The sequence below is a fragment of the Squalius cephalus genome (assembly GCF_949319135.1).
Source record: "Squalius cephalus genome assembly, chromosome: 12".
Classification (NCBI taxonomy): Eukaryota; Metazoa; Chordata; class Actinopteri; order Cypriniformes; family Leuciscidae; genus Squalius; species Squalius cephalus.
In genome coordinates, this window is record NC_137133.1 from 29197581 (window position 1) to 29341759 (window position 144179).

The window sequence follows — 144179 nt, forward strand, 5'->3', positions numbered from 1 at the left end:
CCACCAGGTGGACATTTTCAACTACACTTGTTTTACCTTTACACATTAGATATGCGAATATAGCCAGTACGCTATGTATATGGGATACTATGATTAAATTCAAGTGCTGATAAATAATGCTTTTCTTTTGTATTTATATTATTGAGATTTAAGGTTGTTGTTTTTTTTTTACTTCTTGGAGATACATGCCACTGTTTACTATTATATTATATTATATTATATTATATTATATTATATTATATTATATTATATTATATTATACATCCTTGAAGTATGTTTTTTATTTACCAATCATTGTAATGATGTAAATAAAAATCTCTCTGGAGGAAAGCAGGAGCAGTTCCAACCATCACCATCCGCGAGCATGGCGCTGCATCCCTGACTGAGCTCCTGTGCTCTGGGTGGGGCTTTGCCAGCAGTGGGGCATTTCCTCCAGTGTCGGGTTTCTCCAGCGCACTGGCATTTAAATCTGCTGCAGTGGAAAGCCTGTGGACGACTGTCATCGTGAGTGAATCTGCTCCGCTGCAGGATTTTCGCTCTTGTTTTCTCCTCTCTTTCCAACACTGTGTTTATTGCGTTCGCTGAGTGATACATTGTTGCGTGTAGCGGCGCGCGCTTTTATTCTAACAAAGCCTGAATGAAAGGCTACCTGTTTTGCTATGTTTTTGACCGTAACATATACGCAGAATATTCTATAATGCATCATATTTTTTAATTATGGTCTAGTCTTTTGTGCATTTTGTGTCGTGAGTGGCCTAGAGACTAGGGAACATTTTCAATGGACTCTTAAATACATCTACGTCAGAAAAAAGTCATTCATTTGAATACTGCTCGTTGGTGCATATTGTGATATAATTGTCCAAGGAAAACCGAAATAATCGTGTAAGGTTGCCTATTCTCGAATTGCACCATGTTCAGCTGGTTAGGAACCGATGACAGGAGGAAGAAGGATCCAGAAGTCTTCCAGACTGTCAGTGAAGGACTCAAGAAGCTCTACAAAACCAAACTGCTTCCACTGGAGGAGCACTACAAATTCCACGAGTTTCACTCTCCCGCTTTGGAGGATGCAGATTTTGACAATAAACCCATGGTTCTCCTGGTGGGACAGTATTCCACTGGCAAAACCAGCTTTATAAGGTATGATGTGTGTTTTGGCTCCTGTTAAACAGGTGCTGGTGTCCTGAGCACTGTAAGGACATCAGCCAGGAAACTTTATGATATTTTAATAATTATAATAATATAATATTTAACAGGATACATGTAAGAATATTTTGTGTGTCACGCACCTATTTTTTGTGAAAGATATATTCAGGACCGAGAAGCTTGCAACTGAAAAACACGTTGAAGTAAAATCAGAAAATATTCCCCATTTATGATTTATTAAAAGTCATCTCAAACAGCACCACTTAAATATTTGGTATATATTTAAATAACTGTCACAATCACATTTGCAACATCCAAAACCAGGTTTTCAAGTTCCATGTGAGATTCCTCACAATCCTATAAGCCACAAAATGTAATGACTTCAGTGATGCAGATTTATCATTCATCTGTTTACATGAGAATTTCTGTGTTCATTGAATACAGATCTTGATGTTACATGCTAAACAAAGTTTAACATAGTACTATAATTTTAGCTTGGACAGAGACTGTTAACCTGTCAACAGAACAGAACAGGCCTGGCTCCAGCTCTAAGATGTATCTGTATGACACAATGTCGCTGCTGTGTGATGCTTGTCTGAGGGGTTATTTAAGGCTTTAAGTCTAAAAAGAAATGCAACAAACTACTAAAGTTCACCAGGCAACAAGAGACACTTCCAATGACTCCAGCATTGCCATAGTTACTTGTTGTCACTAATAGGTTCTAGAATGCAGAAAAGTTTAGACATGTAAATGTGGATAGAGTCACACCATTTATCCATTTGAAAAGTCGTCATGTGGTCATTCCAACATTTTTAAGACTAACCTCAAAATTATTCTGATAGATAAGTTAAACGAATAGCTTAAAGTTAGTACTTTGTAAGCAAGTGTGATATTAGGTCTAACAGTTATTTGAGCTTTTTTGTAGGTATTTGCAAACATTCTGAATTCATTAAGCAAGTTGTAGATTTTCTTAAACAGTTATATAATGCTACAATTTTAATGAATCAACTTTTCTTCTAACTGTGAATGATACTACTGTTCAAAATAAAGGTCAGTAACAACATTTTATGAAGGAAATTAATACTTTTATTCAGCAAAAAATGCATTAAAAGACTTTTGAAGAAAAAAATCTATTTTGAATGCATTGAACGGCATTTATTATGAAAAAAGCCTTTAATGTATTACGGTTTCCACAAAAATATCAAGGTGCATCACTGATAATAATATGTTTCTTAAGTGATAAATCAGCATATTAATATGATTTCTGAAGTATTATGTGACACTGAAGTAATTACTGGAGTAATGATGCTGAAAATTCAGCTTTCCCAGAATAAATACAATTTTAAATGTATCAAAATAGAAAAGTTATTTTAAATTGTAGTAATATATCAAAATATGACTGTTTTTACTGTATTTTTTTAGTAAATTAATGCAGTCTTACAGTATGTTGACCATAAACTCCTTTAAACATTTTACCAACCCCTAAACTTTTGAATTTTAGTGTATATATTTTCTGATTCATAATCATCATAAAATGTTATGTCATTGGCTATAGTTAATTTTAATAACATAATCTGGGATTTTTTGAATAACTAGGCCATGTTTGTACTAGAGGTGAGTCTTAAATGTGAGAGTGAGGTATTGTCCTGCACTAGCAGTAACAAATGTGCCTTCTCACTTTGGCTCTGACTCTCTTTCCTCCTGTGCATTATTCATGAGGGTCGTGAGAGCCTCAGTGGACACAGTGTCTGTTCTGCTGACTGCACACATAACTATGAAAGAAAATAAGCTCAACTTTCTCTGTATATTTCCTGAATGTGCGAAAACCCATGAAACACTTCATAATAATGTCATGAGGAGTTTCATGCTTAACACTGAATCTTTTCAACATGGTCGCATAATACAAAAGTGTTGCTCTGATTCATTTTCGTCACTTTGTTTATTATAAATGGTGGAGATACCCCTGGTTTTGACATCACAAAGTTGTAGCTCATGAATGTTAATTAGATTATGCACAAACATTTAAAATTATATGTTACAGTTTTAATAGATTAAATATACAGTACATTATGTGATGTATAGACCAGATCAGTGTATCTACCAAAAAGTTAGGTAATATTTTTTAAATGTTTATTTTCATTTTATACTCAAAAACACTGATATTGTCAATTATTATTCCAATTTAAGATAACTGTTTTTTAAATGTTTATTTTGATTTTATACTCAAAAACACTGATATTTTCAATTATTATTCCAATTTAAGATAACTGTTTTAATATAATTATTTATTCTTGTAACTGCAAAGCTGAATTTTCAGCATCATTACTCCAGTCTTTAGTGTCACATTATCCTTCAGAAATCATTCTAATATGCTTATTTGGTGCTCAAGAAACATTTATCAGAGAAGCTCGCAACAACGTGTTGCTGTAAAATCTGAAAACATTCCCCATTTATGATTTATTAAAAGTCATGTCAAACAGCACCACTTAAATATTTGGTATATATTTAAATAACTGTCACAATCACATTTGCAACATCCAAAACCAGTTTTTCAAGTTCCTTGAGATTCCTCACAATCAAACCACAAAATGTAATGACTTCAGTGATACAGATTTATCATTCATATGTTTACATGAGAATTTCTGTGTTCATTGAATACAGATCTTGATGTTACATGCTAAACAAAGTTTAACATAGTACTATAATTTTAGCTTGGACAGAGACTGTTAACCTGTCAACAGAACAGAACAGGCCTGGCTCCAGCTCTAAGATGTATCTGTATGATTTGGTGCTCAAGAAACATTTATCAATGTGCACCTTAATATATATATTTTTTTATCAATTTAATGCATCCTTGCTGAATAAAAGTATAAATTTCTTTAAAAAAAAAAAAATCGTACTGACCCCAAACTTTTGACCGATTGTGTATATTTTGAGCCAGGGACAGATTTGTTTTAATTTAGTTTTGTGATTTCACAGGGTTACAGAAAAAAGATAACTTCCTCTGTATTAGATACACTGGCCTTCGCAAAACACCCAAATGACGCCAGTGTTCTGTTGACACTCTTGTGTTACTGGCATAAACTGCAGCTAATAAGTTTTCAGCTGAGGCCAAGTGTCCTGTAGTTACTCAAACTCTCCTTTTGACCTACACTGTATTCCAAACAGTCTCAGTGCCGTCACATGTCCACAGCAGGGTTTGTTTGAATGACTCTGTTCCGAGAAGAGTAAACATTATCTTAGCAAACTAGCATTCTCTTTTAGAGTGTTGCTTTAACCATCCGAATCGTGTGAACATGGTCTTATGAAGTGTCCATTACAAGTCTGAGAACACATTGGAATTTTGGGACATGTTGTGATTTGTATTAGTCACAGCGTGTACAAATAACAAGGTCACATGAGACACAGTGACTATACAAATCACAACATGTAAATAGGAAAATGTTGACGTTATTTTGTCACTTATTGGGAGCAGTATGCTAGCTGGAGCCATTTACCTCCAGTCTTTGTGCTAAGCTAGGCTAGCGGTGGATGCGTCAGACAGAGTTACGGCACGCACGGAGATGAAAAGGGTATGTGTGGACTTATCTAACTCTGGGGGATACGGTGAATAAGCTAAAGTCCCAAAAAGTCTGCGTGTTCCTTTAAGTACTGTTAAATTCTTTAAAATGTTTATTTTTATATTTATTTTACACATGATAATGTTCGTTAGAAGTGTTAGAAGTGATCTAAATGAATCTCTTTTTATAGATATCTCCTGGAGCAGGACTTCCCTGGTATGCGGATTGGTCCAGAACCCACAACTGACTCCTTCATAGCAGTGATGCATGGCAACATGGAAGGACTAATTCCAGGAAACGCACTGGTTGTGGATCCCAAAAAACCCTTTCGGAAACTCAACGCCTTTGGCAATGCCTTCCTTAACAGGTTAGATTAAAACATTAATGTTTTATTTTAGCTCTCATGTTTATTTTAAATGATATATATTTATATATATATATATATATATATATATATATATATATAAAAGAGGCAATAAATCAGGTTAGGCTACATTCAAAAGTTTGTCATACAATTTCACAGTTATGAGTCTTTTTTTATTATTAATTGTTTTAGTGTCATAATTCAAGTAATGAAGAAAAGTTTTACATTTGGGTATTGTTTACATTTATGAATAAAAAAAATTGCCAATAAAATTATGCATTTCCTATATATTCTATATTATAAATACAATGAAAGAAATAACAGACTATATCGCACAATGTTAAGGCAATATCCAATTCAGTTTTTGAAGCAAGGAATTTTGATAGATCAAACCAACATTTTTTTGACATAGAAATTCCCTGGGGGTGATTCGTTTTCTTGCCTGAAAAACGTTTCCATAAATCTTCAATAAAAAAAATGTCAGAAGTAACATGGTCTTCCAGACTCATGATGACATCACAGAGGGGGCTGGTGCTAGGCAACATTCCTCCTCTTGATTGAGTTTCCTCATGCTGTCTGATCCACTGACCTCCCGTCACATGATTAAGCCACAGACAGAAAAGAGCTCTCCAGCATAAGCAGGCTGTCATTCACAGTCTGAAAATTACTCAACAATAAAAGTGTGACAGTTTTTATGAATAAATCCCTAAGGATGCAATCGCATGCATGTGATTATTTGTGCAAGTGGTCTGTGCTGCACGTAGTAGTCTGAGGGTTTGGCAGGCTGCGCTGCTTGTTGTGCAAATCAGCAAAAAAAACTCTTTGCCTTTTGCAATCGAGAATCAACCAAGTTGCATATTTTTGAAATTGTCTCATGCAATTCTGTCAGAAGACCAGCAACACACACTTTTTAAGGGATAATTCACCCATAAATGAAAGTACTGTCATCATTTACTTAACCACATGTCAGTCCAAAACTGTATGACTGACTTTCTTCTGTGAGAAGATAGTTTGAAGAATGTCAATATGAAAAACAGCAGGGACCAAAACAATAATGACCTCCATTGTGTGGACAAAAAAAAATAGTTTGAGTTCCACAGAAGAAAAGAATGACATGAACTTGAGTAAATGGTTACAGAAATTTTGGTGAAATTCCTCTTTACCGTCTTTCTGCAAATACATTTTCTCTTCACAGTTTGGTACAAGGAGGTAGTAAACATGCTCATGCGATATTACTTGTCATGCACCCTTTTTGGCTGTGGGTTTATGTAATTTGAAATGCTTGAGACAACTGCCCTGGTTTTCAGATATATTTTTAGATATGTATATAATTTATGAATGCACAAATAGCAGCAGCTCAGTGTACATGGTGTAAACTACTGCATATAATTATACATCAAATTATTTGACAATACAAGCAAGACCGCTACAAATATGGTTATTTTGCAATTAGATCATTTTTTTTATTTTGAGTAGTTTCTCATATTAAATAAAACTCTCCAGCTTAAAACGTTCATATTTGGCCTAAACCGCTAGATATGTTGTACTAGCGTTAGGTTTGTTGCCAGATGTTCAGTAAATGTTCATGCTAGAATGTTCTCTTCAGTGCTTTCAAGTTGTTTGTGTCCAACATGTTCTAATAGTAATGGTCAAAAGAAGAGCAAATGATGTTAGGAAAAAGTTTCCCTAGCCTGAGGTCCTTAGCAATTCACTCCAAAACATGACACAATTTTTCTGGGCCTAGTTCACACACTATAAGCCACAAAAGCCATGCATAACATTTTGGCTTGCTTTTAAAGCGTCTCAGGGCCGACATTTTTTCTCAGGCTATAAAAATGTAAAGTCTTACTTGCTTTTTATGTTTTACCATGTCCAACTTGGTCAAACTTCAGGGGTAAAATAATGGTTTATGGCACTCTGCTCCTTATATCTATGCCAAGTTACTGCAACTTCACAGTTTTGCATATTTAGGACTTTTTAGTTGAGAGCTTGTTGAGCACAAGCTCAAATCAAGAATGAAGCATAAAACTGTTGAAAGTGGGATGAATATTTTCACTTTAAAGAGAGAAGAAGCACAAGCTCAAATCAAAAATGAGGAATATAAGTGTAGAAAGTGGGATGAAGAAGGATTGCAGTGTCCTTGAGTGTGACTCCTGTTTGTTTGGGTTGGCCTTCAGGTTTGTGTGTGCCCAGCTACCCAATCCTGTTCTGGAGAGCATCAGTGTGATTGACACTCCAGGAATCCTGAGCGGAGAGAAACAAAGGATCAGCAGAGGTAACCGACAGCCAAAATGCATAAACGCACATGTGCGCAAAATAAAAATGTCGACTGACCCAGGAGCTATTGTATATACACTACTGTTCAAAAGTTTGGGTCAGGAAACTTTTTTTTTTTACTGTTTTTGAAAGAAGTCTCTTATATAGAAAGTTGCTCAATATTTTTGTGGAAACACTGAAACATTTTTTTTCAGGAGTCTTTGATGAATAGAAAGTTCAAAAGTACAGCATTAATTTGAAATAGTAATCTTTTGTATAAAATCTTACTGATTCTAAACCTTTGAACCGCAGTCTACATGATATCAGATGCATATCCAGTTTCTCCATGGCTTCCCCAAAACTTCTCAAATGTAATTAAGTTGGATTTGCCAAACCTTAATTTCATTATACATGTTTGTACTGTTTTTTTGTTTTGTTTTGTTTTTTTGCAGGAAATATCAAATATTACTGTCACAGTTTCAAATATTAAGGGTTGGAGGTTTAAAGTCGATCATTTTACACATTAGCAATACTAGATGTAATAGCTTACTATTGTTTTGGTTGGTTATACCAGTCCATACCAGAACAGCATATCAAGTTCATGTGATTTAAAATTTGAATACTAGTTCTTTGTTTTCCCTGGGACTGAAAAAGTCACAACTGAAAAAGATGTTCCTTAGGAAATTCTAACCACAAGACTTGATCTTGAAAAAAGTGATTAGAATTTTTTCAGTATTTGTCCATGATTTTCTCATGAAGAGTAACAGCATGTGATGGTGTATTGTGTAAGCGAAGTTTCAATCTGTTTTTAATTGTGATGTGTTGAAAGTCTTAGAACATGGTGAGACGAGGCTTTATCAAGAAGAAGGGTGTTGTTTTGGCTTCTAAACTGTAAGGACATATACAAAATTCAATGGCCTCATAGCAGGCCTTATAGTGTGAAACTAGTGCATAAAACGTAATAGACAAACAAACAATAGTTTTGCACCAAAGGGGTTAGGTTTGCACCAAATATTTTTTCATCCACAGCTGTATTTGTATCAAGGAATGGTTGGTGTGTGCTTCTTTTCGTCCTCTGGTTTGCTGCTTATAGTGATGGATAACAAGTTTGGCAGATATTTTGATACTAATTTGGTTTTATAATACAAGAAAACATGGAAAGCCTGAAAGTTTGTCGGAAAGCATCGTCTCATAAATGACGGAAATTTCTGTCAAACAGTTAAACAGTTGAAAGAGTTAAACAGTTGATAGGAAAACTACCTTATGTTTAAGTGTTTGTACAACTCTTATTAAATAAGTTTGATTGATTAATTAATTAATTAATTTGGTTTTGGTTTTTGGCCAAGTGCTTCCTGAATTTTCAGCCCAGAATTTTCATTTTGGTGTATCTCTACTTTCATATATAAATGACATTTCAGTGATATAAAAAATACTATACAGTAACTTCTAGTTAAATTACTGTACAGATGGCCTTGTAACAACAATTAGCACATGGTTACTTCATCACTCATTCAGAAAACTCTATTGCAGCTGAGGGTAGTATTGCCACTGTGCTTCCTGGCATCAGCACTTTTCATTTTACCCAGTCACCGCACTGAGCCTCACAGACCGAACTGATACACCAGAGGATTATAGACACTCATGTTTCTGAGGCCTGAGCCAAGAGCTGGGCTCCCCAAGGTCATTTCAGATGTGATTTCAGAGAACAAATATTTAGCAGCCCACATTTGTGCAGAAAGTAGTAAATGTTGGTTTAGAGGTGGTCACTTGACAGTAAAATTAATCGTCATCTGATACTTGAGCCTCTCTAAAAATTATTTGTACTACTGCAGAACAGAAGTTCAAGCAGAAGTGTGTCATTTCTGTGCCTATAGAGGCACCAAATGGATGATAGATGCACAGTACTAGTGTATACATTCAATACTGCCTACTATTCAATATATCATGTGAAACGGTATGCATTATGTAATGATAATCATTTCAAACAGGAGTATGCTACAGTGTTGTCATATTACATTTGGCGTACTGCAGTCATCTCAGAAATGAAAACTATTTTGCATGCATCTGTGTTTGTGTAAGAATGTTTTAACTTTTAGTCGATCAAATATTTGGGGGAAAAATGTGATGTTAATAGGATGTTTACTGGAAAAGGAAGGCCAAGCACATTGCATTGTGGGATACAGTGACCCGTAGTGTGCTTTGGTTGAATACTCCACATTTTTGGCAAATATACTCCAGATATCTCATCTATATACATACTTTTTTTTATTCAGTACATACACAGTATACACTACCATTCAAAAGTTTGGGGTCAGTAAATTTGAAGGATTTACTCATTTTGTTCAGTAATAATGCTTTAAATTGAGCAAAAGTGACAGTAAAGGTTTATAAAAGACTATTGTATTTCACATTTCAAATAAATGCCATTCAAATAAATCTAATTTCAAATTCAAATGTGATATTCTATTTCAAATAAATGCCATTCTTTTAAACTTTTTATTCATCAAAGAATCATGAAAAAAACAATGTATCATGGTTTCCAATGTTTTCAACATTGATAGTAAGAAGGTAATATTTCTTGAGCATCAAATCAGCATATTACGGTAGAATGATTTCAGAAGGCTCATGTGAAACTGAAGACTGGAGTAATGATGCTGAACATTCAGCTTTGCCATCAAAGGAATAGATTACATTTTGAAATGTATTAAAATAGAAAACAGTAATTTTAAATTAATAAAATGTTACACTATTACTATTTTACTGTGCTTTTGATAAATACAGCAGTGATGAGCATAAGACTTTTCAAATATATTTTGCAACATTTAAAAATGTTACTCAAACTTTGGAACGGTAAAGTGTACAGTAGTATTCACAGTGTTTGCACTCAGTTGACAAATGCTGTACTTGCAGTCTTTCTTAGGTAAACAGTGAAAAGTATTTTAACATCAAAATAATTATGTTTAAAAAAAAAGTATACACAGAGTAGACATGTTAAGCCCGACTTGATCGGCCCAATGGAGGCATTCGGTCATCGGGTGAAGGTTTTTGCGCGATACTGTCTTTCCTCTTGGCAAAGTAATTTGATTAAATGAAATACATTTTCTCATACGTATTTTCTCGTTATTTCATCTGACTCCATAAATGAAAAGGTTTTAATGATATCTGTGCATCATTAAATGTAGTGAATGTTTGACTATTCTTTTTAACTCTTTACTGAAAGTAATGTCAGAGTCCGTTAGAATAAAATCAAATGTTTACAATTTATTATGTTAGGTAAAAGTATCATGCCAATTTCATAATCAGTTCAAAGATAATAAATACAAAACATCAAATGCTCTGGAATAAAGAGAGAAGATGCAAACCTTGACATTAGGAAATACATAATGCTGAGGGTCTCGGTCACTCTCAGCATCACGGGCCAATTCGAGCTACAAATCGCGCTGAGCCTCTTGTTGCCTTTCATTATATAGACAGAAACTTCTTTTCACATGGAAATAACAATGCTAACAATGAGAATTTGCATTCGGAGTTTACACCTTTCGAGAGCAGGAGGCCATTTGCATGGAAGACCCACCCTCCTTTGTGTGCGAGTTATCTCTAAATTCTTAAAAACTTTATTACCTTTTGTTTTACTTCTTTGGAAATGAGACCTTTGTACCAGTCGCACTGAGACATTTCAAATGATACCAAACATGTGTAATACTCTATGATAATTATTCACATTAAACCATATAGATTCTTGGGTGAATTTTGGTGATTTCAGCATGAGGGAGAAGGGATGGGGGAAGAGGGAAAGAAATGTAGATTAGGATGATTCTGATAGTGCACAAGAGTGAGTTCAAATGTTAATTTCCTTTGTTCTCTCAGAGAGTTTCCCTCTCTTCCAGGTTTTCCAGCCTTGATCAACATGTGGTGCTAAAAGGGTTTTAAATTGACTGATAATGATTTTGATGTGTGCTAGTCTGTAGCTATGGCTTTAAAGAGCTGTTGATTGCAGTGAACATGTTGTTGTTGTTGAGCTTTTAAAGTTGCCATTGAATTGTGGATTGAGTCATTTGGAGTGTTCTCACACATGAGGGCATGTGATAAGAGCAAGCGGTTTCTTGCCAACTACTGGCACCTTTACACCAAACTGCATTCTGCTTTATTCATAGCATTCGTCGCTGTCCGATGAAAACCGCATATGTCCATTTTGCTGATTTTGAGATTTTTCGACGGATAGAATGTCCAGGTTCATTTCCGGCAAGCAGTATGCTTTACATATCTAAATGACCAATGAAAAGTTGTGAAATCATGTCATCTGATTTTCACGTATATACATTTGGTGTCAAAGCTGTCAATCACGCCGCGTATCTCCCGCCCTGTGGAGGCATCTCGCGGGTCTAAGAGTCTCTGGTAGCTCAGCATTGGATAGCCGAATAACTCTGTGAGGTAAAGTATCAGCAAACGTTTGTTTTTGACAACTGTTCAAGTTTATTATACATTTGCAATATATGTACAACTGTTATTTACCGGTAAATGGTCTAGACGAAGTAATTGTCACTGTTTATTGTGGAGATGTTAACGCACGGGCCTGTTAACTTAAGCAATACTTTTAAGGTAGTCTAATATTTTTCTGACTAATAAATTACTGACACAGTAAAGGGTAGATTTAAATAAAGAATAACGAATTTTAAATAAAGAAGAAACTAAATTTAAAAAAAGAACAAATGAAATTTAAATAAAGAAAAATGACATTTAAAGAAAGAAAAAACGAAAATTAAATAAAGAAAAAAACGAAATTTAAATAAAGAAAAACGAAATTGAAATAAAGAAAAACGAAATTAAGTTAAATTAAAAACGAGATTAATTTAGATTGATAACGGGTAAAAAGGCTATAGCCTACATGTTGGGTCCGTGTACTTTTTCGTTCATTCATTATTCTATTTCGGAATGAAAGATGAAATGTAAAAAAAAGGGTGCATCTTGTTTTTTTGTTTAAAAGAAAAAAACAGAAATGGCTATTTTTTTTTTTTTTGTACATAGCATAGCCTACTTTGCTATGATTTTAGTATCATAATGATTAATAAATGCACGCACAATTATCCGTGAACTTGATTTGAAGCCTTTCAACTTGTGTGTGCAAAATTCAGAATTAAATGAATGTGCAGCAATTTGTACAAATAGAGTCTGTAGGTCTACTATACTGTTGAAAGTATGAAAAGTGAACAGCACGAGTAATAGGATGCACAATTTGAGACGGGTCAGACATGATTTTGACCACTTCATTAAGTTTGGTTTTGTAGAAAGCCTTTCTTTAAAGTGAATTTCGTTTTGTATAAATTGTATCTTAATTTTAATCAATTTTTCATCAACCAATTGCCTGGAGTGGATTTAATAAATAAGAAGCATATATATATAGCAGACAATATAATCATGGAGGCGCCCGCGCGGTCACTTGCATTGCACGTTAAGTGGAGTGCATCTCATCCTAACTTAACGAAACTCAGTGTATGCCTCACACAGACATGAGAAAGACATCAAATACACAAAGCTTGAAAAGTCTTTAAACGAAATAATTCAAAACGAAAAGAAAAAGGCTACTCTCTGATTATGTATGATTATATGATCATATAGCCTAGCCTATTTTGTGAATTGTTCATTCCCGGTTGGCACACATTTTGCTGCCCTTACAAAAGTGCCGCTCTAGGCAATTGCCTAGTTCGCCTATGTACGCGCCGCCCCTGGGGTCAGCAATGAGTGTATTGATTCATTGTCCCTTCATAGTTTGCAAGAGACATTTAATAAACTGAGCGTATTTAATAAACTGAGACGTAGGCTATTTAATAAACTGAGCGTAGCCTATTCATCTGTCAATATGAAACGCGACTTGGCCATTCTAATTAATGATCGGAAGAACGCGTATCGACCACCGTTACTGTAAAATATGCACGTATGTCCATTTAAACTCGATTTTGGTCAAATGTGGATTATATCATTACACTGGCAAGAATATGGTTACATTTAAAGATGCCGTACCAAGTATGACAACGCTACGTTCAACTGCTTTTGAAATTAGGTGTTTTTTTCACTTCCTGAAAAGTAACCGTTTTGGACATACGTGAGTTTCATCGGGCAGCGACGCATTAATCTAGTGTTTTGCGATCAATCTTCCTGCTTGAACATGAGTTGCTAGAACAGTTATCTCTTTCACTTTCTCTATTCGTCTGTCTCTCTTTTTTTCAGGATTGAGAATCAAGAACTGGGGCCGGTTGCATAAACCACTAAGATCTTTTTTCTTTTTTTTCCTTTAAGACTGCTCATAACTTTTTTTTAAATCAGTTGCATACAAATGTAGATTGGCCTAATTTGATACTGAAAAGTAAGACTGAATGCCAATTGACTAACTGCTAAGTGGACCTTGCTAGATCTTAAGACACTGTCTTAACATAATGGCTATGTTTATACAACTCTTCATAAAATTTAGACTAAACTGCTCGATTCATATGGATTAGTTTTATGATCTCTTTATTAACTTTTTGAATCGTCAAAAAAGTGGTAGTTGTGTGGAGTGTCAGTGTAGGGACAGAAATCTTAATTTGGTTTGAAGATGAATGAAAGTCTTACGGGTTTGATGACATGAGGGTGAGTAAATGATGACACTTTTTTTTTCATTTTTGGGTGAACTAATGCTTTAAAGAATCAGAATCAGACCCAGATTAGTTAAATTAGCATCCCTGCTGTCTTCATTTTCTCTCTCCAGAAGTCTCATTTACACGTCAGTGTGATGGTTGTATTTAGCAGGACGTAATGAGAAAATGTCTGTCATGTGCCCTCTGTTCTTTGATTATGTCAAGCGTGACTGTGGAATTTCTCCCGCAGTCACATGAGATGACAGTGAGGAACGTTCTCTCTCATATTCATGACTACAGGGAGCTCATTTCGCTTCTTCCTGTAGGCAGTGGTTCATATGCACTCAATTAAATAAGTAAGCCAAAATGTCTGTTGTTCCTGGATTGCCTGTGTGCTCTGTGAGATTTGTTTGTGAGGAGGATTTGGCCAGGTGTGTTCAGCCAGGTGCATGTGTTCATGTTTATGCTCGCTGTGTGTGTGTGTCTGTAATTATAGCTGCTCTTATTGTCTTTCTACTCAGCCTTGTCCCAGACGGCACACCCACAGGTCTTTCATGGTCGTCATTTGATAATTTTTTTTTAAACACGCACAACATAAAAACAGGCTGAAACTGTCAGGTCTGATTTTCTTTCTTGCACTCAATTCTGTAGTGTTTATAAAGAGCTTTACAGAAGATATATAGTGGGTCCCAAGAGTCTGAGACCACATTAAAAATCTGGGATTCAGAATCAAATTTAAACCTATACATAAAGTTTTAGGATTTTGAAATATTTAAAACATGATGACATGATTTGATATAAAAGTGACATAAGAAACATAATAAGATTCAACACTAATTAAGAAATTGGGCAATTTATAATTCTTAACTTACTTTTTCAGTTTGACGACTTATGCTAGTAATATTTGTTATGGGGAAAGTGTTTTAACATAGAAAAATACAAAAATAAAGCATTTTCACTTGAGATCTTCTACTTGTGGTCCCCATTGTACATGTAGAGAAACATTTACATAGACTTTTTTTTTTAAGTCTCTAATGCACACCAAGGCTTTATTTAATTGTTCAAAAAAATAAATACAGTAATATTGTGAAATACTACCAATTAAAATAACTCTTATCAATTTTATTATTTATCCCTGGGATGGCAAAGCTAATTTTTTTAGCATGATTACTCCAGTCTTCAGTGTCACATGATCTTTCAGAAAACATTCTAATATGCTGATTTGCTGCTCAAGAAACATTTCTTATCATTAGCAATGATGAAAACAGTGATGTATTATTTTCAGGAGTCTTTGAATAGATTAGAAAGTTCAAAAGACCAGCATTTCTTTGAAATATATCTTTTTTTCTAACAATCTAAGTCTTTACTGCCACTTTTGATCAATATAATGCATCCTTGCTGAATAAAAGTATATATTTCTTTAAAAAAATCTTAATGACCCTAATATATAATCATAATTTGGCTAGGTGAGATTAACTCAGCCTTTTCCTGACAGCACCTGCAGTATCAATGTCAGAGTAACCTTACTGATGTAAAGAATAGAGCACCAGCACTAAAAGATGCTTCCTCACCCAGATGACTCCATTAATAACGCCTGAACAGTTCTGACAACCATCAGCACTTTTTCATCCATTACAAGAATGGCATCTCGCAGAAAAAACGCATTATAAACTTTGTCTGACAAACACCGACACAGCATACAGTATATTTGCAATATAGCCGACCATGATACCAATATTAAAGTCGTATTTTTGTATGTATGTGTGTGTGTGTGTGTGTATGTATATACTGTATGTATATAAACTACGTTTTTTGTTTTTTTTTGCAGTTGGGCCCATATGATCCTAGTTACTCCACTGCTTAGAGAGTCATTTAGTAGAGAATGGCCATTAGCTTCATCATTCAACTTTTCATCGCTGTAATACTGTAGGACCCCTTATCCCTTTCTCCCTCTCTTCTACTCCATTTTCAAGTGTTTGGCAGTGCAGCGTGTTTCTGAGCGTGCAGCTGTAAGGCTCTATTGACCGCTTGCCAGCACTGCTCCCAAGATAGCTTTATCATTCCCAGCTCTCCTCTACCTCCACCACAGTCAGGTGCTGTGAAATAGACCTTGTTTCCTTCAGGAAATACTTCCTGCCAAATCCAATCACTGGAGTTCTGTTGTATTATATGTTCAGCTGACTGTTTAACAGATGAGAGTGGCTCCGGTGTAGGTTTGTAGATAAGCATTGGTCACTTAAATTGCTCTGTTTGTGGTTAAGGTTCATTTAATGGCATTACTGTTGTAGTAGAATACTGTTAAATAATACCTTGGCTCTGAACCACACAGAGCTCAAAACCTCACACCTGATGCTGTTTGTCTTGAATTAGAAAAAGGTTAGGGGCTCAGATTGCAACAATATGTGAAACACCTTGTAGCCTACATTGAGATTAAAAAGTCTTAATTTGACATTTTTATGACTTAGTTGACTTAATTGACTTAATTCCTATTGACTTAATTATTGAATGATGTAAATTATGCATTAAACTTGCTGTGAAAATGTTTGCCATTTAGTCGCATCAGACATGTTTTGAACTGTGTTCGAAATCGCCCCCTATACCCTCATTCATTATTCCCTACGTTATTCCAGTAATATAGTCCACTTGAAGGAGTGAATTAAAACGAGTGAGTGAATTCGGACTCTGAGAGCCCTGGAAGGGCTGCAGTTTTTGCATATTTTGTGCTTGCTGTTTAATAATTCATTGAAACATTGCAAACTGGCAGCTCCAGTAGTAATGAAAAGATCTATACTGAACTCTGTCATGGAAACTAGCATGTATAAACTGTAATTAAACAATTTAATAATCAATTAAAAAGAAATTTGTACCTGTATGATATTGCGCTGGACCAGCGCGGTTTGTAAAATGGATGGATGATTGATCCAGCTGCGGCGCCATCTCCTGGCAAGACGCAGGAATTCATTCACCGCGCGACTCACAGTGCATTATGGGTATTCTCTAGCCGTTGAGCCGCATCAGTTGTACCAGAGAAGTTTCACTCTCAGTAAACTTCCGGCTTCTGAACTGGTTGCAGTTCCACTCTGATTCCATATGAGGGCGCTCACAGGACGAGTTCAGAATGAATGGAGGTCAATGGCGGTATACCCCTCAAAATCCACTTTTCTCAGGATATAATTTTTTGTCTAGTAATTTGAATGTTGTATTCGAAAGGAGATGCAAAGAAATTACACATTGCTGGGTGTTAGATTTTTTAGAGTCACTTATTTGCTTTAAAAAGTCTTTCAAAATGTCAATGACGTCAGAATGCTGACGTCATTAGCAGAATGCTAGCGTGTTATGGGCAACAACAACTCAACCTGTAAGAAATCAAAACGACATAAGTACTCGTTCATTCAACTTTCGACCTAAAACCCATGTTGAACTTGCAAAATCTACAATCAGATCTGAGATTTCTCAACGGCAATCGGGTGAAAGAGACAAATTTAGCCGTCTAGCTCCATAGACTCCCATTCATTTTGCTCTCATGGGCGATCGCCCCCAGTGGAACTCTGGTGGTACTACAACCAAAATTCGGTACAATAGGGCTTAATAGGGAGTGGGCAGGCTCTCCGTAGACGGGCTCTGGTTGTACACTTGTTATTGTGGTGCATTGTGGGATTGAATGAGTGCACTCAATAACTTCCACAATGGTTTCAGACGGCTGTCCCCTCAAATAGTGCCCTATTTAAGGGTATGGGGGTGATTTCGGACACAGCCTTGGTGTAGTCTGATTCACAAACAAATGATTCTTATAAGATGGTTCTTTTCAGTGAATCAGTACTATCCAGCACAATCAATAGAGTCTGAGTCATGAACAAATGATTCTTAAGAGCTGGTTCTTTTTAGTGAATCAGCAACATCCAGCACAACCAATGTTGTCTGATTCATGAACAAATTATTCTTATGAGCTGGTACTTTTTAGTGAATCAGTAACATCCAGCACAACCAATGTTGTCTGATTCATGAACAAATGATTCTTATGAGCTGGTACTTTTTAGTGAATCACTAACATCTGACACAACCAATGTAGTCTGATTCATTAACAAAGGATTCTTATGACCTTGTTCTTTTTAGCGAATCACTAACATCCGGCTCATACGGTGTAATCTGATTCATAATCAAATTACTCATATCAGCATGTTCTTTTCATTGAACCAATAACACCCAGCACAACCATTGTAATCTGATTCATAAACAAAATGACTCTCATGAGCTGGTTCTATTTAGTTAATCAATAACATCCAACACAGCCATTGTAGTCTGATTCTGAGTCGCTTCTTTTTTTGCGAATCAAAAACATACAGCACAACCAGTGTAGTCTGATTCTTGGACAAATCAGTTGGATCTCTTAATGTATAGTTCAAATGTTGGGTTACCAGTTTGAATCAGTCTGACTTTCACTGAACTGAATCCATAGGAGCGGTTACTGAATCAACATTTTAAAGGTGTGGTTGATTATGATTTCACTTTTTTAACTTTAGTTAGTGTGTAATGTTGCTGTTTGATCATAAACAACATTTGCAAAGTTACAACGCTCAAAGTTCAAAGTAAAGGGAGATATTTGCTTTTAAAGAATTCACTTTTTAACAAACGGCTGGTAAGGACTATACACAACATTCCTCCCGGGTTAGTGACATCACTAACCCTAAAATTTACATAAACCCCGCCCCCTGAACACGATTTATAGATTTTCAAGACAGAATATGCTAATCAGTGACTAGAAGGTAACTACACATAAGCTACATAAATTCATCAACTAACCATTCAGAAACGTCCTGTTGCATTCTACATGTTGTCACCTCTTCTTGAGTCTCTCCATCATTGTCTGAATCCGGTTTGAACATAAAAGGCTAAAAGTTTTAGAAATTTTCAGTGCATGTCCATGTGAATGCAAGCTGTTGAAGCTCCGCCCTCTGTGCGGGGAGCAGCAGCTCATTTGCATTTAAAGGAACAGACACAAAACGGTGCGTTTTTGCTCACCCTCAAAAAGTGACAATTTTAACATGCTAAAAAAATATCTGTGGGGTATTTTGAGCTAAAACTTCACATACACACTGGGGACATCAAAGACTTATTTTCCATCTTGTGAAAAGGGCATTATACCACCCCTTTAACCGAACTGAAAGAAATCATTAGTTTCAATGATGTCCGTATAGACATTGTCCATTGAAATTATGTTTTTTGTGATTGTTTTTTTTGTTTGTTTGTTTTTTATTGTGCATGTTGTATGATTGACATATTTTTAGCATCTTCATCAGTTCAGGACGTTGCAGTGTAGAAATGCAGCACAGCATCAGCCAAAACCATTTTCTTTCATTTCCCTTTTCCCCCATGTTTTTAAAAATTTTTTTATTATCTATTCATTCCATACCGTATTTCTCTTTCTAGTGCCATTAACTACCTAAACTTTCCCTTTTATCATTCAAGGAAGAATTTGAGACATTTCTAATTAAAAGTCTATCCTATTTTTCCTGTGTAACTGTAATTTGATATCTTTGTATCTTTTTCTTCCCATGAACAGTTGCTACAGAAGATGGCTGTGGTTATAGCAGCCTGCATAAATGTCCTTATGGAGGTATTGTAGATATTGCCGAACTACTGTTAACACCTGCAGCTTATTACGCCAATGAAGTTCCAGCACTCCAGACCTGCTGTGAAATCACAGGGCCTCCTGATATTAACACTCAGATCTGTCCCTCTTCAACAATATAATCACATCTGTAATGCCAAGCCCAGTTTCACCGCTGTTATTGTCCTGCTCTCAATGACACCGTCTCATGTGTCTGTTACTGTAGATGTTGTCTTTCTTAGATCTTTGAGTTTGCTAGTCTTAGTCTGAAGTTACAACAGTACTGGATAGAGATCTATAAGTTGTTGAAAAGAAAAAACACACTATTGCAGGTGACAATAAAGCCTCTCCGTGTGAAACTGCCAAATCGGAAGGGATGGTCCACCCCATTCCTGTAGGCATGGAATCTTCCTGTGGAAGAAATGTTTATGTCAGCCATATTCCATGTCACTGATTTGAAATATTAACACACTAATTCCTCCCAACAGAACTGCCAACTTATAACTTATGGAAATATACTCTCTTTTTTTCAATCACGGTCGTGCCAAAACCCTTTGGGTATAAAGGTGGTGCACTGACGGTGTAACTCGCACTAATCTGGATGATGTTACAGAAGATATACATCAGAACAAAAGCAATGACAGATTGACCTAGCTCAAAAGCAAAGCTTGGTCAGTCATCATTGCCTTTTATCCTTTCAGAAAAAAAAACTTAACATTCCAGGGTTGAATATATTAGTTATTCATAAACCTTCATATTGTTCTCCCATCAAGTGTGTCCCAAATGGTAATTATTGAAATAGTAGAGCCAAAAACTTAAAAAATAAAAATAAAAGCTAATTCAAAATATTAATTATAAAAACTATAACAGGGCTCCAGACTAACATTTGAGAGAAGTTTGAGATTTGAGAAAGTTCTATGATGGCACCAGCACCTGATTTGGTAGCGCTGGGGTTAAATGTAATTTAATTTACTATTGTTTTGCATTAATATGTGCAGCAATTTGACAGTACATTTGACAGTAAAGCACTGAGCTAGCTGAAATGCAGATAACAATAAATATTATTAACAAAAGTAACATGTAAAAACTAAATATAATGCAAATAATTTTTATTTTTGGTCATCATGTTAAAATAACATTTAAATTGAATAATATTTATAGCTTTGAAATCCTTGAAAAAGGTTTCACTCTCAAAAGATTATATGAACCCTGAAATGAAACCATTTCTGCCACAATACCATGGTTACAGTTAGCGTTACTACTTAAAGCCTTCTATAACTTGTTTGTTCATGACACAATGTTTCTTTTGGTTTCCGCATTAGCGCTGTTTGATCTGATATCTATGGTTAATAACAGAGAATTCTGTGAATGCTTCTCACTAGATCTTGCAGCGATAATAATACTGCAGTGAATTCAAATGCTTTCTTACTGGATCTCCTGGCGGCTGGCTCTGTGTAAAAATTGTGTCGTGATCGATCTCACGGCGTGCTGTCTAATGGGCTGATAAATTGTCCGTTCTGCACAGCTCAAACAAAAAGCTCGGTTTCACTGTGCTTACTTTTTGTTTGCTGTTTGATGTTTCTCATATTCAACAGAAATGGCAGCTCTTATCAGTTGGTCACACCAGTGCTACCTCCAACAAAATGTACTCGAACTAGCAAGAAAAAAGTTGCAAAATGCTACCATTTGGTTGCAGTCTGGAGCCCTGTATAATAGTATAATAATATAAAAAATGTATATACTATTATTAAGAATATTTAAAGTATTTATATAATATTATAATATGTATAATATTTTGAAGCTTTTATTTAATATTTAAATTTTAGTCTTTTTCTTTTTACTAGTTTCCGTTTTTAAATTATTTCTACATAGCTTTTTAATTTTTAATTTCAGTTTTAGCATGTAATGTAGCATAAAGGTGGAGTGAGGGGACAAAAATATGAGTTGAATATTTATGAGTATCTTTTCAAGGTTTTTCTTCTGCCAGTGTAAACTTTATATCTAGCAATATTCTGATTTTCTTGTCACAGTGTCCTAACCGGTTGCAATGGGATAGTAATTTGTCTGTCACCACTAAAAGCAAACACTGCACAATAACTAGCCTATCTCCTGTTGAGGCTGATTAGGACACAGTGGTGTGGTTTCTGATTCATTTGAAATGTATTGCATTGGCATAACATAGCCTATATATTTTTTTTATTCATCAAATGTCCTAGAATCAAGTCTTTTTTATCCTCTGTTCCATTGCAGCAATGCAAATGGATTTGAGATATCGCATCGTGCATTACAAGACTAATTAGACCGTAGCATTAGGTTCATTTGAAGGATTCTGCTTTTGCCATAAACATCTTCAGTACTTGATGTAGACTTGACTTACAGTAGAAGTATTTACAAATGCCTGAAAATGCATATACTGTTTTATTTTATTGCTTAGTGCATCTAAATACATAATTTGCTTAAAATGTTTCCGAAATATTCTACATAATGCAGCCTTTAAAATGAATCATCATCTTGCTGTCCTCTTGAATGGTGGATTTGCTGTTTGACTCGCTGCATCCCCAGAGAGAGCTGCAGAAGCCATTAACTGGCAGACATTAGATCATAAAAACCACAACAGGCCTGAGCATTTTAACGATACTTGGAAAAGAGTCAACAGCTTCAGTGCTATTGAGCGTCTAACAAGGTCATTTTACCCATTCTGATTGGCCGGCTGCCTCTCCGCATTCGTGCTAGCATCCATGCGGTACAAAAGCTTTGTGAACCGTAGATATTGGACAGGATATCAATCTCTTTTCCAATCTCTCCTTCAGGCTATGACTTTGCTGCGGTGTTGGAGTGGTTCGCAGAACGCGTGGACCGCATCATCCTGCTGTTCGACGCCCACAAGCTGGACATCTCGGACGAGTTCTCTGAGGTCATCAAGGCCCTCAAGAACCACGAGGACAAGATCCGTGTGGTGCTCAACAAGGCCGACCAGATCGAGACGCAGCAGTTGATGCGCGTCTACGGCGCCCTCATGTGGTCTCTGGGGAAGATCGTCAACACACCTGAGGTGATTCGTGTCTACATAGGCTCCTTTTGGTCGCATCCATTGCTGATTTCAGACAATCGCAAGCTGTTTGAGGCGGAAGAGCAAGACCTGTTCAAGGATATCCAATCGCTGCCCCGCAACGCCGCCCTTCGCAAGCTCAACGATCTGATCAAAAGAGCTCGTCTGGCTAAGGTAAACTTTTATCACTTTAACCTATGAAGTTTGTCATGTAATCCAGCAAACAAATGACCCACCTGAGGTTTTATCTAAGACACTGAATTTAAACATTTATTTGCATTTAAACATTGATAAAAGCATTATAATATAACCATTAGTATTTTCTGGAAATTACTTGTAAATGAAAAGTCATTTACTGATCCTCATGTCACTCCAAACTCATTAGCTGTTATTTTTCCTTGGAGCTCAAAAGAATACATTTGAAGAATCTTTTTATGCAGCTATTTTTCATATAATAGTTACAATAGTGACCATGGCTATGAACTTTTCTTGTATATGTGTAGATTCTCCTTTTGAGTTAGACAATAATGTCAGAATGTTCATTTTTGGGTGAACCAATCCAAAGTTCCAAACACTTGATGAGTTCTGAACCAAACGACTACTGAAACCAAAAGCTGGATATGGCTAACAAACTGCTTAATGTTCGGCAAGCAAATTTTGTCAGAACAAAGACAAGCTGAGTCTTAGCACTTATGCTTTTATATGTTGATGTTCAAAGGGAAACTGTTTGGTGTGTGTGATTCTGAATAAAAGGTCTGTTTCTTCATTTATTCAGTTAACATGTTTCTGTTCCAACGTGTTTTTGATGTGGTCCAGCATATAGCTCTAGTGTAAAAGTAATAGCAGTGTATACATGCATTTTGTGTGTTTACAGGCATTTTGTCTGTCTGAACTTGCAGACTTTACACAGTAATGAGGACATTTTCCAAACTGTACTGTCTGCTGATGTGGCTCCTTGATGTTTAGCTACATTTTTGATCAAGACTAAACTCAAGGGTTATAGAAGATACTGGTTGTGCAAGAAATCAGCTACAGCTAAACTAGATGAGAAAATGCAAAGAAAGTCCTTGACTTAGACTCAGGGGTCAGTGATTAGTTGGGGATTGTCAGATGTGCTGAAAGATACTGAGGGATCATGAGTCAAAATGTCATTCCCCATAAATACATGATTATAAATGACCTTGAGTGATTTAACAGTCTTCCTTGCTTTAATTACAAATTCTAAAATAGCACATTCATTTAAAGGAAGTTCACTCAAAAATGACAATTCTGTAATAATTTACTCACCGTCAATTTGTTCCAAACCTGTGTGACTTTTTCTCTTCAAAGGAACACAAACGATAGACTTGTTAACTGTCAATCCCCCTTTTTGAACATAAATCTGAACTTAAACTGCTAACTAAGTGTCTCCTTTAAAAAAGAGAGCAAACTTGGGCCTCTATTCCAAAGCATTCATGAAGTGCAAACAACCATTTATTGCAGAAGTGAATGCACTTCAAAAAATGAAAAAAAAAGTATAAAAGCCAATGTACAGAACTAAACATTTTCGTTCTTTCATTTTCGTCATTCTTTCGAAATGATAATCAAATGATTAATTTAAATGTTAATACACAGTAGTTTAAGACACTTAATATAAAGAGGGACCAGCATTATTTTTTAAAGCATATTACCTTTTTAATTATCAGTGTTTATGTATTAATTGACAGCCCTAGCATTTTTATTATCTTTTGTCGGCTGCTGTAATGGCCAGATTCCACATTAAAACAATGTTTTTCAACAGCAATCCACCTCCTACTGTAGATATAACTGTAGCTCGGGTAGTCAAACATAAAACTGTCATTTAAAAGGAAACTGAAACTCTCTTATGTCGGTTCATTTACGTCTGAAATCCTTTATTATCCCCATCAGTACAAATGTTGCTCAAAACACAAGGGTTGGGTTAAAGAGACCCGTTCTGGAAGAGGAAATGTTAGGGACTGTCAGTACTAGTCGCTTATCAAACTCCATTTAGATCTCCAGGTCCAGTCGGATGCATTGAAAAAGAACATTTAAGTTCTCTCCCTGTCCCTCACCCTGATCATACAGATGTGCTTCCCCTCCTGTCATCATTTATACAGTCACCTTCCTTCCACGCTGGGGCCAGGCCCCTCTCTGCCACACATGACGATTTATTTAGTAGGTTGTGTATTCTTGCTAATATTCAGCTTTATAAGTAATGTTTTAACACGTTTGGGCTGAATACAATGGGTAAAAGCTACATCTTTTCTTTTTTTCTTTTTTTATCTATAAAGGCTATCTAATGAAGCCTGTTAAGAACATTTTCAAGTCATATTTCAGACTAAAATCAACAAGGAAATTGAAGCCTGTTTTATTTGGATCGACCATTCACAGTCATTTTAAATCCGAGCTTGATTTAGCTGTATTTAAGGGCTGTTTTTGTTACCATAAATGATAAAGAAGAAAAATGAATTACTAATAATTAATGTTTTAATATTAAGAATTCTCCATAATTTCACATTCCCCCCTCCACATATAAAAATAATTCATATTGTGAACGTCACAATACGTAATAGTCCTAAAACTATTAATTAATTTATGAATTTATTATTTACAATTTATATTGTATTTTACTTTATTTATTTTTGTGAAATACAAACCAGACATGCTCTTTCTAACTGTGGTCTACTGATGCTTGCTTTATAAACTTACAAGGAGCTTTGTTTTTGTGCTCTCACAGGTCCATGCATACATCATTAGCTCCTTGAAGAAAGACATGCCCTCAGTCTTTGGGAAAGACAACAAAAAGAAGGAGCTGATTAACAGCTTGGGCGAGATCTACAGCCGCATTGAGAGAGAACACCAGATTTCCCCGGGAGACTTCCCTAATCTTAAGAAAATGCAGGTAAGATCTATCGAAACAACAGAGACTGATTCAAGAATGCTTCACTTGGACTTTTAAAAGGTCTTTCTCTAGAATCAGTGGGCAATTTTCAGTGCACATTAAAAAGCAGCATTCAATTTTCCACCTCATTTCATTCAAGCCCACATGACTTTTTTAAATCAACAAAAGCAATAGAAATGCTTAATCTTTGGGTGGACCTCTCCATACCTGATTATGTGTCTTACAGTTAAAAATGACCACTTGAGTAAGAATGCAGTTTATATAATTGATGCTTGTATAAAACAGCTCTACAAACAATTGAATATTGAGTAATTTGCGTTTCAGACAAAATTTGGCCCGTAAGTTTGTATGTTTCTTCTCCGCCAACACAAAACTATTTCCAAAAGAAGCCAAAGCATCAAGATATTCATATTACCAAGCAGCAACAGCCTGTCTGGAACAGAGTATGTGAGGGGAGTGGAGCTGTTTTACCCTAGAAGTATCAACAGATGTTGACAGGATCTTTTGTTACATTCTTTCCCACTGAATAGGATCAGCTTCAGGCACATGATCTGAACAAGTTCCAGCCTCTGAAAATGAAGCTTTTGGACTCCGTGGATGACATGCTGGCCCACGACATTGCTCAGCTTATGGTTCTGGTACGCCAGGAGGAGACGCAGCGCCCCAATCAGATGGTGAAGGGCGGCGCCTTCGAGGGCACTATGAACGGGCCGTTCGGACACGGATATGGCGAGGGAGCCGGCGAGGGCATTGATGAAGTCGAATGGGTGGTGGCACGTGACAAACCCATGTATGATGAAATCTTCTACACTCTCTCACCTGTCAATGGCAAAGTGACTGGGGCCAATGCCAAGAGGGAGATGGTGAAGTCCAAGCTGCCAAACACTGTGCTGGGTAAGATCTGGAAGCTGGCTGACATTGATAAAGATGGGATGCTCGATGACGAGGAGTTTGCCTTGGCCAACCACCTGATCAAGGTCAAACTAGAAGGTCACGAGCTCCCAAGCGAACTGCCTGCTCATCTTGTGCCACCCTCCAAGAGAAAAGTTACAGAGTAAGATTGAAGCGGCTTGGAATCTGGATGGATTTTGGAAAAGCGAATAGTGTGCATTTAGGTTGCAGTTGAATTATTGATGGCTGGACAACCATTCTTATAGAAAAAAACAGTGACTTCTTTGAAATGTGTGTTTTATGCTTCAATTGCAAGAATGGATTTGAAAATGATCCACCTTTTCAACTGTTTTGACCTGTGTATGTTTTTTTTTAGTTTAGTTTAGTTTTTTTTATTATAAACAAGTCGTACTGTCTGCAGTTTAAAATCGTTTTATGTGTGCTTTCAGATTTTACAGTCATATTTTTATGCCTTAGTTTCAATTTCATCTTTTCAAGCTATCATGACTCTAACACTGTGTCCAAACCAGACGTGTTGCGATAAAAGATAGTATATGTAAAACAGCACATTTTGTCGATCGCTTGGTTGCATTTCTGCGACATTGTGCTCGCTAGCTTCGCCCACAGTGAAATCTCATTGGACCTACTTCACGTAACTACGTTAAACATCAATGTCTTCGGATTGGTTGTCACTGTGTCATGTTGCATAGCTGTTTCGTGTTCCGAAGAATTACTTGTCGCTTTGCGTCTGGTAAGGATGTGCTAAGATGCTTTATCAATATATTTCACTTTCATGTTTAATACACTACTGTTCAAAAGTTTGGGGTCAATCATATGTTTTTGAAAGTATCTTATGCTCACCAAAGATAAAATAAAAAAACATAATATTGTGAAATATTATTACAGTTTAAAATAACTGTTTTCTATTTGAACATATTTTAAAATTAAATTTATTCCTGTGATGTCAACGCTGAATTTTCAGCATCATTACTCCAGTCTTCAGTGTCACATGATCCTTCAGAAATTATTCTAATATGCTGATTTGATTCTCAAGAAACATTTCTCATTATTCTTAATGTTAAAAACAGCTGAGTTGCTAAATTGTTTGGGGAAAGCAAGATCCATATTTCAGGAGTCTTTAAAAAATAGAAAGTGACATTATAAATGTCTTAAATGTCTTTTAATGCATCCTTGCTGAATAAAAATATTTTCTTTAAAAAAAAAAAAAAAAAAATCGAACTGACCCCAAACTTTTGCCCGTGTTGTATATCAGACTGATCTGTGTCTCAGGTGGGGTGTGAGACATCAATTTCTGCAGAAAAACATTAATTTTATTCTGAATCTTAGTAGCAGTTGTTGTTTTACATGCACAACTGGTCAAATGGAACGAGTAAAGCAAAATTCCTTTTATAACTAGGTGTAATTGTATTCTCTTCTTGTTAAGGCGGCATCTTAATGATTGCGAGTCCTTTCTAGCCTGACCAAGAGACTGTTAAAACTGTATAGCCGTCATGTCAGAAGACTCAATGTTTAGTGTTTTGATGGACCCGTAGAGCTAGTATCCTTGTCAGTAGTATACTGGATATGTTAATGCTTAACATATCTAAACTAACTTGGGTTATATTAGTGTTTATATACAGTAATTCCGGTCTGATTTCCAAAGAAAAGAAAAAATAGATTGACTCTGCGAAACAGCTGAACACTTTATTCAAATGATGTGAATGAGAGTTTCTGCATTCAAATGCCCATTGAAAGAGCAGCGGCTTTGGATCTAATATGTATCAAGTCCTATTTACTTTATTATATCAGCATTTAATGAACTATTTACCTCTCTATCCACCCCTTGAAAAGCAGTTATCTAGAGCTGTCACATTTTCTCCTGCAGATATTTAGGATCTGAAGGTAAATTGGGTTTTATGCACTGAACTAAATGGTCTTCAAAGGGAAAGATCACCCAGAAAATGACAATTCTGTCATTATTTACTCAACCTGTGATATAAATACTGTGGTTGACAATAAAAGGAGATCTGCTTTGTTTCTATACAAGCTCAAAAAAAGCCCCATAAAGTGTCATAAAATAGTTTGATACAGCTTATACACTATATTCCATGTCTTCAAGTGATTATTTACTGAAATTTGCTATATTATATACATATTGTAATTTGGCATGTCATGATTGGTTATGAGGCACACTGACGTTTGGCATCACTGACATTAAAGGGGTAGTCCTCCAAAAAACTCAAATTTTGTCATCATTTACTCACCCTCATGTCGTTTCAAACCTGTATGACTTACTAGATGTTTTGAAGAATGCTGGTATATAAACAGTTTCGGTTCAGATTGACTTCCGTTGTAAATGGACAAAAATACAATGCGACTGCGAGTCAATGGGAACCAAAAGTGTTTGGTTATCAACATTCTTCAAAATATCGTATTATGGGTTCAGCAGAAGAAAGAAATACAGGTTTGGAACAACATGAGATAATAATAAAAATTATACACATTTTGATGGACATGACTAAATAATGACAGGATCTTTACTGTGTGTACTGTTCCTTTAAATCTGATCTGCTTTGATTTGACTGCCCAGTTGCATATGTGAAATATCTCCACTGATTCCAACAAAACCTCTAAGCCTGTTTAGTTTGATGAATTAAACCTAAAATCTGCCTCGGTGCCTTGAGACACACCCGCCTCAATCAGATTTGTGACATTAGAAATGTATAAAGCACATTGTCGTATTCTACAATACCATTACATGCTAATAAAATGAACTGACATTCTTTAAAAACTTTCATTAATGCTCCATTTACAGTTTGATGTGAGTCTCAAATGAAAAAATTCCAGAAGTTTTGCACATCAGATTTTTTTGGGCCATAAAGTAGGGTTGTGTATATGTGTGTTTGACCAAGTATGTACATGTATATGGGTGCAATATGGTTTGCAAATGTATTGTGAAGTAGTTTGTGTATGTGTGCTTGTGTGAAGCACAGATGCTCTGTTGCTCATTGTGTTTTAACCAGTGCGGACAAACTATGTGAGACACTACTGTTCAGGGAGGTGGACATTATTCAACTAAATAAAGATCAAACTCATTTAAAGGTCTTTTGTGTTCAGGTTTTTTTGTTTGAGTCTTGTTACATGTCGACCTAACTTATACCAGAGTAAAACAACAACTCTCTTTACTCTTTACTTTTAAAGTGGCCCTATTATACTATTTTAAAGGTTCCTAATTTTGTTTTGGAGGGCTCCTACAGTTGGTTTAAATGCATACAAAAATTTTTTTTTTTTAAATTTTCTCATAATATACTTTGCACATCACCTCATTTCTCAAACAGTCTGAAACCAGTTCGTTTAAAGATTCAGGGCCCTATTTTAACTATCGAAGCGCACAGTGCAAGTGCACTTAGGGCGTGTCCGAATCCACTTTTGCTATTTTAACGATGGGAAAAATGGTCTAAAAGGGTTGTCTCTATTCTCTTAATGAGTAATGAGTGTGCAATAAACCAATCAGAGTCTCATTTCCCATTCCCTTTAAATGCCAGTTGCTCTCGGGCTATTTACTATTACTATTCGCTATTTACATGACGGAATTTGATTGTGGAAAGACTGAACGTGTCTCCAGAGCGCAAACGAAACTGCTTGTGCAAGCAGATCATCTACGGGACAAGCCAGACTCCACCATATCTTTATGTACACAATAATAATCTTTTACATTGTTGTAATCCTTATATTTTAAATATTTGGCTGGTTTGTGTGCTGCTGCGCGTCCCTGTGTGTGTAATAAGCAGAGTGTACGCGCATGTTGGACCCACCTATAGGCTCATATTACTAAAGCGCTCTTTAAATAACCCAAAAATATTGCGCCATTGACTTTAGACCAGGTTTCAGTTGGTCAATGGCGCAGTCTATTTCTGTTGCCTCAAAATAGTGCCATCAATGCGCCCGAACACACCTCGTTTTCAGACCAGCACGCCCATGGGCGCACAAATAGGAGCAAATGCATTTGCTATTTAAAGGGGGGGTGAAACACTCAGTTTCAGTCAATCTCATGTTAATCTTGAGTACCTATAGAGTAGTATTGCATCCTTCATATCTCCAAAAAGTCTTTAGTTTTATCATATTTATAAAAGAAAGATAGGCTGTACCGAGTCTTTCCGGAAAAAAACGAGTGGCTGGAGGCGGAGCGCCGATAGCTAACAACACACAGGCATTTGAAGCAGTTTTGCTCACCGGCTGCGGTTCCATAGCCTGACTATGTCAGACTTCGTACTTCCGCTCAATTTCAGTTCGCTTCTGTACTCAGTCTGAGATAGAGACCGTTTTCCCCGTTTTCCTCCGGCATGAAAACAGCCGGCCAATCAATGAACAGAGGGCGGGCTGAGAGCCGTGACGTAGACGCTGATTGTACCGTGGATGCGTAGATTTACTTCACATAATCTGCAAAAGTCGTTCACAGCCATGTTCACGGTATTTCACTCGATGGTTTTATTTTCGTATCATGTTTACAGTGGAAGTTAAGATGCAGCTGAGCATGCGCATAACACACGCCATAACCAAACGTTATGTTATTGGCTTACGGGTAACCAATGATTTTAAACTTCAGACAAGCGCCCGCACGAGAAAGAAAACGCTTTTCAATTATGCCATGCCAGACTCTGTCTACGAAGCAAAGCGAAGTAGCAGAGTTTGGTATTACCAGGCTAGCGGTTCCAACGCACGGCCGTGAACCTTTATCGTTGGGACTGCTCCATCCTTAAGCATTAGACGATCTGCAAATCCGGCGTCGAACTGGGCCTTGTTTATAAAACCTATGCAGCGCTGCCGATGATTTCCTGTTGAAGCGCGTTGATGTGCGCGGTCTCGCTCTCCTCTGGTCGACGGGTGCGCGGGCGCGCTTTTCCGAGAGAAATGCTCATATAAGGAGTTACACTCTCGTCTACGTCATTAGATCCACGATCGAAAAAAAACAGCCGAAACTTGTACCAACCCGGAAGTAAGATTTTCGGCACAGAAATTCTCCGTTATTCGTCCAAAATATTTTTTTTTAACTTTGACCATGTTTAGCATGAGAATCCATCTCTTTAACACTGTAAACAACTCTGAATACATGAAACACCATTGTACCCCCCCTTTAAACAACATGGCACAGGATGTGAAAATAACTGCGTCAGGCTGAAACTAGCAAAAAACACTTAGCCTGGCACTATGATAGGGCCTATAGACCTTCTAAACCCCTCCTTTCCGCAAGCTTACTCTGCTCTGATTGGTCAGATGGCCCAGTCTGTTGTGATTGGTCTACCGCTTACAGCGCATGTCAGAAATTAAATGCCTATTACCATATCTGAATTTCAGCTCCGGAGTCTTCCTCAGCAATGAAAACAGCATGTTGTTAAATTGTTACGTTGGTATGTAACAGGAAGTGAGACAGAATAGATTCTTTCTTTTAGGAGGCAATAACTATGCTGATCTTTTACCTTCACAAACAGGTACATTACATACTGCATGAAAAGTAATATCTGAACATGACTTATAGTGGCATTTTAAACAAAACAGTCAAAGTTTTGTATTTAATTTTTTTTTTTTACTTCACAATGTTAATTTGCAAAACAAAATTACACTGCAATACCTGCAGTAATAATATTCCTTCAGTTTTCCCAAAACATTTCAAGTCTGTCTTTGTCTAGAAATGGGATAGACAGGTCAGATGGATGTACAGCATGAAGAAAAAACATTGGTAATCATGCTAAACACAGGAACTCCCGGTGGAGACAGTACATAATGTTTTCTGCAGACCCTCGTCCTGCATTAACAGGGCCGTCTGCGTGAGTGATGGCTTCCTGTTTGTTGCATCATGTATTGTATGTCCTAGGAAACGCAAGCACAGGGTGTATTCTCATCTGGATATGTTCTTGACAGCAGGATATGATAAGCAGGGAACACCTGACCCTTCCTCACTACCGGTCACGGAATATTCTCTCCAAGTGATGGAGTATCCTATGTATAAGATAATACAACTTTGCATTTAAAAAAAAAAAAATATATATATATATATATATATATATATATATATATATATATATATATATATGTATTTATTGTTCAAACCACAATACGGAAAATTTAATCCAATACTGTTAAAAAATGTGGGGGTTGGTAATGTTTTTGAAAGAAGTCTCTCATGCTCACCAAGGCTGCATTTATCTAAAATACTGCAAAAACAGTAAAATTATGAAATATTATTACAATTTAAACTGTTTTCTATCTTAATATACTTTAAAAATGTCATTTATTCCTGTGATTGCAAAGCTGAATTAAAGCAGTCAGTATTAAAGTCTTCAGTGTCACATGATCCTTCAGAAATCATTCTTACTGTATATGCTGATATGGTGTCAAGAAGAAACATTTCTTTTTATAATCAGTCTTGTAAACAGCTGTGCTTTCTAATATTTTTGTGGAAACTGATATATATATATATATACAGTGCTATGCATAAGTTTAGGCAACCATGCTAAAGTTGACTAAAAAGAGGAATAAAAAATCATATTTTGCAAATTTAACTTAATGCCTTATTTTAAAAAATTAGGAAAAATCCAACCTTTAAGGACACCAATTTTCTTTGTGAATGAATAATGTATCGTAAATAAATAAATGTTCTTCCTTAAAAAACAGGGTGCATAAGTTTGGGCACCACTATGTTAAATTCCCATAGAGGCAGGCAGATTTTTATTTTTAAGTATTTTTTTAATTTTTTTTTTTAGGATACTATGCATCCTGATAAAGTTCCCTTGGCCTTTGGAATTAAAATAGCCCCACATCATCACATAGCATTCACCATACCTAGAGATTGGCATGGTTTTATTTCAGTTAGCCTAAAAGCTAGTTTGATTTGCATTTTATCAGGATGCATAGTATCCTAAAAAAAAAATAAAAAAAATACTTAAAAATAAAAATCTGCCTGCCTCTATGGGAATTTAACATAGTGGTGCCCAAACTTATGCACCCTGTTTTTTAAGGAAGAACATTTATTTATTTACGATACATTATTCATTCACAAAGAAAATTGGTGTCCTTAAAGGTTGGATTTTTCCTAATTTTTTAAAATAAGGCATTAAGTTAAATTTGCAAAATATGATTTTTATTCCTCTTTTTAGTCAACTTTAGCATGGTTGCCTAAACTTATGCATAGCACTGTATATATATATATATATATTTTTTTTTTTTGAATTCTTTGATTTATATAAAGTTCAAGAGAACAGCATTTGAAATAGGCCTAGAAACATTTTGTAAAATTATTGTCTCTTTCTTTTTTTTTTCAATTTGATATGTCCTTGCTGAATAAAAGTATTAATTTCTTTCAACAACAACAAAAAAATAATCTTATGGACCCGAAGTTATCTATCCAGGCCAGGTGATCCCACCACAAGAGTTGATCAATAACATCTGCTGGGAGTGACCAGGCTGTCTGGCAGCAAAACCTGACATGTTTGGCAAAAACCGACATTTGCCTTTGGTTAAAAGTACCTCAGGCCATCTGTAATGCTTGGTGATGGAAGCTTTATGTATTTGGGCTGCAGTTGTGCCTCAGGGTCTGGCCAGCTCGCCATCACAGAGTCAACCATGAATTCCACACTGAACCAGAAAGTACTTGAGGGGAAAGTGAGACCATCTGTCTAAAAGCTGGGGCTGAACCACAAGTGGACATTGCAAAAACAAGACAATGACCAAAACACTCAAGAAAAGCCACAAATGAATAGCTCAAAATGAAGAAATTAACGGTTATGAAATTATCAAGTCAAGGTTTACTTCTTTCCACAGCAGAAGTTTTTACAGTAAGACTTTTGTTAAATAAATATACAAAAATAATGTTTTTGCCCTATACTCATGGTAAACAACTTAAAACAGGAATGTAAAATCAAAACAGCAGGAAGTCTGTTGCAACCATTGCAACACTGAAATGTATTTTCTGTGATAAAAAATAAAATACATCTGACTGAAATCTTAGTTTAAGTATCAAAAATAAAAAAAGTACTTATTTCACAAACAAACAAATAGATTTGATTACACCATTGATAATCTTGTCATGTGATAAAAAATAAGAGAATACAAATAAAAATAAAAAGAGAAAAAGAGAAAAAAAGTTATTATTTAACAAACAAATAAATAAAAAGATTTGATTGTGCCATTGATATGCATGTCATGTGATAAAAAAGGAATACCTCTCTGACTGAATCCTTTGTTTAAAGGTTGGCCTACACTATGTAACTTTTCTTGTTCAAAATTAACAAAATTTAAATAATGAGTCAATACAGCATAAATCCTTCTTCCAAAACGTGTTTTTGTCTTACCCTGATTCACTAAACTTATTATAAGTTATAGATATTTTAGACTTGACGGGATGGTTTTCGCGGGAAACTGCGTGCATACGTCAGTCACCCACCCGTCCATGTCTCGTCATATCCGTAAATAGAGAAAAGTTGCTCGCTACCTTGACGCGAGAGAAAGGTTGACATGGAGCACGCGAAATCAAGACTTGGCTTGGCTTTTCGGAGATGACGAAAACTTAGGGATTTAAAATGTAAAAGCTACGTGGTGATTGTGTTTATTACTCAGCAGGTGAGTAAGGTATTTTATTGAACAGATAAATGACCATGTAGCACTCTAACAGAGTTCATTGTGCATTAAGGGTCATTTCATCATTGTAGCTCTGCTGGAATTTATTTTCAAGGAAGTAGCCTACATTTGATGGGTGACATCTACAGTGACATCTTCAGCTATAGTCAGCTTGAGAACCTTTCAATCTAAACTGGTAATATCTCTTGTTTTATGAGCAGTAGGATAATTCAGCCACAGTCATGCAGAGCCGAAGCACAACCAAAACAATGTTCTTCCGCAAAATGCATGTAGTGTTGTGTTTTTTAACCGCTAGAGGGACAAAAGTGTATCTTTGAGAGTCACTCGAAATAACGATACAGTAATACATTTATTTCATAGGCTAATAAATAAATAAATATTCCCTGACCTTGAGTCCTTCCCCATGTTGAACCATGAGAGGAAGAGGAAGATTTTCATGATTCGAAAGCTCTTAAACATCCCGCGCTATAGATAAATCCCTCAGGAAGAGGAACACTCCATCACAGCCGGTTAGGGACACCAAATCCCTGTATATACTAATGTATGCTATTTGTGCATGTGAACCTGAGTGGGATGTGTGAGGTTGTGACATTTAGATGCTTAAGATTTTACAAGTGATTACATAACATTAATAAAAAAATAAAAAACACTTTCCAACACTGGGTACATTAAAAATAGCTTTTAGAGTTAATATAGACTGAATTTTCCAGATTGAAAGGGAAGGAAATATGATGCAATATTAAGTGTTCTCAGGGAGATGCATGACAGTGAAAATAGCAGCAGGAATTTAATCATTTTCATTTTGACAGAACAGTATATGGTTTTCAAGATAAGGATATCAGAGAGGAGGATATACTACAGAAATGTGAGCGCTTGTTATCAAATAGACATGCTTTATTAATGATGCTGATAAGATCATCCATAACTAAAAGGAATGTAGCTGTAAAGATTGTCTGAACACAGATGGTGAAAGATATAGTAAAGATGTGAAACTACAGCTCTCACTTCTGTTCACAATTATTCCACATTATGTAACTGGTTCCATGTAATCTTTTTGGCAACCCAACAATAAATTTTGATCTGTCAGATCAAATTATCACTGGAGAAAATGAATAGAGCGAGTGAAAACACTATTGTGAATGTTTTTCTCAGGGTCATCTGGTTTAAAACTAGAATCCTCTTTTGAGTCTGTTAAAGTTTGAATAAGTTCATTGAAGGCAATGTTGCAGGCCTAATTTTCTATAACTCTTTACTAAAATTTGGGATGTTTTAAATGCAGGTTATTTTTGTATTTTGTATTTATTTTTGTTCATTTTCTACAGAAAATGATGTAAGTTATTACACAATAAAAGCAAACTAGTTTGGGACCAAATGTTGGTTTATAGCTATCAATAAACCTATATTTCCATAAAATAGCCTAATTAAAGAAAGAAAAAAAAATGCTTGATAATTTATAATAACAGGGTTGAATGGTTGAGCTGCATGCATAAATGCATTTAACACTAAGCTTTTGCATTAAATTGAGAAATTGAAAAATAAAAATCTCTATTTTAACTTTTCATGCTGGTAATTGTGTTAAATAATAGTTTATCTAGCATATCTAATCATTTTTATAAAAAAAAAAAAAAATGTTTTAAGTAATAGTAAATCAAAGTATTCCATATCTGTGGAGAGTGCTGTTCACATTCCCCTTTTTCCGAACTGAAAGACTGTGTCACGAGTGTCAAGGTTAGACTGTTGTACTCATGAAAGCTCACATTAAGTTGCTAATTGTTTCAGACAAGAAGAGCCCTTGGTTGACAGAGGTGAAGATGAGCTGGCTGACAGCAATGCAGAGAAGTGCTGAACCCAGGGCATGAGGCCTCACGAGTTTGTTACTCAGCGCTTGGACCTGAAGACACTCTCAAGTATGTGAGGAGAATGTCTATTAGTATGCAGCAAACCTGATTAACATCTCCATGCTGAGTTAAACTCAATCTCTGGAAATTTTGTATAGTATTTGGTGAGTCTGACCTTTGTTGCTTTGCGTAGGCTACTTATATTTCCATAGTAGAGTGTGTATATCATCTGCCTATTGATGTTAGTCTGTGTTTGTTTGATTTTGAAGAAAACCGGTCTGCGTCATACTTAACAAAAATGGTGTCACACACAAACACCAACGGTGTGACTCATAATTGGAGATTTTTGTGAGTATTTGTCTCCCCCTAATGCACGACAATGAGTAGCACATGTAAAGCTTTGATTACAAAAGATTAATGATGCTTTAAGGTTTTTTTTTCTTTATCAGTATAGAATGTTCCTACTACTTGACATGTATATCTAACAAAGGTGTCTTTGGAAACACACCTGTCTTGGCGACAGCCGGCTACGTTAGTGGAAAAACTGAGTCGGCAGAGCGGACTGATCTTTTTTTTGCCAGTCAGAAACTAGTAATTCAGAAACTCTGTCTTGCTGAAACGGCTTTGGAACCGCATACTTGCATACTTCTCTATTCATTTCTGCCATAGAAAGATATGGTAAAAGTAATACGAGTAGTATGCGGTTTGAATTCAGCATTTGTCTTTTACGTGGGGTGGGGGGGGGCTTTAAAGAGAAGGTAGGTGTGTTCGACTTAAAGCGGCACTGCACTGACTAATCGGTGTATGATATCATAGTACCACAAGAGTGATTAGAGCGATTCAAAAAATAGAATACTAAAAGACAATCTTAGGATTTCATATAGGCACATTCATTGCAGTGCACCTGACTTCCTGGTTGCACCACCTGACTTTTGCAACTAATTTTACATTGAACAGGTTTAAGGTTTAAATACTATTTGGATGCCTGTATTAGCATTTTCCTACTTTTACATTGGTTGTACCTCCTGACATGGAAAGCAGTTGTGCCAAAACTACAAATTCCTGGACAGAAGTTTTTGTTTGTCTCAACACAGTTATGTTATTTTTTGTAAAACATAAAATTATGCCATAGTATTTTATTTTGAATTTCTTATTATTAAAGCAGTAAAAGTTTTCTTAGACTGTTCATTTGTCCAGACACGTGACATTTTGGGGGTTTAAGATACCAAAACATATAATATTATTAATTATTTGAATGTACTGAAAATTAATTTAAACTAAAAAGGTTTTATAGAATAAAGTGAAACATGTCATGAATTTATCAAATTATTTTAAAAGAAAATAATGCACTTAGACACAAACATGCATGTCAATAGAGGGGATAGACTTCAACACAAGAAGCTTGTTACCAAAGCACAGCTTTAAGCAACCCAAAATAGCTCCTTTCCATATACAATAGAGTTACTTTTGTACGTGCAGTCTGACATTGTGATATCTGTGGTTACATACTGTATGCAGTTGTTCTCGTTTCCAAGTGTTTAGAAGAAAAAACAGGATGCGATGAAAATCTATCTCTGTGAGTGAGCCGGAAGCAATATCCCTGTGGGAAGAGTGGGTGAACCTTGTCTGTCCATGGCCGAGTCCTGAACTTCTCTCTTCGGCACGGGTGAAGGACACACAAGGACAGTGTCCTGTCCGTCTTGGCTAAACTTATGACTCAACCTACTCATGCCTAGCCCTAGATAGTCACAATGGTCCATTCATATTTATCACCACCCTCATATTACTGACGTCAAGTTTTTTTGTTTTTTTTTGCATTTCTACACATTTCCCGTTTTATCACAACTGATAGCTTGTGGCCTTATGGGAATCGCCTGGCTTTGTTGTTGTAAAGACTAGGCAGTGGTGTTTTAACTTTTACATAATATATTTTAGCATGGATATTTCTCTGATTTCTTTTGGAATATTTGTAATATTCAAATATCCTTTTTTTAGAAGATATGTAAGTTAAGATTTATTTTCATTATTAATTTTAAATTAACTTTTTTATTTATTTTAATTGAAAATGCAAGTCCCTCTCGTACAATGAAAATTCATTCAATTGACCCACTCAGTCAGTTGTCAGTTATTGTCACATCAAATTATCAGTTGTTTGTCCATAGATATGGCTCAGTACCTCATAAATGTAAGTTTTGGGGAGTTTTTTTATTTGCCAGCCAAAATTGGTCTGATCACTTAAAAAAGTATGTACTGCGTTCATGTCATATTTGATCTTTTTAAAGCTATGAAACTGTACCTGGCACTGTCTCAACCATGTGAGATTGAGACTGTGCATGTGAGATTGAGTGAATATCTGTTTTAGGAGATCTTCTTCCTTCTACAGCCAACCAAAACATTGGTGACCCATGATGTTCAAAGCACTTCTTCCATGAAATGTCAAAGAGGAATTTCCACTAGATGTGCAATTTTATAGCTGAGCTCACACAGAGATGTAATGCACTGAAAGACTGACCTTTGACCTTTGAGGTGAGGGCATGTGTGGAGGATGTATAGGAATGATCGCAAAAGTCCCACTCGCATGGGTAAAGTTCAACACATGGTTTTTCGTTTGGCAGATTTACAGCTTGAGAAAACCGATGAGGTGATAAACACAAGAGGGATAAATCAAGAAAAATATTAAAAATATGTTTTTGGAGAAGGAGTAATCTGATATGTCTGAGAGAGATGGAAATAATTATGAACCATTGCTGCTGCGCTTTGAGTACTTCTCAAATCTCCAGGGTCATTGTAACAGCATGTAACCCCTAAAAGCCAATACTTAGATACATGGATGTTTAGTGTTGTCAGAAAAACACAGGTTGGAATTCCTCTGGGCTTTGTCTTTTTATATCTACAATATTTATCTAAAGCAAAGAGTACAATTGGGTTGCTTTGGTCATAATCTTGTTTGGAAATGAGGTTAAAACATCTTCTGGTGCTCTTGTCAGGGTTTGTTTACATCTTTTTGAGAGTCTCATCTCATGAGGAATTTTCCCAAACTCAGTCGAAAGAAGTCCCAGCTGTGCTCTCCTAGGTCAGAGCCCCTGCCCCTATATCAGGAGGAGAGTTTCAAGACACACTGATTTGTGTGTTTGGACATGTTGTTGAATATTGTAAAATATATGAAGCTAAATGAAAACTTGAAAGCAATAGTTCACCCACAAACTAATTTAGTACATAATGACAGAATATTCATTTTTGGTTGAACTATTGTGAAATTCAGTGCAATCTCATGGAAATTCGTAACTATTTTATGTACAATTTATTAACTATTTGATGATCGAATTATGTACAATCTGCTTAGACCCAAGTATGCTTAGGGTTGGACTTTCATGCTTACTGTTTTCTAATTGTAATGCAGTTCGTTGTTGTGGGAAGAAGGAGGCGGGAACCGGCGAACATTCAAATACTTTTATAATAAAATAAACAAATGCAAAATGAAAGTAAAGACAGCAGCCCCTCACGGACGACTGCTGTCGCATAACAAAACACAACATAAAAACCAGGCCTGTCCTCTATCGTCACTCCTCCTTTTATGCTTCCACTCCTCCGTGAGAGATGTGCTCATTATCAATCACGCCACCGGCCTCACGCCATTCTCAGCCTCATCCTGCTCGCCACACTAATAATCATACGTTTTTGTACAATTCACATCGTACAAATTCATACCTTGCAAAATAGTTAATTTTTTCCTGTAGATCAGCTTGAAAAATGTTGTTCTTGGCCTTGAATTTATGTTATTTCTGTCATCACAACTCTCGGAGAGATTGGCATTGTAACGGACATATCAATGTTAATGTATTTGGTCTTGGCGAAATAGATCTGCTGCAGAGCAAGTACAGAGACTTTTTTACTGCCAATACATCCACAGACATGCTGCACATATAACACATGAAATTACCCGTAGCAGATCTATACAGGTGGAGCTGGGGAAGGTGGAGGGTTTGTGAAATTGCTCTGCAGACTGCTAGCAGTAAACAATGGCAAGTATTTGAATGTTGAGCTGCAAGCTCATTGGCTGATGATGCAACCGCAACCAATCAGCTGCACCATGTGGATAATGATGTGATCGCTAACAAATTGAGTTAAGGACCTATCAGCCTGTGCCATCTAGAGTTTCATGACTTTGTATGTTTTTTTGTATGTTTTTTTTTAACAAGCATGGCCTTCAGAGATATTATCATTACTGTTCTCTGATCTGATCCCATAGAGTGACTAATGTCTGTATTATCTGCCCCATGTTCTTAGGCAAATGAAGAACCAAAGCTGTACAGTGCATTAAAGGAGAACTCCGGTCAATTTTAACATTGAGCTCATTTTTTTGTAAATTTGGAGTGCTGTCAGTACAGAGAACAACGACAAAAATCTGTGTTATCCTCTTTTTAAAATTTGCACCCTGTTGACTTCAATGGGGCAAGTTTTAAAGCTGCTTTTAGCCTCTTAACATCCTTGATGTGTCATTACAAGTGCCCAGCCATGTGAGTGATTCCTTCAGAGTGAACACGGGTGAATCTGACTGCAGTAGATGTGAAAGATATGAATAAAAATGATGTTTATTCAGCCAGCACACATACCTGTATTTACATCCTGTTTTCGGTTGAAGTCCATAGTAATCGATTGTCGAGTTCACGCGCATAGGTTTAGTACGTACGATCATGCGCCCGAACTCGACAATCGACTACTGTGGACTTAAAAAAAAAACAGGATGTAAATACAGGTATGTGCGCTGGCTGAAATAACATCATTTTTATTCATATCTTTCACATCTACTGCAGTCAGATTCACCCGTGTTCACTCTGAAGGAATCACTCACATGGCTGGGCACTTGTAATGACACATCAAGGATGTTAAGAGGCTAAAAGCAGGTTTAAAACTTGCCCCATTTAAGTCAACAGGGTGCAAATTTTAAAAGAGGATAACACGGTGTAGGCAACGCCGATTTTTGTCGTTGTTCTCTGTACTGACAGCACTCCAAATATACAAAAAAATGAGCTCAATGTTAAAATTGACCGGAGTTCTCCTTTAAGGCAATGGTTGTCAACCAGGGACAAAAACAAACATTAAAATAAGCCAAAAACAACAAAATATCAAGATATTTCTTATTTTAATTCACACCTCCAAAACTGTGTTTAAAACACCTGAAAAAATGTTTGCTCAATTTTAAAACAGCTATTGGTCTATGGTTTGTAAGTCTGATAAGCCCCTAAATTCACTGCACAGTTGGCCAGTGACTCAGTCAATATAGGCATTTGCCAACAAAACACCTCTTACTGTATGGAGTTGTTTACCAGTCTCCTCTCCTCTTGAATTCATCCCATCGCATGGCATTTTTCTACTACAGTTGTCTTTGTTCAGCGTTTCCCACACTCTGATGAAACAAAATGGGGGACGAAGGGATTTTTTTGTTGTGGTTATTTTTTGCAGCGTAACATTTTGCAAATTTCTTTCATCTGATCTACTTGAAAATGAGGATGTTTCTTACACAGTCAAAACCACAACCACATAACTTGCCTCAGTTGATCAACAAACGTGCCATAATATTACATGTCCTTAATTGCCATCAGTGTTGTTATTGTTAATTAAAACTAAAACTAATTTTGTAATTGAAATCATTTTGAAATAAAATGTAAATATCAGATGAAAAACTTTTTATTTATTTTGGCCTTGGCCTTGGCAACTGACTGAAAGAAATAAGTTTAGGTTGAAGTACTAAAAATAAAAATATAAAAAAAACTAGAATTGAAATAAATATATAATACTGTAGAGTTCTTTCTTTCGTATCCGTGTATGTTGAGTCAGTGACAATGCTGCAAAAGTTATTTGTCAGAGGGATCACATTTCTATCAGTTCTATCAGCTACATTTACGCAACAACAATGTCCATGGTTCATTTAAAGATTCAAGATATTGTTGTCTTTTCTGGAATAGCATCTAGATTGAGTTGCCTTCTTACAATGGATAAGTTTAGGTATACAGGGGTTTGATAAGAAAGAGACTGGTCTGTTTCTCATATGAGGTTCATGCTAAATTGATAACAATAATGCACAACATAAATGAAAAATGACATTCCTAAGACAGCACAGTGTTTCTGTTAGCAGATATTATGCAAGTAGATAAGAAAGGGGTTGAGGAAAGTCAAAAATACAGTACTCTTTAGGAAGGTACATATTCCTGTTTTCCTAGGCGTTTTATCAGCTTCTTGTATCCTTTGTAAAGAGAAAAATTGCCTTTAAGCATGACAGGATGTGTAGTGTTTTTTTTTTGTTTTTTTTAGACCAAGCTGTTTCATCAAAAGTGATTAATTCAGCTACGACTGTTTGACACTGCATGAGACTCCAGAATAATAAAAGTTGGATTGATTTATCAGAAAAAAATCACAATCAGTCTATTTCATTTGCGAATAAATTATTTACGGTCTAATAAATCATACTCATGGGAGTGTTAAGACCTTTTGGAATGTACTGTATCCTTTTACATAGAAACACTATGTAGCTGCTCTCATAACAAGAGGTTTAAGAGCGCTAAATGGTTTCACATGCAATAGCGCTGCTTAGTGGCTCGTCTCCTGAACTGCCTCTTACGTGGTTCCATGATTCAAGCCAGTAAAGCTTCTTATTTTATTGCTGTAAGATATCCTGACATCTGGTTTTGATGGTACAGACTTCTCATTTGTGAACAGGATCAAAAGGTTCATGGCTCTTGGTTTATTTTTACAAGGTTTGTAAAAAGTAGTATCGGAGAGGTTTTGACACAAAAGGCAAACCTTTTTCCGGTGGCACAAAGTACACCAGCTCTCCAAAGATCAAAGCTAATAGTGAATTCAAGGAGACACTAAAAAATGGTAGCGTAGAGTTGTATAGGACCAGGATGGAAAGTTTCAGTCGATTGATCGGTTTTTTTTTAAACCAACTGGTGGCTTTATTCAAGGCAAAAAAACAAAACAAAAAGATTCAGTGTTTTTATTTATTTAATATATATTATTTGATTACACGTGTGTGTGTGTGTGTGTGTGTGTGTGTAATTGTATATTATGTAGCCAGTTTTGTATTATACACACTTAAAAGTCGAATAGATTAAACTTGCAATAAAATGTTTTGTCAGAGATTTTTAAAGTAAACTTCATGTGGGAGCTTTTAAAGGGATTGTTCACCCAAAAATGTTGTCATTACTTACTTACAGTTGACAACTTACAACTTACAGTTGATGGTGAACCAAAGTAATTTTGAAGGGTTAGATCAGGTAGAAATAGACCATTAAGGTGCATGTTAGCACTCCTTTACAGTTTGTATATATAATAACTAGAAGAAGTAATAAATATATGTGAATACAACATATACTAATACATGTACACACGTATACTGTCAATCGATATTGTATTTATATCGAAATTTGGAATTAAATGGCATTTGAATACCAGGTAAATGTGGGGTTGAAGGGAAAAATACTATGTCAGTTCTCATCGACCTGACCTCCCTCTGTGGTTCTATTTGGAGCTCTGTGGTTTCATATCTTGCTTTTGCAAAAACCCACATATGCATGACTCTGGGAGGCTGAAGCTTCTAGATAGATGGATAGATAGATACTGTAGATAGATAGATAGATAGATAGATAGATAGATCAGTTATATATACTACAGAAAATGCTGCGTGGCCCATTTAGAAACTGGTTATAAGGAAAACAAATAAGCACTGTAAATTTGGCTTCATCTTCAACACTTTTACTTGCTGTAACTTATTTCCAGTTAGACAGGAAATTTGACTTTTTGTGAAATAGTAGGTTGTTGTTGATGTTATTTTTGTGTATTTTGCTTTATTTTGTTTTATTTTACATTTACAGTCATGTTCAATGCAGAGGTTTAATTTCCAATGACACTTAAAGGATAGTCCCGTCCACCATCAGTTCCAAACCTGGAACAACATGAGGGTGACTTTCTGTGGAACATGAAAAAAGATACTCTAAAGAACAGTTTTGTGCATCAGAGTTATTATCCTTACCTAAAACTACTAAAATAATAATAATAATAAATAATAATAATAAGAACATTTCTGTTCATTGAAATAAAGCTGAAATAAAATATAAATATTAGTTAGAAAATATAAATGTTATATAAATAAACTGAAATAAGTTTAAGTAGAAGCACTAAAATTATTAACTGGAAATAAATACAAATTAAAACTAAAACTGAAATAAAAATAAATGACACCTAAAAAAGCAATATTAAAAAAAAAAAAAAAAGTTTTTATAGTTAATCTTGTCAGAATCCACTGTCCATTAAACATATTTTGCTGGACTGTAATACTTCTAAGGAATTTGTTTCATTCTGTTGATACTTTTGAAAAGTTTTTTAACCAAGTAAATCCAAATTTAGTCTTAAGGTTTTTAGAAAAAAATAATATTTCATGTTTTTAGTTACATTTTTAAATAACTAAACCTGACTTTATAGAAGCCATCTAAACTTATATAACTTGTATAACTTTGGTGTTAAAATGTACATGAAAACTAAAAATATAAAAATAAAAGCTAATTCTAAATATTAATAAAACTAAAATGAAAACTAAAACAACACTGTTTTCCAAACAGTGAAAGTCAGTGGGGTCCAAAACATTGACTTTTGTTATACTAACAAAAAAATACACTGAGATATTTACTTCACAGAAGAAAGAAAAGTCATACAGGTTTGGAAGGACAAGGTGAGTAAATGATAAAAAGTAACTGCAACTTTAAAACGGAAGCATACATTTTTGAGTAGACCTTTACAGAAACAGGAAGTCAAATGAACTCCAAAGTGTGTGCACTAAGTACCAAGAACACTAAGAACAAGACGTAACAATGATTCTGAATACACTGCTGACATATTTACTGAAATGATCATTATGACTTGTTTAGCAATATGAGTCACTAGATATCTTCAAAACTGACTACATAGTGTTTAGTATTGTTGTGGTGATGCTATGGTTTGAAACACACTCTGTAACTAATTATTCATTTTATCTCTTCAGACTTCCATCTTAGATTTCACGCAGAGAAATACTTAATGGAGATACTGACATTTGTTATTCTTTGATGGAATTTCGCACTTCATGTGTATGCACGATTGAAACAGGTATACACAAAGAAAAAGTGCAATGGTGTTCGAGGAGGTGATGTAATGTTCAGTCAATAAAAAGAGGACACATGCTGCCCAGAATAGGACATGTGAAAAACAAAAGGTATGAAACAAACTATTTGAAAAATCATAGTAAGAAATTAGAACTAGAATTAGAATTAGAATTAGAAACCTTTATTTATCCCACAATGGGGAAATTCGTTTGAGGAGAAAAATACAGCATGACATGAGGAGAGGTGAGGAGAAAAAAGGCAACCCCAAGACTATGCTCCTGTAAGGAGTACAGTTTGGGAACAGTAAAAAACACCTCAGCAACATTAGCACATAATCAGTACACTCTAACATGAACACACAAGACTTGCAACAGGGGAGGGGAGGGGAGGGGAGGGGAATGGGGAATGGAGGTAACCCAGCATAGGCAACCAGCCATCCGGTCCTGCAGCCATTCTCGGCGCTGGTCAGACCCGCCTGTCAGACTGGGGGTACAAAGCGTCGAAGGCGAGGGATGGGGGGTGGGGAGGGTGATTGCATATCTGTATATATGTAAGAGTTCGTGTATGTGTAGGCCTGGAGAGTCGCTACGCCTGGCATCCTAAATCTAGGTGCCTCAGTCCGCAGGATGTCATAGCGATACACAGCAGTTGCCATGGAGTCAACCTTGATCAGGTCCCAGACAGAGTCAACAATCAGCAGGTGCCTGTGGGGAGTGGGGGAAGGAACACAAGAGCGTCTCGCTGCAGTGCTCTTCCGGGGGAGTTGTTGTTGCAGTAGCAGCCTCGGCCAAGGCCAGTGCTGGTAGAGGGGGGCCGAAAGCAGATAAGATAGGGATTGTCTGGTCTTTGGATGAGTAGCCGCATTCCAATTTACACGGCTATACTGGTCCATTTGGGTCTCCGAAACGATCCATTTGCCTTTGCAAAGCTGTAAGCTTCTCCAAGATGTTATCCATATTTTGGTTCATAGTCACAGTCTGAGTGCTGACAGCTCTGCCCACTGCTTCAATCATGACGGGCAGCCTTGTGGGGTTTTGGACAGCTGTCATCGTCTTCTTAATTCCTCGATAAACCAGGGCAATGCCTAATCCAATCAGCAGAAGACCTGTTATCATGGTTCCGAATAGGTAGATATCTTCAATGTCCTCCACAGAAAGAGCCGCCAGACACACGACCCGCCACCTCTCCCACGTGTCCATCGTGTAGCCAGCTGCGAACGTTCCGGCAGGGCAGTCAGGTTCCCCCGAACCCAAGCTTCTCGTCGAGAAGATGGTGTCAATTGCGTTGAGAGACCAGTTGATCAAATCCATAATTTCTTAGTTTGGAGAGCAGTGCGGAGAGAGTCTCTCAAAGCAGACTAGACGAGACGAGAGCAGCAAAGCAGGGGAGATAAGGGAGAGGAGAGGAAGAAAATGCGACCGCCTTCATTGAGAGCCAAGAGAGATGAAACTACCATTATTTACCATGATGTAAATAACAGTATTGGGAAAGAAAAAAATGTTACTCAATATGACTTTTTCATATGTCTGTGGTTAAATTGATTGCAAACATGATAACAAATCGTGATAAAGCATCATGTAGGCCTATGTGGTATGAACCAAGTGAGTAACTGCTGATATTAACTGTGTTCAGATCACACTGTGTGCAGATCTGTTAACCACACGAAACACTTTCAGCCCAACCACCTTTCCACCTTCACCGATAACTAGAGCTCATTATTTCCTGCATTGAGCCCCAGACTCATTTTCCACCATGCATCTGCAGAAAGGGACTTTTCTTGCATCGCTCTGCACTTAAGAACATGGGGCATCTTCTTGAGAAGATGCAACCTGAAATTGCATATGCATATGGGGGTCCTAATGAGGGTCCTTCATGAATGCAAAGACATTTTCAATGCTTTCGATGGAAAAGAAAGAAAGAAAAAATATGACAAACTCAAAACGACTTAATTTCATAGGTTAACTTTGTCAGCGATTTAGACTAGATTCACAGAATTGGGGAAGGGTACAACAGGAAGTACTACCTCTGCAGACCACATCACGGTTTTCCCCGGTGCATGTGATGTCACTTGTTCCCCGTTGGCCAGAACCCCTATAGGTTTGTATAGTGGAAAGTACAATCTCACCCCTATATAAAGCGGATAACATCAGTGAGATTATCATCTTCGAGACGATTAGCCGCTGATAAAGAAACCAGCACATCAAGATCTGATCATCGACCGACCACAGATTAGACATGAGGCCGCACTGCATCTTCATCGCCTGTCTTGTGCTCTTCGCCTGCTGCTCATTGGCTCGCAGTCAATGTGAGTCTTTTTCTCATTTTTTGAATGACTAGATAAACAATAGATTCACAGTGTTATGCATGTTTGTGAAGTATTATCTTGATTTATAATTTTTTGCAATATCAATTTAATGTTTTTTCTTTCATCTCTATTTCTTCCTGCAGTCAGCCAAGGTCCCGATAAGTGCTGCTTTTCTTTTTCCAACATAAAAATCCCAATAAAGCAGGTTGAGAGTTATCATGTCACACATTATGAGTGTCACAGGGATGGTATCATGTAAGTATTTTTACTTTTAATTGAATTCAAATGAATAGCTATTGTAAATACTTTGTGAAATCATTAACCTTCTTCTCTTTGAAAATCCAGTGTCATCACAAAAGATCATAAGGAGATCTGTGCCAGCCCCTCGGAGAGATGGGTTAAGAGACTGATGAATTTGGTGGACAAAACATTAAATGACGGCATGTCAGACTGAGATGTGAACGCTCTTCTCTTTTCAAACTATTGCTTTAACAACAAACTGTTTGTACGTTAAAAAATGCTCCTTAACAATACTTTTAATCAGTTATGAAGATTGTGATATATATTCAAACTTTTAAGCTAAAAATTTGGTCTGAATCTGTTTGATTTGTAACATTACTCTACACAAATAAAGAATATTGAGAAACACTGGATTTTTGTCTTCTTTTTTTTTTTGAAGAAAAAAATATTTTACTGATAAAAATATTAAATTAAACTATAGTTTAATAATATCAATAATCATACCTGCAATGTGAATATTGATAGTAGTAATAATGTGTAATAGTCTGTATTGTAATTTTACTGCACTGTAAAATATATTAAAATGCACTTGATCTAATCCTTAAAAATTACTTGGATTCAATCATATCGAATAATAGAGCAAAAATGTATTTTGGTATAATTACTCGGGCTTATTTACTTAACTAGTTCTATTGTAGAGATCCAATAAATAACTATTGAGAAGAGAGTAATTCATAAAAACAGCACTATAAAAAAGTTGGTACAGATGCGTTATGAATATTTTTGTGTTAATTAAATGATGCACATGTTTTGTTACCTGAATAGCGCATAGGTTAATTTATATAACACAAAAATATCATTCAAAATTAGACTTAAATTGATCTGTACCACTTTTTTTTTATGTTGCCGTTTTTAATGAAAAAAAAAAATATATATGTATATATGAAGAGTTCAGATGCAAAAGCCTCTAAGTGCCAGCTGAAATTTTCTTCTAGAATGATCATTTTTATCAAGCTTGTATATTTAAGTTCAGTAATTTCACTTTAATGACAATTAATAAGTAATCTTCATTGCCATTTAAGTGAAATTACTGAACTTAAATATATGAGCTTCATAAAAATGATCATTCTAGAAGAAAATTTCAGATGGCACTCAGAGGCACTAATTATATTTGGCACTTATAAATATATATATATATATATATATATATATAGTGTATTTTACCACTTTCTACAGTATATATTACAATATTTTAATTATCTTTTAAAATTATATATATTATTTATAATATATATTAACAATAATATATACATTATTTTTTGAGGATCTGTGAGATGTGATGTGAGGGTGGTTTAGTTTCCTTTACCTTCGATTTAACTACTGTTGTAAAGAACTATCCCACTGTCAGAATTTGACAAAATCATGTTACCATATTACACTGTCTTTTGCAGGCAAATCTTGCCATGGGCCCTAAAATTATTTGATACATGCCTTAATATTAATGTGCTTCTCTCTGCTATGGAAATGCCAATGCCAGAATTCATTCTTGAATACAATTTTTGTAATATTCTCTTGGCAGTGTTCCATTACCTTTAAACGTATTAAACATGAAACAGCTGAAGCAAATGTATTCACATGTGTTGTAGTTTACTAAAAAATACATCTGTCCACTGCACTGGAGATCATGCAATAATTGTTGTTGTTTTTATTATTATTATTATTATTAATTCTAAGACTTACTGCAAATTTTTTGTTAACCTAAACCACTCTATTTTGTGGAAACATAGCAATAAGGAGCAATTTCAAATAATATTATATTATATTATAATATATAGGTATTTAAATTATAGACACAAATACACAAGTGTGTGTTGTATGTGAACATGCATGTGTGTGTGAGAGAGACGAGAGTGTGTGATATGGATAGTTACTACTTCATGTAAACTAAATAAGATAAAGCAAGAAATCTGGATTAAACAAACATAAGTTTCTGTTTAAAGCTAAGTTTCCCGTTGACTCTTTTGATCCGCTGATCATCATTTCATGAGCATGTTGGCAGCATTCGTGTGGTTGACTATTACCACTGTGTGAAACTGTGGCTGTCTGACTTTTTTCCCGTCTTATATACGGGCTTTTGACATTGTTGCCCAAACAAACTATTTTATCTGTCCTTACTTTCATTCATTCATTCATTATCAATACTGTTACTGCTCTTTATATCAGTAGGCTATATATAATATATATAATATATTATTTCCTCCTTCCTGACTTGCCGTGCTTCCTTTGTTCTTCTCTCTCTCTTTATATCTGTCTTTTAAACAAACGTTCTTTATTTTTACTTTTGCCTGATGTACAAAATCTTTTTTTACTTTCCTGTTTTATTATTTTATTTTGTATTTATCTTTATGCTGTTCTTTGCCAGTTTGAACAACAAACAAATGTTTTCATCTTTTGCAAACTCTTAATCTCTCTTCATTGCACTTCATTATTTCATTTATTTAGTTGCAGTTTTATCTCTTTTTTTCATGTGCAACCTCAAATGTAGCCTACTAGATTATCATTTTGCTTTTCTTGTTTGATGCTGATGCATTTTTTTTCCATTTTCCTGTTGGATTGTTTTTTGTATTTATCGTTATGCTGTTCTTTGCCAGTTTCAACAAAAACATTTTCTTTTCATTTTTTGCAAACTCTTAATCTCTCTTCATTGCACTTCATTATTTCATTTATTTAGTTAGTTGCAATTTTATCTTTTTTTTTTTTTTCATGTGCAACCTCAAATGCACTAAATCATTTTGCTGTTCTTGTTTGATGCTGATGCATTTTTTTTTTCATGTTCCATTCACAGAGAATGTTCAGTTCTTTTCCATCAGACAGACCAGTCTTCTCTCCTCAGTATGTTGTGCTGCTCATTCAGTTGCCTTCTCTCTTTCTCTTCTTCATTTGGAGTCCATACAAGGCCTGTCAGCCGGTCGCTCCTTCTGACCAATAGAGGGCGCCATTCTGTCACAACTCTTATGAAGCACATTGATGTACACTGCAGGTCAAAAGTTTGGAAAAAATTAAGATAAAAAAACAGTTTTTAACACTAGAACTGCCATGGCGGTCATTTTGACCGTTTTGAATTTTATATCTGCAATAACTTTGTTGAAAAAAAAAAAATCCTGCTGGTACCTGACTTTTCCTAAAAATGTCTGTATTTTCATTTAAAATGCTTTTCATATAAATTACACGTAAGGCAAAAAACTAATTAACATATTTACCTATTTCGGCCATAGACGGTCATATTGACCGCACTGAATTTCGCGGTATTATTATAGCCTACATATAGCCTACCACTATACACAACAATAAAATGTGATAAAAAATACACAAAACATATTCCACAACAAATCATTTAAATGTAATGATATTCAGAACAGAACAATAACAAATAAATAAACAATAAACAAGCCAAAATGAAATCGGCTACTTTCAAGCGAAAGTGAAAGCGGCGTTGGGCTCACGTAACTCTCTAATTAGAATCAAAATGTTTCAACATTTGCGATGTATTTGGATGGTAAACTATTCTTTATTGTAGGCTTTGTACTTCACTCGTGTTCCAAAATCGACGGAAAAAATCATCCTTCACATGCGCAAAATAGTACGAATTGTAGCCTACTACTGACTATATAAACAGAGCAGTGGAATTTTTATATGTTAGGTTGACTAGGCTATTTTATTATTATATTTTATTATGGCTGTAATGAACAGGCTGCGATGTCAAGATTGCAATGGAATATGGTGTGGGTGGGTGTGTGTGTTTGTGTGTCGGCGGGCGCGGGCGCGATCGAACAGTGTAAACATGAAAACAGGCTACTCCGTCATTTTGTTCAGGACATCTACGGATATTATTATTTATAGATGTAAGCTATAATTAAACTTGTTTAAATGTACATTTTGGTGTTGTTTTGTTTTTAAAAGATATCCTAATACAATAAATGCATTAATCTCTCAACTGGGTATTTATCATTAAAGATATAGAGTTTGGAATCTAGCAGTCAAAATGACCGCTTGCGGCAGTTCTAGTAGGGGAGCGCGGGGCACAACCTAACGCGGGGCTAGTTGTAACACGCTTGTTTTAAATACTTCAATCCGCACATGCTTGGATGACGAAACTTTTGTGTATTTATTAGTTGCCATATCAACACTATATAGAAAAATAAATTCCGCCAAAAATTTTTTTTTTTTTGGAAGATATCCATAGACATTTATTAAACCATAGCAAAAGTACATTTCTTACTTAAGTTAATTTTTCCTCTCTATTTTTTGTGTTTATTTAAAATAAGACAAATCTGATATTATTTTAATCTCTAAGATGTTATTTAACAGTTGAGATAGTTATTTAATGCTTCGCTAACTAGCAGAAGACACTAGCAGGGTTTAAATCCCAGTTGTGCAGGCGGGGGCATGTTGTAGCATGCATTACAATGTGCCCCTGTTAGAAATATGCTATTATATTCTATACTTTTATTAATTTTATTGAGAAAACGTGAGAAAAAGGTGAATAAAGACTGAGAGTCAATGTTCAGAAATTACTAATTATTTATTTGTTTTGAACTATGTTGTATAGCTGTGTTTTCATGTGTTCGTAGTCAAAACTCAAAAATGAGTTTATATTTAATTATTAAAAATTGCCTTTCTTTTATATGAAAACGTTTTTAATTGTATTTTATTTAGAAAATATTTTAGTTTGTTTTGTATATTTTTTTATTAGATCAGATAACATTTTAAGTTGTCATATGTTATGTTACAATGTGCCCCACACATGTTACAATGTACCCCACCTATGGGGCATGTTGTCACATTTCACTTCCATTCTTTCGGGGTATATCAAGAAAAAAGTAAATACTGTATTAATAAAACAAAAACACATAATTGTACTAGACATGTGGGAAATTAATGTGGGAAATAATAAATACTCTGAACCATAAGTAGATTTACACAAACTGAGAAAGTCAAAAAGCGTTACTTTGTGCCCCGCTCTCCCCTAGTTATGGAATTCTGGCACTTCTAGTGTTAAAGAAGCCTCTTATTTTCACCAAGCTGAATTTATTTGATAAAAACAGTATGATATTGTGTTAGTATTAACAGTATTAATACTTACAATATATTTAAAATAACTATTTGTTTTCTATTTGAATATATTTTAAAATGTATAGGCCTAATTTATTCCTGTAATAGGTAAGCTCAAGTTTCAGCATCATTACTCTTCAGTATCACATGATCCATCAGAAAGAACATTTTCGTATTATTATCAATGATGAATAAAATTTTTATATTTTTGTGGAAACAGTGATAGCCACCTACCATTAAGAAGTGTGTGGTATGTACGGTTTAAAAAAAAAGACATTAATACATTTATTCAGCAAGAACACATTTAATTAATAAAAATGATAATAAATACATTTATAATATTACAAAAGATTAATATATCAAATAAATGCTTTTCATTTGAATTATGGTGTCCACAAAATATTAAGCAATAAAAAGTGTTTTAAACATATAGGTGGTGAGATATTATGAATCATTATTAAAATTAAATTACAGAAATGTAAATCTTGACAAACAGGAATGGAATGTGTATTGTTAATCTTGAGAAACACACAGGCACTTTATTAACTTTGCCTCCAACACTAAATTTCTCGTGGCATGAATTCAACAAGGTTCATTTCATATGAAATTAAAAAAGTCAAAAAATAAAACGGACGTCTCTTCTTTAGTGCAGTTGTGTGCAGTATTAGCCCACAAATGCCTTTTTTCCCACAGGAAATATAGCTGTATAGTACATCTGGGTATCTTTTACATTTCATTTTCAATGTACCTGTACTATGATATTATTCCCATGAATCCTCATCTTGCATACAGCTTAGCAAGTATGTTTTAAAGCCGAGGACATTTTGTAAGGTAATATGCAGAGGACATTACTAAACAGAAAGTATTTATAGACCACATTATGGTTTCTCCAACCCCCGATGGCATTATTGGCATGTGTAAATATAGAAAAACAGTCCCACTTATAGCATGTACCACCTCAGTGAGATGACGGCGACAACACATAGCAAGACCACAGACTTGAACATGAGGCTTTACTGCATCTTCATCAGCTTGTCTTCTTGCTCTTTGCTCTGTTCACTGACTGTCTCTATATGTGTGTCTTTTATCTCAAGATTTTTCTTATGAATGCAGACTAAAGAAAATTTACTGAAGTTCATTCTGAAGTCCTAATTGAATATCTCAGGATGTTTAACTATCCCTATCCCCGATTACATTACTTTAAATGAGTCCACCCCGCAAGATTACTGTTATAAACATGAGTCTCGTCTGAAACGCAAAGGGGGAGGAGTTGCTGTCATTTATAGTAATATTTTCAAAACCACTAAGAAATCAAGTTTTAAATTTAATTATTTTGAAGTGTAAGTACTTAATGTAAAAATATATAGTATAAACGATAAATCACGTTTGAGATTTGTGCTGGCTACTGTATACAGGCCACCAGGGCACCATAAAGATTTTATCAAAGAATTTGTGGACTTTCTATCAGAATTAATATTGACTGCAGATAAAGTACTAATTGTTGGTGATTTTAATATACACATTGATAATGAAAAAGATGCATTGGGATTGGCATTTAAAGACATTGTAAACTCTATTGGAGTTAGACAACACGTGTCAGGACCTACTCATTGTCGTAATCATACTCTAGATCTAATATTATCACATGGAATAGATGTTGATGCCGTTGAAATTCTGCAGCAGAGCGAAGACATCTCAGATCATTATCTAGTCTCGTGTAAACTTCATTTAGCCAAGGCTGCAAAGCCGACTCCGTGTTTCAAATATGTTAGACCTATCACTTCTGCCACTAAAGATTGCTTTATCAATAATCTTCCTGATCAGTTTCATCATCTCAGCATCCCAGATAGCTTAGAAGAACTCGATATTGCAACAGAAACTTTTAACTCTCTCTTTTCCAGCACTTTAGACACAGTTTCTCCGTTGCGCTTAAAGAAGATTAAAGAAAATAGTCCAACGCCGTGGTACAACAAGGACAATCAGGCCCTTAAGAGAGCATCAAGAAAAATGGAGCACAACTGGAAGAAAACAAAACTAGAGGTATTTCGCATTTCGTGGAAAGAGAGCTCGATTGCTTACAGAGAGGCCTTAAAAGCTGCTAGATCTGCTTATTTTTCAAACCTACTGTAATAGAAGAAAATAAACATAATCCTAGGTATTTATTTGAAACGGTGGCTAAACTAACGAAAAAGAAAGCTTCAAGCCCAGAAGTTTCCAAGCAACACAGCAGTAATGACTTTATGAACTTCTTCACTTATAAGATTGATAATATCAGGGACAAAATTATAACTATGCAACCGTCTACTACAGTATCGCATCAGGCAGTGCATTGTAGTCTCCCTGAGGGAAAATTTGATTTGTTCGTTGTTATAGAAGAGGAAGAATTTACTAAACTCGTTAAATCATCTAAATCTACAACATGTATGTTAGACCCTATACCGACTAAGCTACTGAAAGAGATGCTTCCAGAGGTCATAGATCCTCTTCTTAATATCATTAATTCATCTTTGTCTCTAGGATAAGTACCAAAAACCTTTAAGCTGGCTATGATTAAACCGCTTGTTAAAAAACCGCAACTTGATCCTACAGAATTAGTCAATTACAGGCCGATCTCGAATCTACCTTTTCTGTCAAAGATATTAGAAAAAGCAGTGTCTTCACAACTGTGTTCCTTTCTTGAAAGAAATTATATCTGCGAAGATTTCCAGTCAGGATTTAGACCGTACCATAGTACCGAGACGGCTCTCGTTAGAGTCACAAATGATTTGCTCTTATCATCCGATGGTGGTTGTGTCTCTCTATTAGTGTTACTCGATCTTAGTGCTGCATTTGACACTATCGACCACAACATTCTTTTAAATAGACTCGAAAATGATGTTGGCATTAGTGGAATTGCACTAGCATGGTTTAAATCATACTTATCTGACCGTTATCAGTTTGTAGCAGTAAATGAAGAGATGTCTCATCGATCACAAGTTCAGTATGGCGTACCACAAGGCTCAGTACTAGGACCGTTGCTGTTCACTCTGTACATGCTACCATTAGGAGATATCATTAGGAAGCATGGCATTAGCTTTCACTGTTATGCTGACGATACTCAGCTGTATATTTCTTCAAAACCTAACGAAACTTACCAATTCACAAAATTAACGGAATGCATAGCTGATATAAAAAATTGGATGACTCGTAATTTGAAAAACTGAAAAAACAGAGATTCTAATTATTGGACAAAAAACGTCCTCACGTAATAACCTAGAATACTGTCTAACACTTGATGGCTGCTCTGTCGAGTCTTCGTCGTCGGTTAGGAACCTGGGTGTGCTCTTTGATACCAATCTTTCATTTGAAAGTCACGTGTCTAGTATCTGTAAAACCGCATTTTTCCATCTTAAAAATATATCTAAATTACGCCATATGCTCTCACTGACAAATGCGGAACAATTAGTTCATGCGTTCATGACCTCAAGGCTAGATTATTGTAATGCTCTACTGGGTGGTTGTCCTGCACGCTTAATAAACAAACTACAGCTAGTTCAAAACGCAGCAGCTCGAGTTCTTACCAGAACCAGGAAGTATGACCATATTAGCCCGGTTCTGTCAAAACTGCATTGGCTGCCTATTAAACATCGCATCAATTTTAAAATATTGCTGATTACTTACAAAGCACTAAATGGTTTAGCTCCGCAGTACTTGAGCGAGCTCTTAACGCATTATAGTCCTTCACGTCTATTGCGATCTCAAAATTCCGGCCAGTTGATAATACCTAGAATATCAAAATCGACTGCTGGTGGTAGATCTTTCTCCTATTTAGCACCAAAACTTTGGAACAGGCTTCCTACCATTGTCCGAGAAGCAGACACACTCTGTCAGTTCAAAGCTAGATTAAAGACACATCTCTTTGACCTAGCATTCACATAATACATTATAGACTTCTATAATTCAATGTTAGGCTGCATAGATTAGGTCAGATGGAACCGGGAACACTTCCCATAAACCCTGATGTACTCGTTACATCATAAGAAGAATGGCATCTACGCTAATTTTAGTGTCTTTGTTTATCCCGAGGTTTTCCCGCAGCCAGCCAGATCCAGGCCGTATCCAGATCTGATGAAGGACCTTCGCCTGGACCTGATCCAACGCAGTGCTGAAGTGCCAACTAGTCTCTCCCTATGGAGGATCCCTTTACCACTCTACAGATAAAGCGTTGTTGGGAAACTAAATTCGCGTACCTACCCCGAATTGATAAAATAAAATAAAATTCTGTATCAAAAATTATAAGGAAACACCAGTACTTTGTTTAGGCTTGGTTTGTAGGGAATTCCAAACCTGCGCACATATATTCAAACACACATAACTATAGAACCAATTCTTAATGCGCATGTGAACGCCATCAGCGTTTCTCACAGGTTCGCGTTTAAAGTCTGTGTAGAGAGAATGGTGTCGTCTTAGCGGCCCCAAATTTAATAACAAATGATTGTTGCGACGGAAGCGAATCAATCAAAACTAACTTTAGCTGGAAAATAACTTTATTAAAGAACCGCTATAAAGCCAAAACAATCTCTGTTACCTTAAATTATACGTTTATCTCTGTAAAGCTGCTTTGAAACAATCTACATTGTTAAAAGCGCTATATAAATGAAGATGACTTGACTTGACTATCAGCATAAATATTTGAATTTTATTTTATAAAAAAATGGATGCATGGACCTGATGAATTGATTATGCAAATGTTGATTGTATATTCAAATCCTATTTAGCTTCAATCTGTTTTATTAAATCACCAGAGCAAATGTTTAACCTGGTGAGAATATTGTTCCTTAAATTTGATCCAAGGAAAATAATCCAAATCATATAGAGCAAATGTTAAAACTCATATGTTATTTTACAATTAAATTACAGTATGGCCTTTTAATGCTTTATGGGTCTTGGTTTTTTGGATTGTGAGGAGTGTAGTGCAATAAACAATAAGGACATTTTTTCTTTAATTTGAAATATATAAACAATATTATAAACACAAAACCTATTATCTAACAAAATATGGAATAGCTCTCTTTTAACCCAATTCTTCTAAACCTATTCAAAATACAAAACTTACTAGGAGTGGCAACTTATAATAGTGTGATAAAAGATTGTTTAAGAGGAGCTGTGAAACTAAACACTTTGACACATACCAACCACTTTTGACCAACAGAGCTCACCATTTCCTGCATTAAGCCACAAATTCATTGCACACAGTGAGATAAATAATGGGGTCTGTATAAGGGAACATTCACAGAAAGGAAATTCTACAACAGGAAGTAGGCCTACTACCTCTGCAGACCACATCAATGGTTTTCCTATGTGCGTGTCACTTATTAGACACAACATATTTGTATAGTGAGGTGATAATACACAAGACGATCTGATCATCGACTGACCAAAGACCCGAACATGAGGCCTCGCTGTAGCTTCATCTTCTTCACGCTGCTCTTCACTTTCTGCCGACTGGCTCGCGGTGAATATGCATCTTTTTCTTTATTTCTTTATTTTTCTTTGGGAATGTCTAATCAACTGCTAACAATTTAATATATATATTTATGAGGCATTTTCTTGATCATTAAATACATCTCATTCATATACTGCTTTATATTGAACATTTTGAACGCAATGTTAATAACATTTTATTTTTCTTTTATATTATTTTAGCAGTCTTCGGATTTCCAGATGAGTGCTGCTTTTCTTTTTCCAAAGTAAGAATCCCAGTAAAGGAGGTTGAGAGTTATCATGTCACACATGGGTGTCACAAGAGTGGTATCATGTGAGTAACTTTTGTAATGTCCTCATTTAAATGAATCGCAATTGTGAACCATTCATGTTAAAATTGTGAACAATCTTCTCTTTAAAAATTCAGTTTCATCACAAAAGCTCAAAAGAGGTTCTGTGCTGACCCGACAGAGAGATGGGTTCAGGAACTGAAGAATTTGGTGGATGCTCGCAATTCTGCTCGTCCAATTGAAATATCGGCCAGACCTGAGACGGCAGTTGGCAGTTCTAAAGTGGACAGAGTAGCAAAGTAAATTGCTTGTTATGAAATGCTTTTTAATACAAAAAATAAATAAATACTGACTGAGCAGAATTTGTGATCATATAAAACATTGTTAGTTGCAAATATTGAAAGAAGGCCTTTGAAATTATCCAAAGTCTTAGCAGGCATTGTAAAAATGACATCTCTTTTCTATTTTGAAAGGAAAACAGAGTCAATCAGGACGTCAGAAACTGCCCCACTCCAGCGACCAGAGGAAACAACTCTAGTCCACCTCATAGACTCAAATGACTGGTTAGATTTTGACACAACACAAGCAAATCCAAATACTGAGTAAGTAAAAACCTAAATTAATGAGCAAAATCACATTTTCCTGCCCCATACAACTATTAGTACCTTGTGAATGTTTTCAGTATAGTCAGTAAATGATAGGCTCATGCTTTATTTACAGCATATTAAGCCAAAAACCTTTTAGTTGAAAATGTTGGCTGGGCACCTCAAAATAATCCAAAGCCTTAGTGATGGTGGTTACAATGACATTTCTCTTTCCTTCCTATAAAGAATGGCATCAGAGTCAGTTGGCACAAGAGGAAGAACAAGAATCCAGAGAGCAGATGAGTCCGCTGTTGTCCACCTCAAAGAGTAATAAAAGCTTTGACATTTGTGGCATTTGAAAAGTATAAAGAAAGATGGGGGTACTTAAGAGAACAAGGGCTTCCATATTGAATACAAAAATAAATCCATATCTTTATTATATACTATCAATGGGCTTTCTTTCCTCTGTTCTTTATAGGTCTGCTTACTTTTGCATGCAGCCGGAAGGAGAATAGTGAACTTCATACAGTATCTACAATATAATGAGACATAAAAGACATAAAAAGACATAAAAGTAGGCTACTTTAACTTGTTTCAGCAGGTAAAATGTCCATGAATAAATATATAATAAATTATATTATGTAAAAATATAATTATATAATTTTTGCATGGCACCTGAATGCTATATGATATTACCAAATATTACCTAATGTTACCTAATGTAAAGTATCGTAATTTGCTTGGACTGTAGGGAATTTCTGATTGCAAATTAGGATTTAAAGCTGCAGTAAGAAACTTCTGAGAAACACTGTTGATATTAGATATCAAACCAAACAAACACACCCTTCCCTTCATTGCTCACTCTAAAAAGTTTAACTATGATTTACTCAGTTTTTTTGGTGAAACATTTTTACACTAAAAAAATTGAGTAAATTTTAAAGCTATGAAATCAATTAAAAATACTGTATGAATTGAGCAAATGCAAGTAAAAAAAAAAAAGTAAATCTGAGTAACTGCATCTGGTACATTAACATATACAATTGAGTAGAAATAATTTAACATTTAAACATTTAAAAACCAATATTTATGAGTAATATTATTTATGTAATATTAACTTTTTTTTTATTTCCTCAAAACCTTTGTAAAATAGTATTCCATACAACCACCAGTATAGCATGACACTGGCCTTTTGTCGATGAGTACACTGCTTTAAAGGTGAACTAAGTAACTTTTTTACCTTAACCGAACAGCTTCGGAGTCATTGGAATGGTTATATGACATTTTCGGGTTGAATGGTGGTCATCTCGCACCCCCCGAGCGCCTTTGAGCGGAAAACCCACACCATTCGTGTGGTTGGAAAACCCACACCCCGGCCTCAGCGTCAGGAAGTATTGCGTAATATCAGGTCTCGCGATGTAACGAATTGCTTTACGGCACTGCACACATACACTATCTAAACATTTATTTGCTAACCTTCTGTGTATCATACATACCTCAGTGGACATGGCTCCGTGCGTTCGCCGGGTTCTTTGAAAACAAATGCACATGACCAGCGGGAGAAGATGGGAGGGGGGAGAGTCGCCAACGAGTTTTGACGACAGTGTTGTCAAATATCTATTCCGAAGCTGTAGGGGGAGCTCTATAGAGAAACCCGCGTGCAAAAAGCGAGAAAACAGCGAAGAAATCGGCAAAGCTGCATTTTGCTGCTTTAACATACAATATTGCCTACATTAAAACTCATTTAACAAACATTTTATAAGTAAAAATTAAACATTTAAACATTCAGGTAGCCTAATTCAAGTGTAATCAATCAGTCTGTTATCCAATTTCCACTGGATCAGTGCTGGTTCTGGTGTCAGAGACGGACTCACGCTCTTCGAAACTTTATACCGCCGTCCTACGTTTCACTCACGGCCGAAAGATACTGCGAGCGACTGACTCCATAACCTGCCAATAAACAGTGCACAATTATATTCATTATCATTAGGAATAAAGTCGTGTGTTTTATGCAAGGCGTTTCAATCACGCTAAAAGACAGGCGCGACTCTCGTTTAGGTGTCACATTACGCCTCTGTATGTTGTTTTGCATTAAATAAAATGATTTAAAGCACAGTAATGATTTTATATATAAAATAAAACATACACAAACCTGAATTTCACAGAGGAAATGCACCAATTCTGCAACGCTGAGAAGAGAGAAATGAAGCCTAGCGCAAGTTCTGCCAGGAAGACTCAATCGTTCTCGTCACTTATTACCTTCTCATCTATCCAATCATATCTTAATAGCCCAGTATAAAAGGGTGGTACTTACACATGTCTGAGTTCGCAGATGCTGTCGCTTCAACCACCTCCATCCTCCCCAACCACCACCAAGACGGGACCTTTCCTCCATCCCCCCCAACACCACCATGTTGGGTCCTCCCTTCCATCCTCCCCAACACCTCCAGACGGGCTCTCCCCTCCATCCTGAAGACGCCAGGATGTCCTCTTCCTCCTTCCACCCCACCACCACCAGATGGCCCCCTTCCTTACTTCGCAGGGGGTGGGCTGCGCCCCTGCCTTCGTCTTCAGGCAGGATATGCAGATTCCATACCCTCGGAATGCGAGTTACAGACGGGGCCTACGCCAAAGAACTTGATTGTTTACTGAGCTCTCAAATAAATGTTTATTGTCACAGTATTAATTCTCCCGAGTCTTTCTGGTAGAACTGTTCTGGACTGGAGAGAATTCAAACAGCCCGCGCTCACTCAACCGTCGAGTTGTCGTCACGTCAAAGGGTGGGGAAGGGGTGCATTGAACATTTTGATACAAATTTCACAAATATATTAAGTGTATTATAAATAAATAATTGGTTAGTCAAATACTAAATCCTTTTAGTGAAAAAAACTTAAATATAACTAAATTTTAGATAAAATTAACTGTTGGATTTTTAGTCAATTATTTTGGTATGTTTAACTCAAACAATCAAGTAACGATATTCAGAGATTGTATTAAGTTAATAAAGTTAAATATTACTGTAATATTTACTAAGCCACAGAATTATTCCGTTGAACACATGATGCAAGAGTGGATGTCTCTTTATCATATAGGTGAAGCGAAGCAAAATAATGCTTCACAAAAAGTAATTTGCAGATAACAAATGAATGATAAAGAACAAAAAATAAACAAGAATATATGCAAGCAAGAGTTGTTTGTTAGTCGCCAGCAGCACACCAGCTCAGACAAACAATGACACTCATAACTGTCCTGCTACTATCATTACCACAACAGCATACCTTGGTTCTGTTAAAAATAGCAAAACCAATAACTCGCATATGGAGCAGAAACAACTCAACCTCAGCGACTGCTTTCAGGCCTTCACGTTTATAGGTCTCTTCAGCGCTAGAAAGCTTTTCTACTATTAATGTGGATCCTAAAGCTCTTGCCTGATCATGACCCTTCTTTTTCCAGTGATATTCCTCTTACCTTTTTTCTTTTGCAATGTCTCTCAGCCATCTCTCTTTCTACAGTCTTTCTTCAAATCTCCCTCTTGCTCACTTTCTCTCCTCCCCATCAGGAGTGGACACGTAGTGTGTTGTGTTGCTCGTTCCAATAAACTTTCAACAGTGTTTCTCAGAAATCGCTTACTGCACCTTTAAATCATTGACTATCATTGATTTTACATTGAAGTTAGACCATGTAAGATTACTTATGACTTTTTAGCGCAATTTTCCACCGGACAAAATTGCGATTGTTAACTCATGATTTCTGTTCTGTCTGTGCGCACCAATCTTGCACTTCTATCTACTCCTCAACCAGACCACCTAGAGACTTCGGGTTTTCGACATTATGTTAAGGAAGGTCTAATCTCGGGAACGCACAAAAAAAAAAAAAAAAAAAAATTCCAGGAAAAGATTTAGGCTACTATCTCTTAGTGTTGTGATCCCATGACGTCAGAAAATTGCGCTAAAACACTCACTGAGTTTTTATTACTTGTTTTGTGTGTGTGTGTGTGTAAACACAATGTACAGTGCAACATAATTTAAAATGCAATGTCACAGCAAAATGCACAATGAAATACAAGTCAAGTCACCTTCATTTATATAGTGCTTTTAACAATATAGATTGTTTCAAAGCAACTTTACAGTGATCATAGGAAATTAAAGTAACAGAGATTGTTTGGCTTTACAGCAGCTCTAGAATAAAGTTATTGTCCAGCTAAAGTTAGTTTTGATTGATTCACTTCTGTTGCAAAGATCATTAGTTATTAACTTAGGGGCCGCTAACACAACACCGTTCTAACAGAAAACCCTTAACGTTCTCCGGCCCGCTCATTTGCACAAAACAGTGCCTGGTGGCTTGAGAACGCAAACCTTGAAATAGGTTCCAAGGTGTAAGCCTTGAAAAAAAAAAAAGGTTATCTCTGCGCAAACTTCAAAAACGCAAACCTGTGAAAACACTGACAATACTTAACAATACTTTTAATCAGTTATGAAGATTGTGATCTATTCAAACATTTAAGCTAAAAATTTGGTCTGAATCTGTAAAATTTGGTTTGAATTGTAACATAAAGAATATTGAGAAACACTGGATTTTTGTCTCTTTTTTTTTAAGAAAAAAAAAATTTACTGATAAAAATATTAAATTTAACTATAGTTTAATAATATCAATAATCATACCAGCAATGTGAATATTGATAGTAGTAATAATGTGTAATAGTCTGTATTGTAATTTTTACTGTACTGTAAAATATATTAAAATGCACTTGATCTAATCCTTAAAAATTACTTGGATTGGATTCAATCATATTGAATAATAGAGCAAAAATGTATTTTGGTATAATTACTCGGGCTTATTTACTTAACTAGTTTTATTGTACAGATACAATAAATAACTATTGAGAAGAGAGTAAATCATAAAAACAGCACTATAAAAAAGGTGGTACGGATGCGTTATGAATATTTTTGTGTTATTTAAATGATGCACATGTTTTGTTACCTGAATCACGCACAAGCTAATTTATATAACTCAAAAATATCATTCAAAATTAGACTTAAATTGATCTGTACCACCTTTTTTTATGTTACCGTTTTTTAATGAACAAAAAAAAAAAATGATATATATTATTTATAACATATTAACAATAATATATACATTATTTTTTGACGTGATGTGAGGGTGGTTTAGTTTCCTTTACCTTCGATTTCACTACTGTTGTAAAGAAATTATTTGATACATGCCTTAATATTAATGTGCTTCTGTCTGCTATGGAAATGCCAATGCCAGAATTCATTCTTGAATAACATTTTTGTAATATTCTCTTGGCATTTTGTAGCAAATGTTTTACATTTTAATTGTGTTCCATTACCTTTAAACATATTAAACATGAAACAGCTGAAGCAAATGTATTCACATGTGTTGTAGTTTACTAAAAAATACATCTGTCCACTGCACTGGACACCTTGCAATAATTGTTGTTGTTGTTATTATTATTATTATTATTATTATTATTATTAATTCTAAGACTTACTGCAAACTTTTTGTTAACCTAAACCACTCTATTTTGTGGAAACAGCAATGAGGAGCAATTTCTATTAATATTATATTATATTATATTATATTATATTATATTATATTATATTATATTATATTATATTATATAGGTATTTAAATTATAGACACAAATACACAAGTGTGTGTTGTGTGTGGACATGCATGTGTGTGTGAGAGAGTGTGTGATATGGATAGTTACTACTTCATGTCAAACTAAATATGATAAAGCAAGAAATCTGAATTAAACAAACATAAGTTTCTGTTTAAAGCTAAGTTTCCCTTTGACTCTTTTGATCCGCTGATCATCATTTCATGAGCATGTTGGCAGCATTCGTGTGGTTGGCTGTTACCACTGTGTGAAACTGTGGCTGTCTGACTTTTTTCCCGTCTTATACGGGCTTTTGACATTGTTGCCCAAACATGAACTATTTTATCTGTCCTTACTTTCATTCTTTTATTCATTATCAATTCTGTTACTGTTCTTTATATCAGTAGGCTATATATAATATATATTATATTATATCCTCCTTCCTGACTTGTCGTGCTTCTGTTTTCCTTTGTTCTTCTCTCTCTCTTTATTTCTCTCAGCAAGTATATTTTCATCTTTTGCAAACTCTTAATCTCTCTTCATTGCACTTCATTATTTCATTTATTTAGTTGCAATTTTATATATTTTTTTTCATGTGCAACCTCAAATGTACTAGATCATCATTTTGCTTTTCTTGTTTGATGCTGATGCATTTTTTTTTCATTTTCCTGTTTTATTGTTTTATTTTGTATTTATCGTTAAGCTGTTATTTGCCAGTTTCAACAAAAACATTTTCTTTAAGTTTTTTGCAAACTCTTAATCTCTCTTCATTGCACTTAATTATTTCATTTATTTAGTTGCAATTTTATCTTTTTTTTTTCATGTGCAACCTCAAATGCACTAAATCATTTTGCTGTTCTTGTTTGATGCTGATGCGTTATTATTATTTTTTCATTTTCCATTCACAGGGAATGTTCAGTTCTTTTCCATCAGACAGACCAGTCTTCTCTCCTCAGTATGTTGTGCTGCTCATTTAGTTGCCTTCTCTCTTTCTCTTCTTCATTTGGAGTCCATACACAAGGCCTGTCGGCCGGTCGCTCCTTCTGACCAATAGAGGGCGCCATTCTGTCACAACTCTTATGAAGCACATTGATGTACACTGCAGGTCAAAAGTTTGGAAAAACTGAAGAGTAAAAAAAACAATGTTCACCAAGCCGAATTTGTTTGATGAAAAATACAATAAAAAACAGTATTATATTGTGTTATATTGTAAGTATTAATACTATTAATACTATTTAAAAGAACTGTTTTCTATTTGAATATATTTAAAAATGTAGGCCTAATTTATTCCTGTAATAGTTAAGCTCAATTTTCAGCCTCATTACTCCTCAGTATCACATGATCCATCAGAGAGAACATTTTCTTATTATTATCAATGTTGAATACAGTTTTTACTGCTTTATATTTTTGTGGAAGCAGTGATATACTACCATTAAGAAGCGTGTGGTATGTACGGTATTAAAAAAAAAACATTAATACATTTATTCAGCAAGAACATATTTAATTAATAAAAATGATAATAAAGACATTTATAATATTACAAAAGATTTCTATTTCAAATAAATGTGGTTCATTTGAATTTGTGTCCACAAAATATTAAGCAATGCAAACTGTTTTCAACATTGATAATAAGAAACATTATTAAAAATAAATTACAATAATGTAAATCTTGACAAACAAGAATGGAATGTGTACTGTAAATCTTGAGAAACACACAGGCACTTTATTAACTTTCTAATACTTTGCATCCAGCACTACATTTCACGTGGCATGAATTCAACAATGTTCATTTCATATGAAATTGAAAAGTCAAAAAAAGAAAACAGACATATCTTCTGAAGTGGAACCTGTTCGTCGGTTGGTGTTCTTCCCGCCGGGAAGACCCCCGAACTTGCCCAATCAGTGTCGTCCTTTCCTTCCTGCAAGATGGGTTGGAGCGAAGGCTGTCTCCCTCCACCCTCAAAGTGTATGTTGCAGCAATAGCAATAGCAATAGCAATCACGATGCAATAGAATGTAAGTCTTTGGGAAAGAACAACCCGGTCATCAGGTTCCTCAGGGGTGCTAGGAGGTTGAATCCTCCTCGTTATCCGCACCCTGTACCCTCTTGGGATCTAACTTTAGTGCTCAGAGCACTCCAGAATCCCCCATTTGAGCCCTTGCATGCAGTCGAATTAAACATCCTGTCAATGAAGACAGCTCTCCTGCTGGCTTTGGCTTCCATCAAGAGGGTAGGGGACCTGCAGGCATTTTCGGTCGACGAATCGTGCCTAGAGTTCGCGCTGGACTTCTCTCACGTTGTTCTCAGATCCCGGCCCGGATATGTGCCCAAGGTTCCTAACACTCCGTTTAGAGATCAGGTAGTGAAACCTGCAAGCGCTGCCCCTCGGAGGAGACAGATCTAGCCCTGGCTTTCCTCTGTCCTGTTCGCGCTCTGCGCTGCTACATTGACAGAACTCAAAGCTTTAGGACCTCAAACCAGCTCTTTGTCTGTTACGGAGGCCAGCAGAAGGGGAAGGCGGTCTCCAAGCAGAGGTTAGCCCACTGGCTAGTGGATGCTATCGTCCGGGCATATGAGTCCCAGGACGTGCCTTGTCCACCTAGGTTGAGGGCACACTCTACTAGGAGTGTTGCCTCCTCCTGGGCTTTGGCTCAAGGCGCCTCACTGACAGACATCTGCTGAGCTGCAGGCTGGGCGACACCTAACACGTTCGCTAGGTTTTATAGCCTTCGTGTAGAACCTGTTTCCTCCCGTGTTCTCGCTACGGCTAGTAGCGCGAGGAATTAGGTTAGTGTCGGCTTGCTACGCCATTCTCGCCCCATGGGCCCAGATACGTGTGTTGTCCTGCTCCGTTGGTTACCCAACAAACAGCTAACCTCGTGAGTTCCTCCGTCACCCCCCCCCGGCGCCAGGCGAGGTGGATCGCCGGTTGCCAGGCCTGTTACCTCTCACTGTGAGCTGAGTTCAGGCTGGGGTTCTTATGTAGCGGTCCCTACGGTGACCCCATATGTGTTTTCTCCACGATGCAGTTACCCCCCGGGTTAGCCAGTGTCTTCCCCTCGACAGAGTCTGCTCTGTCGTCTCTGCTGAATACGCTCCCACCCTCCGGGCTGGGACTACCTCAGAGACTGCCATGTGTCCACTACCCTCCGGGCTAGTGCACATGTGTATTCCTAGTGCCTCCCTTCGGGCAGGTTTGGGCTCTGCAGCGTTCCCTCTTACGATCATGGGCACGCTTTCCCAGTGTTATCCAATATACACTGAGCGGGTCTTGCGGAACAGCAGTGTGATCTTTTCCAGCTAAGCTTCCGCACATAAGATAAGTTTCAAGAAACTGCTGGCTGAAGCTTAAGCAAGGCGCTGGAAGGGGCCAGCACCATGGCGTTTTGTTAGGGATCCCAATTCGTTGGTAACTCCTACCGACGTGACGTAGGAGTGACCGAACGAAAGGGAACGTCTCGTTTACGTATGGTAACCCTCGTTACCTGAGTGAGGGAACGGAGACGTCACGTCCCATCATCATGGTTGCTGTACCTTCGCGGAGGACCGGACACCGTTCGGCTCCTCAGCGTAAAGCAATTTGTGTATGCTCGCGCTTCCGCTTTTATACCCGGCGCGGACGCGGAATGCAAATCTTGCATGCCAATGTTCATTGGCTCGTTTTAGTTTCACTCGAAGGCAATTGGTCTCCCTAGTGTTGGAAACTTTTATTCCTTCATCGAAGCAAGACCAGGAGATGTTGGGATCGCGTTCAAACAGAAGTTATTCTTTATTGAGCGTTGCTGCAGTTCGTCCAACAATCTAACTAACGTAACTTTACATGGTATCTTATAGGCATTTCAGTGGGCTGTCCTTAAAGGTGCTGACCTTACACACAGCCTTAGGGATGACCACTAAATCTAATCATCTAAAGACAATAGAGGCAATTACCCCAAATTGTATAAACAACACATGGTCACGAGAACTAAGACTATGTAACATTCACACATAGTTCAACTCTTAGTAGGAAGATCAAAGACTTCCCCAAATGGTATAAACAACACATGGTCACGAGAACTAAGACTATGTAACATTCACACATAGTTCAACTCTTAGTTTTCTTATGTCATGTTATGTAAGGGTGTAGGAACAGCAGATCTAAAACATATTCTTAAATTTGTAATCCTACACTAGCGTGATCCCAATTCGTTGGTAACTCCTACCGACGTGACGTCTCCGTTCCCTCACTCATGGAACGAGGGTTACCATACGTAACCGAGACGAGTTTTGTAATTTTTTTGAAGAAAAAAATATTTTACTGATAAAAATATTTTAGTGATAAAAATATTAAATTAAACTATAGTTTAATAATATCAATAATCATACCAGCAACGTGAATATTGATAGTAGTAATAATGTGTAATAGTCTGTATTGTAATATTTACTGTACTGTAAAATATGTTAAAATGCACTTGATCTAATCCTTAAAAATTACTTGGATTCAATCATATTGAATAATAGAGCAAAAATGTATTTGGTATAATTACTCGGGCTTATTTACTTAACTAGTTTTATTGTACAGATCCAATAAATAACTATTGAGAAGAGAGTAATTCATAAAAACAGCACTATAAAAAAGGTTGTACAGATGCGTTATGAATATTTTTGTGTTATTTAAATGATGCACGTTTTGTTACCTGAATCACGCACAGGCTAATTTATATAACACAAAAATATAATTCAAAATTAGACTTAAATTGATCTGTACCACCTTTTTTTATGTTGCCATTTTTAATGAAAAAACAAAAATTATATATAAAACAAGTGTATTTTACCACTTTCTACATGGCATTGATTCAACAAGGTGCTGAAAGCATTCTTTAGAAATGTTGGCCCATATTGATAGGATAGCATCTTGCAGTTGATGGAGATTTGTGGGATGCACATCCAGGGCACGAAGCTCCCGTTCCACCACATCCCAAAGATGCTCTATTGGGTTGAGATCTGGTGACTGTGGGGGCCATTTTAGTACAGTGAACTCATTGTCATGTTCAAGAAACCAATTTGAAATGATTCGAGCTTTGTGACATGGTGCATTATCCTGCTGGAAGTAGCCATCAGAGGATGGGTACATGGTGGTCATAAAGGGATGGACATGGTCAGAAACAATGCTCAGGTAGGCCGTGGCATTTAAACGATGCCCAATTGGCACTAAGGGGCCTAAAGTGTGCCAAGAAAACATCCCCCACACCATTACACCACCACCACCAGCCTGCACAGTGGTAACAAGGCATGATGGATCCATGTTCTCATTCTGTTTACGCCAAATTCTGACTCTACCATCTGAATGTCTCAACAGAAATCGAGACTCATCAGACCAGGCAACATTTTCCAGTCTTCAACTGTCCAATTTTGGTGAGCTCGTGCAAATTGTAGCCTCTTTTACCTATTTGTAGTGGAGATGAGTGGTACCCGGTGGGGTCTTCTGCTGTTGTAGCCCATCCACCTCAAGGTTGTGCGTGTTGTGGCTTCACAAATGCTTTGCTGCATACCTCGGTTGTAACGAGTGGTTATTTCAGTCAAAGTTGCTCTTCTATCAGCTTGAATCAGTCGGCCCATTCTCCTCTGACCTCTAGCATCAACAAGGCATTTTCGCCCACAGGACTGCCGCATACTGGATGTTTTTCCCTTTTCACACCATTCTTTGTAAACCCTAGAAATGGTTGTGCGTGAAAATCCCAGTAACTGAGCAGATTGTGAAATACTCAGACCGGCCCGTCTGGCACCAACAACCATGCCACGCTCAAAATTGCTTAAATCACCTTTCTTTCCCATTCTGACATTCAGTTTGGAGTTCAGGAGATTGTCTTGACCAGGACCACACCCATAAATGCATTGAAGCAACTGCCATGTGATTGGTTGATTAGATAATTGCATTAATGAGAAATTGAACAGGTGTTCCTAATAATCCTTTAGGTGAGTGTATATTACAATATTTTAATTATCTTTTTAAATGATATATATTATTTATAACATATATTAACAACAATAATATATACATTATTTTTTGACGTGATGTGAGGGTGGTTTAGTTTCCTTTACCTTCGATTTAACTACTGTTGTAAAGAACTATCCCACTGTCAGAATTTGACAAAATCATGTTACCATACAATTACACTGTCTTTTGCAGGCAAATCTTGCAAAGGGCCCTAAAATTATTTGATACATGCCTTAATATTAATGTGCTTCTCTCTGCTATGGAAATGTCAATGCCAGAATTCATTCTTGAATAACATTTTTGTAATATTCTCTTGCCATTTTGTAGCAAATGTTTTACATTTTAATTGTGTTCCATTACCTTTAAACATATTAAACATGAAACAGCTGAAGCAAATGTATTCACGTGTTGTAGTTTACTAAAAACTCGCCTATTGTTAATTCGTGGCCAATATTTGTCATCTATAAAGAAAATTGCACACAAAATAATATTAAACAAAAAGATCATGATTTAAGTAACATATTCATGGTTTTAAGGCGTAATTACTGATAAATCGTGTAAAACGTAAAGTTTAAAACTGAGAAAAAAATATGGCTAACGTCTTACAAAGCTAACTCGTCATTAACCCTCTTGGGTCGGTAAACGCGCCAGCACGTTTTGCTCGATTTTTTTTTCACATAGCAGCAAAATAGACTTAAAATACATTTTTGGCCATAAAGATTACATAGGCTACTTAAGAAATATGAAAAAATAAACTGTTAAATGTCTACTTTTTCCACTTTCAATCGAAATAAAACATTGTGCTTTTGTAAAAGAAAGAAAATAAACAGGGTGCTTTCTGCCTGTCTCCGTGAACACTAAACTTTTCAAATGTATAGAATGAAGTGATGACAAGACAATCGTTGAATTAAAGGGATAGTTCACTTTGAAATTAAATTGTGGTATGTTTTGGCTTACCTCAAGGGCGTCCAAGATGTAGGTGTCTTTGTTTCCGCAGTAGTTTCAATTTTGATATTTTTAAGTCAAACCATTCTTGTCTGTCAGTCATATAATGCAGGTCTATGGTCACTATCTGAAAGAGCATGCACAGAGAAGTCCAAATTAAACAATTCCCCATCGTAAGTACACATTGATGGCCTAAGACACAAAGCGAGCAGTTTGTGTGAGAAAACTAACAGTATTTATATCGTTTTTACCTCTTATACACAGCCACGTCCAAGTGATCTGAGGGCGCGCGCGCTTCCTGGTGTGTGACGTGTGCACGCGTTCTGGCTTAGTCTGCGCAAGCGCCGGAAAGTGTACATCTACATCTTGGATGCCCTTGAGGTAAGCTAAAACATACCAAAATTAAATTTCAAAGTGAACTATCCCTTTAATCAAAAAATCCGAAATATAATGCAGTTTTTTATTGTTGCTTACCTGTCGAGAGCCGTTGGAGTGGAGATTGGAAATCCCTCAATCATCGCGTGTTTTCTTCTTTCCGCGCAGATACTAAAATTTACTTGATTTTTTAAAATTTGCTTCAAGTACTTAATTAATGCATGTAAATATGCCAGAGAGTCAGAAGTCAATTTTACTTGTCTGTTGGATGTCTAATATTTACAAGTAAAAAATGAGTATATAATTAGGATTTACTTAATATACTAAAGTTTTCATTTTTACAAAATGATTCTTAGCAAAAGATACATGATTTTTCCTGTTTTATTTACTTTGACATAAAATCATTTTTTACAGTATATATATTGTCCTCCTTCCTGACTTGCCGTGCTTCTGTTTTCCTTTGTTCTTCTCTCTCTCTTTATTTCTCTCAGCTTTTGTTTATCTGCCTTTTAAACAAACGTTCTTTATTTTTACTTTTGCCTGATATCCAAAATCTTGTTTTACTTTCCTGTTTTATTATTTTATTTTGTATTTATCTTTATGCTGTTCTTTGCCAAAAAAAAATACTTTCATCTTTTGCAAACTCTTAATCTCTCTTCATTGCACTTCATTATTTCATTTATTTAGTTGCAATTTTATCTCTTTTTTTTCATGTGCAACCTCAAATGCACTAAATCATTTTGCTGTTCTTGTTTGATGCTGATGCGTTATTATTATTTTTACCATTCACAGAGAATGTTCAGTTCTTTTCCATCAGACAGACCAGTCTTCTCTCCTCAGTATGTTGTGCTGCTCATTCAATTGCACTCTCTCTTTCTCTTCTTCATTTGGAGTCCATACAAGGCCTGTCAGCCGGTCGCTCCTTCTGACCAATAGAGGGCGCCATTCTGTCACAACTATGAAGCACATTGATGTACACTGCAGGTCAAAAGTTTGGAAAAAATTAAGATAAAAAACCCCCCCCGTTTTTAAAGAAGTCTCTTATTTTCACCAAGCTGAATTTATTTGATAAAAACAGTATGATATTGTGTTATATTGTAAGTATTAATACTGTTAAAACTATTTAAAATAACTGTTTTCTATTTGAATATATTTTAAAATGTAGGCCTAATTTATTCCTGTAATAGTTAAGCTCAATTTTCAGCCTCATTACTCCTCAGTATCACATGATCCATCAGAGAGAACATTTTCTTATTATTATCAATGTTAAATACAGTTTTTACTGCTTTATATTTTTGTGGAAACAGTGATATACTACCATTAAGAAGTTTGTGGTAAGTACGGTATAAAAAAAGACATTAATACATTTATTCAGCAAGAACATATTTAATTAATAAAAATGATAATAAAGACATTTATAATATTACAAAAGATTTATATTTCAAATAAATGCTTTTCATTTGAATTATGGTGTCCACAAAATATTAAGCAATAAAAAGTGTTTTAAACATATGTGGTGAGATATTATGAATCATTATTAAAAAATAAATTACAGTTATGTAAATCTTGACAAACAGGAATGAAATGTGTATTGTTAATCTTGAGAAACACACAGGCACTTTATTAACTTTCTAATGCTTTGCCTCCAACACTAAATTTCACGTGGCATGAATTCAACAAGGTTCATTTCATATGAAATTAAAAAAGTCAAAAAATAAAACGGACGTCTCTTCTTTAGTGCAGTTGTGTGCAGTATTAGCCCACAAATGCCTTTTTTTCCACAGGAAATATAGCTGTATAGTACATCTGGGTATCTTTTACATTTCATGTTCAATGTACCTGTACTATGATATTATTCCCATGAATCCTCATCTTGCATACAGTTTAGCAAGTATGTTTTAAAGCCGAGGACATTTTGTAAAGTAATATGCAGTGAACATTATTTACTAAACAGAAAGTTTAGACCACATTATGGTTTCTCCAACCCCCGATGGCATGTGTAGCTAATATAGAAAAACAGTCCCACTTATAGACACATGCATGTACCACCTCAGTGAGATGACAGCGACAACACACAGCAAGACCACAGACTTGAACATGAGGCTTTACTGCATCTTCATCAGCTTGTCTTCTTGCTCTTTGCTCTGTTCACTGACTGTCTCTATATGTGTGTCTTTTATCTCAAGATTTTTCTTATGAATGCAGACTAAAGAAATTTACTGAAGTTCATTCTGAAGTTCTAATTGAATATCTCAGGATGTTTAACTATCACTATCAGCATAAATATTTGATTTTTTTGATTTTATAAAAACTGATGCATGGACCTGATGAATTGATTATGCAAATTTTGCATATTCAAATCATATTTAGCTTCAATCTGTTTTGTTTTTTTAAATCACCAAAGAAAACGTTTAACCTGGTGAGAATATTTTTCCTTAAATTTGATCCAAGGAAAATAATCCAAATCATATAGAGCAAATGTTAACTCTTATATGTTATTTTACAATTAAATTACAGTATAGCCTTTTAATGCTTTATGGGTCTTGGTTTTTTGGATTGTAAGGAGTGTAGTAAAAATATGTCTTGCAATAAACAATAAGGACATTTTTTCTTTAATCTTAAATATATAAACAATATTATAAATACAAACCTATTATCTAACAAAATATGGAATAGCTCTCTTTTAACCCAATTCTTCTAAACCTATTCAAAATACAAAACTTACTAGGAGTGGCAACTTATAATAGTGTGATAAAAGATTGTTTAAGAGGAGCTGTGAAACTAAACACTTTGACACATACCAACCACTTTTGACCAATAGAGCTCACCATTTCCTGCATTGAGCCACAAATTCATTTTCCACCATGCATTTTGCACCTGAAAATGCACACAGTGAGATAAATAATGGGGTCCTTATAAGGGAACATTCACAGAAAGGAAGGGCTACAACAGGAAGTAGGCCTATACCTCTGCAGACCACATCAATGGTTTTCCCCTGTGCATGTCACTTGTTCTAGACACACCATTGTACAGTGAGGTGATCATACACAAGACGATCAGCCACTGATACAGCAGCTGCACATCAAAATCTGATCATCGACTGACCAAAGACCCGAACATGAGGCCACGCTGTAACTTCATCTGTCTTGTGCTCTTCACTTTTTACCCACTGGCTCGCGGTGAATATGCATCTTTTTCAGTATTTCTTTATTTTTCTTTGGGAATGTCTAATCAACTGCTAACAATTTAATATATATATTTATGAGGCATTTTCTTGATCATTAAATGTATCTCATTCATACACTGTTTAATATTGAACATTTTGAACACAATGTTAATTATATTGTATTTTTTATTTATATTATTTCTGCAGGCTTCGATTTGTTCGATATAGACCGAAAGTGCTGCAGCTGCTGCTTTTCTTTTTTCAAAAGGAGAATCCCAGTAAAGTATGTTGAGAGTTATGATGTCACACATCCTGTGTGTAACAGGGATGGTATCATGTGAGTAACTTTTGTAATGTCCTAAATGAATGAATCGCAATTGTGAATCATTCATGTTAAAATTGTGAACAATCTTCTCTTTAAAAATTCAGTCTCATCACAAAAGCTCAAAGGGAGATCTGTGTTGACCCGACAGACAGATGGGTTCAGAGACTGATGAATTTGGTGGATGCTCGCTATTCTGCTCGTCCAATTGAAATACGGGCCAGACATGAGACGGCAGTCGGCAGTTCTAAAGTGGACAGAGTAGCAAAGTAAATTGCTTGTTATGAAATGCTTTTTATTTTTTTCATACAATAAATAAATAAATACAAAAAAATGACATCTCTTTTCTATTTTGAAAGGAAAACAGAGTCAATCAGGACGTCAGAAACTGCCCCACTCCAGCGACCAGAGGAAACAACTCTAGTCCACCTCATAGACTCAAATGACTGGTTAGATTTTGACACAACACAAGAAAATTCAAATACTGAGTAAGTAAAAACCTAAATAAATGAACAAAATCACATTTTCCTGCCCCATAGTATATTACAAACTATTAGTACCTTGTGAATGTTTTCAGTCGATTCAGTAAATAGGCTCATGCCGTATTGACAGCATATTCAAGCCAAAAACCTTTTAGTTGGAAATGTTGGCTGGGCACCTCAAAATAATCCAAAGCCTTAGTGATGGTGGTTAAAATGACATCTCTCTTTCCTTCCTGAAGAATGGCATCAGAGTCCTCTGTAGTCCACCTCAAAGAGTAATAACGGCTTTGACAATTGTGACATTTGAAAAGTATATAAAAAGATGGGGGTACTTAGAGAACAAGGGGTTCCATATTGAATACAAAAATAAATATATATATCTTTATTATATACCAATCATATATCAATGGACTTTCTTTCCTCTGTTCCTTATAGGTCTGCTTACTTCTGCATGCAGCCAACTAGTGAACTTCATACAGTATCTACAGTATAATGAGACATAAAAGACCAAGGGCCCTATTTTAACGATCTGAAACGCAAGTGTCAAAGCGCAAAGCGCAAGTAACTTTGTGGGCGGGTCTCGGCGCTGTTGCTATTTTCCCGGCGGGATAAATGACTCTTGCGCCCGGCGCAAATCTAAAATGGGTTGGTCTGAAGTAGCTTCATTATTCATAGGTGTGGTTTGGGCGTAACGTGAAATAAACCAATCAGAGCATCATCTCACATTCCCTTTAAGAGCAGACGCGCTTTTTCCTTGGTGTATTGCTATTGTAACGGCGGATTTGCCAGGCGCGCGTCAGGAGCGGTTCACAGCCGAGGAGAGCAACGCTCTCGTCACGGCCGTAAAAGACAGAGAAGTTACATTGGGGATGGAGAAACACACCCAAATTAGCTTCGGTTAAACAGGTATATAATAATGTGGGTAAATGTGTAAGCTAGATGTATGCTTTTATAATAAATTGTCTATCTATCTATCTATCTATCTATCTATCTATCTATCTATCTATCTATCTATCTATCGTTTGTAATAATATGATTTGCAAAAATGAAAACTGCTGCTTCTGTGTAGATTAGAGAATCAAAGTGTATGCGCGTTGTGCACGCTATACATTATGGTCAAGCATGCGCCCTTAAAATAGCATAATGAACAACGCGCAACGCGCCACTGACTTTAGACTACGTTTTTTCTGGCCAGTGGCGCAATTGTTTTATGGAACAGTACCAGGGATTGTTTGCGCCGGAACACGCCTCCTTTTTTGCGCTGAACCGCCCAGGGAGCGCAAGTTCATTCCCTAGTTTAGCGACGTGCTTCTGTGGAGGGAAAAGCGCGCTTTGCGCGGGTGCAAAATAGGAATGAAACATGCGTCGGTGTACAAAGTCAATTGCGCTGGGTGCAAGATAGGGCCCCAAGTATTTTAACCTGTTTCAGCAGGTAAAATGTCCATGAATAAATATATAATAAATTATATTATGTAAAAATATAATTATATAACTTTTGCATGGCACCTGAATGCTATATGATATTACCTAATATTAATGTTATACCTAATGTAAAGTATCGTAATTTGCTTGGACTGTGGGGAATTTCTGAAACTGAAGCATGTTTCCTCTATAGGACACTGAAGTATTGCAAATTAGGATTTAAAGCTGCAGTAAGAAATTTCTGAGAAACACTGTTGATATTAGATATCAAACCAAACAAACACACCCTTCCCTTCATTGCTCACTCTAAAAAGTTTAACTATGATTTACTCAATTTTTTTGGTGAAACATTTTTACACTAAAAAAAATTGAGTACATTTTAAAGCTGTGAAATCAATGAAAAATACTGTATGATTTGAGTAAATGCAAGTAAAAAAAATAAGTAAATCTGAGTAACTGCATCTGGTACATGAACAAATACAATTAATTTAACATTTAAAAAAATATATTCATGAGTAATATTAACTGTTTTTATTTATGAGTAATATTAACTTATTTTATAAAATAGTATTCCATACAGCCACCAGTATACATGACACTGGCCTTTATTGTCGATGAGTACATATGTACTCATCGACAATAAAGGCCAGTGTCATGTATACTGCAGCAATACAGCATATTTTACACTGCTATACACTAATATTGATTTGAATTTAGTAATATTTTTGTTTCTTGAAACAAATCAGTTTAATTCTCCATTCTCAAATATTTTGATAGAAATTTCACAAATATAATATTATAAATAAATAATTGGTTAGTCAAATACTAAATTCTTTTAGTGAAAAAAACTTAAATATAACAGTAAATCTGAGATAAAATTAACTGTTGGATTTTTAGTCAACTATTTTGGTATGTTTAACTCAAACAATCAAGTAACGATATTCAGAGATTGTATTAAGTTAATAAAGTTAAATATTACTGTAATATTTACTAAGCCACAGAATTATTCCGTTGAACACACGATGCAAGAGTGGATGTCTCTTTATCATATAGGTGAAGCGAAGCAAAATAATGCTTCACAAAAAGTAATTTGCAGATAACAAATGAATGATAAAGAACAAAAAATAAACAAGAATATATGCAAGCAAGAGTTGTTTGTTAGTCGCCAGCAGCACACCAGCTCAGACAAACAATGACACTCATAACTGTCCTGCTACTATCATTACCACAACAGCATACCTTGGTTCTGTTAAAAATAGCAAAACCAATAACTCGCATATGGAGCAGAAACAACTCAACCTCAGCGACTGTTTTCAGGCCTTCACGTTTATAGGTCTCTTCAGCGCTAGAAAGCTTTTCTACTATTAATGTGGATCCTAAAGCTCTTGCCTGATCATGACCCTTCTTTTTCCAGTGATATTCCTCTTACCTTTTTTCTTTTGCAATGTCTCTCAGCCATCTCTCTTTCTACAGTCTTTCTTCAAATCTCCCTCTTGCTCACTTTCTCTCCTCCCCATCAGGAGTGGACACGTAGTGTGTTGTGTTGCTCGTTCCAATAAACTTTCAACAGTGTTTCTCAGAAATCGCTTACTGCACCTTTAAATCATTGACTATCATTGATATTACATTGAAGTTAGACCATGTAAGATTACTTATGACTTTTTGTGTGTGTGTGTGTGTGTGTAAACACAATGTACAGTGCAACATAATTTAAAATGCAATGTCACAGCAAAATGCACAATGAAATACAAGTCAAGTCACCTTCATTTATATAGTGCTTTTAACAATATAGATTGTTTCAAGGCAACTTTACAGTGATCATAGGAAATTAAAGTAACAGAGATTGTTTGGCTTTACAGCAGCTCTAGAATAAAGTTATTGTCCAGCTAAAGTTAGTTTTGATTGATTCACTTCTGTTGCAAAGATCATTAGTTATTAACTTAGGGGCCGCTAACACAACACCGTTCTAACAGAAAACCCTTAACGTTCTCCGGCCCGCTCATTTGCACAAAACAGTGCCTGGTGGCTTGAGAACGCAAACCTTGAAATAGGTTCCAAGGTGTAAGCCTTGAAAAAAAAAAAAGGTTATCTCTGCGCAAACTTCAAAAACGCAAACCTGTGAAAACACTGACAATACTTAACAATACTTTTAATCAGTTATGAAGATTGTGATCTATTCAAACATTTAAGCTAAAAATTTGGTCTGAATCTGTAAAATTTGGTTTGAATTGTAACATAAAGAATATTGAGAAACACTGGATTTTTGTCTCTTTTTTTTTAAGAAAAAAAAAATTTACTGATAAAAATATTAAATTTAACTATAGTTTAATAATATCAATAATCATACCAGCAATGTGAATATTGATAGTAGTAATAATGTGTAATAGTCTGTATTGTAATTTTTACTGTACTGTAAAATATATTAAAATGCACTTGATCTAATCCTTAAAAATTACTTGGATTGGATTCAATCATATTGAATAATAGAGCAAAAATGTATTTTGGTATAATTACTCGGGCTTATTTACTTAACTAGTTTTATTGTACAGATACAATAAATAACTATTGAGAAGAGAGTAAATCATAAAAACAGCACTATAAAAAAGGTGGTACGGATGCGTTATGAATATTTTTGTGTTATTTAAATGATGCACATGTTTTGTTACCTGAATCACGCACAAGCTAATTTATATAACTCAAAAATATCATTCAAAATTAGACTTAAATTGATCTGTACCACCTTTTTTTATGTTACCGTTTTTTAATGAACAAAAAAAAAATGATATATATTATTTATAACATATTAACAATAATATATACATTATTTTTTGACGTGATGTGAGGGTGGTTTAGTTTCCTTTACCTTCGATTTCACTACTGTTGTAAAGAAATTATTTGATTCATGCCTTAATATTAATGTGCTTCTCTCTGCTATGGAAATGCCAATGCCAGAATTCATTCTTGAATAACATTTTTGTAATATTCTCTTGACATTCTGTAGCAAATGTTTTACATTTTAATTGTGTTCCATTACCTTTAAACATATTAAACATGAAACAGCTGAAGCAAATGTATTCACATGTGTTGTAGTTTACTAAAAAATACATCTGTCCACTGCACTGGAGATCATGCAATAATTGTTGTTGTTGTTATTATTATTATTATTATTATTATTATTATTAATTCTAAGACTTACTGCAAACTTTTTGTTAACCTAAACCACTCTATTTTGTGGAAACAGCAATGAGGAGCAATTTCTATTAATATTATATTATATTATATTATATTATATTATATTATATTATATTATATTATATTATATTATATTATATAGGTATTTAAATTATAGACACAAATACACAAGTGTGTGTTGTGTGTGGACATGCATGTGTGTGTGAGAGAGTGTGTGATATGGATAGTTACTACTTCATGTCAAACTAAATATGATAAAGCAAGAAATCTGGATTAAACAAACATAAGTTTCTGTTTAAAGCTAAGTTTCCCGTTGACTCTTTTGATCCGCTGATCATCATTTCATGAGCATGTTGGCAGCATTCGTGTGGTTGGCTGTTACCACTGTGTGAAAATGTGGCTGTCTGACTTTTTTCCCGTCTTATACGGGCTTTTGACATTGTTGCCCAAACAAACTATTTTATCTGTCCTTACTTTCATTCTTTTATTCATTATCAATTCTGTTACTGTTCTTTATATCAGTAGGCTATATATAATATATATTATATTATATCCTCCTTCCTGACTTGTCGTGCTTCTGTTTTCCTTTGTTCTTCTCTCTCTCTTTATTTCTCTCAGCAAGTATATTTTCATCTTTTGCAAACTCTTAATCTCTCTTCATTGCACTTCATTATTTCATTTATTTAGTTGCAATTTTATATATTTTTTTTCATGTGCAACCTCAAATGTACTAGATCATCATTTTGCTTTTCTTGTTTGATGCTGATGCATTTTTTTTTCATTTTCCTGTTTTATTGTTTTATTTTGTATTTATCGTTAAGCTGTTATTTGCCAGTTTCAACAAAAACATTTTCTTTAAGTTTTTTGCAAACTCTTAATCTCTCTTCATTGCACTTAATTATTTCATTTATTTAGTTGCAATTTTATCTTTTTTTTTTCATGTGCAACCTCAAATGCACTAAATCATTTTGCTGTTCTTGTTTGATGCTGATGCGTTATTATTATTTTTTCATTTTCCATTCACAGGGAATGTTCAGTTCTTTTCCATCAGACAGACCAGTCTTCTCTCCTCAGTATGTTGTGCTGCTCATTTAGTTGCCTTCTCTCTTTCTCTTCTTCATTTGGAGTCCATACAAGGCCTGTCAGCCGGTCGCTCCTTCTGACCGATAGAGGGCGCCATTCTGTCACAACTCTTATGAAGCACATTGATGTACACTGCAGGTCAAAAGTTTGGAAAAACTGAAGAGTAAAAAAAACAATGTTCACCAAGCCGAATTTGTTTGATGAAAAATACAATAAAAAACAGTATTATATTGTGTTATATTGTAAGTATTAATACTATTAATACTATTTAAAAGAACTGTTTTCTATTTGAATATATTTAAAAATGTAGGCCTAATTTATTCCTGTAATAGTTAAGCTCAATTTTCAGCCTCATTACTCCTCAGTATCACATGATCCATCAGAGAGAACATTTTCTTATTATTATCAATGTTGAATACAGTTTTTACTGCTTTATATTTTTGTGGAAACAGTGATATACTACCATTAAGAAGCGTGTGGTATGTACGGTATTAAAAAAAAAACATTAATACATTTATTCAGCAAGAACATATTTAATTAATAAAAATGATAATAAAGACATTTATAATATTACAAAAGATTTCTATTTCAAATAAATGTGGTTCATTTGAATTTGTGTCCACAAAATATTAAGCAATACAAACTGTTTTCAACATTGATAATAAGAAACATTATTAAAAATAAATTACAATAATGTAAATCTTGACAAACAAGAATGGAATGTGTACTGTAAATCTTGAGAAACACACAGGCACTTTATTAACTTTCTAATACTTTGCCTCCAGCACTACATTTCACGTGGCATGAATTCAACAATGTTCATTTCATATGAAATTGAAAAGTCAAAAAAAGAAAACAGACGTATCTTCTGAAGTGGAACCTGTTCGTCGGTTGGTGTTCTTCCCGCCGGGAAGACCCCCGAACTTGCCCGATCAGTGTCGTCCTTTCCTTCCTGCAAGATGGGTTGGAGCGAAGGCTGTCTCCCTCCACCCTCAAAGTGTATGTTGCAGCAATAGCAATAGCAATAGCAATCACGATGCAGTAGAAGGTAAGTCTTTGGGAAAGAACAACCCGGTCATCAGGTTCCTCAGGGGTGCTAGGAGGTTGAATCCTCCTCGTAATCCGCACCCTGTACCCTCTTGGGATCTAACTTTAGTGCTCAGAGCACTCCAGAATCCCCCATTTGAGCCCTTGCATGCAGTCGAATTAAACATCCTGTCAATGAAGACAGCTCTCCTGCTGGCTTTGGCTTCCATCAAGAGGGTAGGGGACCTGCAGGCATTTTCGGTCGACGAATCGTGCCTAGAGTTCGCGCTGGACTTCTCTCACGTTGTTCTCAGATCCCGGCCCGGATATGTGCCCAAGGTTCCTAACACTCCGTTTAGAGATCAGGTAGTGAAACCTGCAAGCGCTGCCCCTCGGAGGAGACAGATCTAGCCCTGGCTTTCCTCTGTCCTGTTCGCGCTCTGCGCTGCTACACTGACAGAACTCAAAGCTTTAGGACCTCAAACCAGCTCTTTGTCTGTTACGGAGGCCAGCAGAAGGGGAAGGCGGTCTCCAAGCAGAGGTTAGCCCACTGGCTAGTGGATGCTATCGTCCGGGCATATGAGTCCCAGGACGTGCCTTGTCCACCTAGGTTGAGGGCACACTCTACTAGGAGTGTTGCCTCCTCCTGGGCTTTGGCTCAAGGCGCCTCACTGACAGACATCTGCTGAGCTGCAGGCTGGGCGACACCTAACACGTTCGCTAGGTTTTATAGCCTTCGTGTTTCCTCCCGTGTACTCGCTACGGCTAGTAGCGCGAGGAATTAGGTTAGTGTCGGCTTGCTACGTCATTCTCGCCCCATGGGCCCAGATACGTGCATTGTCCTGCTCCGTTGGTTACCCAACAAACAACTAACCTTGTGAGTTCCTCCGTCACCCCCCTGGCGCCAGGCGAGGTGGATCGCCGGTCGCCAGGCCTGTTACCTCTCACTGTGAGCTGAGTTCAGGCTGGGGTTCTTATGTAGCGGTCCCTACGGTGACCCCATATGTGTTTTCTCCACGATGCAGTTACCCCCCGGGTTAGCCAGTGTCTTCCCCTCGACAGAGTCTGCTCTGTCGTCTCTGCTGAATACGCTACCACCCTCCGGGCTGGGACTACCTCAGAGACTACCATGTGTCCACTACCCTCTGGGCTAGTGCACATGTGTATTCCTAGTGCCTCCCTGCGGGCAGGTTTGGGCTCCGCAGCGTTCCCTCTTACGATCATGGGCACGCTTTCCCAGTGTTATCCAATATACACTGAGCGGGTCTTGCGGAACAGCAGTGTGATCTTTTCCAGCTAAGCTTCCGCACATAAGATAAGTTTCAAGAAACTGCTGGCTGAAGCTTAAAGGAGAACTCCGGTCAATTTTAACATTGAGCTCATTTTTTTGTAAATTTGGAGTGCTGTCAATACAGAGAACAACGACAAAAATCGGTGTTGCCTACACCGTGTTATCCTCTTTTTAAAATTTGCACCCTGTTGACTTCAATGGGGCAAGTTTTAAACCTGCTTTTAGCCTCTTAACATCCTTGATGTGTCATTACAAGTGCCCAGCCAATGTGAGTGATTCCTTCAGAGTGAACACGAGTGAGTCTGACTGCAGTAGATGTGAAAGATATGAATAAAAGTGATGTTAATTCCGCCAGCGCTCATACCTGTATTTACATCCTGTTTTCGGTCGAAGTCCACAGTAATCGATTGTCGAGTTCACACTCATAGGTTTTGTTACCTATGATCACGCGCGTAAACTCGACAGTCGACTACTGTGGACTTCGACCGAAAACAGGAAGAAAATACAGGTATGTGCGCTGGCGGAATTAACATCACTTTTATTAATATCTTTATTAATATATTTTACCACTTTCTACAGTATATATTACAATATTTTAATTATCTTTTTAAATGATATATATTATTTATAACATATATTAACAACAATAATATATACATTATTTTTTGACGTGATGTGAGGGTGGTTTAGTTTCCTTTACCTTCGATTTAACTACTGTTGTAAAGAACTATCCCACTGTCAGAATTTGACAAAATCATGTTACCATACAATTACACTGTCTTTTGCAGGCAAATCTTGCAAAGGGCCCTAAAATTATTTGACACATGCCTTAATATTAATGTGCTTCTGTCTGCTATGGAAATGTCAATGCCAGAATTCATTCTTGAATAACATTTTTGTAATATTCTCTTGGCATTTTGTAGCAAATGTTTTACATTTTAATTGTGTTCCATTACCTTTAAACATATTAAACATGAAACAGCTGAAGCAAATGTATTCACATGTGTTGTAGTTTACTAAAAAATACATCTGTCCACTGCACTGGACACCATGCATTAATTGTTGTTGTTGTTGTTATAATTATTATTATTAATTCTAAGACTTACTGCAAACTTTTTGTTAACCACTCTATTTTGTGGAAACATAGCAATGAGGAGCAATTTGAGTTAATATTATATTATATTATAATATATAGGTATTTAAATTATAGACACAAATACACAAGTGTGTGTTGTGGGTGGACATACATGTGTGTGTGAGAGAGTGTGTGATGTGGATAGTTACTACTTCATAACTAAATAAGATAAAGCAAGAAATCTGGATTAAACAAACATAAGTTTCTGTTTAAAGCTAAGTTTCCCGTTGACTCTTTTGATCCGCTGATCATCATTTCATGAGCATGTTGGCAGCATTCGTGTGGTTGGCTGTTACCACTGTGTGAAACTGGCTGTTTGACACTTTTCCCGTCTTATACGGGCTTTTGACATTGTTGCCCAAACATGAACTATTTTATCTGTCCTTACTTTCATTCATTCATTCATTATCAATACTGTTACTGCTCTTTATATCAGTAGGCTATATATAATATATTATATCCTCCTTCCTGACTTGCTTCTGTTTTCCTTTGCTCTTCTCTCTCTCTCTTTATTTCTCTCAGCTTTTGTCTATCTGCCTTTTAAACAAACGTTCTTTATTTTTACTTTTGCCTGATATCCAACTTTTTTTTTACTTTCCTGTTTTATTATTTTATTTTGTATTTATCTTTATGCTGTTCTTTGCCAGTTTGAACCAAAAAAATATATTTTCATCTTTTGCAAACTCTTAATCTCTCTTCATTGCACTTAATTATTTCATTTATTTAGTTGCAAGTTTATCTTTTTTTTTCATGTGCAACCTCAAATGCACTAAATCATTTTGCTGTTCTTGTTTGATGCTGATGCGTTATTATTATTTTTTCATGTTCCATTCACAGGGAATGTTCAGTTCTTTTCCATCAGACAGACCAGTCTTCTCTCCTCAGTATGTTGTGCTGCTCATTTAGTTGCCTTCTCTCTTTCTCTTCTTCATTTGGAGTCCATACAAGGCCTGTCAGCCGGTCGCTCCTTCTGACCGATAGAGGGCGCCATTCTGTCACAACTCTTATGAAGCACATTGATGTACACTGCAGGTCAAAAGTTTGGAAAAAATTAAGATAAAAAAAGTAAACCGTTTTTAAAGAAGTCTCTTATTTTCACCAAGATGAATTTATTTGATAAAAACAGTATGATATAGTGTTATATTGTAAGTATTAATACTGTTAATACTATTTAAAAGAACTATTTGTTTTCTATTTGAATATATTTTAAAATGTAGGCCTAATTTATTCCTGTAATAGGTAAGCTCAAGTTTCAGCATCATTACTCCTCAGTATCACATGATCCATCAGAGAGAACATTTTCTTATTATTATCAATGTTGAATACAGTTTTTACTGCTTTATATTTTTGTGGAAAAAGTGATATACTACCATTCAAAAGTTTGTGGTATGTACGGTATTAAAAAAAGACATTAATACATTTATTCAAGAAGAACATATTTAATTTAACAGCAATAAAAACTGTTTTCAACATTGATAATAAGTTTGACCATTATTTAAAATAAATTACAGTAATGTAAATCTTGACTAACAGGAATGGAATGTGTACTGTGAATCTTGAGAAACACACAGGCACTTTATTAACTTTCAGAAAACGGACGTCTCTTCTGTAGTGCAGTTGTGTGCAGTATTAGCCCACAAATGCCATTTCACATGAAATATATTTATAGATGAATAGTACATCTGGGTATGTTTTACATATAATTTTCAATGTGCCTGTACTACGATATTACTCCCACGAATCCTAATTTTGCATATGTTTAGCAAGGATATGCTTTAGAGCCGAGGACGTTTTGTAAAGTAATATGCAGAGGACATTATGTACAAAAAAGAAAGTATTTATAGACCACATTATGGTTTCTCCAACCCCTGATGGCATGTGTAATTTAGAAAAACAGGCCCACTTATAGACACATGCATGTACCACCTCAGTGAGATGATCATGAGAACTAGCTAGCGACAACACAGCAAGACCACAGACTTGAACATGAGGCTTTACTGCATCTTCATCAGCTTGTTGTCTTGCTTTTTGTTCACTTACTGTCTCTATATGTGTCTTTCATCTCATGATTTTTCTTATGAATGCAGACTAAAGAGAAGTTACAGAAGTTTAACATGTGCATGCTCTCTAGAGCATACAGGAGTTTTAATCTGAAGTTTATAGGATGAAATAAAATGTAATATACACACAATTGAAATGGTCAGCATGTTTAAGTATCAGCATAAATATTTGTACTCTATTTTATAAAAACTGATGCACTGACCTCATGAATTTCATTATGCAAATTTTTATTGTATATTCAAATCATATTTTAATTCACCAGAGCAAATGTTTAACCTTGAATTTGATCCATTATATTTATCATATAGAGCAAATGTTAACTTGTATGTTAGTTTACTATTAAATTACAGTATGGCCTTTTAATGCTTTATGGGTCTTCGTTGGCACTTCTAGTTGTTTGGATTTGTGAGGAGTGTACTGGAAATGTTTCTTGAAATAGACAATAAGGAATTTTTTTCTTCTTTTTTGGCAATTCTTTAAAAAAACTTTTTTGTGATTTGGAATTTGGTGATCAAGTGGTCATTTTTTACAAAGTTCCCCTGTTTAATAGTATTTTTTAGTTTATTCTACTCTAAATATAAACCTACTCTAACAAAATATGGCATCTAGCTCTCATTTAACCCAATTCTTTTAAACCTAAATAAGAAAAAAGTGGCCCTGTTCAAAATACAAAACTTACAAGGAGTGGGAACTTATAATAGTGTGATTAAAAGATTGTGTTTAAGTACTAAACACTTCAACCACTCTTCACCAACAGATCTCAACATTTCCTGCATTGAGCCACAGAGTTCAATTTCCACCATGCATTTCACCTGAAAACATGTGTACGTGTTCATAAATTTAAAGACATTTTGAACATTCACAGCATTGGGAAATGCTACAACAGGAAGTACCCTGCAGACCACATCATGGTTTTCCTCTGTGCGTGTCACTTATTCTAGACACATGTTTGTACAGTGAGGTGATAATACACAAGACGATCAGCCACTGATACAGCATCTGTACATCAAAATCTGATCATCGACTGACCAAAGACCCGAACATGAGGCCACGCTGTAACTTCATCTGTCTTGTGCTCTTCACTTTCTGCCGACTGGCTCAAGGTGAATATGCATCTTTTTCTTTATTTCTTTATTTTTCTTTGGGAATGTCTAATCAACTGCTAACAATTTAATATATATATTTATGAGGCATTTTCTTGATCATTAAATGGTTCTCATTCATACACTGTTTTATATTGAACTTTTTGTACACACATTTGTATTTTTCATTTATATAATTTCTGCAGTCAACAGATTTCCCGATGAGTGCTGCTTTTCTTTTTCCAATGTAAAAATCCCACAAAAGCAGGTTGAGAGTTATTATTTCACAAATCCTGATTGTAACAGGGATGGTATCATGTGAGTAACTTTCTAAATGTCCTAATTAAAATTAATCACAATTGTGGATCATTTATGTGAAACTGTGAACAATCTTCTCTTTAAAAATTCAGTCTCATCACAAAATCTCAAAGGAAGATCTGTGCTGACCCGACACAGAGATGGGTTCAGAGACTGAAAAAGTATGCTCGCCAAATTGAAATATGGGCCAGACCTGAGATGATAGTCGGCAGTTCTAAAGTGGACAGAGTAGCAAAGTAAATTGCTTGTTATAACATGCTTTTACGTTTTTTCAAACAAAACAAAACAAAAAAAAAAACTGCCTGAGCAGAATTTGTGATCACATAAAGCATTGTTAGTTGCAAATATTGAAAGAAGGCCTTTGAAATTTCCCAAAGTCTTAGCAGGCATTGTAAAATGACATCTCTTTTCTATTTTGAAAGGAAAACAGAGTCAATCAGGACGTCAGAAACTGCCCCACTCCAGCAACCAGAGGAAACAACTCTAGTCCACCTCATAGACTCAAATGACTGGTTAGATTTTGATACAACACAAGCAAATCCAAATACTGAGTAAGTAAAAACCTAAATAAATGAACCAAATTCCATTTTCCTGTCTCTTACAAACTATTAGTACCTTGTGAATGTTTTCAGTCGATTCAGTAAATAGGCTCATGCTTTATTTACAGCATATTCAAGCCAAAATCCTTTTAGTTGAAAATGTTGGCTGGACACCTCAAAATAATCCAAAGCCTTAGTGATGGTGGTTACAATGACATCTCTCTTTCCTTCCTAAAGAATGGCACTAGAGTCCGCTGTTGTCCACCTCAAAGAGTAATAACAGCTTTGACAATTGTGACATTTGAAAAGTATAAAGAAAGATGGGGGTACTTAGAGAACAAGGGGTTCCATATTGAATACAAAAATAAATCCATATCTTTATTATATACTATTAATGGGTTTTCTTTCCTCTGTTCCTTATAGGTCTGCTTACTTCTGCATGCAGCCAGAAGGAGAATAACTAGTGAACTTCATACAGTATCTACAGTATTATGAGACATAAAAGACCAAGTACTTTAACCTGTTTCAGCAGGTAAAAGTTCCATGAATAAATATATAATAAAATATATTATGTAAATATATAATTATATAGTTTTTGCATGGCACCTGAATGCTATATGACATTACCTAATGTTACCAAAAGTATCGTAATTTGCTTGTACTGTAGGGAATTTCTGAAACTGAAGCATGCAAACACTAGGACACTGAAGTATTGCAAATAAGTATTGTTGTGGCAAAAATATTCATTAAACAATGCGTAAGAGACATTTCTGAAGTCAAATTGTCTTTTAAAAGTATTTATTCTTGCAAGAAGGCCCAGTTGATACACAGAAGTCACCAGTACAGTCTGTGAAACAAGTGTGACGCCGGGAGGGAGGGCAGAGGAGCCTTTATACTGCTTTCAAGGTCTTCTGCTTACAGGCCCTTATCTAAACAAGGAGAGGTTTCTCTGCTAGTGACCTAATCCTGCTGAGTTTATTCTTACAAACTCACAAGTTCTAAACTGGACGACCTCTGACCATAGGGGTCAGAGGTCCCTTTTCAATCTGCCTCCTCCTGACGTTTCACCTGTTACAGTGTTAAGAGAAACACACACATTAGTCAGCAGTTGCCAGACCACGTACTGTCCAGCAAGGGTCATTTCAATGTCTTACTGAAAGTAAATGAAAATCAATACTGCAAATCAATGAAAATCAAAATTTTCCATAACAGTATTGAAAAGCTGCAGTAAGAAATTTCTGAGAAACACGGTTGATATTTGAAATCAAATCAAACAAACACACCCTTCCCTTCATTGCTCTATTGAACACACAATGCAAGAGTCGATGTCTCTTTATCCTAGGTGAAGCAACCTATTGATGCTTCACAAAAAATAATTCAAAGATTGTGAATGAATGACAAAGATGAACAAAAACACACTACAGAAGAATATATGCTAGACAAACAATGACTCTCAAAACTGTCCTGTTACAATAGCTACCATAACTGCATATCTTGATTCTGTGAAACACAGCAAAACCTATAACTTGTGTATGGGGCAGAAACAACACAACACAGCGACCGTTTTCAGGCCTTCCCGCTTAGGTCTCTTAAGCACTGGAAGGCTTTTCTAATATTAACGCTGGTCCTAAAGCTCTTGCCTGATCATAACCATTCTTTTTCCAGTGATATTGCTCTGACCTTTTCTCTTTTACAATGTCTCTCAGCCATCTCTCTTTCTACAGTCTTTCTGCAAATCTGCCTTTTGCTCGCTTTCATTATGAGAGGACACGCCCCCGACTTCTGATTGGAGTATTGAAGTGAATACAAGTGTGTTGGGGTGCTCGTTCCAGTCCACTTTCAACAATGTTTCTCAGAAATCCCTTACTGCACCTTTAAATCATATAAACCATGATTACTTATGAAGTATTCATTTTTTTGTGTAAACAGAATGTACATTGCAGCATAACTTAAAATTCAATGCTAATGTACAGCAAAATGCACAATGAAATACACCATATACAGTACAATGCCACTAGCTTTTTAAAAATACAAACAGGATGAGTATAGGGAAGAACATGTTGTTAAAATAAATAAATACACTCACCTAAAGGATTATTAGGAACACCATACTAATACTGTGTTTGACCCCCTTTCGCCTTCAGAACTGCCTTAATTCTACGTGGCATTGATTCAACAAGGTGCTGAAAGCATTCTTTAGAAATGTTGGCCCATATTGATAGGATAGCATCTTGCAGTTGATGGAGATTTGTGGGATGCACATCCAGGGCACGAAGCTCCTGTTCCACCACATCCCAAAGATGCTCTATTGGGTTGAGATCTGGTGACTGTGGGGGCCATTTTAGTACAGTGAACTCATTGTCATGTTCAAGAAACCAATTTGAAATGATTCGAGCTTTGTGACATGGTGCATTATCCTGCTGGAAGTAGCCATCAGAGGATGGGTACATGGTGGTCATAAAGGGATGGACATGGTCAGAAACAATGCTCAGGTAGGCCGTGGCATTTAAACGATGCCCATTTGGCACTAAGGGGCCTAAAGTGTGCCAAGAAAACATCCCCCACACCATTACACCACCACCACCAGCCTGCACAGTGGTAACAAGGCATGATGGATCCATGTTCTCATTCTGTTTACGCCAAATTCTGACTCTACCATCTGAATGTCTCAACAGAAATCGAGACTCATCAGACCAGGCAACATTTTTCCAGTCTTCAACTGTCCAATTTTGGTGAGCTCGTGCAAATTGTAGCCTCTTTTTCCTATTTGTAGTGGAGATGAGTGGTACCCGACAGGGTCTTCTGCTGTTGTAGCCCATCCGCCTCAAGGTTGTATGTGTTGTGGCTTCACAAATGCTTTGCTGCATACCTCGGTTGTAACGAGTGGTTATTTCAGTCAAAGTTGCTCTTCTATCAGCTTGAATCAGTCGGCCCATTCTCCTCTGACCCCTAGCATCAACAAAGCATTTTCACCCACAGGACTGCCGCATACTGGATGTTTTTCCCTTTTCACACCATTCTTTGTGAACCCTAGAAATGGTTGTGCGTGAAAATCCCAGTAACTGAGCAGATTGTGAAATACTCAGACCGGCCCGTCTGGCACCAACAACCATGCCACGCTCAAAATTGCTTAAATCACCTTTCTTTCCCATTCTGACATTCAGTTTGGAGTTCAGGAGATTGTCTTGACCAGGACCACACGCCTAAATGCATTGAAGCAACTGCCATGCGATTGGTTGATTAGATAATTGCATTAATGAGAAAATGAACAGGTGTTCCTAATAATCCTTTAGGTGAGTGTATATGTATAATACACACATGAAGAGGACAACATGTTAAGGCATGTTGGTTAGTTTATAATAACGTCACTGAGAGGAAGAAACTGTTCTTTTTCCTTCCTCGATTTGTCTTGCATATATATTTCTGCAATGCTTTCTTTTTTTTTCTTTTTGAGAAAGGATTTTCAGCCTTTGCAGGCCATCTCAATGTGACATATTCTATGTATGTGTATCATTTAATAAAAGCTACAAACTATATCCAGCACTGTGCATCAAACAAAGCAAATATATTCCACTAAACGGCTCTTTTGATTCACTAATGATAGCTAATTCAGTAGCACACTGAGGCTGTCAGCAACATTTGTGAGGTTGATTGTTACTACTGTGCGAATCTGTGGGTGTCTGACATGTTAACCCTCCCCTTTTATTTCATCTTTTCTTCAGGCATGCTCAAGAAATAGTTCGATTTCTTTTCTCTTATTCTCCTACTTGACTTCTATTCAATCAGATTTTATTCTTCACTCTCTATAGCCACATGGGCTAGAATAATTGTTCATTTAAGTTTATTTGTTGGTTTTTGCCTTTGTTTTCTCTTAATGCTTGTTCTCTCATATCACTCTTAGTTTGTCTCTTTTAATTTCTTCCATGATTTTTCTTTGTTATATTTGATTTCTGCTCCTTTTTTTCTTTTTTGGTTTTTGTCAAGACAGCTTGAACTTCATATTTCATAGGGTTCGGTGGGTTAGCACGGTCCTGTTTGCCCCTGCTGTTAGATGCTGTAATTGCACCATCTGGAAACAAAAGACACCTTTCTCTTTTGACAGCCTGTCAATTCAAAATTAGAGAAAAAAAAAATGTTTTGCAAACAAACAAGCAAATTGTGAGTAATATATGGTCTTTTAAATAAATGATATATATACTGTAAGTCTTTGTCATTCTTCAAAGTGAGTCATCCTCTAAATCTGCTCCTTTTGATTCTTCATTGTGTAGCTGAAGCTCTTGGATTTCTCTATTCCCTCCAGTCCTCTCAAAGAACTTCTTCCAGAGCTTCCAGACAGATCGTTCTTCTCTCATCATGCCATGCTCTGCTCATTCAGCCTGTCTTCAGGTCCCACAATATCGTTGGAGCCGGTCAGTGTCTCTCTGACCACTAGTGGCCTCCATTACCTTTCTAATGCAATGCATTGATGTGAAAGGCAAAACAACTCTATTGTCTTGATACCCCTTAATACTACTACTAATAATAATTAGTATTATTATTATATAAGGGATATAGAGAAAATTGTCTACCATTATTATATTTAGTGCTGTCAATCGCTAAAAAAACAACTAATCACATTTTTTTTCTGTAATTAATCGAGATTAAAAGCATCAGGGATTTTTATTATTTTTATATTTTAATAATTTCACAGTTACTATCCAAATTCATGTAGAAACAACTTAAAAACAGTATATTTTAAATATTTGTTGTAATGGCATCTTTTGAATGAAGGCCATCACGGATATACTGCTACTAATGTCTCTATGAAATATTTTTTTTATTAATGACAGACATTCAACATTACAGTATAATTGAAAGCTATCAATTTCAACATTTATTAGGCTTTAAAAAAGGTTTACAATAAGAAGTTTATAATAAATGTCATATTTACTTGTGCCCAACTTTCAGGTATGAAATATACAGAAATGTAATACATTTATCAAACACTTTACAGTCTTAACTGCATACATTTTAAATTAAATATAGATTATTCCTTATTAAAGCAAAAAATGTCTCTGTTACCTTAGTTCTTTGATTAACATTAATTAAAAACATCACAGCAACTGGTTTATTAGGCTTTAAGATCATGATGCAGATCTGACGCGCTGTCACACGCATCTCATTTTCTCACAACTCTTTACGTTAATTTAAGACTTTGTTTAACTCATTTAATACTGCTCTTATGAGAATACTCAACAAAACTGGCATTTTGGCAATCGTGTTATTGTTTGTTCAAGCGTGAAAGAGAACTCGATTCTGACCCGTTCTCTTTTGTCTTGTTGAGCTTGAATGGCTTAAAAGCATTTGCATTAATAAGAGTGTGATCATATAGCCAAAGGATGACAGAAAAAAAAAAAAAACAGATGCTGCGTTAATTGCATGAAACATTTTTAATGCCTTAAACGGAAAAAATGTATCGCATACGCTAACGCGCTAATTTTGATAGCACTAATTATATTATATTATATTATTTGTTGAGGTTGCTTTAGCAGTTGGTTAATGCAATTTTGGCCTAAGCTTCAATATTCTTTTCTTACAGAGCAGCTGAAAGGAGACTTGTGCTTTTTTTTATTTGTCTGTCACAGAGCTGCAAATTGAATATTTCATTCCAAAAACAATCAGCAGCCAAGAGCTGAGTCGAGCAGAAGACCAACTGAACGAGACCGCTTTGATGTAGCAGATAAGACATGAGACCAGACAGGTGGTCACGAACACTGATGCCAGCCTGTGTCTTTTTTCTGTTGCAAACAAATGGATTTGAAATGTGTTGTATTCAGACTTGACAGCCAAAATGCAAAAAATTACACTAAATAAATTCCTGGATTAACTGTCCATCTTATTCTTCATCCAGGATATCTCATAATTCAGGAAAAAATTGAAAAACAAGCATTAAGGGAATTATAAAACAGACATTTTTGACAAAATTACAGACTATCATATTCTACATACACAGTTGTTTGTTCCTTGGTGGACAAAAGCTATAGCTCCAATATATTTTGTACATGCATCTCCACCTCCCCCTTCCTTTTTCCCAGAAGGGCCAGAGAAATATTAAAAATGAGATATGAAGTAATCATTAATATTTAGCCCAAAGCCACTCCTGTCCCTCCAGATGGAAGACTATAACACGTCCCATTATTACGGTGCATTTGATATTTCTTTGGTGTCCTGATTTCTAAAACCATGTGGAATACAAAATGCACTTCAACAAACATGAATGACTTTTTACCATTTCATGTTACACTTTTACAGCTGACGTCACAAAAGAAAGATTTTATATTAACCCCATTCGCCTAGAATACCCTGTTGCTAGGTGACCTGACAGTAAAATGACTGACTTTGGGATGGGGGGAGGGGGGGTCACCCTTATGAATATTTATAGCGAAATGTCCAATGACTAGTTCCTGTTTAAGCTTAAAAATGTATCTAAATTTCACTAGTGGAATTGCTTTAGCCTTCAAAGACTGACACGATATCATTACACAAAAAGTGCAAGTGTACTTAAAAATGTTAAAACAGCCTGAACTGAAATCAATTGGCTGTTGTCATTTGGCTGTTTTTTTTTTCTCTATCCCTGGGGCAAGAAATAAAGCAGGAACACATATCCACAGTGCAGGCTATACATTAGCTCATGCACCTAACTACCCCTCTATATGCTTCAGCGGTTGGGTTGTCTTGACCACCCTGAAAAAATTATACTGCAAATAAAAGAGTCTTAACAGCATATTTTAAATGGCTTCCATCAGGGTAAAAATGAGAAATGCATCACAACCCTAATTCCTGGGGTCTATGGAGTTACTTGGAGATGAAATCTAGAGAATATGATGATGTAATACACTCTTAGTTAGAATTTTCTCACTTTTTTCAAGCCTAAAACATCAAGTGTGTGCGTTGTTCAAATAATGGCACAAGAAGAAAAATGCACTGAAGTGATGTATATTATGCAGACTGTTGCCGGTCTGCATTCTGGGAAATGGCAAGTGTTCTAAGTGTGTGCCACTGCTTCAGACCCACAGCTGTTGACACAACAGGCCCAGATGGTTTTGATTTGCAGCTTGGTTCATTGTGACGGCTCTGGCTTTGGATGGCCTTTTCAGTCAAGTTGCAACACTTCGGCATTTTCGAACACTGTCAGTGACAGGCCATGGCTCACCTTAGAGTATCCTTCAATATATAGCCTATACAGGTGCATTTTCCCAGAGGCTAAACTAATCGGAAAAGGAAAATAAAATAAAATGCACAAAAATTGATTTGCCTTCTTTGAGCTCATTGTGTTCTCAGTGATCTCTTAAAATATTACATGTAATTACATATATATTGCCTTTTGCCTTTGGCTTGCTCAGTTGGGGATATTTGGATATTTAATTTAATTAATCAATCAACGATACTATTGATCAGCATTACCAAACATGGACGTTCCATTAGAAACAAACATTGATGTATTGTTTTAATTTATTACTGTGAAGCTGCTTTGATACAACCTATGTTGTGAAAAGCGCTATATAAATAAACTTGACTTGACTTGACTTGACTAGATGTGAGATTTGATGACTAGATTCGAAAAACGTATTGTTATGAAAATATGAAAATGTTTAAAAATCTAGATTTGATTATGTTGAAAATCTATTTGATCTGTTCATCATATAAAGCAATTGTGTCTCTTCAGAAAATATTGAACTAAACCATTCGATTCATATGGATTAGTTTTATGATCTCTTTATGAACTTTTTGAACGAAAGTCTTACGGGTTTGGAACAACATCAGGGCTGATCGAGGCTCTTTTTTTTTTTTTTTTTTTTGTGTGGAAAAAACATACCCTAAAATGTATATTTTTGCGTTCAAGAAAAAAATGTATAGCCTAGGTTGAATAAATGATGATTGAATTTTTAATTTTGGGGTAAAAAATGCGTTTAAATTGCTTTTCAATTCTGACAGCAAAACTACAGGGTTTACCGCCTTTGAAGACTTTGAGCTTAAACAATTAGGGATATCCACAATATTACAAACAATCTGGATAATCCATGAATAATCGTTCGTTTAGCTTCGTTAAAGTCACCACTGTGACTTTAAATCTTTTGTGTAACGACCTTCTCATCTACTATGGCTCACAGTAGTAAGTGTGACGCCTACCGTTCACTGCGCGCACTCACTTCAACATCAAGCTTACGCTCGCGCTGGAGCTGCGCCTATTAGTGTCCAGCACGCACCAAAACAAGGATTTCAAGCTTTGTAATTAATTTAAAAAATTGGGAAATGGACCAGAAAGACACAGAAATGAACGAAAAAGGAGTTTCTTCCTCTACCAGCGGAGTTGTTGTTCAAGTCAGGGAGAAGAAAGGAGCTTTACGCGCTGCCATCCCATATATGCCTTTCCCAGTAGCTGTCATCTGCTTGTTTCTCAACACATTTGTGCCAGGACTGGGTGAGTACGAGTGGACAATTAGCTCATTTCACCAAAACCACCTGCGAGAAATAACACCGTTTTGTATTCTGTATTTACACCCGAAATAAACTGCATTCCATCAACAAGTTATTTCAATGTGCACTTGAAGTAGCCTAATTTAAATTTGCTTTTCATCTTACATACATACTGTATAAGTAGCCTATATGCCAATATATACTACATAAGGTATATTGCATTGTTTATACTTAAAAACATTTGCAATGGGAATGGTTAAATACTTTTAGCAACGCTTATTGTATTTCTTTCTAATTCTAATTCATCTGTATGCTTTCCCTAATGTGTTTTTATGAAAAGTATAGGCTACAATATTGTTGTACATGGATGAATGATGACACATTCATTATTATTTTTTTGTACTGATCTATTACTTCTCACACTACAAAACATTAAACATGCACTTCACACAGACAATGGATACACCTACAATGTTTTCTGAATTAAAAGCTATTTTTATGTTTTTGTGGGGCATGAAGTCAGAAGTGGGTGGTATAATGAAACGTTTCACAACGTATTTTTCTATAAAAAGAAAAGTCTCATCAAAAGGCTGAAATTCTCAAAAAGATAACCCTTGAGTAGGTTGGCTCACCTTGTGTTATTATTTCTTAGGACAATAAATAGTGAATCAGTTTTGTTTGTGTAAAAGTGGTATAAGTAACATGCAGAAAGCCATTTTATTGTCATGTGACAAGAAAACCATAAACAGGAAATGGTTAGGTCAAGTTGTCAAATGGTAAAACCCAAAGAAAATGTTATGAAATTAAGGTTTGCAATTCAAAAAATGTGCTAAATATGATAAAATAATGATTAGCATTTTTACACTGTAGTCAAAGTGTAAGAAAAATATGTTGTTACTTGATGGCCATTTTAGAGTTTGAGTTTATCTTGAAAATGCTATAAAAATAATTCAAAAATGCTTATAAATATGTTAAAATAGCACATAGCACATGTTTTTAAGATAGATTATTGAATTATATTTTCTTTTTCTTGAACCTTGATCTTTCTCATTGAGCTTTTAAAGCACCAAAGTGCACTTGGAGTATCTGGACATGGATCAGATCAAGTTTCTTACTGACATTTAGGTCAAAATTCAACGGGAGCTGTTTTTATTTCAGCTCATGTACAATTTTTATTCTGTGGTAACAGATCCATCAGGTGAATCTGCAAGCGTACCAGAAGACATTATCAGGACGATCATAAATAATTGCATCCACTCCATTACTCTGATTGATAACTTGACCTTTTCTCCTTCCCAGCTGATCCATTCATCCATCTCTGTACTGTCATTTCCACCTTGAATCTCAGTCTTGTTCTTCTGGTCTAATTGATAATCTTTGGTATTTGGTCCGGTGTGTGATCTTCTTGCGACATTTCCTTTCATCCCGTTTTCTTAATTGCATATATAGATTGTGCTGTAATGCCGTCTTCAAAGAGCAATTGGATTGTCTTATTTCTCTTTAAGGATTCTAGTAGCACTGCATTAGACACATTAAACGCATCAGCTGTTTTGTAGGATACTTTACAAAGCATAAAAGCACACATGGCAGAAGAATATTGATCTCCTTTGTGTCTAATAAGGCTAAGAAGCATGACCTCGGGGAAAAGGAAATTATCACACTCTTGGTTATTTCGCAGCAAAGTTCATACTTGTGAGTTTACATTTTGCAATTCTTACTTTTTTTCTCAGGATTTTGTGACATAAATTCGCAATTGCGAGTAATAAAATCAGTCTTTTTTTTCCTCAGACTTGGACTTGATGACTCGCAATTGTGAGTTTATATCTCACAATTCTGAGAAAAGAAGTTGTCATGATGGCTTTGTTTCCAGACACAGAACGCAACACACGTCTTCCGGAAATCCTATAGAATTCAACCAATCGGATGACGACTTTGAAACTTCTTGTGGGTTTTTTTCTCCATGGCATTTTGTGTGCCTTATGCATCAGATGTTCAGCCAACGGTCCGTGGGCATGATGTCCGAGACCTCTGTGGGTGGAGCTATGTTTAGCAATAGGGTTGTGGGTGGAGTTAGGGTGTGGTTGGACCATCTAGCTCCACCCATTGCATCTAGTGAGGGTGAGCCGGTCGTCAAGCTCCACCAGTGTTGCCAGACGTTCGATAATTATCGTATTTCTATGATCATTTTGACCTCTGTACGATGTACGATCAATAATGAAAAAAATCTCATAATGTATGATCATTTCAGAATTTTGTGACACTTCAAATGATGGTCATTGTAATCATAGGGCTTCATACTCATTGATCTAGCTGTGGATATGTCTACCGTCATGATTGTGAGGAGAACGTGAATGTGGTGTCTTCCATGTCATCTCATGTTACATCTTCTTGGCCAATCATTGTGGAGAATGACTCTCTCTCACAAGCACAAGTTAACGTTCCTAACAAATGAGACTTTATTGTAAAATGTTATCAAGTCTTTCAATACAAAAGCATTGTGCTGAAATTTTACCAAGTCTACTAAATTTCCCAAGTCTATCGTTCGTCTTGGTAGGTGAGCCGATACGTTTTGGCTCCCTCGTCTTTTATGGATCCTGTAGTACATCAGATATCTCCCTTTAACCCCACAGCCATGGATATTTACTCCTTTTTTGTGTGCTGGTGTGTGTACTGATACCGCGATACCAGGAATATGCCGTTCCTCCATGACATCTTAGCATCTGGGACATTTGCAGAGCTTGGAATCCATCTCTGACAGTTGCAGATAGATTGATCATACAGTAATCAACCCTGTGACCACATCACTCAGCCACTTGTGGCCCTCTGGTGTTTATGTCAATATTGGTTTCATCCATCAGGATACCCTCAGTGGACCCATGCCTAAAGTCATATAATCTTGCAGTCCACTTCAGCATAGCGTTTCCTCCTCAAGTTTCGGTCAGTCCCTCTGGAGTCTGGAGGACACTGAGTGCTTTTGGAGGACGCAGAGTGTCACGGGTCCGCAGCATGAATCAATGCATAAACGACTGTATATAACAAAGATGCATTCTACAGGCAGTAATGTGCCTGTCTCATATCATCTCTGCACGCGGGCACGGTTTGCCAAGCTCCTTTTTTGCCGCACAGCTGCTCATTCATAAACTAGAGCAGAATATTATGACAAGAGAGCCCATGTTTGGATGACGATGATACAAGGGAAAATGCCAAGAGCCAAATGGGGCTCTCTTGAGCTCACAGTCTGCGCTCAGGTTGTCAGAGACCATTACCACTCTAGTTAGTGAGTCATGCTTGACAACCTGCTCTCCTCACCTTTAATTGCAGATACTTTGCAAGGCATGTGTTGGGTGCCAGATCTAATCAAATCATGCTAATTTGGATGTGCACCAATTGAGATTCTTATTAGAAGATTTTTTTTTAAATGAAATGACAAAGAGCTGGGTACCTGGGTGCTTGCTTATGCAGGGATGTTGCAAGAATTGGAAATGGTTGTTTGACTAATAGTACAGAAAGCTAATTTTTAACTCCTTCCCTGCCAGCGTTTACTAAAAAAAGTAGCCAGCCAGTGATTTTTGATCACTCACAAAACTTTTTTATTCTAGCTTCATTCATTATTTTTTATGAACACTTGAATCTGGGCAAGTTTCATTAAAAAAACCCAACAACAACAAAAACATTTCAAACAAAAAGCTTTGTCCGGATCGGATTCGGAGCGATGATCAAAATATAGATGGACACACCCCCAAAGCCTCACAGTCCTATACCTCTTTGTGGGTTCAACATTTTTCTCTGTAACACAAGGCAGTTTTGATATGCTGCTGAATGATCACGTTAGCTTACTTGCGCATAAGCAACCTCTATCCGCTCCTTTTGTTTTTTTCACAGATCTTCTCTGATTGTTTCTGGATCTCGTGATGCGGTACTGTTTCAGAAGATCCATAACAGCGCACCCCAGTAAAAACATGAATTGCCAAAAAACTCATCAATGGCGGGGAAGCGTTGTGTCATAAATGACGGAAAATCTCTTCAGTGGCATGGAAAGAGTTAAATAAGCTTCAAAAGCTGTGACACACTAAGCTTTGACTAGAGCATTGAAAATGCCTTTTAATTTTCAATTCAGTTCCTGAATTTTAATTGAGGTAGCAAAAACAAAATGGATGCAGAATTGCAATTTAAATTTAAGTTCAACTTTTCTCTTCTGATATGACGAGACTCACACGGGCAAGTGACGCGTACGCAATTTCCCACAAAAAACATCCTGACAGGTCTCAAATATAAACACATATAATAGTCAAGTCAAGTCATCTTCATTTATATAGCGCTTTTAACAATGTAGATTGTTTCAAAGCAGCTTTACAGAGATAAACGTATAATTTAAGGTAACAGAGATTGTTTTGGCTTTATAGCGGTTCTTTAATAAAGTTATTTTCCAGCTAAAGTTAGTTTTGATTGATTCGCTTCCGTCGCAACGATCATTTGTTATTAAATTAGGGGCCGCTAAGACGACACCATTCCCTCTACACAGACTTTAAACACGAACCTGTGATAAACGCTGATGGCGTTCACATGCGCATTAAGAATTGGTTCTATAGTTAGGCCTATGTGCGTTTGAATATATGTGCGCAGGTTTGTAATTCTCTACAAACCAAGCCTAAACAAAGTAGGCTACTGGTCTTTCCTTATAAATTTTGATACAGAATTTTATTTTATCAATTCGGGGTAGGTACGTGAAAAGAATTTCCCGACAACGCTTTATCTGTAGAGTGGTAAAGGGATCCTCCATAGGGAGAGACTAGTTGGCACTTCAGCACTGCGTTGTCATCGGGTCCAGGCGAAGGTCCTTCGTCAGATCTGGATACGGCCTGGATCTCGCAGGCTGTGGGAAAACCTCGGGATAAACAAAGACACTAAAATTAGCGTAGATGCCATTCTTCTTATGATGTAACGAGTACATCAGGATTTATGGGAAGTGTTCCCGGTTCCGGCTGACCTAATCTATGCAGCCTAACATTGAATTATAGAAGTCTATAATGTATTATGTGAATGCTAGGTCAAAGAGATGTGTCTTTAATCTTGCCTTGAACTATAATAGGCATTTTGGAAGATTTTGGAAGAAGGATTGATGTTGTATTGACTTATTATTTAAATTTTGTTAATTTTGAACAAATAAAAGTTACAAACTGTAGTGTACCTTTAACTAAAACTGCAAAGTTCATCAGGACAAACTTTGAATGCTGGCCTGGATGGATGGATGGATGGATTGATGGATGAACATTTTTTCTCAGAATTCAGTAAATCCCACTTCCTGTCAACCCTGGTTCCAATGAGTTTTTCCTATACCCAACACTGCAGATTTCAAATTAAATTGTGATACTGGACTCAAACCTCCTGGGTGGCATCTTTAATATTTATTTTCCTTATCTGGTCAGCCATTCTTATAAATGGTGGCATCAAAATTATTTTGACAGTTGGATTTGCAGCTGTTTAATTTTAGGCTTGCGTGCTCATTTGCATCATTTGTTCAGGGTACTAGAAAAACAAATATCTTGTTTCGCATTCAGGCTATGTGTAGACCAAGAATGTATCCTTTTCAAAAAATATTTGCTTTAGATGTAATCAGATATGAATGGAATTTCATCTGAAGAAAGTTCACAAGGCCTAAAAGTGGAAAACTGATCTAAATCTAAATGGGAAGTCATTTCACGTGGGAAAATTTTAATTTCGAGCATTTAGCTTAAAAATCAATGCTAGGAGCACAGTTTAATGAAAATGCTAAAACTGAGCTAAATGTGCTGAATAATTAATTTTTTATAATGAAATGCTTTTTGCTTTAATTTTCCCATTTCCACAAGATGTTTTAAACCAAATAGGAATTAACAGTAAATCACAGGGACTAGAGATTTTAAAATGACCGAAGTAATTTACAGTGAAAACAAAACAGCATAAATCTTATTGTTTCTTGGTCTTATACTGGTTTAGCTGGTCGGCCTGATGGTTTAGGTGCAGATCAGCTAATGCTGGTTTAAACTATTTTTTTCAGCAGGGCAATTTGGGAGATTTGTGTTGCTCATGCCGATGCGATCCCAACATTCTTTGAATTGAACTCATCGCTCTAGCCCTGCTCTTCTAGTTTCCATGACAGCAGAAGCTTCCCTGCCTGTCTTCACTAAGATTGAAAGCGGTAGATAAGCCGGCACATGAATTCATTCCAAGTGGGTCCTTCAAAGTGCACTTAAACGGGGGAGAAAATTAAGCCTGGTTATCATTTTAGATTACATTACTTCTTTTAGATCTTTAATAAAATGTTAAAAGCTTCTTGTCAGCCTTTTTTCAAAGCAAACAGAAGTATAGACATGCTGAAGACCCTGTGACTGTCAGGTAGAGGACGCTTGTGTGACCTTAACTCAACTCTCTTGTGGATTCAGGCTAAAAATAGACTGGCTGCAGAGGTTAACAATATAGTGGTGCTGTAATTTGGTGTTTTTATGTTACTTGTTCCATTATTTTAACATAATCAAAGCTTTGCAAGTTGCAATGCGAATTTAAGTGTCCATAATGACTTATATACGATATTCAATGAAGAACTTTCTTCTCAACTGTTGTTAAGAACAGTATGCAGGTGGGAATTATGAAAATATACCCAGACTTAATACATCCACTAGCTTGGCATTGTACTTTGACCTGTATATTTTTTTAACGGACGTACTTCTAACGTCTAACGGACGTTAATCTATTAACTGTGGAAATAATATAATCAAGTGCTTCATTTAACCACAACAAGTATTGCTATACCAACGCTTACATTACTGATTTAAAAAAAATGCTTTAAACAAAGAAAGAATCCTGAAAAAAATAATTGTTTGCACAAAAATATGAAGCTGCACTGTTTTCAACATTGATAATAACAAGAAATGTTTCTTGAGCAGCAAATCAGCATGTGACTGAAGACTGGATCAATGATGCTAAAAATTCAGCTTTCACAAGAATGAATTACATTTTAAAATATATATTAAAAAATATATTCAAGATTCAAGAAAAAAAATTCAAATTGTATTTCAAATAATATTTATTTTAATTTTCTTTTTAAATAAATAAATGCAGCCTAGGTGAGTATGAGACATCTTCCAAAAACATCAAAAAAATGTCACCAACCCCAATCTTTCGAACGATTGTGTACATTTGAGCAGCCTGGCTCTTAATTTAGTTTAGTTTATCTCAGCATATGCAGATAAACTTATATAATATATCACTGTTTGCATACATTGCTCTAGGGAAGTGTGCATTTTTGGACAATGTTAGATTTGATCTAGTATAAACCTAGATCTTGGACTAACCAACAAAAAGTCTGGTCAACATTTCATCTTATTAGGCCAAGACAACAAAAAAAAAAAGCTTCCCAGGTTTGTGTAAAATATGCATCAGAGAGTCAATGAACGGACAGTACAGTAGGTGTGTGGTGGACGTGACTTATAAGGCTGAGACCCAACCCAAAAGAAAGGAAGAAAAACAAACAGGAAACCAGTGGCTTGCAAAAGTGCATTGAAAGAAACCACTTCAGACTAAAATAAGAGATTTCTTTTATTAAACTGGAGCTGATACCAGTTCAGTTACAATATTATACATGATTACTGGAATTAGGGGTCATTTGGTGTTTTTGTGACAATAGTTTGCTCTGAGAGCAGAAAAATTGCTTTCAGCGCAACGTTTTTGGCAGCAGATAGAGGCCCTCTGAGCACTGTAACTTCCTAATTTTATACAGACGGTCTCTTCACTCACAAAATGAGATGAATGGGATAACATCATCCAGAGACTGTTATTGCTCTGGTCTCATTTTTAATACAGCTGCACTGTGGCAATCAGCAGAGACACCCGATAACAAATTACACTGATGCTCTTGCTTCAGATTACATAAGACTTGCAGTGTGATTAATGAATGAGTCTATATTACCAATAAACAGAGCTCCAAACTCTGTGGACTGAAAAAACATATTGTAATGTTCGGCAATAAAGCACGTTCATCCCGAAGTTTAACTTTTGGGATGATGAAAATCACTTAAGGGTTTTTTCATATAGCAAAATGTTGTTAATCATTTCTAAATCTTCTTAAGGCCCAGTCATAACAAGTGAAATTGTCCCTTAAAATTCTGTATTAAATGAGTGCTGTGAGCCTCATAAAAGACAGTGTTAACCTAAATGACTCTTTCTTTTTTGTTTTGGAAAGGATTGAACAGAGAGTAAATGACTGATGAGTAATCAGCACCTCAGCAGAATGACTGAAAACTGTGATGACTGCAGGCAGTCAGACTGACTTTTTTGTGTCTCCTCGCAAGCTGTCTTGGCACTCATCCTTGAGCTGTTATAAATAGAGGCCGCAGAGCTGTTGTGGAATTTTCAATTTCCGGTACGGTCGCTGTGCATGTTTTCTAGGCCTACCTTGAGGCTAATCCTTCACCTTGCATTCGAAATGCCTCTGTTATACATCAAGCTAGTTGCCACCTATGGACCAAACACAGTGTGCAATGTTGTATTTTAGAGGGTCAGTATCCATATGCATCTGAAAAAATTATTACATTAGCTTATACTACCTAGCTAGCCTCCACTACACTGCCTACAAAACTCACATTGACGTGACTCATGGATACCCTCAAAAGTTAATATATGCATATACATAAAATCATACACTATTGGCTGCATTTATTTGATCAAAATGCAGTAATATTTTGAAATATTTTAAATTAAATGTATTCATTTTTATTACATTAATTAATTACATTTATTAGATTTTAAATTAAATGTTTTCTATTTTAAAATATTCTAAACTGTAATTTATTTCTGTGATGGCAAAGCTGAATTTTCAGCATCATTACTCCAGTCTTCCGTGTCCCATGATCCTTCAGAGATCATTCTAATATGCTGGTTTGGTGCTCAGGAAACATTTCTTATTATTATTAATGTTAAAACAGTTGTGCTGCTTTTGTGGAACATTCTTCTGAAAAGATTCTTCGATAAATAGAAAGTTCAAATGAACAGCATTTAACTGAAATAGAAATATTTTGTAACTTAATACGTCTTTACTGTCACTTTTAATCAATTTAATGTGTCCTTGCTGAATAAAAGTCTTAATTTCTTTTAAAAAATATCTTACTGACTCAACACTTTTGAACAATAATGTCTCAAAGAAGAATGTTCTGAATTTAGTCTTAAAGTAACTAAGTGACAGTAATGTTAACCACTCACCTTATTTTAATAAAACTACTACAATAAATAGAAATTTAAATCACCAAAAAATTAGCCTTCCAGGTTGGCCATATGATGTAATGGCATGATTGAGCAGCTGTTCTACAACATGAATTTTTATTTTAATTTTAATTTTTTATAAAAACTAATTTGAAATCACCCTGCCTAAGAAGTATATTGACCATAGTTTAGCATGGTGCTCATAGGTCTTTCATGAAATGTTTATTCCTTACTGCTAAAAATCAATTTCTCTATGGATCTCTATTCTGAATAGCAGGTTTACCTCCATAACCATTGTGCTCTGTTTACATTTGAAGAGGGGGAGATCGTGTTGAAATGTGTCTTTTGATAAACTGAAGGTTGTCCCTTTTTATCTGTCCAAATCGCGCTCTGTGACTTTAAGAAACTCAAGCAATGTGTGCTAGTCAACAAGTGAGGAGTCTTCTGAATGACTTCCTGAAAAATCCTTATTGAATGCTGCATCCTCAAGCTTCCACTCGGAAGAGACTCTAGGGTCAGCGATGGGTGAGAGAAGACAAGTGATGGCAAAGCATCATTACTCCAGTCTTCAGTGTCACATGATCCTTCAGAGATCATTCTAATATGCTGATTTACTGCTCAAGAAACACTTCTTATTATTATCAATGTTGAGTTGTGCTGCCTAATATTTTTGTGAAAACCATGATTTTTCTTTCCTAATTAAAGTGAATGACATGAAGACTCCACCGTATTATCAGACACACACACTTGCATTGCAAATCATCTGTGTGATCTTGCATCAGGCTGTCAACAATGCTTCTGCCTGTCAAACAGGCAAATGTCTGCTTGCATATGCCACACATGTAATTCAGACATGCACACATTCACACTCGTTTTCTCTATGAAGAAGGGATTCATGAAGATAAGATACAGTAGGGGTCCTAATCCCCACACATTAGGCTCACAATCACTATAATTTTCCTAGCCTTCCTCACATGTGCCCCATTGCCAGTGTGGGAGGTTAATTATCCCGTTGAGTTCCTTTTCTTCTGAGAGAGAGACAATGTTGCTAGGAGAGCGTTTGCAGACTCCTTCTGAAGGTTTTCGGGTGCCACTGTCATTTATTTAATTTTTTTGGTCAGTTTTAAACGTCTCTGCTATGTAAGCACTTTTGGTATAGCCATGGTGTCCTTTGGTTTAGCTACAAGAAATAAAAAAATACATTTTAAACTATAATCAAATTGAAAACAGGTTATTTATTGTAATATCTTACAATATTACTCTATTAGAACATAAAATAGATGTATGAATGTAAATAGATGAATGAAAATGTTGGTGCATATCTCCTCCTTGAGTCAAAGGGATGGAGAGAGAAAGAGAGATTGTTATTTTCCATTTCCTAAATTCATTCTTTGTTTCTCTGGTGTCTCTTGTAAGCTATTTGCTTTTTGGGACAGTAAGTGTATTGTTTGTATAACGGCCGTGGGAATAAGAACATTGTGAAAGGTTTTCTTTTTTTTTTCATCCTCAACTTGGAAAGCCCCTTCCAAAAGATAAACTTAAGAGGTTCTGTCCCAGTTACTCTCTATAATAGCCAAACATTTCATAGTGCCAGACCATACTGTTGACCAAAGGACAGGCTGTAACCGCAGTGAATAGAGTACATTTCTCACAATCAGGAGACTCATCAGTTTATGAGCTATGCTAATGTTCAACCACTGTCCTCCCCATTAGAATCTATTATTGCGATAATATTGTGATACTAATTAGATTCTGAACTGCACATGGCAGCACAGTGCAGCCTACTCGCTCAATCTCTATCTGTGTAAATTATGCTTATCAGCCTTACAAATATGGAAAGCTCCTCATAACCTAATTGCCCTGGATAGAAGATATATGACAAGAGCTGTCTTGGTGAGTTACGGTGTCATGCTGGTTAAAGGTGCTGTATGTAAAAGCGTAAAAATACCAGATATTTGCAGATATTTAGGAAACATGCTACATTTACATACTTGTTTCTCCGAAAAACAATGCTACAGCCAGTTATTCTACTTTGAAATGTATTTTCCGTGTTGGAAATAAGTACTTTTGGTCAGTGTGATCCCGCCCACTGCCAATTTACCCAATAGTATTTCGACACCCCGGGTTGCCAGTTGGTGGAAAACTTAGCACATTGCAGCCATAGAAGCCAGCAAACAAACTGGGTCAGAGATCAGATTCTACACGAAAAAAGATTCCTCGACGTCTATATAAAAAGCTCTATGTCCAGAGCGGCATGTTAAAACACGGATAAATCAACTCATCAACTTACAGCGTAAGGCTTGTTGCCTTCCATTGTCAATTGCGCTTGTTGCGTTTCATCAATCTGGCAAATTGTGGCAACCCACATGAGCGTCGAGTCTGAGGAGGAGGGGACGGGGGAAACAACTCTCTCGAATATTTTGAATTTGAACTGCAGTACCAATTTCAACCACCAGCTGTAATGCACCTTTAATGCAAAGTTTCCAAAAGTTCCCAAGTGAGACTCCTCTTAAGACTGGTCTTGCAGATCAGTGGATAAAATAGTAACATTTGATTGATTTACAATCCATTTCAAATATGAATTTAAAGCAATGTACTTATGAAAAATTGACTTGTTATATATTACCTATAACATAGTTATTATGAATGTTTCATTGTTATTGTCTGGCTCCATCTGGCTATGTGAAGCCAAATTTTAACCATTTAATCAATAAAAAAAAAAAAAAAATTTAAGTACCGCTCTACATTTATTTCTTGTTACATTTCCTGTTTTACTTCTAAATACTTCAGATTATGGAAGTAAATAAGGTTGTGAATGCCAATTATCTTAAAAATGAAAATGTCATGTTGTTCCAGAATTTTTAAAGATTCTTGACAAAGATCTTTTTTCATTTAAATACATAAAAGGACCAGAAAGAATCATATAAGTAGTCCATATGATTTGTGTGCTATATTGTGTGAATAATAATAATACAGACCAAAATGTAAGTACGATAAACTTTTAAGCATAGAACAAACATTCATTTCAACCCAGACCACCAATGTATGAAACCTACAGGCATGTCTGACACTGACTGCTCTTAAAATCACCATGTTAATTTATATTCAAGCTCTGTTGTTAATATTTTATGCCATAATTATGCCTATAATTCACAACCTGATGAATGATATCATTACAGTGTGCGGTTTTAGGCTGAGATTAAGACTGAGGTCATACTACACACGTTAACCATTTTAACCACAGAAGAGGATCATTTCGTCTCATGTTGACAGCATCTCACTGTATTTTTATGACAGGTACATTCATCTCAGCCTTCACAGTTCTGTGCGGAGCGAGGACAGACCTGCCCGACAGGCACATGTGCTGTGTGTTCTGGCTGAACATCGCAGCTGCCTTCATTCAGATCGTCACTGCCATTGTCATGGTGGGCTGGATCATGAGCATATTTTGGGGAATGGACATGGTCATTCTCGCGAGTGAGTATGCTTCAGTAATACTAAAGCAGAGTTATTTTATTCTTCATTTATTTAAAGGGATAGTTCACCCAAAAATTCTATCATTAATTACTCGCCCTCATGTCATTCCAAACCTGTAAGACTTTCGTTCATCTTCGGAACACAAATGAAGATCTTTTTGATGAAATCTGAGAGCTTTCGGTCCCTCCATTGGCAGCTACGCAACTGAAACTTTGGTAGTTGCGTGGACTGTCAATGGAGGGACAGAAATCTCAGATTTCATCAAAAAGATCTTCATTTGTGTTTCGAAGATGAACGAATGTCTTACGGGTTTAAAACGACATGGTGAGTAATTAATGACAGAATTTTCACTTTTGAGTGAACTAACCCTTAAATACGGGTTGTTTTTAAAATAATAAATCGTCCCAAAATTACAATTTTAATATTATTTATTCACTTTACTTTTGTGCCAAAAATTATTTTTCCTGTGGAAAACAAGAGTATTGACCACTTTGATACATTTAAGGTGGTTATTTGGTTTATTTATTTTTGGTCTTTGCTGGATTTTGATAGCAAAGGTCTCTATATGAACTGTTGTTGTTAAAATAGAAACTAATAAATAAATCCCCAAAAAATGGATACTTAAAATAATTCTACTTTTGTGTTCCATTAAATAGTGAATAAATCAAGTTTAAAAATATTTTTTATTATATTAAATGATATATTCATTTAAATCACACTATATTCACTTTAAGAAGTTGATGATCGTGATCTCACAGATCTTTTTTTTAATGATTTCCAGCTAAACTAGAACATACAGTTAAAGTCATCATTTACTCACCCTCATGTCGTTCCAAAACCCATACGGGACTTTATTTCTTCTGTCGAACACAAAAGATGTTATTTTAAAAAGATATTTTGTCTTTTTTTGTCCATACAATTAAAGTCAATGCCATCAACTGTTGTTTTGGGCTTTCATTAAATGGACAAAAACAGTTAAAACATCCTTCAAAATATATTCTTTTCTGTTCTGCAGAAGAAAGAAAGTATTACAGGTTTGGAACAACATGAGGGTGAGTAAATGCTGACAGATTTTTCGTTTTTGGGTGAATTATCCCTTTATCATGCATAGTAAGTGTAAGAAAAGATGACAGGATTTCAGCAGTCACCCTGCATTGGACCAGTCAACCCCGTTCATGTTCAAGTTCAACCTCACGTTTCTCGCTCCATACCATCTCCGCCTTCCAGGGCAGTAGAAGGTGCCAGAATTCTTTGAACAATGACTATTAGAGCGGTCTGTTGGTAGGAGTGGATTGAAAGCGCTGCAGTAATTGTTCTGTGTAGGCGGACGAAGCAACTCGCAGAACTTCTCACGTCACATGTTTGTCCTGTGGAACAATTTTTTTATTTAAACACAGATTCGATTTTATTGTGCCGTTGTTGAATGTGATTCAGGATTCCCTTTTGACTTGCTTTTGTTCTGCATGTATCTTTTTATGGATTTATTTCAAATATCTAATCTATTATTTATTTATTTTATTACTTCACAACCTTTTGGATTGCAAGTCTCTGAAGGTAGGTGGACCTAATATTTGACTTTTGTCCTGTAACAACTCATACTCAGACCTGTCTCAGATAGAACACCTTGAATATTATAAAACATAACCTGCACGCATTGGCCACATACATACTGCATCTACACTGCAAAAATGAAGTGTTTTGTTGTAAAGGCAATGTTTCTTTGTTGCGTCCTTTGTAACCTCAAGATCGTCCAGGAGAGTAAGGGATTTAACATAAAATATTTGAGTAAGCAACAAATGCTCAAGCAGGTGAGGTGCAGTGCAAAAATAAGCTTTTATTATAAACACTAGAGCTGCACGATTAATCGTTAAAAGATCACAATCTCGATTCAGACACCTATGCAATGTTATTCCTAAATCACAGTGATTCGGCTATGTCTATTAAACGTTTGACATGTACGATCACAGGGAACATTTAAATCGGTATTAGCACTGCTGCTGAGTCAGAGAGAGCAGTTGCCATGTATGAAACAGCTTCACAAACAGTCTTGTCAACCACACAGTAGGCCTGTCATTATTTTCTGTGTTACAAAAACTGAAATTATACAATTATAAAAGTTAATAAGGTTATAGCAATTACATCGCTACACCATTAGGTGGCGACAAGTGACTGTTAAAAAAATGTATTTGTCATTGAATCATTCACTCAAGATATTCGTTTAAAAAACGCTGATTCATCTAGTAATGAAACAAGTTGAGTCTTTAGGTGTGTTACACTTAATGCGGCGATGCGCAGACCGATCGGTGTCTGACTTGAAATTTTCTGACTTGAAAGGCTTATGAAATGTATTCTTATACAGATGATGCTGTATTATGCATATGCAGTACATAAACAGTGTTTCTGTTGCCTCGTGAAAACATCTGAAATGTCTATGTATTTCACAAATATTCTATCTAATCCACTTAATCTGTGATAAAGTACGTAAACAACCGTGCGAGCATCGCTACTGGAAGAAGAAAGTGTCTTACTTTGACGGCCCTGTTTAATCCCGACTGTGAGCAGCAAATCTCGTTGATCGGTCTGCGCAATGCCACATGAAGTCCAACATGCCTTTTTATGAGTAAGTCATTGAATCATTCAAGAGATTCATTCAAAAAAACAAAAAAAAACAGGGATTCATCCTGAAACAAGAGAAGAGTCATTGAATCATTTAAATGCGAATGATAAAACTTTGCAGTGTGTATGTGAGCATTATGAAATAGTACACTAATGTAAACCATTCTAAATGCAATAAAAAAAACATGGCAATATCCTAAACAGCAAAACATAATAATATATTTGATACAGGTCTGCTGTCTTCACAGTTTGGTCACTAATTTCAGCCCATTATCACTACACATGCTGCAAGCTCGGCTTCTCCCATTCTGTTTATTCTGATCCATCTTGGATAATGTGCCTCCCACTACCTGCCATCTGCCAGTCTCATCTCAGTCTGTTTGATCCACTTTTTGTCCATTAAATGCCAGTAGAACCATAGCGCTCATTAGAAAAGAAGCTTTGCAGACATGAGACTTCATACAGAGACTGCTACAACGATGCACCACTATAACTCCTTCAGTCGCACGCTGAGCCCTTTGACAAGATCTTTAAGCAGCCTTGCCTTTGTGGCACAGAAGCCTTGAAAGACAGTTTAAAGTAATAGTTCACCTCAAGAATCAAACCTGCATGATTTTCTTTTCCATGAAACAAATTTTTGAACAATATTGTGTTGAAAGGATATAATGAGAAATGAGGCTTATATAATAAAATTGAATGAGAAATAGGGCTGTCAAGCTTCAAAAAGGATGCAAAAGCACCATAACAATAAAATAAAATATTTAATGAAAGTAGTCCATGACTAGTAGACCATATTTCCATACAGTAGCTTTGTGGGCTGTTAACCTCCTGAATCATTTAGTCATTGAGAATCGGATCAGTCTGTTTTGTGAACGAATCATTCAAACTAGTTTTGTGGAATGGATCGACTGAATAATTGAAGAGCTCTGAAGGAAAAAAGGACCAAATTCATGATACTTTTATGGTGCTTTTTGGTCATTTATCAGCTTGACAGCCCCAATCCTCATTCATTTTCATTACACTAAAAAAAGTGGCCAGGATATATAAGAAAGGCATACAGGTTTAGAATGCCATGAATATTAACAAATAATTACAGTTGTTCATTTTTGTGTCTACTGTCCCTTCAACTAATACATTTGCCTTACGTTTTGCAGCACAGATTACTAAATGGCTTGCATGCAACAACAAAAAAATGACTTGTAATTTGAAGCTTGGATCTTGAAAGCTTTAATGCATTGAGTCATCTGCATTTAAACCTGTTATAATGCAATGCTTTAAGAAGGCCATGAGTCTATCATTAGTCTATCCCCATTCTAAATCTCACTATAAATGCTTAAAGATAAAGCCAAAACCTGTGATATGTAAATGCAGATATAAGACTGCTGCTCGAGCTGAACCAGTGAGGCACTTTAGAGGAGATGTGTAAGAAAAGTGAACTGAGTCACCCTTCCAGACGCCTCCAAGTGATGTGTCAAGTGCCGCTCGTATCAGGTGGTAGCGTTGAGCATTGTTGGCGAGGAGCTGTTTTTTTATATTTATTTGTACATTTTTAATTATGCTGAAGATGGTTTAAAACTTTCTGTAGGCTTCCTGTTGTTTGGTCATTCAGCTTTTAAATATCTACCTCATTTGACTTCACAAAAAGGATTCAATGTAATAAAATAATTACTGATAACAGGTTTATTTTAGTATTATTTCTATACTAAAAAATTTTTTTTTACAATTTTGCTGCCTTCGTTTTTATGTTCAAGTTTTCATCGAATATTATTATTTTTACTTTATTTCAGCTTTATTTCAATAAACACATTTGAACTAGTTTTAGTTAACAATAACAACACTGGTAAATTATTATGCTAACATAATAGCACACACAAAAACAAAATGACAAACAAACCAAAATTTCAGTTATTATTAGTCACTGAAAATTAGTCAAAATAACTTGTTTTGTGGCCTACAAAAAGAATGTCCTAGGAGTTTGTAGTGACATGAGGCTGAGTAAAAAAAAAAAAATGGCTTCATGGATATACTGTATTTGACTTTATGGACCAGGCTTTGAAGAAATTAGAACCTACAACCTTTTAGTTACAAGACCAGATATTTAATCATTAGGCTACACAATCTACATTTATTCTGTTCAAAGGTTTGGGGTCACAGTAGGTTCTTTTTATTTTGGAAAGAAATCAATACATTTATGAAGCAAGGACACATTAAATTGATCAAAAGTGACAGTAGACATTTATACTGTTTCCAGGAATTTATATATGAAATAAATGCTGTTCTTTTGAACTTTCTATTTATCAAAGAATCCTGAAAATTATTTTAGCACGGTTTCCACAAAAATATTAAGCAACACAACTATTTTCAACATTGATAATAAAAAGAAATGTTTCTTGAGAACAAATCAGCATATTAGAATGACTTCAGAAGGATCATATGACTTTATGAGAGACAGAATATTTTCATACAACATAGTCAACTTTTGTGGTCACTGGCTCTTTTACTAAGAAGACATTTTAAAAACATTATAAAATTCTTATACCGACCCCAAACCTTTGAATTGTAGTGTATACGTCCAGTAACAGCAGTCTTGTGATCTCTGATGTTCTTGTACTTACAGGCTACAGGGAGCAGGCCACCCCTCAGCAGCTCTGATTGCTGTCCTCCAAACCTAATCTTGAATGTGCACCTTTCTCCTGCGCTGTCCGGCCAACATGCATGGGAGCTTTGAGGCGGACCCCACGTGGCCTGGGAGATCCGGGGGTTGATCACATGCAGATTTTCAGCCTAACTCCTGCTACTTCCTGTCCTGTCAGGTACTGCATTAAGGAGACCTGACTGTTGAGGGACAGCAGAAAAGAATGAACATTCTGTGAATATCTCTAAAAATTGTGCAAACGTACAAAACGTCTATGTGCCGAACACATTATATTTCTGTCAGGGAAAACCAATCTTAATCGTACTTCACTCTGTAGTCTTAATGTATGTATTAAATTGACCAATATACATTATGAACATTTTAGCAGTAGCTACAAACAGTAGCAAAAAGAATCTTAAAGGAACAGTACACACAAAATTACTGAACCTCATGTTTGTTCATATAAAATCAAAATCAAATACATTTTGGGTGAGCTATCCTTTTCAAATTTTGCTTCTCACAGAGCACTATGAATACATATTACACAAAATACTTGTCAAGTGCATTACAGTGTCTACAGTATTTCTTTATAGTGTGCGGTGTTTTTATTACTTAAATTAAGCATTATAAAACAGAAAGTGTGTATTTGTTTTATAAAACATAACTTGTATTCTGCACAAATACATCACCTGTTATTGTTAATCTCTATTAGTCCTCATACCCAGAGACTACCAGCCAGAAACATAACCTTTTTCTCCAGTAATAATCTGTTGTTAAGTAAAACAGCCAAGTGTCGGTGAATCACTGTATGCCAGTTTCCATAGTGACTGGCCACTTTAATCAACCCATGCGTAGGGTATGAAATAACGCAATTAAGTGCGAGTTATTTTTATGTGACCGACGTAGGAGAAAGGCATGGCGCAAATTGAAATAGCCAAAACATTATGATTTAAGACTGATTTGAAAAAGTAACCACCAATTTCAAATGGTAGCACCAACTGAGCAAGCAGAATTTGTGCTGTTGCTGAGTATGCGATACATTCGGAAAATTCAAGCCCTAAATATGAAGCATTCTGAACTGGTTCATTGTGTTCCTCGCACTAAGAGTCTCAAATTTTGTTGAGTCTCTTTTTTGGATGTTATAAATATATAGGCCTATACAGTAAGCTGGTGTCTGGTGTGAATGTGTGCTGTAAATGTATGTGAGGATTTGTTGTAAATATGGACAGAAAGTGAATTAGTTCTGTAATGTCGTGTGCTGTTGTGTTTAGTGCTGCCTTTTTAAATACAAACATTATATTCCAGTGCTAAGTCCAAAGGCCTACATATATTACGGCCAAACATATGTTACTCAGCAAACTTACACAATGACATTGTCACATCTCTAGAAATGTCAGAGGCACCATATCTAATAAATTCTGCTTTTAAAAAGTGACATTTTGGTGTCTTGTTTTGTTTTCTAATTACAAACTAAGAAATACATCCAGAAGTGGCATGATTAAAGCTTGAAGCAATGATTATTTTTCTGCAATGGTGCAACTCAAAATCTTGCTCATTTGAAAATTGTGGAAATTTAATTTGTTTATTTGTAAGGAATTTTATATCATCATTATATCAAACATTAATAAAACTAGTGCAAAATGCCCGTGCAATATCAGTTTTTGTGTGTGTTTTTAGTAATTGTTGGTTTGGTGTGTTTGAGTGCTCATTGTTACAATTACACAGCAAAAGTTCAGTGACATTTTTATTTGTGCATGGTAGAAAGCACACAGTGAACTCTGAGAAAACGCTATGCTTGAGGAAACAGTTTGTGAATAGGCAACTACAAATGATGCCCGTGAAAGAGACTGTGAACGCATTGAATAGGATATGTTTAGTTGGTGAATAGCATAGGCTACTATTACACAGTAGCGATAACGTTAAGCGCACCAGAATGAAATATAATATTCAGAATTAAACAGCATAGCTGACTTACAGATTCAGTTAACATCCACAAATGAATAAGCGCGTCGATTCAGGGAGCAGTGCAAAGTGCCCGTGCAAAATCAGTTTTTGTGTGTGTTTTTAGTAATTGTTGGTTTGGTGTATTTGAATGTTCATTGTTACAATTACACAGCAAAAGTTCAGTGACATTTTTATTTGTGCATGGTAGAAAGCAAACACTGATACTGACATAATGACATACAATAAATGTGGAAAACTGAACTACACGATTCAGAGAGCAGGCTACACAGTGAACTCCGAGAAAACGCTACTTAAGCTCCGCTGCTTTCTTCGACACTCTCTGTCTCTGGTCCTGTGCTGTGCTCACTCAGTGTGCAGTGTGAGAGGGGGAGTGGCCAGCTGTGCTCACTCAGTGTCAGTGTGAGAGGGGGAGTGGCCAGCTGTGCTCACTCAGTGTGCAGTGTGAGAGGGGGAGTGGCCAGCTGTGCTCACTCAGTGTCAGTGTGAGAGGGGGAGTGGCCAGCTGTGCTCACTCAGTGTCAGTGTGAGAGGGGGAGTGGCCAGCTGTGCTCACTCAGTGTGCGCGACGATTCAGGGAGCAGGATACACAGTGAACTCGACGATTCAGGGAGCAGGCTACACAGTGAACTTGACGATTCAGGGAGCAGGCTACACAGTGAACTCCGATAAAAAGCTACACTTGAGCAAACAGTTTGTGAATAGGTTACTACAAATGATGGCCGTGAATAAAATATAATATTCAGAAGTAAACAGTGTAGCTGACAGAGTGTTTATGTCAGAATGTTTATTTTTAAACCACAACCTTCTTGGGGCTTCTTTTACCAATATATTTAACGATATCTTTTGCATTTCTAATCCAAACAACGTCAAACTTGGCACTGCACTTGACCTGCACTGCACTCATGCCCGTAGAGACACCTGTCAAGTTTGAAATCCATCGGACTAACGGTTCGAGAGATATGCGAATAACAGACATACTGACTGACAGACAGACAGACGTTTCTGTAATTTATAGATAGATTAACCAGGCTATCATCTAATGATAACAGAAACCGAAGCTGTTCCTTGGTCACAACGGCTCACAAATGAGTATAAAGACATGACTTAAAGGCATTTACCCAACTTACTGAAATTAACACCATTAAAAGGAGATGAAAGGCTTCATCTCTTGAGGAAAGATGATGTTTCGCAAACAAATATGCATGTACTTTGGTACCAAATCGATACCTAAACAAAAAATAACGTAATTATATCAGTCTTTCTACTGTAGTAATGACTTGAACAGACAGACGGCTTTGTATTTCTGTGCTTGGTTTGGTAGGAGTGTATTCACACTTGGTGAAAATGCTCATCTTGGCAAGGTAATGTAAACAGATGTTGGTTATGTCTTACATGAATGTAAACTGCTGGGACTTGAATTATGCATAATGTTTTTGCTACTGAAAAGAGACTGCACTGCTTTTCCCCAGTATTTGTTAGCCTATTTATTCCTGTTTGCACTGGAAGTGGATATGACTGAGTGCACAATTACTTCCTAGCTTAAGGGTTGGTTTTAATGAAAGCTGTGAAAGTAAATGTAGTACTTCTGTCAGAAATAATCAGGTGAGCTGCCATTTTAGACAAGCTGGCCAAAAATCCACAAACCTCACCATTTTTGTATAGAGGAAAGAAAAAAAAAATCCTGTCCGACTTTCCAAATGACAAATGGTCTTACCTTAAAAGTTACTCTTTAATACAGTAAATAGAATGGTGTTTTTATCACTTCTATGATTTCAGCAAATGTCAATACTGTTTTCCTATAAGCAAAACAGTACACTAAAAATGAGAAAATGGCTTGATAAAATTTTTTGACATCTATTTTCACACTGTTTGCGTTGTAGTTGAGCTTAACCCGTCAGTGTCACGGGTGGAAGTAATAGTGAAGCAAGGATTCAAGTGCAGGAGTGAAGGGTCTTTAATAAAAATGAAACAAAATACAAACAAAAACTCCCCATGGGGGCAAAAAAAAAACATGACAGGCATCAAGATACAACAGAACTGGCAAGAAACAGGAACACGAGGATACATAGATGACGAACCAGCACAAGACTGCAAACACAGGGAGAATAAATAGGGAAGCAAACAAAAGAGGGTAACGAGGGAAGGCAGGTGGGGCAAATTAATCAATAATTAGATAACAAGATGGGAGGGGCTAGACAATCTACAGGAGAGCACATGGCTTGTCATGTGTTTCCTTGTGCCATGTGCTCACAACAAACAGGACTATAACATGACAAACCGGGACTGTCAGAGCTCTGTCACCAAACCAAGATATAAACTAGACAGAAGTGGCAGAACCCTGGCAGACTGAACAGATCATAGTCAACCCTGCAAACATTCCTTCTTAATGAATATTTTTTGTCATATTTCCCAGTTAAAAATAAAACTCCTTGAAAAGGTATATTTACTTTAACACTTATTATTTGCTTGTATTACATGAGATATTAAGAGAAAGAAAGAATGCACATCGAATATAAACATATTGTGTTACTGCACTTGCATTATTTTAAGTATAAAAGTGAAAATATCTTAAATAAAGTAGACTTCTTTCAAAAAAAAAAAAAAAAAACAACATTTTAATGTTTCCAAACTTTTGACAGATAGGCTACTGTATATAACTGGAAAGAATAACATTTAAAAAAAAAACATGAAAAAGCCTCTTTTTTGCAGTGTAATTATTAGTATTATTTATAAAATACCTAATAGTTACAAAATGTTGCCTTTGTGTGGTAGAGTACTTTACATAACAGCACATACAATCTGTGCCAAAAAAGCTACCACAATTTTTGCTGCAGTTTTTCTCCCTCTCATAGTGTTTCTGGGTCTTGGGTTATCTCAGACTGTTTCCAAAGCATAATCATTTGCCTCCTTTTCCAAATAAGGCTGTTCCTCAAGCAGTTGGGCATGTATTCTATCATTGCAGGCCTTTTCCCTGCATTCCTCTAGTCTCGCTGGTTTTTCTCGTCTCTCATGATAAAACCAACCAAAGGCACCGTGAATAGTTTCAGTAAACAATTTAATGTTATGTGTACAGCCATGCTTGTAAAACCAAACATTTTCATGATCTACATGCCAAACAAACTGTTCTGTACTATGAAGACTCTTATGGACCATACTGGGCTGGTTTACAGCTGAGGAGAGATGGGTAAATAAAGAGATTCTGAGGTTAAAACTGATGTACACCAAGAACAACGCTGCACAACTGGCCCCTATTTACACAGACATCTTTAATCACTCCCTGTCCACATCCTCCGTTCCGAGAAAACCACTATGGTGCCACTGTGCCCTCCAAAAAAGGCTTCAAGTCGAAATGAGCAACCAGTTGCACTAAGACAAGGCTCATTTTAGATGTCCACTGCCTCGCGTAGTAGACAAGAGTGGGTAGTTACAGTCAGGGGGAGTTCTACCCAAACAAATGGTCAATTTGTTAACTCTTCTAATTGGCAGAAATTCAAGACAATAATATAAATGAAAGTCAATAATAGCATTAACTACTTTCCACTCCTAAGGCCTGGCAGAAGAAGCGCAAAATTACAGTCGGCTTTTCAAACAAACAAACAAACAAAAAATAGACTGCGCTCTATCTCAACCCAGACGGTCGGCAACTCACTCCAGCCCACCGCCTTGAGCGTGGAGGCAAACTCTGCTCAGCCCTGCTCAATGGCACTGCGGAATCCCACAGCGGCAAGGACTCCATGACAGCAGCGTTCCTCCTTCCTCCCGGGTTTCGGCACCAATGTAACGAGGTGAGTTGTTATGGGAAGATGGAGACGGGAACCGGCGGACATTCAAACAACTTTAATATATCAAAATATACAAAACACAAAATGAAAGCAAAACCGGCAACCCCTTACGGACGACTGCTGCACACACATAAACAAAACATACCGTAAAGTCCAGGCCTGGTCCTCTCTCGTCCTTCACTGTCGTTGCTCCTCCTTTTATGCTTCCGTAGCTCCTCTGTGAGAGATACGAGGCCGGTGCGCAGGTTAATCACGCCACCGCGCCTTTCTGTCATGACTCTCGGCCCAGACCTGCTTGCCACAGATATGAATCGAGCCGTTAAGTCCAAATTTTCCGAAGAGACACAATAGCTTTATATAATGAACAGATTGAATTTAGGCTTTTATTCACATATAAACATTGATCAGCGAACATATGCTCAACTGTACTTAAACTTCATTGGCATTTGCTGAAGCGCAAATGTGCTGCGTAACACGGGAATGACTCTCATTGGTTCTGACACATCAAGTTACCATGCTTGAGCTTCTGTTTACCACAAATGATGTGTGTTGATTTATTGTATATATGTGATTATTACACGGCTCTGTGGAATACTTGATTCTGATTGGTCAATCGCGCCATCCAGCGGTATGTTATTCCCAGATAACAACCTCTGAAAACAGATAGGCTAACGCAGGCTCATCTGGGTTACTGAAGTCAGCAGCGCTAAACGCTTGCTTGGAACTGTTTTTCTTCGTGGAAGTTTTGCATTTGGTGAGCTAATAAAATATTAAAACTCAGTAAAATCAATATTTTGTGTACAGTTATTTAATTATGCCATTCAGTATCATGGACTCACTCTCTCTTAATTCATACAAACGCAACTGCTGCCATTTTGTGACTATTGTTGTTACACTGTTGGATTATAAAATAAACAGGTAGGCTACTATTTAAAAACAGTTTAATCTGAAATCAATATCTCTAATCTACATAATTATGTATGTGGCAAAATGCTGTGTAATAAGTGGTAGGCCTATGACTGTATAACGTTACCGTATGTCCGTCTAGTTTGAACTTGCCATGCTAGCAACTGCTCTTTCCACGGAAGCTTTGCTTTAAAGAAATAATAAATATTTCAACTCAGATCAATATTTTGTGTCTTATTTATTTACTTATGTGGCAAGTAGCTGTGTAATAAGCGTGATAATGTACATCCAGTCGGTTGTTCTCTCAAAATAACCCCCCGACAGGGTGATGAGGACTTCCATCAACCTGAAGGGGGTTTATTTTGAAAGAACAACCGGCTGGATTTACATTGTCCCTTACATAAAAGCCTAAATTCACGTTGTTCATCATATAAAGCGATCAAGTCTTCAGAAAATTTGGACTAAACCTCTCAATTCATATGGACTAGTTTTACGATCTCTTTATGAACTTTTTGAAGTATCAAAGTGGTAGGTGCATTGCTGCCAATAGACTAATTGCCTAATTGCACGTGGCCGCCATTTTGGATTTCGGATCAGCGAGTGTGCGGTTAGACACTTCCGGTTTCGCATTACGCCCTGTGCAGGGAGCCGGAGAAAGCCGAAATTTATCTTTTTTAGTTGTTTATAGAATCAATTATCACTTAAAATACTACTAAGATCCATATCACTATCACACGAGCCAATGGCAATTAAATGCACGGATGCATAGTCAGATTAATGAATGAAATAGGCTACAACTGTTCACGAACAGAAGATTGTATTTGACTCATGCTGCATACACATGCAATGACAATTATGCCTACTGTAAATATAGTTACAACTACGATTAGACAGAAAGCTCTCAGATTTCATTATAAAGATCTTCATCTGTGTTCTGAAGATGAACGAAAGTCTTAGGCTACAAGTGTGGAACGACATGAGGGTGAGTAATTAATGACAGAATTTTCATTTTTGGGTGAACTAACCCTTTAATTTGATTATGATTATGAGGGCAAATGAATAAAAAAAAATGTGTACAGGTAAATTATTTACAATAAATACTGCAATATTAGGAGGAAAAACAAGTGTCAATTTTTATTTCATGGCGACATGGTGTGCAATTCCTGTGCCACTTGTTGCCACTATTTGTCTGAAAGCTGATTTTGTTAATGTACTGTTTGCAGATTTATATTCATATTTGTACAAAATGTAATAAATGTTGCATATGTTTAATAAACATTTTTATCTTTTAATTGTACAAATTAAATACTGTTTAAATACAGTATCTTCCTAGTATTGTTGAAGGAAAAGACGTTTGTTATTACTTTAAGACCCAGCAGATGGCGCTCTCACTCATTCTCCAGCTGATAACTACAAGAACAAAAATGAAAGGAAACTTAACTCAAAACAGCTGTTCATAATATTTTATGTATAATAATAGGCTTAGCCTATATTATATAATAATAAGTATAATAGTGATCAGTCCTTTCAGTTTCTTTGTATCCACAGGATACACCCACAACTGCCACACAAATATACCAAAACTTTGAATCACTCATGACCACTGAGTACCACGAGAGTCAGCCAAACAAAAATGTCAGTGCCAACATTTATAAACGATTGTTTATGTATTTCATATTTTCACATCTTTTTCGATATTCACCCATGATATTAAGCTTCAGAAATAAAACAGATGACGTAATGGTCTGTATATATCTGTTGACAGAAACTTAAACCTCTCTCAGTCTTTCCCAAACTGTCTTGGCTGGCGAGGAATGCAGGAGATGCAATTCCCATTGCATATGTATCTATGACATCACAAACATAAACAAATGGTAACGCTTCTCTTCAGAACATTCCACTGAGGTCCACAGGGAACTAAACTAAACATTATATGTATTGGATAGTTTTCCACAAAGACTAGTTAGCCTACTTAAAATAAAATAAAATTGTAGGTATAATAAAACAAACAAATGTAATGTTATTAAAGTAAGCTATACAAAAAGCGAATGTTTTTTTAATCAATATAGGCCTACTACAATATCTATAATAAATGAGAATAGCCATATTTATATACTTATTGTATTACGGCCCGCTGGAATATTCGCCTCTGATGGGTTTATCATCCGGGCAAACGCTGTATAACCGACCGCCGATCCAACAACGTTCGTCATTCCCATATCACTTCGCGCTGTGTATTTGGCGCCATCTATCGGCTCAAACGGTAACTGATTGGATTTTAAATGGCTTCGTGATCCTTTTGATTGATTGCTACACTCAGGTCTCCAAGACAACGAAAACATCGGAAGAACAAGGTACAGGTAAGACCATAGACTGTGGGTAAGACACGCACAGTGCCGGATGAGAGAGTAGTTAACACATGATGACATGTAACTTAGATTGCTGATTATTAATAATAGGCTACATTAAAGGAGTATTATTCTGCCCTTTTACGAAGTCTTGATTTAGTTTTTTGGGGTGTCGTTGTAGTTCTTGATTCTGTTAAATAAAAAATATCTCCCTTTGGAGAGGACTTTGAGCTAACCTTGCAGATCTTTTTTATGCTCAAACAGCAACATTATTACACTAACAAAAGTTTAAAAGGTGAAAAAGCATTAGGACCCCTTGAATATTGTTGCAGCGTTGGCCATATCGTCAAGCAGATTGTTTTCTAAGGGGCTTTTTTTTTTTCTTAGCTGCCATTCCAATCAGACTGTAAAAAATGGATTGAAATGCGTCATAGAACGTGACGTCACAGTCGCTTACAGGTCAATAGAAGCACATTTTCGCACATTCTATTCATTACTTTGCTGACAGTTTTCTATTGGCATTTCTTGCAGCGTCGTTGTTTAGCATTTGAAAATGGGTTCAAAATTTTCTTGTGTTAAATGTGTAGATGTTTCTGACTGTGTGGAAAATTTACACAAAAAAGAGAAAGTCAAGAGGAAGGCAAAAACCAATAAGACCAGCTCAAGTCAAGGTATGAAAGAGGAGCAGACAAGTCAATGTTATTGGTATATGTAGAGTATGTAGAATATGTAAAGTTTTGTTTTTAAAGTCTAATAAATAATAATAATGTTCAACCATGAATTGAAAAACTACAGTAACATAATATACTTTAAAAAGACATTAAAATGTATTACCTCAGATTTGTATTGAAGTTTTTATGCTGTCTTTACAAGTCCTACTACAAGGTGAAATTGCTCAAGAATAATAATTATGCCGTGTGACGTTTGCCCAGTGGGCCTAACTCAAGTCTGAAAATGAAAATGTTGTGCTAATCAGATAGCAAATTAACGAATTCTACATTTGAGCATGTATGGTTACTAAAGGGTCACCAAGCAACATCTAGATTGCCCCATTGATATTCACACGCTCAAATGAATGAAACTTAATGTAAAACTAACTTAATGAATGTAAACTTAACTTAATGAAACTTATTTGGGGTAAGTTTTGAAAAGCTGAACTATTTTTAATTTAAAACTTAAACAGAGAACAGAATATTCCTGCATGTGCTCACTGACCGACAACTGAGAAAGCGGAATGCACGAATTAGACCTGTCTGAAAGCCCCAAAAACTTGCTTCATAATTTACAGCAAGCTTAGCTGCAGCAATATTAGTGTCTAGTAATGTATACGGTTATCAATCTTTTATTAATAGTATTTCATTAAAAACATCTTTTGGTTTATATCATTTCCCTCTTTAGATCAGACTTCTCAGCATGTCACCAGTACCAGTGAGGCCGAAGTTCTCAGCGTTGCAGAGGAACCTGGTCATGCTGAAGTCGATGACGAGTGGAGTGATGACGCCTTCCAGGACTTAGTCGGAGATTCGTCAGAATGGGGTGCCGACGTCCTCAACTCTTTGAGCTGTATCTTCTCTGACTTTAATGTCAATACGCTCCAAACTCCAGTCTGTGCTACATCCGACTATAGAGTTCCAGTTCGAGATGTGGCCTACTATAGAGCAAATATCCCTCGAGTTCCAGTCCGTGAAGTGGCAGACTGCAGTGTGGAGGTCCCCCAAGTCCCAGTCAGTACCACATCAGCTCCAGACTTGGATGTGGCTGACTGTAGAGATGATGTCCCTAAAGTTACAGTCTGTGCAATATCAGACTGTAGAGATGATGTCCCTCAATTTACAGTCTGTGCAATATCAGACTGTAGAGATGATGTCCCTAAAGTTACAGTCTGTGCAATATCAGACTTTAGAGATGATGTCCCTAAAGTTACAGTCTGTGCAATATCAGACTGTAGAGATGATGTCCCTAAAGTTACAGTCTGTGCCACATCAGACTGTAGAGATGATGTCCCTAAAGTTACAGTCTGTGCAATATCAGACTGTAGAGATGATGTCCCTAAAGTTACAGTCTGTGCAATATCAGACTGTAGAGATGATGTCCCTCAATTTACAGTCTGTGCCACATCAGCTCCAGGCTTGGATGTGGCTGACTTCTGTGTTGATGTCCCTCAAGTTATAGTCTGTGCCATGTCAGACTGCAGAGTCAACGTCCCCCATGTCGGACCGAAAGGGGACACTGTATCACCTCAGTTGAAGCAACTGGAGGATTATGAGATTATTGGTAAGTTGACTGTCATGACTCCAACATAACACAATACAGACAAACTTTTGATATTATATCTGTCTTTACTAATGTCAACTCCTATTTTTCTTTTAACAGACGTCGGTTTCTCCAGCTATGAAATTGGCGGGAAGCTCGGTGAAGGAGGCTTTGGAAGCGTTTATTTGGGGTTTCGCTTGGAAGATGGCCTTGAGGTAGGTATCACTTATTTATCTATCAAAGGTCTCGTTTACACTGTCAGTGAAATGTGACCCAATTCTGATTTTTTGCTCATGTGTGACGACCCTGATCGGATGTGGCAGATCGGATGTGTACTATGACCGTGTAAACAGGAAAAAAACGCATGCATTCGAATATTTCGAAATCGGTTTCAGGCCTCGTTCATATGTGGAAATAAATCAGATATAAATCAGATATGTGCCAATGCGACTGTCATGTAAACAGGCAGATCGGATTTTCTGAGGCATTATCTACATCTCCGCGGTTTAATGACGAGAGCAACCCCGACTCGCATCTGCGAAGGGTCGAAACATTGTGTCGTCATAGGAGAGGAATGTGGACAAATGTTGACACAACATATTGAAGGTTGGCTTGCTCATCCTAAAATTTCGGACCGACCGCTCCTCGTTAAAGCCAGTTTTTAAACACAATATGCTCCCACGAGTCCTGAGATCTCTCTCGCACTCAATAACTGAAGGATGAGCACAGGCTGCAATGGCTCTTTTTGTCCTCCTCCGCCTCATAATCATGGTGATGTTTGGCGAACTTCGCATCGCAGAGCTAGCATCAAGCATATTTCGTGTTCGTCCATCTGTGCAAGAGAATTTAACCCTTTAAGCATGCGCATTGTTTCAGATTGTATGGCAAGTGTAAACACATGAATCCGATATGGGTCACAATTGAAAGAACGTGTAAACGGGCGGTGAAAGTGGCCAAAGTGTTCTTGCCCTATCTTATACTCTAATCATTCTCTTCTTTTCAAGCATTCTCAGTGTATCTTATGTTTACTACTTAGAGCACTTGACCTCTCAGACCTGTTTAAATTGTTAGACATGCTCTAGATGAATAGAATTTAAATTCATGAAACTGAACATGTCTGTTCAAGGTTAATGACTGAAATGATATGAACTCTGCACACACATTGTAAATAATTCTAACACAAATCCATTTTTTGTTTTGTTGATCAGGTGGCGCTGAAATTCACTGACAAAGTGGGTATAGAATGGATCGACATTGTAAGTACTCTGTTTCTCTCAGTCTATTTTTCGATAGACAAACTGGTATTGTCAGTAGTTTAGTAGTGGTCTGCTTCCTTTCTCCATGTAAGATCATAAGAATTGTCTTTCTTCTAGGAGGGTCATCCTGAACCCGTTCCACTGGAGATCGGTCTGCTAATTCTTGCCAACAAAGGCCCCAGGGTTCCCCAGATCATCCAGCTTCTGGACTGGGTCGAGGAGCCTGAACAATACATTATGGTTCTAGAGCTGCCTACACCCTGTGAGAACTTGATCGAATTTCTAGACCGCAACAAAGGCACCATCGAAGAGAACATAGCAAAGGCTATCATGCTGCAGGCAACACTCGCAGCTCAAGCATGCTGTCAACGTGGAGTGCTGCACCGCGACATAAAGCTGGAAAACCTGCTGATTAACCCGGACACCCTGGAAGTCAAACTAATTGACTTTGGGTGCGGCGAAATCCTGACCAATGCGGGATACACGTCCTTTGCTGGTATGTATTATTCCTCAGAGCTGTAAGGTGGGTCTCAAACTTTGATGACGAGTTTGTGACCTTTCGACTTGAATGAGTCAAGGTCTTACAAAGAATCATGTAATGGAATCCACCATTGTGAATCAATAGCATCAAATAATTTCATCCACGCTAATGAATACCTAGTCAAAATGTTGCTTTAAAACAAGCTTGTAAATCAGACAAAATCTCTTTCTTCCAGGCACAGAAGCGTACTGCCCCCCTGAGTATGGTTTAAACGGCGAGTATCACGGGAAACCAGCGACAGTTTGGTCACTCGGGATACTCTTGTTTGCGCTGCTGTGTGGGCAATTTCCAAAGTCAGAAGACTTGGACGAGCTCAATGAGAACATCTGGACCAAAGATGGCTTGTCACAAGGTGAGATCTTCATTTCAGCAAAGGACACTTGTAATAATAAATCATACAAAATAGAACAAAGTAATACAAATGGTTGTGTGGGTAATGCAGTAATATTTAGATCTTTCAGCTTAGACTCTTAATCAAATAGAGCAAGAGTGAAGTTTAAGGTAACTAGTGCAAAATGCCCGTGCAAAATCAGTTTTTGTGTATGTTTTTAGTATTGTTAGTTCGGTGTGTTTGAGTGCTCATTGTTACAATTACACAGCAAAAGTTCAGTGACATTTATATTTGTGCATGGTAGAAAGCAAATACTGATACTGACATAATGACATACAATAAATATGGAAAATTGAACTACACGATTGAGGGAGCAGGCTACACAGTGAACTCCGAGAAAACGCTACACTTGAGCAAACAGTTTGTGAATAGGCTACTACAAATGATGGCCGTGAAAGAGACTGTGAACGCATTGAATAGGATATGTTTAGTTAGTGAATAGCATAGGCTACTATTACCCAGTAGTGATAACGTTAAGCGCACCAGAATAAAATATAATATTCAGAAATAAACAGTGTAGCTGACTTACAGTTTCAGTTAACATCCACAAATGAATAAGCGCGACGATTAGGGTGCAGGCTACACAGTGAACTCAGAGAAAACGCTACTTAAGCTCCGCTGCTATCTTCGACCCTCTCTGTCTCTGATCCTGGGCTGTGCTCACTCAGTGTCAGTGTGAGAGGGGGAGTGCCCAGCGGCTAGAGTGGCAAAAGCCAATGTGTGCTTATACCGATATATTTGATGATATCTTTTGCATTTCTAATCCAAACAACGTCAAACTTGGCACTGCACTTACTCGTGCCTGTAGCAAGACACCTGTCAAGTTTGAAATCCATCAGACTAACGCTTCGAGAGATATGCGAATAACAGACACACAGACATTTTTGTAATTTATAAATAGATAATAGGACTTCTCTTCTCTTTCTTCACAGAATGCTGCAAATTACTTTGCTCTCTCCTGCAAAGAAACCCAGAGAAGCGGCTTGAATTGGACAATGTCTGTCTCCACAACTGGTTTAAGTATTTTATTTGTCAGCCTGAAGATAACAAGATTATTGGTAAGTTTACTGTCATAACTCCAACATTACACAAGACAAACACACGTTTGATACAATATATGCCTTTACTCAGGCACAAAGCAATTTTCATATCAACTCTTCTTATTTTTCTTTTAACAGACGTCGGTTTCTACAGCTATGAAATCGGCAGGAAGCTCGGTGAAGGAGGCTTTGGAAGCGTTTATGCAGGGATTCGCTTGAAAGATGGCCTTGAGGTATCACTTATTTTACTTGCATTATTTATCTATCAAAGTGTTCTTGCCCTATCTTATACTCGAATCATTCTCTTCTTTTCAAGCATTCTCAGTGTATCTTATGTTCACTACTTAGAGCACTTGACCTCTCAGACCTGTTTAAATTGTTAGACATGCTCTAGATGATTAGAATTTAAATTCATGAAACTGAACATGTCTGTTCAAGGTTAATGACTGAAATGATATGAACTCTGCACACACATTGTAAATAATTCTAACACAAATCCATTTTTTTGTTTTGTTGATCAGGTGGCGCTGAAATTCGCTGACAAAGTGGGTATAGAATGGATCGACATTGTAAGTACTCTGTTTCTCTCAGTCTATTTTTCAATAGACAAACTGGTATTGTCAGTAGTTTAGTAGTGGTCTGCTTCCTTTCTCCATGTAAGATCATAAGAATTGTCTTTCTTCTAGGAGGGTCATCCTGAACCCGTTCCACAGGAGATCGGTCTGCTAATTCTTGCCAACAAAGGCCCCAGGGTTCCCCAGATCATCCAGCTTCTGGACTGGGTCGAAGAGCCTGAACAATACATTATGGTTCTAGAGCTGCCTACACCCTGTGAGAACTTGATCGAATTTCTAGACCGCCACGAAGGCACCATCAAAGAGAACATAGCAAAGGCTATCATGCTGCAGGCAACACTCGCAGCTCAAGCATGCTGTCAACGTGGAGTGCTGCACTGCGACATAAAGCTGGAAAACCTGCTAATTAACCCGGACACCCTGGAAGTCAAACTATTTGACTTTGGGTGCGGCGAAATCCTGACCAATGTGGGATACACGTCCTTTGCTGGTATGTATTATTCCTCAGAGCTGTAAGGTGGGTCTCAAACTTTGATGATGGGTCATTAAGCCGTTCGACTTGCTTGCGACTAACATTATAAAATAATAAAATAATCAGAATTTGAATAGATCATTATGATCAATACTTTTCACGATTCCTTAATCTCGATAGCTGTTTTAGTAAAAACGTAGTAAACGTTTTAGAGAGAGTTCCACATGTAATACTAGCTATTTCATATGCAAACATGTCAGCCAATCACAGCAGTGGGTATTTACACTGAAGTCTCACAGCAGACACGCCCCTTAAAACAGAGCGTTCAAATCAGAGGCTAAAATCAGGCATGGAAAAATGCCTTTTATTTATAAATTATGACCATTTTACTTACATTATAAGGGCACCCCAGGAAACATTATAAAATAATAAAATAATCCAGTCTATGACCCCTTTAATACAAACTTACAAATCAGACCAAATGTATTTTTTCCAGGCACAAAATGGTACCGGCCCCCTGAGTATGGTTTAAACGGCGAGTATCACGGGAAACCAGCGACAGTTTGGTCACTTGGGATACTCTTGTTTGCGCTGCTGTGTGGGCAATTTCCAGAGTCAGAAGACTTGGATGAGCTCAATGATAACATCTGGACCAAAGATGGCTTGTCACAAGGTAAGATCTTCATTTCAGCAAAGTACACTTGAAATTATAAATCATACAAAATAGAACAAAGTAATTCAAATGGTTGTGTGGGTAATGCAATAATATTTAGATCTTTCAGCTTAATCAAAGAGAGCGAGTGTAAAGTTTAAGATAATAATAGCACTTCTCTTTTCTTTCTTCACAGAATGTTGCAAATTACTTTGCTCTCTCCTGCAAAGAAACCCAGAGAAGCGGCTTGAATTGGACATTGTCAGTCTCCACAACTGGTTTAAATACTATTAGGACTGGACGGGCCGCCCCAGCTCCAGAACTCCCTGTCCCCACACACCAATGCACACCCTGCATTGATGTGCGGGTACGATCCAGGTAGACACAACCTTATTCTAAAAAGAAGTCAAAGGGTGACCGAGCTTTTTCAGTTATGGCTCCCAAGTTGTGGAACAGTCTTCCCCCTCATCTCCGGCTAGCTCAACAATAGAAATCTTTAAGTCTCAATTAAAAACGTGTCTTTTTAACTTAGCTTTTAGTTAAGGGTATTGTACATTGTAGATATAACTTATTTTCATTTAGTTTTGATTTAGTTTTATTTCTCTCTACACTGATCTCATTATACTGTTGTGTGAGGGGGTATGTCTAAGAGTGTGTAGTCATGCCTTCATCTGCTAGGCTTGATAAATATTTTTATACATGTATGTTTTACTGTTTTTAGTTAACTGTGAAGCACTTTGGGCAACAACGTTGCTAAATAAAAGTTGAACATGCCAAAGAAGACCCTCTGGAAAAAAAGATGGCTTGTCACAAGGTTAGATCTTCATTTCCACAAAGATTACTTGTAATTAGGTATTATCATACAAAACAGAACTAAGTAACAAAAGAGCAGGTATGAAGTTTTAGGTAATAATCAGATGTCTCCCATCTGTCTCCACAGAATGCTGCCATTTCATTGGCTTCTATCCCCATACACCATTGCAGAAGCTGCATTGATGTGCGGGTACTATCCAGGCAGACACGACCTGTAGAAGAAGACGCTGTGGAACAAAGATGGCTTGTCACAAGGTTAGATCTTCATTTACACAAAGATTACTTGTAATTATGTATCATAATTATGCAATTATTTGGCGTTGGAGGGCTTTAAGGTCTTTGGGAGGAGGATTTTTTCTGGGGTCAACCTCCATTCCTTTTACTGAGACAATGTGACCAAGGAACTTTAACTGTCGTTTAAAGAAATGACACTTCTTCATGTTAAGAGTAAGAGATGCCTGGTTGGGTCTCTGCAGTATAGTGTTCTGATGTTGTATGTGTTCATCTAATGATCGTGAATAGATCGTGAATATCATCTATATATAAAAAACACAATTTGCCTCTCAATTCTGCCAGAACCTTCTCCATTAGCCTCTGGAAGGGCTGCGGCATTCCTGAGCCTCTAGCCTCTGGTTGTGATGAATGTGTCAGTGATAACCCAAGGGCAGAGGCTGATAGAGGAACAAAGTTTATTGAAAAGGTAACACTGGAGTCTGCCGTCACGCAGACACAGTACTGGAGAAAACAAAAGTCAAAAACTTGGCTGGTCAACAGCGGTGGTCCCAGGGTAGAAAATGGTAGACAGCGAGGGAGACTCAATCCCCAGACCAGTAGCGGAGACTCACAGGTGCGATAAGGTGAAGATCATGGGCAGCAGGATAGCTGGGCAGAGAACAGAATTAACGTACCAGAGGATGTAGCGAGACAGGACAGGACAGGACAAGACAAGACAGGAGGTTCCAGAAGGCGATAGCGAGAGGATGGTCAACGTAGAAGGTACGAGTGCGAATCATTTGCAAACAATAATCTGAAACAGAAACTGATGCCCACGACCCCAGGGGAGGACGTCTAGTAATCTACGAACAGTATAGACAGGGGAGCCTTCGACAAGAAGGGGGGGAGGGAAGGGGGGGGGGGTTATACAAGACACATGGATAACAGGTTTTATACAAGACACATGGAACACGGGGTGGGCGCGCCGCAGATTGTGGGACAATTTGAGTTTGATGGCTACCGGGCTAAGGACCTTAACAATTGAAAAAGATCTGATGAAACGAGGTGCTAATTTACGGGAACAGGACTGAAGGGGTAAGTTTAGGGTGGAAAGCCAAACCTTCTGGCCGCAAACATATCTAGGGGCCTTGACGCGACGTCGATCGGCAGCCCGACGAGTGCGAATTTTGGAGTGACAAAGGGCAGTTCTAACTCTTCTCCAAGTGCATTTGCACCGCTGAATGAACGCTTACACTGAGGGAACGGGGGACTCGGCATCCTGAGATGGGAACAAAGGTGGTTGGTAACCGAGGCAACAATGAAACGGGGATAACCCTGTGGCGGACGAGGGTAGAGAATTATGGGCATACTCCGCCCACGGTAATTGCTCACACCATGACGAAGGATTCTGGAATGCCAGACTGCAGAGCATACGACCGAGAATCTGGTTAAATCTCCTCCTTGGTCTAAGCACTTTCTGAGGAGCCAAATTGATGCGAGAGGGCATCTGATTTAACGTTTCTTAGAACCGGGTCTGTAAGAAATGGTGAACTCGAAACGACCAAAAAAAAGTGCCCAGCGAGCCTGTCGGGCATTCAGCCTCTTAGCTGACCGAATGTATTCGAGGTTTCTATGGTCCGTCCAAACTATGAACGGACAGGTCGCCCCCTCCAACCACTGACGCCACTCCCCAAAAGCTAAACGAATAGCCAGCAATTCACGATTCCCCACGTCATAATTGCGTTCAGTGGTCGAGAGCCGATGAGAAAAGAACGCGCATGGATGAAGCTTATCGTCAAGCGGGGAGCGCTGCGAAAGCACCGCCCCCACGCCTACATCTGAAGCATCCACCTCGACGATGAATTGTCTTTTGGTGTCAGGGGTGATTAAAATCGGTGCGGTGGTGAAAAGAGTCTTGAGACGCTCAAAAGCGGTCACTTCGGACCAAGAAAAACGAGACTTGACCGAAGTGAGCGCTGTCAGGGGGGCGGCAACCCTTTTCTGAAATCTCTGATAAACCGGCGATAAAAATTGGCAAACCCCAGAAATCGTTGGAGCGCGACTCGGGAATCAGGAACTGGCCAATCTGTGACGACTCGTACCTTTGAGGGATCTATACTGATCTCCTCCTTGAACAGAGCATATTGAGCATACAGAGCATCTCCCAGACAGCCGTTCCCCACTCGTGCGCCCGTCCGGTCAGTAAAGAAACCACAAAGGCCACTCGGGTGCGGTCCTCAGCATAAGTGGTGGGCTGAAGGGAAAATTACAACCTCACATTGAGTTAAGAAGGAGCGACATTCAGTGGGTTCACCAGCGTAACACGGTGGGTTGTTGATCCTGGGTTCGGAGGAACTGTGGACTCTCTGGGAAGTGGGTGTTTCCAGACGAAAATGGTGAAAGCGCGTGGATAAATCCGTCACTTGTGCCGCCAGGCTCTCCACAGCATGTCAGGCATTAGAAATCTCGTCCTCGTGAGGTTGACAGAAGTTAGCCACTTTCGTTCCAAAACAGAGGATGAAATGTGTCGTAATATCCCAAGTGGACGCGTGGAAGTATGGCAGGCGATCGGGGTCAAAAGTCTTTAAATGAAAAGCGTGATTTTTAACCGTGTCAACACGCACCGTTTGTCCGTGTTAACGCGACAACACGTACAGCAGCCAATGAAATTGTTGTATTTGAGACTACATTTGCATATATGACGTGATGGTACGTTGGTATATATGAATACAATCATCAGACATCATGTTTATTCATAAAGGATGTCGTAATGGTATACTGGTATGCACGTATGCAAACATCAGACGTTATATTCATTCATGAGGATAATGCATTGGTACGTTGTGAGTGATGTCAGTATTCGCCATATGTTCTGTGTATCAATCATGATTCAATGCGGCAGTTGAATGCACATTTGATCCTTAGATAAAATGCTGTATTTCAATATATAATTTAAAGGCCTTATCAACAAGACAGCATTCACTTCTTCCATGCAGAGAATAGTCGATATTCTCTCTGTATTATGATTTGCCAAACTTCTCTTGTCTTCTAATCTTTTTCTCTCCTGAGTTCTGCCTATTCCTCTGAGCTGCTGCTCTGAAGTTTCACTTGCATGACTGAATTTATTTTTTAGCACTGTGCTTTCTGATGTCAGTGCTTTGTGGGAAGAATACCGCCGAGGGTCAAGAGCTTCATACATATTTGAATGTTATGGCTGTATGGCCCTTTTATTAGTATAGTTGTGTGTGTGAGGCTGGTGGGCGCTTCAATAGTATCCAGCATGGCCTCACTCCAAGCTCCCTGCTCCCCAGGCTAATATTTCTGAGGCTCACTGCCAGCGGTGTGACTCAGTCCAAGTATGACTAAATAAGGTAGTCCAGTTTATTCAAGAGAAGAAAATGCTAAATAAGCTGCTTAACCTCCACTATTTATGCCATCAGATAAAAATAGTTTTATTTGAGCACCATAGACTAATAGCCTACATATGATCAGGTCAGGGTAGATGGATGCCAAAAATATGTAACCACTGCACAGCAACCACTGATTTTTGACTGAGTGCATAGATGCAGTGAGTGTCAGTATGCATCATTTTGAATAGGCTTTAGACCAAGTGCATTAAACAAGCGAGACACTAGGTGGCAACTATTCACTTTGAGAGAAAATAACTTATTTCCAGCATATCAGTTTGTTTAAAAGGGATCCTGTTATTATTATTATTTTACATTTTAAACTTTCTTTAGTTTGCAATGTTGCAGTTTGATCATGAAAAAGGTCAGCAAAGTTAAAGTCCAGTCTACTCCAAAGGTGTTATTCTCTGTATGTGTGTGTTTATGTATATGTATTTCTCTTCCAGGAATGTACACGTCCCAGCATTCCTTATTTAAAAGGTTCCTGCCCAAGGCATAGGCCTATGCAAAAAAAAAGGGGCAAAGCCTGTTTGAGTTGCATTAGTAGTGTGTTGAAACGGTTAAAGGCAGGGTAGACGATTTGTTCCAGAAACCTTTTTTGTTATGCTGATTGAAAGTCTCTTCACATCCTGATAGCAATCAAAGGTGTTTTTTGAACATTCAAACATGAAAACCTTTTCTAGTAGACTCCAAAAACAAAATCAAGACTTTGAAAAGGGGCTAAATAGGTCCCCTTTTGTAGTATGAAAAAACTATGGAAGTCAATGGGGCCCATATCAACTGTTTGGTTACTGACATTCTTCAAAATATCTTCTTTTGTGTTCGCAGAAGAAAGAAACTCATACAGGTTTGGAACAACATGAGGGTGAGTAAATGATGAAAGAATTTTCATTTTTGGGTGAACCATCCCTTTAAGATTGTCAAAAGATTACGTTTAACTATCTTATTCAATTATTTATAATCTCTATCACCAGATTACTTATTTAATTGCTGCATTGACATAGCAAACATACAGCAAGGTAGAGATGCAGATCTTAAGTTTCCTAAAACATAGATAAAGGTTCTGGATCACAGCACAGATATTTAGGTCACAGGAGAATTTTGACGTTGTGTAAACGTTCCTTGTGTTAAACAGGCTGCAGCAAGCCCTTGACCAACATAAATGCAACAGGGTCAGATGTCACTGGTTTCAGAGATTTATTTTCTTGAAGAGACAGAGCACACTCTGAAGACATTTGCACATTTTTTTTTTTACACAGCAATGAGCTTAGCTTATATTACAGTGAACCACTACGTCACCAAGATATGGGAAGCCAAACAAACAAGAAAAAAAAAACAATGCAGCTACATTTAGTGTTCTTGTGCAAAATGTAACAAAACATAAAATATAAATATGAGTATGCGTATGACACCACTAGAAATTCCCACAATTTTTTGACCTCACAAATATGGCATAAAATGTAAAACGTGAAGGGCAAGAAGAAAGACTTGGTCAGTTTTGTTTGTTCTCTGTAATACAGCACCATCAACAGCAGGGGAAGCCCTACTTCCATGTTTTAGCTTGTGTAGGGAGAAAACACATCTGGCTTTAAGATTTAGTACAGAAAAAAAAATGCAATTTAGGGTGAATAGACCTGATTAAAGCTGCTGTAAGTGTTTTTTTATGCCATCAAATCCAATTCAAAAATAATTTTAGTTTCCAAACAAGTCGCCTTTTTCTTCCATTTTCCAGGTTATTTTCAGTTTAGTGCCATACCTGCACCATTGTGAGCGTTTTAAAAGCCGTGTATTAAAAAATATTTTTCCTAGCATTGCTTTATTATATTATTATTTATGTTTTAGGGTATTTAAGTATGTGTGTGTATATTCTATATGTATATATTCTTTTTTTCGAACACCTATTTCAGTGATATCTGACTGTCAGGTATTGTAGGCCTATTAAAAAAATCACTTACAGCAGCTATGATTTGATCTATTTCACTTTTCCTATCTATTTTAAGCGCGTTTAGGGAACTGTGGCTTTAGGACAGGGATTTGAGACCTTTTGTCCACTCTGTTCCTTTTTGCATTCTTAAAAGGTCATTTATTTAACAACAGCAAAATATATGACGGGTAAAAAAAAAAAAAAAACCAGTGTGGTGACATTTGGTTCGAGGCTTCTCAATAACCCATCTGCCTTTACTGTGTGACTGGAGTGCGTGGCGTTGACGTCCCGACCTGTAGGTCTGCCCTAGGTGTTCCTCGCCCCGGGCTAAATAAACAACGAATAATCACTGATTGCGTTTATGCTGGTGTCAGCACGTGGTTTCCATACTGACCAACAAATTAGTTTTTATCTCCAACGATATTTTGCTTTGAGCATTATCTCATTGTTTGGCGGTATGCAGGGATGGTTCATTTGCATGGCAAATAGTCATGCAAAACAACAATCACCTCTCTCAAACATGATGCGCTCAGACGAGTGGTGAATCAGCATTCAGAGGCATTGCATCGAGCGGCGCCCTCAGGCACTTTTCAAAGGAAGAACAACATTTCTTAAGGCTCTCGTGACAATCTGCAATGTTTGAACTTGCATGGAATGCTTGACATTTTTGGTCAACAGATGTGTAGATTAAGATCACAGTCTGTATTAATAAGAAAATACATTGTAGCTCTTACAAAAGCTCCCTTGCTGTTTGCAGCCCTTACTGATTTTTAAATACAAAAAGCAGTGCAGACTGTGTGTTAACAGGGAACTTGAAAACTTGCCACAAACCGGTGTTGACAGATTAATAATCTCCTTGAACTGGAGCCACTTCCTGAGAAAAACTTTGACACTCAATTAATTATTTTGGGCACTTGTGGATAGGGCTGGGTAAAAATATAGATTTTCCAATTAATCATGATCTTCATTTGAACAATTCTATGTGGATTCTTAATATCCCGTTTGTTCAGTGATAAAGTATTTGTACCGCGCTTCCCATCCTACAGATGGCACTGTGTTCAGCTAAAATGACTTCAAATCAACTCAATATTCAGTGACACGGCAACAAAACAAAAATCATATTTTTAATATCATAGTTAGCAATATTTTAAAATTCGCAATCTGTTTTGAATGTGATGCAATACAAATGATGGCAAGAAAAAAAAGTCTGGGGTTGCATGCAAAAATGTGTCCAGTGGGTGAATCACAAAGAAAATATTCTTATGAGTCGGGTCTTTCAACATAGTGCGACCAGTATAGAGTGATTTAGATGTCTGAATTCCCATGGGACCTGACTTGTGGGACTCCGGGAAAAATATATATAAAAATAAAATACAAGTTACTCAAATTTAGTTTATGTTTGAAGGTACAGAATGTTATTTGTCTACTGTGCAAAATGCTGCCAAATGCAACAAGGTGAGGTCTGAGGCGTTATATGTGTGTGTGGGAATTGGGGGGGGGGATTAGCCTGTGACACCGGAGAGGGACAGAATATTACTGGAATGGGACTAATCTGTACCTGGGGGATAAAACGTAAGATTTGTGAGCAGGAGCAGGAAAAAAAAAAAGTATTTTTTTTAGTGGGAGCGTAGCCTCCTTCCCAAAATGAATGACTCAAGTCAAAAATTTTAACTGAAATGTATCCCCAAATATATCGGAATCATATTAAATTGGATTGAAGTCCGGACTGAATTGAGAGCTTGTTAATTGTAATCAAGAATCGTAACCGAATTGGAAAATCTGTATCGATACCCAGCCCTACTTGGGCACAAAAACATAGACTTGAATTTAAGGAATGTCAATATGAAGAATTTAAGTATAAAAGAGCAGAGAATAAGACCATCCACCAAATTGGATAAATTAATTTGTTCTACTATAGGCACTCAGTATAAATGACATATTTAACAGTACATTAACATTATCTTAACAGGGTAAAAAAAATATTGAATATTGTTAGAATCCTAAAAATATAAATATATCTCAATAAACATTTTGTTGTTGATCTGATTGTTAGGCTTTACCATTATATATATATATATAACATTTAGTTTTTTGTTTCAAATAAGAAATGGTGCCTATAGGTGAGAAAAAAAAATTTCTTAACATTTTTCTGCAGCATCTAAAAACAAAATATTAAGACGATCATGAGTAAAAAAGCTGCAAGTGCTTTACACTTTTCCGTAACACAAGCATGTTGAAAAGAACGCACATAAAGGGAGTGTGGCTTTAAGATTCACCCGTTTGTTAAAGCGCTAGCTGCAAAGATCCTATTCACACATGTTCTGAACTAAAACACTGGCATTTACACTATATGTACAGCATCTACAAGTTTTACAAACATACACACTCGTTTAAAGGCCATTACGGCTGGTATTCTGTTTTAAGTTTTACAGTTTTCTTTTTTGGTGAGACGGGGGCGATCGGTTAGGATAGCTTTAGGGGGAACCCAGCGAGGTCTTGAACTGTAGTGCGGGCGAGAAGATCGAATCCTCTTACTCTAGTGGGCTTTAGGAGCTAGCATATGGGAAATAATGTCTATGAGGTGGTCTAGGCCGTAGAGGTAGCCGTCTTCCCTGTTACCCTCCATCCAGGTGGCCCTGTGGCACAGCTCCTGCCCCTCCGGCAATGGTGTGGTCTTCCCAAAGTCTATCATCCACACTTTTGCCTGCTCCCGTTTGTCATGGACGAATAATAGAGAACTGCCGATCACCTGAGCACGAGAGAGGGAAAGAGTTACATGTGCACAACACGGAAATGCGTTAAATGTCAGAGTCTGTTCCTTGGGTGTCGCATCTTTAAATGTTTCATCACAAATTCACTCGTAAAACTTGACACAACAGACACAAAGATCCTGTTTCCATCATATTTGTGCAGCAAACATACGCTCACTTATTAAACAGATAGTTGTGCATAACTGTGCCCTGTTTTCCACCAGACAGTTTGTTTTTGTTATCTATTAATGTGAATAAGCACGGCTCTGTGTTTGCATAGCCTGTTCTACCTCCTTGTATCACAATAAAGTTCTGACACTGGCAATGCATGAAGTTTATCTAGTGTATTTGTCTTTAAAGTCGATTAAAAGAGGTTGTGTAATGCTTTGCATACAACCAAGCAGCTCTTCTGGTTTCAAGCATCCAGTGTAAACAGTTAATTACTTCAGAGCTGGTCTTTGCATAGATGCTATTGTGTATTATACATTTTCCCCATTTTCACATGCTCTTATCACATGGGTGCGTAAAAGGTTGCATTTATTAATTCCACCATGGTCGTTGGTGTAACTAATGTGTCTTGAGATGATAAACAAAAGAGTGACTGTTTACCTCGTGCGTTTTGAAAAACGATGAAATTTCCAAAGTGTCCCTGATCTCTTTCAGACGGTTCAGATAGGAATGCTATGGGAAAAGAGATAAAGTGTAAGTAACAATAAAACCATAAAAATACCCACAAATGTAGTGTCACAAATACTTTTTCAGAATAATATTGGATGCATGTGATAAAAAAGCTATAATGTAATGAGAAAATAAGCCTTTTTCTTTAAATCTGCATATAAATTTCATAATTGTATATTTATATATACACAGGTATAGTTTATTTTGTAAAAAAAAAATTAAGACAATATCAAGATTGGTTTGAACCTTTTTTTGAAGAGTTATTTAAAAGTGGCGCCTCTACAATAATGTTCTATTATGTTAGCTTTAGTTAATTGCTATAGTGAAGTATTAAAAAATATATACTTTTCTTGCATTTATTAATATTGTTAATTTCTACACATCCGAATACACTTTTAATATTTAAAATTGTTAAAATTAACATTATTTAATATATGTAACAGACATTAATTATCAAAGTGCAATATTTTATTTATAAATTGACATGAACATAGATGAATAAATTGCAATAAAATGTTGTTCATTTAGTTTATGATACCTTATGCATTAACTAATGTTAATTCATAAATTAACCTTATTCTGAAGTTCTGATTATATATATATATATATATATATATATATATATATATATATATATATATATATATATATATGCGCAATAAATAGAAAAACAAAACATTTCTAAGGTTGAATTTAGTTGCATCCCCGATTTCAAGTATATATTTGGATGCTAAACAGAGATTTAAACCATATGAGTCAAGACTTATTATCAGGAATTATTAGTGTCCGATAATCAGATCATACAGTACTACCACCACACTCGGTTCTAATTCATGCCAAAATAATTGCATTAATTCAGCATTTAAATCAGAGGATGTTAATTGTGGAAATAAAAGCAAGTTTATCTGGCAAATCTAAAGCACATTTATCAGATGAATCACAGAGCATGTAAGTGAATAGGGATGCACATCAAGCTTCAGGACACACTGTGGACAAACATTGGGTTAAATAAATAGGACAAGTTCTTTGGAACTGTTTGTCTATAAGGCTTAACTTTCAGGAAACACCCCTGTTACAACATGGAAATCCTCCCATGTAATGTCATTTCTTTGTGCAAGTTGCAAACATCCTATTAATATTTCAAACAGTAAGATTGAATTTACAGTACTTTAATGTCACAAGAATACACAGTCGTGTGTCAACAACTGCATTATGCAAAGCGCTGTGTATTTGCAAGTGTGTATTTCTCTGTATTATAATCAAGTTTGTGTGCATCTTAAAGAGTGGTTTTCCCTGACAGCCGGTGAGCTTTCGCTGGTTTCAATCTATAACTCTGAAGGGACTGCACCACACAAAGGAAACCCTTAGGTTCACAAACCACCCTGGGGGGTAAATGAGAGAGTTTGGCTCCACCTGTCACTCACTTCCCCTCCTTGTGCCTCAGGAGACTTTGAAATCGTCAGAAGGCCCTAGAGCACGTAAACACACGAGCGCAGACTTACCAGGATGTTCTCGTTTCCTTTGACGAAGTCTTGGAAGGCCTCAGTCACTTGTTCTCGCGTTTTGGTCTTTTTAAAGTCCCTGTTTACTGTTCCGTCCTCATTCTGTAGAAGGGAAAGGGAAGATGAATTCATTGTGCCGATCAAAAAAACAAACCAAAAAATTATATACTGTATATATATATATATATATAATATATATATATGTATACACTGCCGTTCTAAAGTTTGGGATCGGTAAGATCTTATATGTTTTTAAAAGAAGTCTCTTA

General features: G+C 36.5%; 5 protein-coding genes and 2 long non-coding RNA genes across 8 annotated transcripts in view; 6 read left to right on the top strand and 1 right to left on the bottom strand.

Annotated features, from left to right (window-relative positions):
• The first annotated feature begins 372 nt into the window (after positions 1-372).
• On the top strand, positions 373-29083 carry ehd3 (EH-domain containing 3). The gene is made up of 6 exons (XM_079888201.1): positions 373-1137; positions 4894-5070; positions 7245-7342; positions 22353-22765; positions 25329-25493; positions 26024-29083. Exons 1-6 carry the CDS (start codon positions 911-913, stop codon positions 26549-26551), a joined length of 1608 nt encoding a protein of 535 aa, XP_079744327.1. The 5' UTR covers positions 373-910; the 3' UTR covers positions 26552-29083.
• A 5748-nt stretch (positions 29084-34831) lies between these two features.
• On the top strand, positions 34832-45927 carry LOC307168352. The gene is made up of 3 exons (XR_013822925.1): positions 34832-35000; positions 36798-36925; positions 45894-45927. It is a non-coding gene; the product is annotated as an uncharacterized lncRNA (long non-coding RNA).
• A 2023-nt stretch (positions 45928-47950) lies between these two features.
• On the top strand, positions 47951-48946 carry LOC307168350 (C-C motif chemokine 8-like). The gene is made up of 3 exons (XM_079888216.1): positions 47951-48298; positions 48442-48553; positions 48644-48946. Exons 1-3 carry the CDS (start codon positions 48229-48231, stop codon positions 48750-48752), a joined length of 291 nt encoding a protein of 96 aa, XP_079744342.1. The 5' UTR covers positions 47951-48228; the 3' UTR covers positions 48753-48946.
• A 10134-nt stretch (positions 48947-59080) lies between these two features.
• LOC307168921 (C-C motif chemokine 2-like) lies at positions 59081-77384 on the top strand (the record flags this gene model as incomplete). The annotated part of the gene is made up of 6 exons (XM_079889226.1): positions 59081-59144; positions 59339-59447; positions 59541-59702; positions 59877-60005; positions 60234-60314; positions 77310-77384. 6 exons carry the CDS (start codon positions 59081-59083, stop codon positions 77365-77367), a joined length of 603 nt encoding a protein of 200 aa, XP_079745352.1. The 3' UTR covers positions 77368-77384.
• Positions 77385-98169: 20785 nt separating this feature from the next.
• stum (stum, mechanosensory transduction mediator homolog) lies at positions 98170-118092 on the top strand. 2 transcript variants are annotated; one of them, XM_079888683.1, is made up of 3 exons: positions 98170-98484; positions 111012-111195; positions 116425-118092. In XM_079888683.1, exons 1-3 carry the CDS (start codon positions 98316-98318, stop codon positions 116477-116479), a joined length of 408 nt encoding a protein of 135 aa, XP_079744809.1. In that variant the 5' UTR covers positions 98170-98315; the 3' UTR covers positions 116480-118092. The 2 variants fall into 2 exon arrangements, with proteins under 2 accessions (XP_079744809.1, XP_079744810.1); XM_079888684.1 differs by having other exon boundaries at positions 98193-98484; positions 111012-111191; positions 116425-118086.
• A 15294-nt stretch (positions 118093-133386) lies between these two features.
• The window catches only part of LOC307168135, a 35755-nt gene continuing 24962 nt past the window's right edge, over positions 133387-144179 (top strand). Inside the window, exons 1-2 of the long non-coding RNA XR_013822901.1 lie at positions 133387-133437; positions 133564-133691. This is a non-coding gene — a long non-coding RNA (uncharacterized lncRNA). The remainder of the gene's footprint in view (positions 133438-133563; positions 133692-144179) is intronic.
• The window catches only part of itpkb (inositol-trisphosphate 3-kinase B), a 32525-nt gene continuing 28396 nt past the window's right edge, over positions 140051-144179 (bottom strand). The window contains exons 6-8 of the mRNA XM_079887772.1: positions 143911-144012; positions 142340-142411; positions 140051-141729 (exon numbers count right to left, since the gene is read on the bottom strand). Coding sequence (XP_079743898.1) covers positions 141517-141729; positions 142340-142411; positions 143911-144012 — 387 coding nt within the window. The 3' untranslated portion in view covers positions 140051-141516. The remainder of the gene's footprint in view (positions 141730-142339; positions 142412-143910; positions 144013-144179) is intronic.

Bases quoted from the DNA above. Each gene is read 5' to 3' on its own strand.
- ehd3 (XM_079888201.1), top strand. From the start codon at position 911: ATGTTCAGCTGGTTAGGAACCGATGACAGGAGGAAGAAGGATCCAGAA. The intron at 5,071-7,244 runs GTTAGATTAAAA...GTTGGCCTTCAG, and splicing joins GGCAATGCCTTCCTTAACAG to GTTTGTGTGTGCCCAGCTAC. The intron at 7,343-22,352 runs GTAACCGACAGC...TCTCTCCTTCAG, and splicing joins GAAACAAAGGATCAGCAGAG to GCTATGACTTTGCTGCGGTG.
- LOC307168350 (XM_079888216.1), top strand. From the start codon at position 48,229: ATGAGGCCGCACTGCATCTTCATCGCCTGTCTTGTGCTCTTCGCCTGC. The intron at 48,299-48,441 runs GTGAGTCTTTTT...TTCTTCCTGCAG, and splicing joins CTCATTGGCTCGCAGTCAAT to TCAGCCAAGGTCCCGATAAG. The intron at 48,554-48,643 runs GTAAGTATTTTT...TTGAAAATCCAG, and splicing joins TGTCACAGGGATGGTATCAT to TGTCATCACAAAAGATCATA.
- stum (XM_079888683.1), top strand. From the start codon at position 98,316: ATGGACCAGAAAGACACAGAAATGAACGAAAAAGGAGTTTCTTCCTCT. The intron at 98,485-111,011 runs GTGAGTACGAGT...TTTTTATGACAG, and splicing joins CACATTTGTGCCAGGACTGG to GTACATTCATCTCAGCCTTC. The intron at 111,196-116,424 runs GTATGCTTCAGT...TTGTACTTACAG, and splicing joins ATGGTCATTCTCGCGAGTGA to GCTACAGGGAGCAGGCCACC.